Genomic DNA, 129,656 nt, shown 5'->3' on the forward strand with positions numbered 1-129,656 from the left:
AGCTTCTGCTCATGCCAGCTCCCTTCCCCATTGTTTGGACGCTACTCCCTTACTCTTCCATCACCCACCTGATTTCCTGTTGCTCTCTGCTTGGGTTATTATAACAGCTGCCATTTATGGAGTGCCCCCTGTGTGTATAGTCACAGACTCTCACGCGCACAACAACCCTGTGAGCCAGGAGCTATTGTCTGCAACTCACAAGTGAGGCAATGAAGGCTAACAGAAGCTGAGTAACTTACTACACAGGTGGTAAGCAAGTGCTGCGAGTAGGAAAGAGTAGGAATCGTATTGGCCCCTCACCCAAGCCTGGGTCCCTTTTCCATTGCCAGGCTGCATTCTAATCTATACTTCTCTCCATTAAAACCCCTCTTGTCTGTATTCTCCTCTCCTCATCTCGTTTTCTAAGTTTACACATTCTGCTGTGCCATTCCCAACAGCTGCAAAACTTTCAAACAGCTGGGGAACACCTCTCCTTTAGATCTCCAAACCGGCCGGGCACGGTGGCTCACACCTGTAATCCCAGCACTTTGGGAGGCCGAAGCGGGCAGATCACCTGAGTTCGGGAGTTTGAGACCAGCCTGACCAACATGGAGAAACCCTGTCTCTACTAAAGATACGAAATTAGCCAGGCATGGTGGGGCATGCCTGTCATCCCAGCTACTCAGGAGGCTCAGGCAGGAGAATCGCTTGAACCCAGGAGGCGGAGGTTGCGGTGAGCCAAGATTGCGCCATTGCACCTCAGCTTGGGCAACAAGAGTGAAACTCTGTCTCAAAAAAAAAAAAAAAAAAAAGGAAAAAAAAAATCTCCAAACCATCAATTACTCCAAGTTCAGCTTGAGTCTGTCTGCCTCCTTCAAGAAAGTGGAAACACACGCTCCCAAATCCTTGGCCCTGTTGGCTAGCCCTCTGCAGCCCGCTGAACACGCTTTATTCATCCACTCGCAGCACCGTGTTGGGTGCATGCCTGGTTTGCCTTGTAATCAAGGAAGGAAAACAGCACCTGGCAGTGCCCAACATTCCCACTAAACCCTAACCCTGTGCGGCAGGAAATGTCTCAGAGAGACAAACTTGGCCACCTTGCACCTAGGGGGTCCCTCAAGTCTTCCTGCGAATCTGACCCTATGGAAATAAGGGAAATCTTTGGCTGAAGGAAAAAAAGTGAGAGGAGAAGCAACACCGAACTTGGAAAGAGGCTGCAGAGAGAGGCTAAGCAAGCCTGGCACCTGGTAGGAGGGGCCTCACCCCAGCTTCAGAAGGAACCATGGAAGGGACCTAAGTGACTGAAGGCGGAGGTCAATAGAAGGCAAGACCCGGCCCCTATTTCCGGCCCCCTGTGCCACATCAGCCCTCCCTGGCCCACCTCCCTCAGCCCCCAGTCTCCTCACCTCCCTGTCACTGCCACACCTGGCTGCTGCTGCCCTTTCCCAGAGAATGTCTGCAGGTGTGTCTGCCCTATGCCACCAGGTACTGTCAGCCCAGCCCAGGGGAGGGACAACGAGCTCAGGGCCAGAGCCAGAAATGGCCCACAGCCCAAGAGGAACCAGACAAACATTAACCAGCCCCACCTCCTCCCACATACAGTCATTAAACACGATTGATCCTCTGAGCGCCCTATGAGTTTGGAGAGACAGATCACATAGCCTGGAGTCACTGCCTTGTCCCAGAGGAAGAGAGGCATCATTGTCACCCACCCATGTTTAGTCTCTCTGGGAGACTGAGCTGGACCTGTGCTCCTCAGCATCCCTCAGGCTTCCCCCATGCCCTAGCCTTAGGTAGATCCACAGTGCAGGCAAGCTGCAGAGATGGATCCTGTACAGGCTGCCATCCTGGTCAACTCTTCTAGCTCCCAGCCTCTGAAACTATATGACAGGGCTGGGTATGGTGGCTCATGCCTGTAATCCCAGCACTTTGGCCAAGGCAGGAGGATCACTTGAAGCCAGGAGTTTGAGACCAGCCTGGGTAACATAGTAAGACCCCATCTCTACAAAAAGTAGAAATAAATAAACACATTATATGACAACGGGGAGGAAAAAGCCATGGGTGATGCCTGCTGGCACCTGAGGTCAAGATGGGAGCTGGCAGTGCTTCCCACCATATGGCAGTACCAGGGTGCCCTTCAGCCACTTGCTTATTGTCCACATCCTGAGTGGCTGGGGATGGACCAGAGTATTTCTAATCCTATCCCAGAACCCTAAAACCTCAGAAATTGCTTTCTACCCTCAAGGCCAAGGCAGTTGAACTGCAAAGTGTATCATGTGCAGCAATGAATCTTGGCAATCATTAAGGTAAACAGAGAATGTCAACCATTAACTGAGGGATCAGTCTAGTTTCAAGGTCTGCACCACTGACGGCTTACCTGAAGACCCTGCTGGGTTCTGTGGCCTGAATGGCAGTGGAGAAATAAGGGAAGTTAGCAGAGAAACTGGCCCCCTGCCTTCTGTTCTTCACTCCAGCTTGAGCTCACTGCTAGAAAGGGAGTCAGGGCCTCAGCTTTCCTTAGCCAAGCCTGGGCATATGGATACATCAGTCCATGAGTGTTGGACACCTACTAGGAACCCAACAAAGGGCTACGTGCCGGGTGCAGGTAGCAAAGGAGGTGAAAACATCCCAACTGTTCATAAGAGATTTATCAACTTTTTTTTGAGTTGCAGTCTCACTCTGTCACCCAGGCTAGAGTGCAATGGCGCAATGTTGGCTCACTGCAACCTCCGCCTCCCGGGTTCAAGCGATTCTTCTGCCTCAGCCTCCCAAGTAGCTGGGATTACAGGCGCCTGGCTAATTTTTGTATTTTTAGTAGAGATGGGGTTTTGCCATGTTGGCCAGGCTGGTCTTGAACTCCTGGGCTCCAGTGGTCCGCCCATCTCAGCCTCCCAAAGCACTGGGATTACAGGTGTGAGCTATCATGCCCTGCCGAACTTCTGGAGGAGAGGGGACCAAGACCCAATAAATTGCTGTGAAAAATATCAGTGTGTATTCAATCATGTGGTTGTAACTTTGATTCCTGAGAGAGTCCAGAGAAGGGAATGATGAGAGTAAGCTGAAGTAATCAGGGAAGGCTTCCTAGAGGAGGTGAGGTTTGAGTGGAGACGTAAAAGACAGGTAGGAGCCGGAAGGGGAAGGACAGGGTTAGCATTCCAGGGAGGAGGAACAGTGTGAGTGAAGGCACAGAGTAGGAAGGAGCAAGGCATATCTGGGAGCCAGTAAGGAGGCAGGACTGTGTTGAGGGGCTGTGGAGGAAACTGTCAGTCAGTTAAGAGGCTTAGAGTATGGAGGACATTTAAAGCCAGATAGGGAATCCTTTAGTTGTGCCTGGTAAACCTGGTGAAAGGCAAAACTGAGCTGGACATCATGGTGGGTGGGGGACAGGCTGAACACCATTCTTCCCTCTGAGAGTACAAGTTGTAGTGGATAAAGAGGACTACCGTTTCCCGAGTACTGAATGCATAAAAGGCAATGTTCAAAGTGTCTTGTATTACTTTGTTTGATTTTCAAAATAACCCTACAAAGTAGGCACTACTAATATTCTCGTGTTACAGGGGAATTAAGGCACACAGAGGTTAAGTGACATAATGGAGGTTAGCTGGCTACTGGTAAGTAACAAAGCTGGATTTGAACCCAGGCAGTCTGGCTCCAGAACTTGTTCACTTGACCACTATATCACAGCTGATGAGCTCTACAGGGTCCCACTGAGAATCAGAGTTACAGGTGGTCCCTGACTCCAGAAGATTCTAAGCTAACAGGACAGATGAGACACTCACCTGAGTAACTACAAGGGAGTTTCTCCTAAATGCCATATGTAGATATGAGATGCCAGAAGTTCAGATGCAGAAGAAAAGGGTAGGTTTAACAGAAAGGCAGAGTTGGATGTGGGTCATAAAGGAGATGGAGGGACAAACATTTCAGGTGACAGGAAGCTGTGAGCTGTGTTTGGGGAACGGTAGGCAGACCTGTTTGACCAGAAGAGAGAGTTCCTATACATAGCGGAGTTCCTAGGAAGGGAAACTACAGGTTAATATTAGTGTGTACTCATTGTTCCTTGGAGCTCTGGCAGGATTTCTTTGTGGTGCTTATAGTTCTAAACTATAGGAAGTCTATTTGGATACTTTGATACTTTGTAGCTGTATAAAATATACTGTTGCTAGAATTGACCTGTCTGCTGCCTGTTGACTGTTACTTGAGCCCATCTTCTGGATGGAGTGCGGCTGCTAGAGAGAGGAAAGGCAAAGAGAGAGAAGGGAGGGAAAAGAGGGAGAGCAGGCCAGGCATGGTGACTCAAGCCTGTAATCCCAGCACTTTGGGAGGCCGAGGCGGGCGGATCACGAGGTCAGGAGATCGAGACCATCCTGGCTAACACGGTGAAACCCCATCTCTACTAAAGATACAAAAAATTAGCCGGGTTTGGTGGCGGGCGCCTGTAGTCCCAGCTACTCGGGAGGCTGAGGCAGGAGAATGGCATGAACCTGGGAGGCAGAGCTTGTAGTGGGCCAAGATCGCGCCACTGCACTCCAGCCTGGGCGACAGAGCAAGACTCTGTCTCAAAAAAAAAAAAAAAAAAAAAAAAAAAAAGAGGATAAAGGGAAAATGACTACAGCAAACAATGTAAATCCATTTGCTCCTGTGATGCAGCTGAATTCAGCTGCTACCTGGAATCCTAAGCAGACTTCCTTCTTGTTTTTTTTGAGACAGAGTCATGGTCTGTCACCCAGGCTGGAGTGCAGTGGCGCCATCACAGCTTACTTCAGCCTCTACCTCCAGTTACCTCCAGGGCTCAAGCAATCGTCCCACCTCAGTCTCCCAAGTAGCTGGGATTACAGGTGTGTGCCGCCACACCCGGCTACTTTTCAAATTTTTTGTAGAGATGGGGGTCTCGCCATATTGACCAGGCTGGTCTCGAACTCCTGAACTTGAGTGATCTGTCCACCTTGGACTCCCAAAGTGCTGAGATAACAGGTGCTCTGCCCAGTCTTTCTCATTACAATGAATGTTTTGGGGGAATATTTAAAAACTTTACAGCCAGGCGCAATGGCTCATGCCTGTAATTCCTGCACTTTGGGAGGCTGAGGCGAGCAGATCATCTGAGGTCGGGAGTTCGAGACCAGCCTGACCAACATGGAGAAACCTCGTCTCTACTAAAAATACAAAATTAGCCAGGCGTGGTGGTATATGACTGTAATCCCAGCTACTTGGGAGGCTGAGGCAAGAGAATCGCTTGAACCTGGGAGGCAGAGGTTGCAGTGAGCCAAGATGACGCCATTGCACTCCAGCCTGAGCGACAGAGAGAGACTCCGTCTTAAAAAAAAAAAAAAAAAAACAAAAAAAAACAGCCTACTTATTTCCTGATATTCACTCAAGGAAATCTTCATTAAATCTTGAGACAGGTAAGAGACCCTAAACACAAGCCTGCTGTCTCCAGCATGGCTCAAACATCAGCCCAAACAAGGGCTTTCCTCATTCCTGTTCCACTGAAGACCAAGAGAGTTGATGGAGCAAACCGATCACATTATTTAAAAGCACATCTTACCACCGACATTGTCATAGTTCAGAGCTTTAGGCCTCATAAACAGAATCGGCAGCCTGGTGAGAGCTCTGCTCATTACATCAGGGAGTTGTGGCAGCTGCCTCAGCAACGGTAATCTTGAGGCTTTCTGGGATGGCAGGCAGCAGCACAGCCTCGCATGTGGAGTCCATCATCCAGCCTGTCCCTGGGTCTCATTACCGAACAAAATGTGGCATTTTGTATGGCTTTGATCAATGAGACAGCATTGCTGTATGACTCAGAAATCAAAGGGACAGCTTCCAATATAAATGTTGTTTATGACACACAGGCAAAAACTCTTCCCAAATGGGTCCATAGGCTTAAGGAGATGGCTAACGCCGAGAAGCTGCAGAACATTTCCCAAATCCCCACGCCAGCTCAGGCTGTGGAAAATCATGCAAACTGTTCCCAGTGAGAGGTGCAAGGGAAACATGGAAGTGGTCTTGTACTCATAATTGGTATTATTTTTCACAAATCCTTTTCAAAAGGCCACATGATCATATGAATGAATCTATGCCCCAGGAATTCATATTCTTTGAAGAAGCCAACGAGAGGGAGTTATCAGTATTTTTCCAAGGAGGTTTCTGAAGAATTGTACCAGATAGTGCCCCAATTCACTTGAGAGTTAGACATATACCATTTACTCTAAGGACAGTTTGGAGTGGAGAACAAAAGCAAAGTTGAAACTGGGTGCAGTGGCTCACGCCTATAATCCCAGCACTTTGGGAGGCTGAGGCGGGTGGATCACAAGGTCAAGAGATCGAGACCATCCTGGCCAACATGGTGAAACCCTGTCTCTACTAAAAACACAAAACTTAGCTGGGCGTGGTGGTGTGCGCGTGTAGTCCCAGCTACTTGGGAGGCTGAGGCAGGAGAATCACTTGAACCCGGGAGGCAGAGGTTGCAGTGAGCCGAGATCATGCCACTGCACTCCAGCCTGGCAATAGAGCAAGGCTCCGTCTCAAAAAAACAAACAAACAGTGGGCCGGGCGCGGTGGCTCAAGCCTGTAATCCCAGCACTTTGGGAGGCCGAGATGGGTGGATCACGAGGTCAGGAGATCGAGACCATCCTGGCTAACACGGTGAAACCCCGTCTCTACTAAGAAATACAAAAAACTAGCCGGGCGAGGTGGCGGGCGCCTGTAGTCCCAGCTACTCGGGAGGCTGAGGCCGGAGAATGGCGTGAACCCGGGAGGCGGAGCTTGCAGTGAGCTGAGATCCGGCCACTGCACTCCAGCCTGGGCTACAGAGCGAGACTCCGTCTCAAAAACAAACAAACAAACAAACAAACAAACAAACAACAACAACAACAAACCGGAGCTCTAATACATCTTCATTCTTTTTTGTTTTTGTTTTTGAGACAGGGTCTCATTTTGTCACCCAGGCTGGAGTACAGTGGTGCAGCAATCATGGCTCACTGCAGCCTTGACTTCTTGGGCTCAAGTGATCCTCCTGCCTTGGCCTCCCAAAGTGCTGAGATTACAGGCGTGAGCCACTGAGCCTGGCTCATCTGCATTCTTTTTTTTTTTTTTTTTTTTCAGATGGAGTCTCCCTCTGTCACCCAGGCTGGAGTGCAATCGCACGATCTCAGCTCACTGCAACCTCCGCCTCCCAGGTTCAAGTGATTCTTCTACCTCAGTCTCCAGAGTAGCTGGGATTACAGGCATCCACCATCACGCCCAGCTAATTTTTGTAGAGATGAGGTTTCACCATGTTGGCCAGGCTGGTCTTGAACTCCTGACCTCAGGTGATCTGCCCACCTCAACCTCCCAAAGTGCTGGGATCACAGGTGTGAGCCACTGCCCCCCACCCTTCATTCTTTACATCCATCTTTTTTCTCCCCTTTGGTGCCTGACTCAGGACCCTACATTCATATTCTAACTAACCTACTCTCCTCAATCTGTTTTTTGTTTGTTTGTTTGTTTGTTTGAAGATGAGGTCTTGCTATGTCAACCAAACTGGCCAGGCTGGTTTCAAACTCCTTGGCTCAAGTGATCCTCCCACCTCTGCTTCCCAAATTGCTGAGATTACAGGCATGAGCCACTGTGCCTGGTCTGAATTTGTGTCTTGCACCTGAACAGAACAATCAGAACAATCTTGCTCCCAAGTCTTCTGGCCAAATATTTTGTCTTCCTATTTCTTTCTTTCTTTTTTTCTTTCTTTGTCTTTTTGAGACAGGGTCTTGCTCTGTCATCCAGGCTGGAGTGCAGTGGCACTTCCATCTCAGCCTCCTGAGTAGCTGGGGCTACAGGTGGGCGCCACCACACTCAGATGATTTTTGTATTTTCAGTAGAGATCTGGTTTCACCATGTTGGCTAGGCTGGTCTCAAACTCCTGAGCCAAAGCCATCCACCTGCCTTGGCATCCCAAAATGTTGGGGATTACAGGCGGGAGTCACTTTTTCTTTTCTTTCTTTCCTTTTCTTTTTTTTTTCGGAGAGAACATCTCACTCTGTCACCCCGCAGGAGTGCAGTGGCCTGAATACAGCTCACTTCAGCCTCGACCTCCTGGGCTCAAGCTATCCTTCCACCTTAGCCTTCTGAGTAGCTGGGACCACAGGTGCATGCCACTATGTCCAGCTAATTTTTTATTTTTATTTTTGTAGAGAGGGGGTCTTGCCATGCTGCCCAGGCTGGTCTCAAATCCCTGGGCTCAAGCAATCATCTCACCTCGGCTTCCCAAAGTGCTGGGATGACAGGCATGAGCCACCATGTCCAGCCTCCCTTCTGTTTTCATCTTTGCCTTTCCCTTTGATAGACAACTACAGTTTTCCTGTAAGGCTTTGCCACCCTGGACCTCCTCGGGTGAAAAGCTCTTCTAGCTGGATGCCTGTAGGATCCTCCTCCCTCTGCTCATGGCAGAAGCAGACACATCCAGAATAAGGATTCCACAATCTTGGGATCCCCTGCTTCAGATATAAAGCAAGGGCTTTGAAGACGCTTCTGAAGGCTCTCTGAAGATGCCTCCATTTTGGTTGTTTTCTTCCTACAAAAGACAAGGATAATTGAGCTACTTCATTGTCTCCTAGGAAATGGATGTTCAGTGGCATTGCATCTGCCAGCATGAGGGCACTTTGCAGAATGTCAAGCAGTTACTTATTTCTGAATCTGAGCTAGTGCTTTCCAATGAACGTAAACAGCTTTTTCTCACTGCTGACATTCCACTTCACAGTGCTGGGGCTGGGTCGAGCCATAGAATGCACTGGGGTTTGGCTTATTCCTAGAGAAACAATATTGTCTCTGCAAATGAGCTACACATATTGATAAAGGAGCCCTTATTGACTGGGCACGGTGGCTCACACCTGTAATCCCAGCACTTTGGGAGGCCGAAGTGGGCAGATCACAAGGTCAGGAGTTCGAGACCAGCCTGGCCAATACGGTGAACCCCATCTCTACTAAAAATACAAAAATTAGCCAGGCATGGTGGCAGGCACCTGTAGTCCCAGCTACTCGGGAGGCTGAAGCAGGAGAATAGCTTGAACCCAAGAGGCAGAGGTTTCAGTGAGCCGAGATCGCACCATTGCACTCCAGTTTGGGCGACAGACTGAGACTCCGTCTCAAAAAAAAAAAAAAAAAAAAAAAGAAGCCCTTATTGCCTTATTGTTTTGTTTCTTATTTTTTGAGGCACTTAAGACATTTTATTCAGTATTTTGTGATATATAGATGCAGACTAATAATTTCCTATCCAATACTTACAGTCTGTAAATTCTCAATACTTTGCCTAACTGATAATAGATGTTCAATAAATGTTCAATACTACTCTTAAACCACAGTTTTGTTTTTCAGTTTGAATAGAATTGATCTTTTAAAGCTTAAACAATACCACAAAACCTTGTTATAATTCAGTTGCCTAGTTTCCAGGTAGGTCAATTATTTAGATAGCAGCAATCAGCATCATGACTTTAAAAGATACCTGCCATCTAGAAAACCGAAGATATTACTATCACCTGGAGGTAAATGTCATTGAATGACCTCAGGCCTTTAGAAGAACTCAATTTTTTTTTTTTTTTTTACAGTTTATATACTATTACTTTATTGATTTGGATTTTTTTTTATTATACTTTAAGTTCTAGGGTACATGTGCATAACGTGCAGGTTTGTTACATATGTATACTTGTGCCATGTTGGTGTGCTGCACCCATCAACTCGTCAGCACCCATCAACTCGTCATTTACATCAGGTATAACTCCCAATGCAATCCCTCCCCCTTCCCCACTCCCCGTGATAGGCCCCGGTGTGTGATGTCCCCCTTCCCGAGTCCAAGTGATCTCATTGTTCAGTTCCCACCTATAAGTGAGAACATGCGGTGTTTGCTTTTCTGTTCTTGCGATAGTTTGCTGAGAATGATGGTTTCCAGCTGCATCCATGTCCCTACAAAGGACACAAACTCATCCTTTTTAATGGCTGCATAGTATTCCATGGTGTATATGTGCCACATTTTCTGCCGAAACCTCCACGGAAGCCACTGCGGTTCCCCATCCCAGGGCCACCAGGGCCTCCGGGTACCCCGCTGCACCGGCGTCATCCGCCATTTGGTGTTTTCTAGGAGAAGAAGCGCCTTATTGTTGTTACATGAGTCATACAAACTTCCATAACTAGTTCATACTCATCACAAGCCTTGGAGGCGGAGTTGGGGGCAGGGAGGAGGCTTGTGTGTGTGTGTGTGTGTGTGTGTGTGACGGAGTCTTCCTCTGTTGCAGTGCAGTGGCATGATATCAGCTCACTGCAACCTCCACCTCCCGGGTTCAAGCAGTTCTCCTGCCTCAGCCTCCCGAGTAGCTGGGATAACAGGCGCGTGCCACCACATCCAGCTAATTTTTGTATTTTTAGTAGACACGGGGTTTCACCATATTGGCCAGGTTGGTCTTGAACTCGTGACCTTGTGATCCACCCACCTCGGCCTCCCAAAGTGCTGGGATTACAGGCATGACCACCGCGCCCAGCTATTTTGCTCAGTTTTAATAATGATAAGTTTATTGGCGGGGCACGGTGGCTTCACCCTGTAATCCCAGCACTTTGGGAGGCTGAGGTGGGCGAATGGATAATCTGAGGTCAGGATTTCGAGACCAGCCAGGCCAACATGGCAAAACCTCGTCTCTACTAAAAATACAAAAATTAGCCAGGCATGGTGGCAGGTGCCTGTAATAATAATAATAATAGTAGTAATAATAATATTAATAAGTTTATCTCTGATTCTGAGGAGCAATTTCTGATGTTGATACCCTGAGCTGGCTACCACTTCCAATTCCGCATTCTGCTGTATATACCCCTTACATTGAAAAGCTGGATGTCAGATGACCTTCATAACCTACCTGCCTTCAGCATGTTTAAAGCTACCACACTTAGAGTGGGATTCCCAAAATGGAAGATTTTTTTTTTTTTTTTTTTTTTTTGAGACGGAGTCTCACTCTGTGGCAGAGGCTGGAGTGCAGTAGTGCGATCTTGGCTCACTGCAGCCTTTGCCTCCCAGGTTCAAGCGATTCTCATGTCTCAGCCTCCTGAGTAGCTGGGATGATATGTGTGCACCACATGCCTGGCTAATTTGTTTGTATTTTTAGTAGAGACAGGGTTTTGCCATCCTGGCCAAACTCATCTTGAACTCCCAACCTCAAGTGATCTGCCGGCTTCGGCCTCCCAAAGTGCTGGGATTACAGGCGTGAGCTGCAGTGCCTGGCCCCCAAATTGGAAGATATCTTAAACCAGGATTCTGCTCTCTCTCTTTTCCTTCTTAACCACATATTTTGAAAGACACTTTTTTTTTTTTTTTTTTTGAGATGGAGTTGCGCTCGGTTTCCCAGGCTGGAGTGCAGTGGCCTGATCTTGATTCATCACAACCTCTGCCTCTTGGGTTCAAGTGATTCTCCTGCCTCAGCCTCCCAAGTAGCTGGGACTACAGGCGCCCACGACCATGCCTGGATAATTTTTTTTTTTTTTTTTTTGAGACGTGTCTCGCTCTGTCTCCTGGGCTGGAGTGCAGTGGCGCAATCTTGGCTCACTGCACGTTACGCCTCCCAGGTTCACGCCATTCTCCTGCTTCAGCCTCCCGAGTAGCTGGGACTACAGGCGTCTGCCACCACACCCAGCTAATTTTTTTGGTATTTTTTTTAGTAGAGACGGGTTTTCACCATATTAGCCACGATGGTCTCGATCTACTGACCTTGTGATCCGCCCGCCTCGGCCTCCCAAAGTGCTGGGATTACAGGCGTGAGCCACCCCGCCCCACCCGCTTCGCTAATTTAAATTTTATTTTAAAATTTTTAGTAGAGATGGGGTTTTGCCATGTTGACCAGGCTTGTCTCGAACTCCTGACCTCAGGTGATCTTCCCATCTCGGCCTTCCACAATTCTGGGATTACAGGCATGAGCCACTGCACCTGGCCTCAGTGACAACTCTATATTTGCTGTCTACACTTCTTCGTTTCCTATTTACTCTTCAATTGCCCTCCAACCTGGCTTCCTCCACCACTCCCCATTTCATTTAAATGGTTTTTGCCAAGGTCACCTTGTTGCTAAATCCAATGGACACCCTTCAGGACTAGCCTCACTGCACTTCTTTGAGGTGTTTGATACAGTTGACCACTCCCACCTTCATCAAACATTTCATCCTTTTATTTTTCTCCTTTTTTTTTTACCCCCCAGAGACGGAGTCTCACCCTATCATCCAGTCTGGAGTGCAGTGACGTGATCTCGGCTCACTGCAACCTCCGCCTCCTGGGTTCTAGCAGTTCTCCTGCCTCAGCCTCCCAAGTAGCTGAGACTACAGGCACACGCCACCACGACCGGCTAATTTTTTGTATTTTGGTAGAGACAGGGTTTCACTGTGTTGCTCAGGCTGGTCTCGAACTCCTCAGCTCAAGCAATCCACCTGCCTCGGCCTCCCAAAGTGCTGGGATTACAGGCATGAGCCACCATGCCCGGCTGTAATGCCTGTTCTTTACAGAAAAACTGAGAAGTACAAAGAAAATCACATGGACACAGAGAGGGGAAAAACACATACTGGGGCCTATTGGAGGGCAGAGAGTGGGAGGAGGGAAAGGATCAGGAACAATAACGAATGGGTACTAGGTTTAATGTGTACAGCAAACCCCCATAACACAAGTTTACCTGTGTGACAACCTGCACATGTACTCCTGAACTTAAAAGTTAAAACATAAAGAAAATAAAGAAGAAATAATGGTTTATAATAAAATAAGAAACTGAAAATTAAAAAAGGAAAATCAGCCAGGCATGGTGGCTCATGCCTGTAATCCCAGCACTTTGGGAGGCTGAGGCAGGCAGATCACCTGAGGTTAGGGGTTCGAGACCAGTCTGGCCAACATGGTGAAACCCCCGTCTCTACTAAAAATAGAAAAATTAGCTGGGTGTGGTGGCATGCACCTGTAATTCTAGCTACTCTGGAGGCTGAGGCAGGAGAATTGCTTGAACCCAGGAGGTGGAGGTTGCAGTGAGCTAAGATTGTGCCACTGCACTCCAGCCTGGGCAACAGAGTGAGACTCTGTCTCAAAAGAAAAAAAACAAGGAAAAAAAGAAAAAAAAGAAAAAACAAAATCATAAGGGTAAGGGTGAAAATAAAAATAGTCACCAGGCACAGTGGCTCAAGCCTGTAATCCCTGCACTTTGGGAGGCCGAGGCAGGCAGATCGCTTGAGGCCAGGAGTTTGAGACCAGCCTGGCCAACATGATGAAACCCTGTCTCCACTAAAAGTACAGAAATTAGCCGGGCATGGTGGTGCATGCATGTAATCCAAACTACTCTGGAGGCTGAGGCGCAAGAATCGCTTGAGTGGCTGGGCGCAGTGGTTCACGCCTGTAATCCCGGCACTTTGGGAGGCCGAGGCGGGCAGATCACGAGGTCAGGAGATCGAGACCATCCTGGCTAACACGGTGAAACCCCCGTCTCTACTAAAAATAAAAATAAAAAAAATTAGCTGGGCATGGTGGCAAGCGCCTGTAGTCCCAGTTACTCGGGAGGCTGAGGCAAGAGAATGGAATGAACCCGGGAGGTGGGGCTTGCAGTGAGCCGAGATCATGCCACTGCCTACAGAGCGAGACACTGTCTCAAAAAAAAAAAAAGAAAAAAGAAAAGAAAAAGAAAAAGAAAAAGAATTGCTTGAACCCAGGAGGCGGAGGTTGCAGTGAGCTAAGATCACGCCACTGCACTCTAGCCTGAGAGAGAGAGCGAGACCTCATTTAAAAAAAAAAAAAAAAAAAAAAAAAAATCCCCAAAAAACAAAAAACATTACTAACAGATGTGAAACCTTAAAGTCATTTTTCTTTTTTCTTTTTTTTTTTTTTTTGAGACAATCTCGTTCTGTCCCCTGGAGTGCAGTGGCACGATCACAGCTCACAGCTCACTACAGCCTCAACCTCCCTGGTTTAAGTGATCCTCCTATCTCAGCCTCCTGAGTACCTGAGACCACAGGCATGCACCACCATATCCTGGTAATTTTTTAATTTTTTGTAGAGGAAGGGTCTCACCTTGTTGCCCAGGCTGGTCTCAAATTCCTGGGCTCGAGTAATCCTTCCACCTTTGACCTCCCAAATTGCTGGGGATTACAGAAGTTAGCCACTGTGCCCAGCCCCTTAAATTCATTTTTCAATAAGAAATATATATATATATATGTGTATATATATATATATGCTTTTAAAATAAAATTGTCATCACATGAGACATTATTATTATTTTGAGACAGAGTCTTGCTCTGTTGCCCAGGCTGGAGTGCACTGGTGCCATCTCGGCTCATTGCAACCTCCGCCTCCTGGGCTCAAGTGATTCTCCTGCCTCAGCCTCCCAAGTAGCTGGGATTACAGGTGCGCACCAACACACCCGGCTAATTTTTGTATTTTTAGTAGAGACGGGATTTCAGTGTGTTGGCCAGGCTGCTCTCAAACTCCTGATCTGAGGTGATTCACCCGCCTCGGCTTCCCAAAGTGCTGGGATTACAGGCATGAGCCACCGTGCCCGGCTTTTCTTTTTCTTTTTCTCCTTCCTTTCCCTTCCCTTTCCCCTTCCCTTCCTTTCCTTCTTTTTTTCTTTCTTTCTTTCTTCTGACAGGGTCTGGCTCTGTCACTCAGGCTGGAGTGCAGTGGCGCAATCTTGGCTCACTACCACCTCCACCTCCTGGGCTCAAGCAATTCTGCCTCAGCGTCCTCCCCGGTAGCTGGAATTACAGGCATGTGCCAGCAAACCCGGCTAATTTTTGTATTTTTAGTAGAGACAGGGTTTCAACACGTTGGCCAGGCTGGTCTCAAACTCCTGACCTCAAATGATCCATCCGCCTCAGCCTCCCAAAGTGCTAGGATTACAGGAATGAGCTCCCGCACCTGGCCTAGACAAAATACGTTTTAAGGACAGGGAACTATTCATCTTTGTATTAGCACCTATGTGCCTCGCACATAGTAGGTGTTTAGAATATGTTTGATGATGATTGACTGAATGAATGAATGAATGAATGAAGGTGATCAACAAAGAAATGACTTGAGGCCTTCAAGCTGTCCTTCAGCTGTCAGCATGAGAATCCAGTCATCTTTTTATCTTGGCCACATTTCAGGCAGCACTTCCAGAATTGGAATGATCTGCACAGCAGCCTTAGCTTTTATAAAAGCTGTGTCCAGTATGGCCTGGAGAGAACATAAAGGTGTGTCACACATGCCAACCTACTTGGCCTGCATCATCCATCATGGTTACCCACTCTTCCAAGGTCAAGAATTCCTTTCCAGGGAAAGATTAACTTCTGGATCATGGTAGCCTCTTTTTCTGAATGGCTCCAAGGAGCTTCTGCTTCCACTTCCTCACTTCTTCAGCACCAGTCACTGCTCTCTCCAGCTACTTGTAACCCACTGGCTTGGGATGATGGGCCTGCATTGACTTAAGGCTGATTTTATTTTATTTTATTTTATTTATCTATTTATTTTGAGACAGAGTCTCACTCTGTCGCCAGGCTGGAGTGCAGTGGCACAATCTCAGCTCACTGCAACCTCTGCCTTCCAGATTCAAGTGATTCTCCTGCCTCAGCCTCCCGAGTAGCTGGGACTACAGGCACGCACCACCATGCCCAGCTAATTCTTGTATTTTTAGTAGAGACGTGGTTTCACTATGTTGGCCAGGATGATCTCGGTCTCCTGGCCTCATGTTCCTCCTGTCTTGGCCTCCCAAAATGCTGATATTACAGGCGTAAGCCACCGTGCTCAGCTGGACCTCAGCTGATTTTAAAGAATGCATGGACAGGCCACGCTTGGTGGCTCACGCCTGTAATCCCATCACTTTGGGAGGCTGAGGCGGGCAGATTACCTGAGGTTAGGAGTTCGAGACCAGCTTGGCTAACATGGTGAAACCCCGTCTCTACTAAAAATACAAAAATTAGCCGGGTGTGGTGGCACACGCCTGTAATCCCAGCTACTTGGGAGGCTGAGGCAGGAGAATTGCTTAAGCCTGGGAGATGGAGGTTGCAGTGAGCTGAGATCACGCCACTGAACTCCAGCCTGGCTGACAGAGTGAGACTCTGTCTCAAAAAAATAAATAAATAAAAAAGCAAGCAAGCAAGCAAGCAAGCAAGCAAGCAAGCGTGGACAGGCCAGGCTTGGTGGCTCACGCCTGTAATCCCAGCATTTGGGAGGCCAAGGCGGGTGGATCACCTGAGGTCGGGAGTTTGAGACCAGCCTGACCAACATGGAGAAACCTCATCTCTACTAAAAATACAAAATTAGCTGGGCGTGGTGGCACATGCCTGTAATTTTAGCTACTCGGGAGGCTGAGGCAGGAGAGTCACTTGAACCAGGGAGGTGGAGGTTGTCGTGAGCTGAGATCGCACCATTGCACTCTAGTCTGGGCAATAAGAGAGAAACTCTGTCTCAAAAAAAAAAAAAAAAAAGAATGCGTGGACAAGAACCTTATTTGAGTTGTCACCCTTCCTACCTCATACCTCATCATCCTCAAGCAAACAGTCAGGTTGAAAGTTACTGAGGCTGCTCTGAAGCAAATTGTTGGCGATTTTCCAACAAGGTTTCCCAGATTCTCTTCTCTCGACATATCACTTCATGTTCAGAAACAGGAGTGGGTATTGCTGAATTACTAATGAAACTTGGCACCACAGATTTCATTTCAATAAATATATGTTAAGTTCCTGGTACCTATCGTGTACCAGGAACTCTGTTAGGGGCTGTGGAGGATGCAAAATGAATGAGATGAGTCTCACTGGTTGTTTAAATAAGTAGCTCTACTACAAGGTAAGTGAAATCAGTGTTAAACAGAGGTATTAGCAATATGTTATGGGAACACAGGTGAAAAGGGGAAGGGGGATGGGAAGTCACATTTACTGAACACCTATGACAGGAAGTCTTGTCACACATGTTTTCACAGAGATTAATTCTGACTAGGGGAATCTGAAATGATTTCATGCACTAGGACGTTTGAGTTGGGCCTTGGAAGGTGAGTAGTAGACATTGGATCAGGAGAAAATCAAAGGAAGAACGCTTGAAGTTGAGAGGACAGCGTGTAAAAAGGCAACAGGGCATGAAAGTGTATAAGCTGTTCAAGGAACACAGGGTATTGGATATGGCTGGGCCATAGGGTATAAAAGGGTAATGTGGGTAATGAGGCATGGAAAGGTGGGCTGGCACCAGATTTTGGAGGAGTTTTAGTGCCTGGCTTGGAAATTTGATTTTTATTTTTTATTTTGTAGGCAGTGAGGAACCACTAAAAGCTTTTCAGTGAGAAAGACAAGGTGGAAACAATGCTTTAGGGCGATTAACGTGGCAGGATGCACTGGGGACTAGGTAGGCTAGAGGCTGCAAAGGTAGGTAGGAGGCCATGTCAACAATCTAGGCATGAGATTATGAAGGTTTAATCTAGGGAGGTGGCAATAATGATGAAAAGGAAGTGACAAATCTAATAAGATTGCAAGAGGCAATGTGGTGTGGTACAAAGTACATTGGACGGGGTTTCCAATATCCCTGAGTTCTAGTCTTTTTTTTTGTTTTTTGAGACAGAGTCTCACTCTGTCGGCCAGGCTGGAGTGCAGTGGCGTGACCTCCACTCACTGCAACCTCCACCTCCCAGGTTCAAGCAATTCTCCTGCCTCTGCCTCCTAAGTAGCTGGGACTACAGGCGCCCACCACCATGCCCGGCTAATTTTTGTATTTTTAGTAGAGATGGGGTTTTGCCATGTTGGCCAGGCTAGTCTTGAACTCTTGACCTCAGGTGATCTGCCCACCTCGGCCTCCCAAAGTGTTGGGATTACAGGCATGAGCCACTACATCTGGCCCCCTGGGTTCTAGTCTTGACTTCTATTCACAGGCTGTATTGCCTTGCCTCCCACAGACTCAATTTTTTCTTTCAAAAAAGGCGAAGCTGGCCCGGCATGGTGGCTCATGCCTGTAATCCCAGCACTTTGGGAGACCGAGGCACGTGGATCACCTGAGGTCAGGAGTTTAAGACCAGCCTGGCCAACATGGCGAAACCCCATCTCTACTAAAAATACAAAAATTAGCCAGGTGTAGTGGCACGCACCTGTAATCCCAGCTACTCAGGAGGCTGAGGCAGAAAAATTGCTTGAACCTGGGAGGCAGAGGTTGCGATGTGCCAAGATCGCGCCATTGCACTCCAGCCTGGGCAACGAGAGCAAAATTCCGTCTCAGAAAAAAAAAAAAAAAAAGGAAAAAGAAAGAAAGAGAAAGGAAAAGGCGAAGCTGGGATAAATAAATACCTTTAAGGTTTCCTACAGCTGGAATGTGCTTAACGACTATACTGCATGGGGCTTTATGTAGGACTAACTGACCAGACTTGGTAAAGGATTAACTAGGAAAGTGGAGGTGCCATTAATAGGATAGTGGAGTCAAAGAGGGAAGCTAGTTGTATGGGGAAAGATGATGTGCAGACATGCTGGGTGTGAGGTGTTAGTGGAACATCTAGCTGACTGTACAAAGGGTGGGATAGCAGCTCTGAAGAGAGGCAAGGGTGGGAGAGATTTCGATTTGGCAACCAAAAGCCTGAAAGCAACACTAGAAGCTATGCAGACAGATGAGTTTATCAAAAGAGGAAATGAGTATATGAGAGCAAAGAGCGAAGAACCATGGGAAGTGAGAGAAGCTGGTGGGGGGAAGACAAGGAAGGAACAACTGACTGTGAGCCTTGAACAAGCTACTTCCATTTTCTGACTCTTTAGTCTCCTCATTTGTAAAATGAGGGGGCTGGAGTAAGTAAGCTCTATAAGGCTCTCAGCTGTGACATCTATGCATAATCACAGAAGATCGAAGTGTACAGAACACCATGGAAACTGAAGAGAGATTCTGAAAGGAGGCTTTAAGAGGTCACTTGCATCCAATGCTGCAGAGGCATCAGAGACTGAGGACTTAAATGAAGCCACTGATTAGCAATTTAAAGATCCTCTCCAAGGTAAGGACCCCTCCCTCTCAAGCCACTAATTTTCTATGACCTTTCTCCTACCATCTCTAAATGTGAACATTCTGTAAAATTCCGTTCTCTGGCCGGGCGTGGTGGCTCACGACTGTAATCCTAGCACTTGGGGAGGCCAAGGCGAGCGGAGCACCTGAGGTTGGGAGTTTGAGATCAGCCTGACTAACATGGAGAAACCCCATCTCTACTAAAAATACAAAATTAGCCGGGCATGGTGGCGCATGCCTGTAATCCTAGCTACTTGGGAGGCTGAGGCAGGAGAACCACTGTAACCTGGGAGGTGGAGGTTGCGGTGAGCCGAGATCGTACCATTGCACTCCGGCCTGGGCAACAAGGGCAAAACTCCGCTTCAAAAAAAAAAATTTTTTTTTCATTCTCTGCCCTCCACAGATACTTAGTCACACTCCTATAGCAACTGTTATCTCTACAAGGTGGATCAGAAATCTCTGGTTCACACCTTCCTTTCGCACCTCAGTTCACATTTCCAACTGTCTATTGGACGTTTCCACCAGTCACTGAAATTGAGCTTGCAGTAAAATTAGTAATACTAATGATAATAGTATGATTTAAATTTAAATAGTATTAAATTAAATAGTATTATTTAAATTATTAAATTTAGCTTGCAGTAAAATTAATAATACTAATGATAATAGCTAACACTCAGTACTTAATTGTGAGTCCTGTACTAAGCATATCACATATGTTATCTCCTTTACATCCTATAACAATCCTACAAGGTAGGTATTTTATTATCCCCACTTTGTCGATGAGGAAGCTGAGGGTCAGAGATTTTTTCTTTTTTCGAAACAGAGTCTTGCTCTGTTGCCCAGGCTGGAGTGCAGTGGCGTAAGCTTGGCTCACTGCAACCTCCGTCTCCAGGACTCAAGTGATCCACCCATCTTAGCCTTCTGAGTAGCTGGGACTACAGGTGCCTGCCACCATGCATGGCTAATTTTTCTATTGTTTGTAAAGGTGGGGTTTCACCATGTTACCTATGGCTGGTCTCGAACTCCTGGGCTCAAGTGATCCTCCCGCCTCGGCCTCCCAGAATGCTGGGATTACAGGCATGAGCCACAGCACCCAGCCCAGAGATGTTAAATAATGTCCAAGGTCACATAACTGGGGTGTCATGTAGTCAAGATTCTTCCTGATTCCACAGCCTGAGAGCTTAATAGTTTCACTATAATCGATCTAAAAATCAAGTCATTATCTTTATTTCCTAAATCAGATCACCTCCCTTACTTCTCTATTTCTACTTCTACTTCACTCTCCCCCAGCATTTTTTCACTGGCTTAGAACAGGCCCTCATCCCCTCCTGCTCAGACAATTATGAAAGTGTCTCAAATGGTCTCGCCACTTGCAATTTTACCCTTCCAATTCCGGACATGTGATCAATCCAGCTTAAAAAAATCTCTGAAGGCTCCCATTATCTAGATTACAGAATAAAGTCCAAACTCCTGAACATGGCTAAAGGAGTCCCTTCGCAGTCTAGCCCCTAGCAGCCTGCAGTTTAGCTGCACTGAACTGTTAGTCATCCCCAACCATGTCACAGACATTTACATCTGAATGCCTTTGCTCATGTGTCCCTCTACCTGGAATGCCCTCCCCACTCTTCACTGGGATAACTTCTCCTCATCTTTCAAATCCCAACTCTAATGTCATCTCCTCCGTGAAGACTTCTCAGATTCCCAACCCCTTCTTCTGATAGAAATTATCTTCCCTTCTTGTGCTCCTGGATCTCGATGTCTGTCTCTTACTACACTATGAGACCTTGGGGGTGATGACCACATCCTGTTCCTTTTTTTTTTTTTTTTTTTTTTTGAGACAGAGAATGAGGTATGACCAAATAGTTTTAAGGAGCTAAGGTTGACTTTATGGACCAAATGCTAAAAAAGCCCTCGTGAGAAAACTGGCCCGGTACCTTGCTTACAGGGATCCCAGCCTTATTCTTGTTTACAAAACAAGCCTGGTCTCATTAGTCAGTGTTATTGCCCAGGCGTGCGGTGGCTCATGCCTGTAATCCCAGCACTTTGGGAGGCTGAGGCAGGCGGATTACTTGCCCAGGTAAGTCACAAGGTCACTTCTTGGCAGAAACCTTAAGATATTTATGGAACCTTGAGAAGAGAGGAATTCACCCAAATTTATAGATACCACAGGTGAAATCTGGTCTCAAGTTCTTGGCTTGATTCCTAACCTCCAGAAGGCTTTTAAAAATCTGATATGAGGCTGGGCGCGGTGGCTCAAGCCTGTAATCCCAGCACTTTGGGAGGCCGAGACGGGCGGATCACGAGGTCAGGAGATCGAGACCATCCTGGCTAACACGGTGAAACCCCGTCTCTATTAAGAAATACAAAAAACTAGCCGGGCGAGGTGGCGGGCGCCTGTAGTCCCAGCTACTCGGGAGGCTGAGGCCGGAGAATGGCGTGAACCCGGGAGGCGGAGCTTGCAGTGAGCTGAGATCCGGCCACTGCACTCCAGCCTGGGCTACAGAGCGAGACTCCGTCTCAAAAAAAAAAAAAAAAAAAAAAAAAAATCTGATATGAGATTCCAGGCTGGGCACCGTGACTCATGCCTATGATCCCAGCACAGTGGGAGGCCAAGGTGAGAGGATTGTTTGAGCCCAGGAGTTTGAGACCAGCCTGGGCAACATGACAGAACCTCATCTCTACCAAAAATATAAAAAATTAGCCAGGCGTGGTGGCATGCACCTGTAGTCCCAGCTACTAGGGAGGCTGAGGTGGGAGGATCATCTGAGTCTGGGAGGTCGAGGCTGCAGTGAGCCGAGATTGCGCCACTACACTGTAGCAGGGGTGACAGGACGATACCCTATCTCAAAAAAAAGAAAACAGGCCGGGCGCGATGGCTCACGCCTGTAATCGCAGCACTTTGGGAGGCCGAGGTGGGTGGAACACGAGGTCAGGAGATCGAGACTATCCTGGCCAACATGGTGAAACCCCGTCTCTACTAAAAATACAAAAATTAGCTGCGCATGTTGTCGTACGCCTGTAGTCCCAGCTACTTGGGAGGCTGAGGCAGGAGAATCCCTTGGACCCGGAAGGTGGAGGTTGCAGTGAGCTAAGATCATGCCACTGCACTCCAGCACTCCAGCTTGGCCACAGAGTGAGACTCCGTCTCAAAAAAAGAAAAGCAAAAAAGAAAAAAAAGAAAAGAAAAGAAGGCCGGGTGCGGTGGCTCGCGCCTGTAATCCCAGCACTTTGGGAGGCCAAGGCGGGTGGATCACTTGAGGTCAGGAGTTCGAGACCAGCCTGACCAACACGATGAAACCCTGTTTCTACTAAAAATACAAAATTAGCCAGTATGGTGGCACACGCCTGTAATCCCAGCTAAGTGGGAGGTGGAAGCAAGATAATCGCTTGAATCTGGGAGGCAGAGGTTGAAGTGAGCCAAGATCACGCCACTGCACTCCAGCCTGGGTGACTGAGTGAGACTCCATCTCGAAAAAGAAAGGAAAAAATAAAGGGCTGGGTATGGTGGCTCACGCCTGTAATCCCAGCACTTTAGGAGGTCGCGAATGGCGGATCATGAGGTCAGGAGATGGAGACCATCCTGGCTAGCATGGTGAAACCCCAACTCTACTAAACAATATAAAAAATTAGCTGGATGTGGTGGTGGGCGCCTGTAGTCCCAGCTACTTGGGAGGCTGAGGCAGGAGAATGGTGTGAACCTGGGAGGCGGAGCTTGCAGTGAGTAGAGATCGTGCCACTGTACTCCAGCCTGGGCAACAGGGCGAGACTCCATCTCAAAAACAAAAAAGGAAAAAGAAAGAAACAGAAATCTGTCTCAAGATGACTGTGTTGAATTTCTTGAGAGAAAGAATGTTGGTCTCTAGTGTGACATACTCCTCATGGATTTTTTTTAGGGTGAGTTAGATTATTGTTGCTTCGGAAGAGGCAATATTACAAAAAGAGGGAAGGAGTTGATTTAAAGGCAATTTAAAGAAAAATGTTAAGTAAATAATAGTACAAGTAGTCATGCAAATAGAGCAAAAATTGTGGATGTGATACTTGAATAACTAAAGTTTGGGAAATTTTGCCAGAATATTCAGGTGAGAACTAAGCTAAACTGTGTCCTGGGAGAGTCTAGCAAGACACTCTTGCATTTAATTGTGAAAAAGGTTAAATTACCAATCCAGTTGGTATGCGGGGGACAGATTACTCATCCTGACCTGCTGGACTCGAAGGCAAGGCTGAGGGGAGCATAGCCTCAGAGTACAGGTGCGTGGGCAGGCTCATCAGCTGGACTCATCAGCTCATCATAGGCAGGAACAGCTGGGGTGGGGCAAGGATGAGGATAAAGGCAGAGCAGCCCCAAACTTGCTAGCTCTAGATCTGTGTTTCCAGTGCTCTTCTAAACATCTCTTGGATGTTCCTCAGGCACCTCTACTGATGTGCTGAAGTCAGCTTATACTGGCAGCCAATTGTTAATTTTTTTTTTTTTTTTTGAGATGGAGTCTCGCTTTGTTGCCCAGGCTGGAGTGCACTGGCATGCTCTCGGCTCACTGCAAGCTCCACCTCTCGGGTTCACGCCATTCTCCTGCCTCAGCCTCCCGAGTAGCTGGGACTACAGGCGCCCACCACCACGCTCGGCTAATTTTTTTTGTATTTTCAGTAGAGACGGGGTTTCACCATGTTAGCCAGGATGGTCTTGATCTCCTGACCTCGTGATCCACCCGCCTCAGCCTCCCAAAGTGCTGGGATTACAGGCGTGAGCCACCGCACCCGGCCTTTTTTTTTTTTTTTTTTTTTTTTTTTGAGCTGGAGTCTCACTCTGTCACCCAGGCGGGAGTACAGTGTTGCGATTTTGGCTCACTGCAACCTCTGCCTCCCAAGTTCAAGCAATTCTTCTGCCTCAGCCTCCCGAGTAGTTGGGTGGGCAACACAGCAAGTCCTCATCTCTACACAATACTTTAAAAATTAAGAAAAACAAATAGAAATTAAAAAATAGGCTGGGAACAGTGGCTCACGCCTGGTAATCCCAGCACTTTGGGAGGCCGAGGCGGGTGGATCACGAGGTCAGGAGTGTGAGAACAGCCTGGCTGGCATGGTGAAACCCCGTTTCTACTAAAAATACAAAAAATTAGCCGGGCATGGTGGCGGGCAGCTGTAGTCCCAGCTACTCGGGAGGCAGAGGCAGGAGAATTGCTTGAACCCGGCAGGCAGAGGTTGCAGTGAGGTAAGATCACGCCACTGGACTCCAGACTGGGCGACAGGGCGAGACTCCGTCTCAGAATAAATAAATAAATAATGAAATAGATAGATAACAATTAAAAAATAAAAAATTAGCCTGTTGTGGTCCTAGCTACTTGGGAGGCTGAGGCAGGAGGATCACTTGGGCCCAGGAGCTCAAGGCTACAGTGAGCTATGATCACATCACTGCACTCTAGCTTGGTGACAGAGTGAGACCCTGTCTCTAGAAAAGAAAGAAAGAAAGAAAGAAAGAAAGAAAGAAAGAAAGAAAGAAAGAAAGAAAGAAAGAGAGAGAGAGAGAGAGAGAGAGGGAGGGAGGGAGGAAGGGAGGAAAGAAGGAAGGAAAGAAAGAAAAGAGTATTCTGTTCCAATAGGGAAGAAAGGTGGAGTTCAACTCCAAATACAATACAAATACAGTAAGGACACGTGGGGATTTATTTATAGCCGAGGAGTGGTGTAAGGGGTCAGTGGATGGACAATTATTGAGAGGAGACATCAAGAGTAGGACTAAGGATTTAGAGATCAAAAGTAGGGGAATGGCCGGGCACGGTGGCTCATGCCTGTAATCCCAGCACTTTGGGAGGCCAAGGTGGGCAGATCACAATGTCAGGAGTTTGAGACCTGTGTGGCCAACACGGCAAAACCCTGTCTCTACTAAACGTACAAAAATAGTAGCCGGGCGTAGTGGCAGTCGCCTGTAATCCCAGCTACTTGGGAGGCTGAGGCAGGAGAGTCGCTTGAACTGGGAGACAGAGGTTATAGTGAGCTGAAATCGTGCCACTGCACTCCAGCCTGGGCAACAGAGTGAGACTCTGTCTCCACAAATAAAATAAAATAAAATAAAATTAAATAAATAAATAAATAAATAAATAAATAAATAAAATAAGGCCGGGTGCCATGGCTCATGCCTGCATTCCCAGCAGTTTGGGAGGCCGAGGCGGGCGTATCACAAGGTCAGGAGTTCGAGACCAGCCTGGCCAATAGGGTGAAACCCTGTCTTTACTAAAAGTACAAAAAATTAACCAGGCGTGGTGGCGGGCGCCTGTAGTCTTAGCTACTCAGGAGGCTGAGGCAGGAGAATTGCTTGAACCTGGGAGGTGGAGGTTGCAGTGAGCCGAGATCATGCCACTGTACTCTAGCCTGGGCGACAGAGCAAGACTCTGTCTCAAAAATAAATAAATAAATAAATACATACATACATAAATAAATACAATACAATAAAATAAAAGTACAACAATTAGCCAGGCATAGTGGCGGTCGCCTGTAATCCCAGCTACTTCTGGGGCTGAGGCATGAGAATCGCTTGAACCCAGGAGGCAGAGGTTGCAGTGAGCCAAAATCGCGTCACTGTTTTCCAGTCTGGGTGACAGAGCGAGACTCCGTCTCAAAACAAACAAACAAAACATCCAAACAAAACAAAACAAAACAAAAAGTGGGGCAATGAAGAACTTGATCAGATATTAACGAGATGGGGATAACTTAGCAGGATTCCCTGCTAAGACTTGACTGGGCAGGACAAGGAAGGACAAGGGCCAACGTAGAGGCCTAGTCAAAAAGAGAGCTCAGAGGAGCCTAAATAAAGTTTGGTCAATGAGAGATTCTTTTTCAGTCCTTCCTCTTGTTCAAGGCAAGAAGTGACATTCTTCTTTCCTCTGAACAATTTAAAATCATTTCTTATTCAGTAGCCTTTTGTTCATTAAGGACCAGCTGAACCATGTGTTGAGACTTGGTAGTAGAGGATATTTGCAATCAGGTATTTAATGAGGGTGGTTTCTGTGAAAACAAAAGAAAAAAAAAAAAAAGACTGATGGTTGGAGCAGACTATAAATTCATGAGTCCAGAGGACAACCAGTTGAGAAGATTTCTATACACTGGGCTTGAAGCATCTTTAGATGGTGGAGTGAGGACAGCAGTGGCAAGCCAAGGGATTTTCTGATTTGCAGTTTGCATGGTTATTTCCTGGAGCGAAGCATGGAAGAGCATGGAAGTTCCACTGAACTTCCTGAGTGGCCCACACAGCAGCAGGCATGAAGGTTGTTCATACATGATCGGCTTTGGTGACGAATCCTTTTGAAGTTTTATATCAAGGTGTCTTGCTTTCACTTGTAGGGCTTCTTTAGATCCTGGGGAGAAAGAAAGTCAGCTACAAGACAATCTAGAGTCCCAGTAAGGATCTAGGCAGTCAGGTTTTAGTTCCCAGTGTCACCAAGTCAGGAGGGTGGGAAAATAATTGGAAAGATCAATTTAGAGAGTTATAGCTATATATTGAAGGAAACTGGAAGAATTGAGAATTTGTTGAGGACTAACAAAATGCACAGGACAGCAGAATCTAGTCCAACTTACAGGTAGATAACAAAGTAAAACGTAAAATGTAGATTGCCAAGTGGTGAAAAATATTTCAAAGACAATGAACAGGACTAGAATCTAATAACCCACAAGGGTGTGCTAAAATTTTCTATTGAAACATAAAATTTCTTTCTATAGTCACCCCCTTTTTTGATCAATGACAACCAAAATCAGTGTGCAGAAGGGGAGTTTAAAAACAAACAAACAAACAAGGCCCGGCACGGTGGCTCACGCCTGTAATCCCAGCACTTTGGGAGGCCGAGGCAGGGGAATCACCTGAGGTCAGGAGTTTGAGACCAGCCTGGCCAACATGGTGAGACTCCATCTCTACTAAAAATACAAAAATTAGCCAGGCATAGTGGCACGTGCCTGTAATCTCAGCTACCCGGGAGACTGAGGCAGGAGAATCGCTTGAACCCGGGAGACAGAGGTTGCAGTGAGCCGAGATCATGCCACTGTATTCCAGCCTAGGTGAGAGAGCAAGACTCTGTCTCAATTAAAAACAAAAAGAGGCCGGGTGCAGTGGCTCACACCTGTAATCCCAGCACTTTGGGAGGCTGAGGTGGGCGGATCACGAGGTCAGGAGATTGAGACCATCCTGGGTAACACGGTGAAACCCCGTCTCTACTAAAAATACAAAAAATTGCTGGGCCGTGGTGATGGGCGCCTGTAGTCCCAGCTACTCGGGAGGCTGAGGCAGGAGAATGGCGTGAACCTGGGAGGTGGAGCTTTCAGTGAGCCAAGATGGCGCCACTGCACTCCAGCCTGGGTGACAGAGGGTCGTTTTGTTTTTGTCTCAAAACAAAAACAAAAACAAAAAACAAAAACAAACAAAAAATCATCAGAGTAAGATTATTCTTTTTTTTTTGAAATGGAGTTTCACTCTTGTTGCCCAGGCTGGAGTGCAATGGCGCAATCTCGGCTCACCGCATCCTCCGCCTCCCAGGTTCAAGCCATTCTCCTGCCTCAGCCTACCAAGTAGCTGGGATTACAGGCATGCACCACCACGCCCAGCTAATGTTGTATTTTTAGTAGAGATGGGATTTCTCCATGTTGGTCAGGCTGGTCTCGAACTCCTGACCTCAGGTAATCCACCTGCCTCAGCCTCCCAAAGTGCTGGCATTATAGGCGTGAGCCAGCCACCACACCCAGGCCAGTAAGGTTATTCTTGTTTACACAACAAGTCTGGTTTCATTAGATTTGGTGTTATTGTTTGGGCAGGGTGGCTCATGCATGTAACCCCAGCACTTTGGGAGGCTGAGGCAGGTGGATCACTTGAGGTCAAGAGTTTGAGACCAGCCCAGCCAACATGGTGAACCCCGTTTCTACTAAAAAATACAAAAGTTAGCTGGATGTGGTGGCAGATGCCTGTAATCCCAGCTACTCCGGAGGCTGAGGCAGGGGAATCGCTTGAACCAAGGAAGCAGAGGTGGCGATGAGCCAAGATCATGCCACTGCACTGCAGCCTAGGTGACAGAGTGAGACCCTGTCTCAAAAATAAATAAATGGGCCAGGTGCAGTGACTCACGCCTGTAATCCCAGCACTTTGGGAGGCCGAGGCGGGTGGATCACCTGAGGTCGGGAGTTCGAAATCAGCCTGACCAACATGGAGAAACCCTGTCTCTACTAAAAATACAAAAAATTAGCCGAGCATGGTGGTGCATGCCTGTAATTCCAGCTACTCGGGAGGCTGAGGTAGGAGAATCGCTTGAATCCGGGAGGCGGAGGTTGCAGTGAGCTGAGATCGTGCCATTGCACTCCAGCATGGGCAATGAGAGCGAAACTCCGTCTCAAAATAAATACATAAATACATAAACAAAATAAATAAATAAATAATAAATAAATAAAATAACTTGGGGTTATTATTTACATAAGAGCAGGAAGAATGGTATGTGGCCACATAGGACTTTTTCAGTTTGCTTTGCTGTAACTTTTAATAAGGAAACTCATATTAGTTTTTTCTTTTCTTTTCTTTTTATTTGAGATAGGGTCTCACTCTGTTGCCCCAGCTGCAGTGTAGCAGCGCAGTCTCGGCTCACTGTAGCCTTGACCTCCCGGCCTCAGGTGATCCTCCCACTTCAGCCTCCCTAGTAGCTGGGACTGCAGGTGCACGCCACCATCCCTGGCTATTTTTTTATATTTTTAGTTGAGATGAGGTTTTGTCATGTTGACCAGGCTGGTCTCAAACTCCTGGGCTCAAGCAATCCACTCACCTTGGCCTCTTACAGTGCTGGGATCACAGGAATGAGCCACGGTGCCTGGCCTGGAGTTTCATATTAGATTTTTAAAAGCCTTCTGGAGGCTAGGAAGCCAAGCCAAGAACTTGTGACCAGATTTTACCTGCAGTACTTATAAATTTGGGTGAATTCCTCTCTTCTCAAGGTCCCATAAATATCCTAAGGTTTTTGAGCCTGCCTGCCATGAAGTGACCTTGTCTTACCTGGGGAAATGATCCACCCGCCTCAGTCTCTCAAAGTGCTGGGATTACAGGCATGAGCCATCATGCCCGGGGAATAACACTGAATCTAATGAGACCAGGCTTGTTTTGTAAACAAGAATAAGGTTGGGATCCCTATAAGCCAGGTACCAGGTCAGTTTTCTCATGAGGGCTTTGTAAGCATTTGGTCCATAAAGTCAACCTTAGCTTCTTAAAACTGTTTGGTCATATCTCATTCTATGCATACTATTCTTGAATATGACATTCCGGTCAGAGTCCCGGTTATAGAACCAATGTTTTCAATTATGTCCTGTTAGAAGAGGACAGATTCTTATTGAATTTATGCAGATAATTATATTGCCATGAAAATAAGAGTACTCAATAAGAGTTCCCAAATTCCATAGGAATCAGTCAGGGAGAGAAGATAAATATCTCATTTCTGTTTATAAAAGCTGGGCATGGTGGCTCATGCCTGTAATCCCAGCACTTTGGGAGGCTGAGGTGAGTGGATTACCTGAGGTCAGGAGTTCGAGACCAGTCTGGCCAACATGGCAAAACCCCATCTCTACTAAAAAATACAAAAGTTAGCCAGGCGTGGTAGCACCGCCTGTGATCCCAGCTACTAGGGAGGCTGAGGCAGGAGAATCACTTGAATCTGGGAGGCAGAGGTTGCGGTGAGCCAAGATCACGCCACTGCACTCCAGCCTGGGTGACAGAGTGAGACTCCGTCTCAAAAATAAATACATGAATAAATAAATAGGCCGGGTGTGGTGGCTCACGCCTGTAATCCCAGCACTTTGAGAGGCCGAGGTGGGCGGATCACGAGGTCAGGAGATCAAGACCATTCTGGCTAACACGGTGAAACCCCGTCTCTACTAAAAATACAAAAAAAAATTAGCTGGGTGTGGTGGTGGGCGCCTGTAGTCCCAGCTACTTAGGAGGCTGAGGCAGGAGAATGGCGTAAACCCTGGAGGCGGAGCTTGCAGTGAGCTGAGATTGCACCACTGCACTCCAGCCTGGGCGACAGAGCGAGACTCCATCTCAAATAAATAAAAATAAACAAATAAATAAAAGTATAATCTACTAGTTGTTATGAGTATAGATAACTGAAAAGAGAAAAGGGCTTTCTTAAATCCAGCAGCAATATTCTAAATAAAAACCATAATAATCTTTCATCAGTTTATTCAGTCCTATGTAATTAATTCTTTTTCTGTTAAGATACTGGGTTAGCAGTTTTGTGACCCCATCGGCTTCTCCACTGGAGTTCTGGAAATCTCGACTTAGTCCAGTGGTACAGTCTCAAAGTTATTTAAGCAATGCCATCAGAAGCCTGTGCTCTCAAAGTATCTGGTATAGTTCTTTCCATGGGTCTCTGAGACCAGTTGTTAAAATTTTAGGAATTTTTCGAGTGATTGATGTCACATTAGGGGTGGCTTGAAATTAGGGGTGGGAGTATTTACCACAGGAATTGGTTCGTCAAGGCTTTTCCCACCATCTAGAGCCAGTAGTTAAATGTCTTCCAGCACACCACTGGGTACCTCCAACTCAACATATGCCAAACTGAATCACTTATCTCCCTCCGTAAAACCTGCTCCCCATCCTAGATTCCCAGTCCCTACGTGAATGATGTCACCACAGGCCCAGTTTCTCAAGCACAAAATTTTTTGAGTTGTTTATGACTCCTTTTCCCCCCTCACTGACAACATCAATCACTGAGCCTTGTCAATTCTCCTTCAGAAATGTTTTCCCAAACTAATCTTCTCTGTCACTATCTTAGTTCAAGCTCTTATCATTTTTTTTTTTTTTTTTTTTTTGAGACTGAGTCTGGCTCTGTCGCCAGGCTAGAGTGCAGTGGCGCAATCTTGGCTCACTGCAACCTCTGCCTCCTGGGTTCAAGTGATTCTCCTGCCTCAGCCTTTCGAGTAGCTGGGACTCCAGGCATGCGCCACCATGCCCAGCTAATTTTTGTATTTGTAGTAGAAGTAGGGTTTCACCATGTTGGCAAGGATGGTTTCGATCTCTTGACCTTGTGATTTGCCTGCCTCGGCCTCCCAAAGTGCTGGGATTACAGGCGTGAGCCACTGCGCCTGGCCGCTCCTATCATTCTTTTTTTTTTTTTTTTCCTGCATAATTGCAAGAACCTCTTGGGTTATCTGCCTGCCTCCAGTGCATCCGGGTACTATCCCTTTCGGTCTTTCTAAAACACCCCAGTGTAATCCAGGTACTTGCTGACATAAAGACCACAGCTGGCTCCCCTTTACCTATGGGAGAGTATCCAAGATCTTCAGCAGCTCTCAGAAAAGCCTTTAAAATTTTGCCTTAGGTCTTTTTCAGATTCATGTTCCCCACCCCTCCTTACCATGTACCCACTGTCCTGTATGAATTGCTTACTGTCCCCGAAATGTGCCTTACTCTTTCAAAACTTTATTCCCTCTGTCTGAAATCCTCCCCACCACTCTGAGCCTGCAAAATTTCTCTTCTTCTTCTTCTTTTTTTTTTTTTTTTGAGATGGAGTCTCCCTCTGTCGCCCAGGCTGGACTGCAGTGGCATGATCTTGGCTCACTGCAAGCTCCGCCTTCCGGGTTCACGCCATTCTGCTGCCTCAGCCTCCCAAATAGCTGGGACTACAGGCGCCCGTCACCACGCCCGGCTAATTTTTTTGTATTTGTAGTAGAGACGCGGCTTCACTGTGTTAGCCAGGATGGTCTCAATCTCCTGACCTCGTGATCCACCTGCGTTGGCCTCTCAAAGTGCTGGGATTACAGGCATGAGCCACCGCGCTCGGCCAAAATTTCTCTTCTTTAAAGACCCAGCTCAGAGTTAATATTCTTTGTGGGCCAGGCACAGTGGCTCATGGCTGTAATCCCAGCACTTTGGGAGGCTGAGGAGGGCGGATCACTTGAGGCCAGGAGTTCAAAACCAGCCTGGACAACATGGTGAAACCCCGTCTCTACTAAAAATACAAAAATTAGCTGGGCATGGTGGCCCATGCCTGTAATCCCAGCTACTCAGGGGGCTGAGGAAGGAGAATCGCTTGAACCTGGGTGGCAAAGGTTGCAGTGAACCGAGATTGCACCACTGCACTCCAGCCTGGGCAACAGAGCGAGACTCCATCCAAAAAAAAAAAAAAAACAACAAAAACCAAAACAATTATTTGAGAACTCTGTCAGGATTAAGTTAGTATTCCCCACCCCCATCCCCACACTGTCTGTGCCTCTAATATAGAACTTATCACACAGTATTGGAGATACCTGTAAAACAGGTCTGGCTCCCCTGCCAGACTGTGTGTTACTTCAGAGCCTAGCATAGTACTTGGAACATGGCAAGAGCTCAAAAAATGTTGTTGAAAGAGTAGACTGAAGGGTGAATGAGTGAAGCTGGTCCCTGCTCTCATAAGACTGTTTCCTGCTTTGTTGTACAGAAGCCCCTACCTGAAGCACCTGTTCTGGTGCCCCCAGCTCCTGCATCCTACCTTAGTGCCCTGTCTGGCACCTTCATCTTCACAGGGATAGTGCTTGTCTAGCTCTTGCCAGACCTTTTGACACCTGGCATCCTTCCCTGGAAGCCCAGGCCCCATGGCAGGGCCTCTGTCACTGGCTGCCAGACACTCTGGCTGCCAACCACCTGCCTGTCTGGGCTTCCTCCTGGCTTCTGCTGCATCCTGGTTACCCAGATGCTTGCTCTACCTGCCTGTCTAAATAGCTGGCTGAGGCTCTGCTTCTACTTCTGGGATCTGCTTTACCCTGGACCATCTGTCTGCTCTCACAGTCCTGACCCTCCCTGTTCTAGCATCCCCTGTCACCAAAGGAATCCAATTTCTATCACTGTCCTGCTAAAATATAAGGTAGAGCATACTGATTAAATGCACAGGCTCTAGACTTTAATTTCCTAGATTCAAATCCCACTTCTTTCACTTACAACCAGTTGTGTGGTCTTGGGGTAAGTCATTTCATCTCTTTGAACCACAGCTGGCTCATCTGCAAAATGGGCATGATAATGATACCTACATCAGAACGTCACTGTGAGATTTAAAGAAGATAACATGCTTAATATAGTAGCTGGCACCCAAGTAACTATCCAAGAACTATTTTCTATCATTATTGTTTTTATGTTTCCAGTATCTATGACAGAATTGGCACTCAACAAATGTGTGTTGAGAGGGGAGGAGGAAAAGAAATAACAATCGCTGGTTATTCCATTTCCTGATCAAAGTCTATTCCATTTGCTAATCCCACTCCCACCTCAGGAGGCAAGTACCTTATCACCATTTGGTTCTGTCGCTCAGATATTTCTGCAATCCCATGTCCTCTAGGAATCCTGTGCAGTCGAGAGCCAATAGCTTTCCTGGTCCCAATCTGCCTAGATAAATCAAAAACTCTCACAATTGCCCACTCCCACTTTTCATCTGTTACATGCATTTATCCTGATTCCTTCCCTGTGAAATTGCACTGATCTCAGATGTGTGGCTGGTGTGAACATTTGTGGATTACATATTTTACACATGAACCTACTTCTCCCCACCCTGCATATATGTGCTTTCTGCATTTTCTTTCTTTTTTTATTTTATTTTTTTGAGACAGGGTCTCACTGAGTGCAGCGGCGCAATCTTGGCTCACTGCAACCTCCGCCTCCCAGGTCCAAGCGATTCTCCTGCCTCAGCCTTCTGAGTAGCTGGCATTACAGGTATGCACCATCATGCCCAGCTAATTTTTGTAATTTAGTAGAGACAGGGTTTCGCCATGTTGACCAGGCTGGTCTGGAACTCCTGACCTCAAGTAATCCGCCTGCCTCGGCCTCCTAAAGTGCTGAGATTACAGGCATGAGCCACCATGACTGGCCGCTTTCTGCATTTTCAGTGTCACTCAGCCCTTGTCTCTGATTGTCAAGGCAACGACTGCGTGTAAACTAATGTGGACGGAGTATTGGACAGAGAAATGTCTTAGAAACGTTTTATGATGAAGATGAAGGAGAGGCGCTGGAAGCAGAAGCTGGGGAGGGGGTAGGATTTGTGTCTCCACTTACTCTTCACCCCAGCAGGGACAGAAAGCATGCCTCCTCTTTCCTGTTCATTGGCTACATTCCTCTCTGAGGCCAGAGGGGCAAGCTGGACAATGCAAATGAACTTTGGATGAGACTTAGCCAAGGGGCCTCCAAAGGGAGAGCAGCAGGGCTGCCTAGGAGGGAATCGAAAAATAAGGTGGCCACCTATTTCTTAGCACCTTCTTTGTTTTCCCAATCGGCAAACTCCTCCCCTCTCCTGGAGATCCAATACCAAAATGCAAAAGCTCTCTCAGAATATGTGCCTGAGTCTGAGAGCACTTTGCAGACTGGGAAGCCCCTGAGTCTCTAGCCTTTGGTATGATACTCAGGCTCCGGGGAATTGATCCTGCACCCATTATTCACAAAGCTCTATACAAGGCAGTGTTAAACTTAGGTCAAACTGCAAGTTTTCAATCACATGCTTTAGCTGTGGGATGAAGAGACACAGCAGAGAAGTGGTGATGGTTGCGTGAGCATCAAAAAGCAAATGAGACTACAAGCAGCAGCCCAAAGGGGGCAAACTTAGCCAGTCTCTTGCCAACTTCCCACTATGGATATTCTATTGGCTTCATTTGACCCTATCCAGGAAAGCCAGGATTTCTTGTGCAGGTGGAAGTCCATTCATTCGCCTATTTCAGGAGTTTGGGTCCAGAACAGCTTGTTATTTCAGTCTCAGCTCCCTACTTTTCTTACTCCCCCTACCTTTCCCCCTCCTCCTAGTAACGACTGAAAGTCTGTTTCCTCTTTAGGGCTGTAATTTTGCATTTGCAGTCCCCGGCAAAACTGTCATACGTGCCCACTGCAGGTGCCCACTGCAGATGCCCAAGACCCGGAGAAATGTTTGTAAACCTTCAACCCTGGATTGTACTTCCCCAGACTCCTCTCTCGGTGGGGCCGGCGGTTGGGGCAAGGCAGCTGACCTTTGCTAGGGACTCAGAGCTGCGGGGGCTCTGGAATTGAACTGGAAACCGAGAGGCAAAAGCCCCGCTGTCGTTTCTCCCGCCCCTGCCCCCACCCCGATCTTGCGGAAGGGAGAAAGCTCAAAAAACAATGAGGGGTTAAGCTCCTTATAAGGAAATGAACCTCCTCTTTCCTGTGCGGAAATTGTGCTTTTTGCTTCTATATGTTCAAAATACACTGTAAAAAACGATCCTCGATAGGATTCACCAAATCCATTTCCCTAGAGCAAGGCGGCGGAGGTGGGGGGTGGGCGTCAAGTGGGAACGAGGCGAGAGAGGACGGGAGGGGCGGGAATCAGGCGAGCGTGTGAAGAATTTGAGGGATGAGTCATCAAAAAGAAACTGGGAAAGGGAGCGGAACTAGTAATCCGAGCTGGGAAGCAGACGAACATTCATTAGACGCAGATTGTGTCAATCACGTTTGCTCCGCAAATGAACTGAGAGCCTACCCGGCCTCTCCGACCGGAAAAAGGGTCTTGGTGGGCGGTCTAAAGCTTTTGAAATCGGAAAAGGCGGAGCGCGAGAGAGTCGTCAGAGCAGCCTAATGCAGCGCAGGCGTGCTCCGCAGAAAGATGGCGTTTGCCATCAAGGTCACATGGCCACTTTAGGGGACTAAAACGAAATACTAGCTGATATCAACAGGAACTGCCAGCACAGGATCAGATTTTCAGAAGCAGTCTCAATTCTAAGTGTCTTTTTCTAATTAGAATCGTAAGCACATTTATTTGTATTTGTCCGAACACATGTCCTAAGTCATCAAAACTATGTGAAGGGGTAGAGTTTCACTGGGGGTCTTCTCTTTCCAGAGGCCTGAAAAGGGTGGGAGGAGGGTGGGGGAAACCCAAGGGCCAGGGTGACTGTAGAACCGGCAAGCAGCACGTGCCAGGATAGAAGGCACCCACTAGGGTCTCTGCACTCAGAGCAGTATGGGAAACTGATTCCACCAGGGACTGTGAAACTCAGTAGATCTGTTAGGCTGGTGCAAAAGTAATTGCGGTTTTTTGCCATTAACGTTAATTGCAAAAACCGCAATTACTTTTGCACCAACCTTCAGATTCGGGTCTAGGCAGCTTTGTCTAACCTCTGACTTATCATGAATTGGGAAAGGTTGCCCTGGCAAAAAAGGATTTGCTAAGGTGCCCTATACATTGAACCAGATAACTTCCTCTATGATTTTTTTTTTTTTTGAAACGGAGTTTTACTCTTGTTGCCCAGACTGGAGTGCAATGGCACTCTCTCGGCTCCCTGCAACCTACGCCTCCAGGGTTCAAGCAATTCTCCTGCCTCAGTCTTCCAAGTAGCTGAGATTACAGGTGCCTGCTACCACGCCTGTCTAATTTTTTGTATTTTTAGCAGAGACAGGGTTTCACCATATTGGCCCAGCTGGTCTCGAACTCCTGACCTCAGGTGATCCACCTGCCTCAGCTTCCCAAAGTGCTGGGATTACAGGCGTGAACCACTGCACTCGGCCTCCTCTATGGTTAAGCTTTATTTATTTATTTATTTATTTATTTATTTGAGATGGAATTTTGCTCTGTCATCCAGGCTGGAGTGCAGTGGCTCAGCTTAGTGCAACCTCCACCTCCCGGGTTCAAGCTATTCTCCAGCCTCAGCCTCCCGAGTAGCTGGGATTACAGGAGTGTGCCACCATGCCCAGCTAATTTTTGTATTTTAGTAGAGATGGGGTTAATTTATTTTTATTTAGTAGAGACAGGGTTTCACCATGTTGGTCAGGCTGGTCTCAAACTCCTGACCTCAGGTGATCTGCCCACCTCGGCCTCCCTAAGTGCTGGGATTACAGGTGTGAGCCATCAGGCCCGGCCAACTATGGTTAAACTTTAGTTGATACAGGATAAGAAATGTGAACATTGTAAGCCCATTTGTTTGTGTGTTCTCTTGTTACCTTTTTTGGTTACTTTCTTATCCATTAGTGTCCTAGCAAATGTTACTTTTCAAAAATTGCAGCCTTGTCTTAACTAAAAGATAAAAAGGAATTTGTTTACTTCTTAGCCAGTACAGTTAGAGGGCATGCACTCTGGCAGCCCTGTAATGTAGGGACCAGGGAAGAATTGAGGCAAATAAAAGTAGTGATCCATGAATTGAAGCATGCTAATCTAGCTGATGGTTTCTTTCTTTTGCACTTCTGCCATTTTCATGCCCCTCACCTGCAATTGACAATCCAAACTGAGAGCTGGTCCAGGATTCTTCAGCACCAAGAAGAGCCTGAGGTGGACACAACAGAAACTCAGACTTTAAGGGTACCTAGGAATGGAAGTAGTGGCAGAAGGATTAACCTTTTCTTTTTTTTTTTTTTTTTTTTTTTTTTTGAGACGGAGTCTCGCGCTGTGTCACCCAGGCTGGAGTGCAGTGGCGCGATCTCGGCTCACTGCAAGCTCCGCCTCCCAGGTTCACGCCATTCTCCTGCCTCAGCCTCCGAGTAGCTGGGACTACAGGCGCCCGCCACCTCGCCCGGCTGGTTTTTTGTATTTTTAGTAGAGACGGGGTTTCACCATGTTAGCCAGGATGGTCTCGATCTCCTGACCTCGTGATCCACCCGCCTCGGCCTCCCAAAGTGCTGGGATTACAGGCTTGAGCCACCGCGCCCGGCCAGGATTAACCTTTTCATTAGCTCAGTCTTGTCCTTGCTCAGCTCTGGCCATCCCAGTTCAAGCCATCCCCTCAAACTATGCTCTACTAATACTCCTTTATAAGACATCATCAGACCACTCCAGTTTTTTCCTGTTTTTTGTTTGTTTGTTTGTTTATTGTTGTTGTTGTTGAGACACAGTCTCATGCTGTCACCCAGGCTGGAGTGCAGTGGCGCGGTCTCAGTTCACTGCAACCTCCGCCTTCCAGGTTCAAGTGATTCTCCTGCCTTACCCTCCAGAGTAGCTGGGATTACAGGCACCTGCCACCATGCCTGGCTAATTTTTTGTATTTTTTGTAGAGATGGGTTTTCACCACGTTGGCCAGGCTGGTCTTGAAAATTCCTGACAAGCGATCTGCCCACCTCGGCCTCCCAAAGTGCTGGAATTACAGGCGTGAGCCACCATACCCAGCCGCAGTGTCAGTTTTATTGATCCTTTTGAATCTATTTAGGAAAGGGGCTTGAGGGAAAAGGGGGCCACCATCTGTTCCATTATCAGAGGCACCGTTTCTCCCTCCCCTAACCTTTAAGAGGGGCTGTAGGATTTCTAAGTGTAGTTTCAATAAACAGGTTTCTTACGGAGGAGCTATTCTAGCTCAATCATTCTAGAATAGTATAGCCCACTCAGGAAGAAACAGCACTTAAACTTGAGCTGAGTGGGGAACAAGACTCATTTACTGTTTCTCCCTTGGCCACCCTAGACAATCATGACAATTTCTCTTGGTCACGTCTGAGAGAGAGGTATTGTAATAATCTTTTGTGGATACTCAAGCCATCATAAGAGAATGCGTGTGGGTGGAGAGAGGGGGACATGGCAAACCCAGTCCTGTAGTATTCTGGGGAAAGTACTCTGGGGGAAGATACTCTATTTACCCCAGGGGTGCTCTGGGGAAAAATAGAAACTTTGGTAACATAGGAAAGGATGGCTATGAGGCCTGGTGCAGGACTTTCCCTTTCCTCCTCTTCTTTTCCATTTACACAGACCCCAGAATGCCTCTGAATGACTGGCTCTATCCTGCTGGAAGGAAGCTAGCGCCATCCCTAGATGCTGGGAAGCAGTTCAGTGCTCTTGATTTAGGAAGGAGGGGGAAGGCAGCTTCTACACGAGGGCGCTATATTCTGTCTTGGACACCAGGTGGCACCAAATCATAACCATAGCTCCAAAGAAACCATCAGGAAATGGACCTTGAGAGCCCTTGAACTATTTTCCTCTCCCTCCCCACTCCCCACATGAAATTGAAGAGTGTGAAGCCTTTCAGATATGGTGGATGACCCTCCTTCAGTTAAAACTCTTGAATTCTTAAGCCAGAGCCACTTCCAGCTGAAGATTTTTAGAATTTATTATTATTATTTTTTTGAGACGGAGTTTCACTCTTGTGGCCCAGGCCGGAGTGCCATGGCGTGATCTTGGCTCACTGCAACCTCTGCCTCCTGGGTTCAAGCGATTCTCCTGCCTGAGCCTCCCGAGTAGCTGGGATTACAGGTGCCCACCACCACGCCCAGCTAATTTTTGTATTTTTAGTAGAGATGGGGTTTCACCATGTTGGCCAGGCTGGTCTGGAACTCCTGACCTCAGGTGATCCGCCCGCCTTGACCTCCCAAAGTGCTGGGATAACAGGCGTGAGCCACCGCACCCGGCCAATTTTTAGGATTTAAATATGGCCTTAGTCCCTGCTTTTCCCAGAGACCTATTTTTCAGCTTCAGAAGAGGAAAAGGGTGATTTTCCTAGAACCTTTGTGGATGCCTCCACCCTCCAGAAGAGTTGTTTTTCTCCAAGGAGGTCAGTTGAACAGTGGACATGAGACCTCAGAGGCTCTGCTTAAATTCTAGTCCTCATTCTGAAGGACTGAATGCTCTACCCTGGGCATGCTGAAAATGACCGCGTCTAAAAAAGTTGTGATGTGGCTGACCAGCCTCATTACTTCTTACAATCAAACAGGCCTGCTTCCAGCACCACAGACGCGTTCCATAAATACCCATTCCTGGCCGGGCGCGGTGGCTCAAGCCTGTAATCCCAGCACTTTGGGAGGCCGAGACGGGCGGATCACGAGGTCAGGAGATCGAGACCATCCTGGCTCACGCGGTGAAACCCCGTCTCTACTAAAAAATACAAAAAAAAAAAACTAGCCGGGCGAGGTGGTGGGCGCCTGTAGTCCCAGCTACTCGGGAGGCTGAGGCAGGAGAATGGCGTGAACCCGGGAGGCGGAGCTTGCAGTGAGCCAAGATCACGCCACTGCACTCCAGCCTGGGCGGCAGAGCGAGACTCTGTCTAAAAAAAAAAAAAAAAAAAAATACCCATTCCTAGACTCCTCCACCTGGAATGCTGTCCTCTCTCAGCCGTGTCCATGTGTCAGATCCATCCCATTTGTCAGGGTACAGATCAAACTCTTTGAAGCCTCTCTTTTGGTTCCCCCCAGTCTGAAGGGCCTGCTCCCTCTTCTGAATTACTGTAACAACTTGGGTCATTTGCCCTGTTATACTTTATACCATGGCTATTTGTGAACATATCTCCCCTACAGAACTGTGAGCTCCCTGAGGGCAAAGACTATGTCGTATTCATCTTTTTATAGCCTATACTGAGGAACACAGTAGGCATTCAGTCATAATAATAATATCTTACATTTGTATAACGCTTACAGTTTCCGAAGCACATTCACATACATCTCATTTAATCCTCACAACAACCCTGTGAGGTAGGTGTAATCGGCCTGTCCCTATTTTACAGATGAGCAAACAGACTCAGAGACGTTAAACACTTCAACCAAGGTCATCCAGCTAGGAAGAGGCAGAGATGGATCTGAATGCATGTTTCCTGACCCTAAGTCCAGTTATTTCAACTTTCTACATCTGAGCTGTTGGTTGGAAAATTCCTTCTTGGAGACTGAAGCCACAGGGCTCATCCTGGGGGCTGGGGAGAAGGGAGGAGAAGATCTAAAGGTCAAACGCCTTTCGTTCCCACTCCCTTCTCCTCCCCACTCCCTGTTTCCAAAAAGAATTTCAAAATGCAATCTTGTTTTGTTGAAGAATGCCCTGGCGTGAGATGTCCTTGTAGATAAGAAGGAAAAATGTGGGGTGAAGACAGGACAGTTGGGTGTATTCACAGCTGGTGACTAATGGATCTTTGTCAGCCTGGAGGGAGGTCCTTTGCCTAGCCAATAATTTAATTAATGACTTGGATGAGGACATTGATGGCACACTGATCAAATTTGCAAATGACATGAAGCTGGCTTCAGAAAGAATCCCAAGAGTCCATAATGAACGAGGAAGATGAAATGTAAAGTTTCATAATCAAGTTTTTAAAACCAAATGCTTGAGTGCAAGGTAAGAGACATGTGTGAAAAGGTTTTAAGTGTTTGGAGTAATTGTAACCTCATTATTTTTGACACTAGCTGCCCCAAATGCTAATATGTTAGGGTCTGGAATGGGAGAGATTACAGTTCTGCTTTCCTGTCTGCTCATTAGACCACAGTGGATGATTGTCTTTAGCCTTGGATTACCATATATGAACAGGGATGTTAGCAACCTGGAGCATGTACAAAAGCAAGAGACCAGAAGTGTGGGAAGACTTGAAAATCACTGTGTATGAATGACTGGAGCTATTTAACCTGGAGTAGGGATCAACAGGGTGATGATGGTGGTTCAGGATCCAGTTTTCAAATACAGGTTTGAAATATTGGGATAGGTCAAGGTGGTTCACGCCTGTAGTTCCAGCACTTTAGGAGGCCGAGGTGGGAGGATCACAAGAGCCCAGGAGTTGGAGACCAGCCTGGGCAACATAGACCCCTTCTCTATAAAAATATTAAAAAAAAATTTTGGCTGGGTTTGGTGGCACACGCCTGTAATCCCAGCACTTTGGAAGGCTGAGGTGGGTGGATCACAAGGTCAAGAGATCGAGACCATCGTGGCCGACATGGCAAAACCCCGTCTCTACTGAAAATACAAACATTAGCTGGTGTGTGCCTATAGTCCCAGCTACTCGGGAGGCTGAGGCAGGAGAATTGCCTGAACCTGGGAGGCGGAACTTGCAGTGAGCCGAGATCACACCACTGCAGTCCAGCCTGGATGACAGAGCAAGACTCCATCTAAAAATAATGATAATAATTAAAATAAATAAAAAAATTAAAAAGAGAAAACAATACAAGTGTTGGAAGAGTCCTCATATAGAAGGGGGATTCACCTTGTTTTGCTTTGTAACAGTGTGCAATCAGGAGCAATGGGTGGGTGCTGTGGGAAAGCTGATTTTGAATCAACATAAGGTAGAACTTCATAATGGTTTAAGATGCTATAATATGGCTGGGCGCGGTGGCTCAAGCCTGTAATCCCAGCACTTTGGGAGGCCGAGACGGGCGGATCACAAGGTCAGGAGATCGAGACCATCCTGGCTAAAATGGTGAAACCCCGTCTCTACTAAAAAATACAAAAACCTAGCCGGGCGAGATGGCGGGCGTCTGTAGTCCCAGCTACTCGGGAGGCTGAGGCAGGAGAATGGCATGAACCCGGGAGGCGGAGCTTGCAGTGAGCTGAGATCCGGCCACTGCACTCCAGTCTGGGCGACAAAGCGAGACTCTGTCTCAACAAAACAAACAAACAAACAAACAAAAAAAGATGCTATAATATGCACTAGTCTTTTTGGGGAGGACAAGAATTTCCTATCAATGGAAGTATTTAATATTTAAGCAGAGGCAAAATAACTACTTGGCAAAGAGATTGCAGAAGGGAATAAAGCACCAGATCATAAGGGAGGGGAACTAGGTAACCAGTAAGGCTGCTGCTGCTTTTTCTTTTTTTTTTTTTTTTTGAGTCAAGGTCTCTCTATGTCACCCAGGCTGGAGTGCAGTGCTCGATCACAGCTCACTGTAGCCCCGACCTCCTGGGTTCAAGTGATTCTCCCACCCCAGCCTTCTGAGTAGTTGGGACCACAGGCATGTATCATCACGCCTGGTTAATTTTTTTGTTTTTTAGAAACAGAGTGTTCCTATGTTGCCCATGCGGGTCTCAAACACCTGGGCTTGAGATCCTCCCACCTCGGCCTTCCAAAGTGCTGAGATTATAGGTATGAGCCACCGCACCTAGCCTAAAGCTACTTCTGACACTATAATTTGGAAATTCAAGTCGGGGCGGGGGGTGGTTGGAGGCGAAAATAGTTGTAGCCCTCAGAGTAGGTACCTCTGAACTAGTTATTATCTTTGCTTCCAGGCTTTCCTCCTCCAGCTCACCTTGCACGTAGGCCCTAGAAATATTTTCTTGAATATTCTACCATGAGACCTTCCAGCTCATGTACGATAGAATCTCAGTAACCCTAAAGGTCATCTGGTTCAGTCCTTTATCAGACGCTTTAATCGTCTTTGCATCACCAACATGGAGTCCCTGCTTAAATATTTCTGGTGATGGAGAGCTGCCTACTTTTAAGGGGCAGTCCATTTTAATTGCAGAGAGTACTACTAATACTAGAAAGTTCTTCCCAAACACAGCAAAATGCTTACGTTTAGATGTTGGGATTAAGACATTTTTCTTCTGTTTCTGAAACTGTTGGTAATACATTTTAAAGGACTTCAAGAGGCTGGAATCAGGAGCTGAAACTTTTATTATAATTTTTCATTATAAAAAAGGAAGGAAAAGGAGCCTCTTCCTTATGTTGAACCCAAATCTGTTTTCCTATAATTTCCATCCATTAGATCTTGGAGCCCTGAAGTCACACAGAACAAATCTACTGTGAGCCCAGTAATTATTCACTGACAGTAGACAAATTTCTCCTGGGATTCTTCAGTCCTCTCACTCTTCTCTGGATATACTTTTGTTAACATCTCCCTTGAAGTCTGGTGCTCATAACTGAACACTGGGCGTCAGATGTGGTCTGATCAGTGCAGAGTAGCACAAGATGATCACCTCCTTTGTTCTGAAAGTTGTACTCTTAGTAATATGGCCCAAGGTCACAATACTTTTTATAGCAACCAAACCACACTTTCAACTCATAAGCTTTCATTCACTCTAAAACCCCTCTAAGCCACATCTCTCACATCTTATATTTGTACTGCCACATTTTGAAGTTCAAATAAGGGACTTTACCAACTTTGTGTAATTCGTAAATTTGATCTAGTGACATTAAAACAGAACTATTTTGTATGTAGTCATTCAACCAGTTAAGAATTCGCCTAGGTTTACCTTTACCCACCCCACATGTATACATGTTGTCCCAAAAGCATTGAGAGAATGTTTGGTTGAACTCCAGATACGCTGTGGGTGATAACTTTTCCCTCCTCTACCTCTCCGGTCACTCTGTCAAGGGAAATTAACCCAGCGGGGCATGATTTGTTTTTCCTGAATCCATGTGGGGACTGCGTGATCGTTGCCTCTTTTTTTTTTTTTTTTTTTTTGAGATGGAGTCTGGCTCAGTCGCTCAGGCTGGAGTGCAGTGGCGCGATCTCGGCTCACTGCAATCTCCACCTCCCGGGGTCATGCCATTCTCCTGCCTCAGCCTCCGGGGTAGCTGGGACTACAGGCGCCCACCGCCACCACGCCCGGCTAATTTTTTGTATTTTTAGTAGAGACGGGGTTTCACCATGTTAGCCAGGATGGTCTCGATCTCCTGACCTCGTGATCCGCCCTCCTCGGCCTCCCAAAGTGCTGGGATTACAGGCGTGAGCCACCGCACCCGACTGTTGCTTCTTTTTGTAAGTGCTCACCAACCATCCTTTTAATCATCTGTCCTAGAATCTTGCCCTCCATCAATATCAAACGTATTGATCTAAAGTTTGTGGAGTTTACCTTTTCCTATCTGTCAAAGTGGGGCCATGTTTGCCCATCTCTAGGCTGCAGCACGTATCTCTTCCCTTCTCTATGGGGTTTTCAGGGCCACCACCCGTTGTCCTGCAATTTGAGCTGCAAGTCCTTAAGTGCCCTGGGATGTTACTGACTCAGACAATGAAATGGAGTTACTCAGGGCAGTTTACGGCTCTCTTGGACTAGACTGCCTTCAGGAGCTTCTCTCTGGTGTTCACCTTGTCCTTTCTAGTGTGAAAATCCTTTTCCTTGTAGAAGAGAAGGAGTGAAAGAGGAGCTGAGGAGGCTTTGTTGTTCCACCATAAAACCATTCGCGAAAGAGTTCAATCAGGGTGTCCAGTTGCTCATTCAATAGTAGCCAAACTCTTCTGCTGTGAAGATCTTCATGAGCTGCCTCACCAAGCTGATTTCCCACCATTTTGGCCAGTCCCCTCAAGCACACCTAGACCTTCTCATCTCCATGATTTGGCTGTGTTTTCCCTCTAATGCCCACTCTATCCACCCACCCACCCCAATCCCATCATAGCCTTTTTTACAGTTTCTCCAATCCCTTTAACCTTTACCATACAATTGAAGCACATGCATTTCATTCATTTGATTGTGGTTCCGTTTTGTTTTCCTGACAGTACGCAACTGGTGTCTTCTATCCCCCATAGTATGTAAACTAGCACAGGGCCAAGCCTACGGTCCTGGTAACCATACTTCAAGCTATGGAGATTTCCACAGTGACCAACCTCTGACCCTTCACACACACTACAAATTCAGATCATATGATAGCTGTGTCCAGCTCCTTAAAAGACTAAAATAGAAACCAGATAAATCTAGGGATGTGGACTGACCCAATCTAGGCATTAATGCTTTTTGTAATGTTAAATAAAATCCAAGTATATCCTCAACTTCACTTCAAACAAGGAGCTGGGCCCAGGGCCAGCTGTCAGCAACAGGGCTGAGAACCTGAAGCTACATGGGCATGGAATTGACTGTCAATTAGATTGAAATCCTGCCTGTCTTGGAGATCACCTCTTCCACCTAGACCTTTCAAAAGTGTGAAGACCAATTGTAATCTCTCACTGATGGGTCCCTAATAGGATTGGAGCTGGTTTTGCTATGGCGCCTTGAGTTCTTAGAGGAGAGGCAGTGTCTAAATCATCCCCAAATAGAGAGCCCTCCTAACTTGGAGGTACACTCCCCACTCCAGAGCGGGAGGCCAGGTATGGTCTCAAATAGGAGGCCATGTAATATCTCAAATGGACCAATCAAAGGATGGAACATAAGAACAAAGACTCTGGATTGACTTCAAAAGGTCAATTGGGAGGTTGAGGTGGGAGGATTGCTTGAGCCCAGGAGTTCGAGACCAGCCTGGGCAACATGGTGAAATTCCATCTCTGTTTTTTTTTTTTTTAAAAAGGCATATAATCTAGCCCTCTGCTTTCAGGAAGATGAGAAATACCAGTGCTTCCCTTAGTAGCCATTCACTCAATTTGGCAACTGTTATTGAGGACTCACTAGGTGCTTGTGATCATTTCCTATTCATAGCAAAGTTATTCCTTGTATGTCACTTGATCTCATTTTCCCCTCTATCATTCTCAAAAGAAATGGAGAGCAGATCATCAGCTCTGTCCTTATTTAGGAGTTAAATTTTGAAGATGGGTATAGCACACTTTTCACATGGTAGGTGCTCTACAACCATTGAATGTTACCTCATCAGCTTTTTCCTTTCTAGATCACACACACACACTCACACATACACACACACACACGCACACACAGCACCCAGTCCTGTGGCATTATTTATGCTCTTCTCCAGATCCTCTCTAGCTTTCCACTTATGCTAAAAATGTGTTGGTCAAAGGTAGACCCATCATGCTTTGAAAGGTATGACCAATGGCAGGTAGAATGGAACAAGTTGAGTGGGACTGTGGCAAGGGTCATGTAGTGCTGGGTGGCATCCTAGGTCTGTTTCTAATACTAACTGTGACGGGCTTTTCTGGGCCCATTTCCCCAACTATAAAATAAATGGGTTGGACTAGATGACTCTCAGGTGACTTCTGGTTCTAAATCTCACACTTGGATGGCTTCTCAGCTCCTCCATGCTGTGTTTTTGTTACTATATGCAGGATCCACATTAGTTTTGGAAAAAAGAAAGGAAAGAAGGGTGGGAGGAAAGGAGGGAGAAAACCAGTTTTATATCATGGACTCACTTGTGATGTACCCTGACACCATCTCCCCAGTTCTTCTTTTTAACTATACTTGTGTCAAGTCAATCACTGCCCATCTCCCTTGTCCAGTGTACCATATTAGTGTATTAGTTCTGGGTTTTGGTCTTTGTGCACACTACCTGTGTTCGTCCTCTCTGGACATGGTCCTGCTTGTGATGGTTCATCTCCCTCATTTTGTCAGGGTCATTTGAAGAATTCTATTCCTGCTTTCTGAGGTATCAGCAACCCCACCCAACTATCATACTTGCCGAGCACACTCCCAGTTCAGTCTTTCAAGTCACTGAGAATAATATGAAATCCCATAATGCTAACCCTGTGGGGCCCCACTGAATCCACGCCCCAGGGTTGACAGGGAGTCACTGATCACAATCCTGTAGAAAAATCGCTCCCAGGGCCCCAAGGACTTCTCCAGTTCTAATTCACAGAGCAGCAAACAAGTATTCCTGGGGAAGGAGAGGGGCCCTGCTCTGTCAGTCATTCAAGGCCAGGGAGTCCACGTCTGACGCTGCACTGGATTCAGATAGGAGAAAGAATTTCAGCATGTTAGAGGTCAAACTTCCTCCCAGCCCCCAGTCCAAGGTGAGGACAGGGTGGTTGCAGCAGAGGAGGAGGAGGAGAAGGAAGAGGAGGAGGAGGCCGCAGCCATGGCAGAGGAGGAAGGAAGTATTTTTGCCATTTCATTAGGAGGCCTGAAGTGCTGAGAGGAGGCTTCAGCTGCAGGAACCCAGCGCGCTGGGGGCAGGGGGATGGGAAGAGCAACCTGATTAAGATTGGAGAGGCCTTCACGCAGGGGCCGCCAACCCCCCGCCCAACCCCGCACAGTGCAGCCCAGACTCGTATCAGCTTAGAGATACAGGAGGCAGGGGGAGACTGCCTGATTCCCAGCCCACAGGGGCACCCTGTTCAGAGGTCTGTTGGGGCAAGGCCTGTGCAAGGGAGGCAGGTTGGGAGTGCTAACTGGATTTTTTATTTTTATATCAAGACACTGTGTTTAAAATTTTTACAAAGGACAAACTCCATGGGTTTCCGTTAGTGTTTTAAGAACTTTTCTTTAAAAAAAAAAAAAGCCAACAACAACAAAAACACCGCCTTTTTGAAAGAGAAATGACAGACACAAAAGAGACTGTAAAGAAAATGGGGTGAATTTCTGATAGCATTTCCCCAAGGGCAGAGGCAAAACCCAGATCAGACCCGGGGGCCCAATAGTGATGTGGCTTCCGTAGTACCTTGTTCCCCAAATCTAAGGTCCCCTGGTCTGGCCAGGCCAACGCTGTTGGCTTCTGGGGAAGCAGGTCACCCTGCAGGCTCTGCAGCCCTCCACACGGACACACAGAGAGCGTTGGAGATCTCTCCCCGACGGCCCTCCAGCCCCATCCAGCGCTAGCCCCTTTCTCCTTCCACCCCATGGTCTTGCTTGAATCTGTTTCCTTCCTGGGGGTCCTGTTCCTTGGTCTGATTGTGTGAGCACTGGGGGGTCCTAGAGCCAGAGAGACCTTCGGGCCTGGAGCCCTCCCTTCCAGAGCCTCTTAGCACTCACGGGTTGGAAAAGCATTTGTTCCAAAATTAAAAAAGAAAAATCAACAAAACAAGACCCAGAAAAAAGACCAAGTCCTGGGGAGGAAGAGCTATTCTGCTCTTTAAAGCTCCCAAGTCTGGAGTTGGTCGGTGGTGCAGTTCCAAGAGAGGCCGAAGGCGAGCACCAAGGGGGTGTCCAGCTGTTGCTTTCAGGCCCCCCAGGAGTGTCTGTGGTCAGGCTCAGGGAGCTGGCTTCAGCTGCTGTTTCATGGGTCCTCGGTTTCCCAAGGACTCATCTGCGTCCCCATTTAAAGGGTTTGTTCAGGTTTACTTCCGTATTTGTGTTTTTGTACATGCGGGTGCATGTCCACATCTGTCTATGTTTGTGCGGGTGGGTCTGCTGTAGGGTGTGGGTGCGTGCGTATACATATATGTGTGTGCGTGTGTGTCTGCGTGTGTGTGTGTGTGTGTGTGTGCATGTGTTCCTGGATCTGGGAGGGAGGGAGCCGGGACATTGGCTGTGCTCTGAGCTGGAGCTATACCCGGGTAGTGGAGTGTGAGTGGGGTAGCCCGGTACTGTTGAACCCTGCAGCAAAAGTGTTATAGGGGTGCAATGTCTGCAGCCCTACCAGGGAGTTGGGGATCATAGTGATGGTGTTGGGGGTCATGAGTGGGATGTCATCTGGGGAGCGCCGCAGGGTCAGGGTGTAGTCGGGCAACGCAGTGAGGCGCAGCGTGTCATGGGGGGGACCGGCCTCACACTCGTGGTGGGTGGGGCCCAGTTGTAACGCTGCCAGCTCCTCCTCTGGAGCAGCTCCCAATTCCGGGGCCCCGGCTCCCCGCTGAGGGCTAGGCTGCCGCAGGGGTTCCTGGCGCCGTTTGTCCTTACGGTAGTAGAGGGCAGCGAAGGCCAGAACGTTAAGGAACAGGAGGGAGGCCCCCACGGCGATGGTGACACTTAATTCAGTGGAGTAGTCACGAGGGTTCTCCACCAGGAGTGGCCCTGCATCCTGGTCCCCGTTCCAGGACCCCTGGGCATTCTCGTTGCTGTAGGCAGGTGAGATGGCTGGCCGCTTGGTGCTCCAGGTCTTGCCATTGGGCCTGCGGGTGATGTGGGAGCTGTGGGTGGTATCCGGAGGCGGCACTTTGGTGGTGGTGGACGTGTAGTGGAACATGTCATGCAGGTTGTATAGGTGGGGCACCAGATGTTTCCAAAAGGCCACTTTAGTGGCCCGGTAATGATCTCGGACCCTTGGTTTCAGTCCGATGTGAAGGTAGAGCTGGTCTCGGGGATTGTATTTGGACCAGGCCACTTCCTCAAAGCGGTTGGCCTTGGTGTGAATGAACTTGGTGTCCTGGGGGACCGGCTTGTTGGGATCCCTGAAATACCACATGGAAATCTGGGGTCACCACTCTATCTGGTTGAGGACAAGGCCCAGCATTTTTCCTGTGACAGCCAAACCTCTTTCCCAGTTCAGAACTTCCCACCGTTTCCATCTTTTTCAGGGTCCCCCTGCTCTGCCCACACCTGCTTCTTCCCCAGAGCCTGAACTCCTATCTCCTCCTTCCCGGCACTCATCCTTTAATATTAAGGCTATAGATGCTTTTTCTTTGCACATGCTACTGAGCATTTATCAATCTTTTCAGCTGCCCAGTTTTGCCAGGAGCCCCCTAATAAAGGCTCTTTCTTTCTTTCATTAAGCAAGCAGAAATTGCTGAACCTGAAGTCTCTTTCTTTCTTTTGTTTTCTTTTCTTTTTTTTTTTTTTTTTTTTGAGACAGAGTCACCCAGGCTGGAGTGCAGTGGTGCAACCTTGGCTCACTGCAACCTCTGCCTCCTGGGTTCAAGCAATGCTCTTGCTTAAGTAGCCAGGACTACAGGCGCCTGCCACCACGCCTGGCAAATTTTTTGTATTATAGTAGAGACAGGGTTTCGCCATGTTGGCCAGGCTAGTCTCGAACTCCTGAGCTCAGACAATCCGCCTGCCTCAGCCTCCCAAACTTCTGGGATTATAGGTGTGAACCTCTGCGCCCGGCCCTGAAGGCTCTTTCTGAAGTACTGCATTCCTATTTCGCATGACCTCTGACCAGCAAACCTTGAATCCCGTAGTTTGTGTGTTTGTGTGTGTGTGTGTGTGTGTGTTTGAGATTAGGTCTCGCTCTGTCACCCAGGCTAGAGTACAGTGGCATGATCACAGCTCAGTGTAGCCTCAACCTCCAGGGCTCAAGCGATCCTCCCACCTCAGCCTCCCAAGTACCTGGGACTACAGGTGCACACTACCATGCCCGGCTAATGCTTTTCCTTTTAGAGACAGGGTCTTTCTATGTTGCCGTGGCTGGTCTTGAACTCCTGGGCTCAAGTGATCTGCCTGCCTTGGCCTCCCAAAGTGCTGGGATTACAGCCATGAGCCACTGGGCTTGGCTCAATCTCATAGTTCTTCCAGTAACTCTCATTCCTTCCTAGTCCCGATGCTAACTGAGTTCTGAGCCTCAACGACATTTTTGAAGGAAGGAAAAATGGCATGAAAGACTCAGGAAGGGGAGGTAGGAAGATGAGTGAAGGGGTACCAAGCAAGATTTTGGGAACATCTTAGGAAGGGATATGATGGAAGAGATTTAGCTAGAGGAGTGGAGGGGAGGGCATGCTGGGGTCTCAAAGAAGAAAAAAACCCTATTTTCTCCTTACCCAGTCTTGGCAAAGTTGGTCCAATAGGTCATGACGACAGCACTGAGCATAACATCATTCTTGGAGAAGTTGCAGGGGAAAAGGTCAGTGGGGCCTACCATAGGAACCCCAAAAACATAGGGTACTTCATCCCCATGAGCTGCATCTGACCAAGCAGGCTTCATGAGGCTCTGGCAGTGATGATAGAAGGCGTAGAAGTAGGTAGGTGAGCCATAGCGGGCGTGCAGATCGGCTGTCACCACTGAGGGCTCTACCCACTGGTGGTCAGTGAAGAGTGCCACCAGTGTTTTACGGCGGGTCTCAGGGTTGTCACGGTCTGCCCAGTCTGTATACATGAACTTGATGGTCTCTCGCAGGGTGTCCTTACCCTCAGGATAGCCATACAGATTGTCCACAAAATTGGAGACAGAATAGTCAAAGTCAGTGCCAGAGACACCATCCTCAGGGTCCACCACCCCTTCCACAAACTTGAGACCCTCGCCCTGATTGACACCTAGCATGATGTCATAGTTGAGGAACTCGCCCTGCTCCATGAGGATCTCAGGGTCATCAGGAATGACATCACCATCAATCACAGGGCCAAAGGCCACGTGATAGCGGGCTGGCTGGATGTCCTGCTCTACCAGCTCCTTGGCACTCTTTTGCCGAAGACAGTCCACCATATCCACGGTGTCCAGCACATTACAGCCCACTTTGTCTGCCAGCAGGCTGGTGTACTTCACTGGTTGGTAGTTCACAGCCCAGCTGGACAGAGCAGAGCCACTCTGGATGATGGCTCTCTGGAAAAGTCCTACAGAAGACAGGTAGCACTAGGTCAGATCTGTCGTGTCATACATAGCCATAAATCCCCTCATTCCTTTGTCACTGAGGCTGCCCCATGGTTTAAATGGGCTAGGAAGGGGGAACAACTCTTTTGGCAGGGGATGATGTAGGGCCAAAGGAGGGGCTGCTGAACCCCTTCCTTGACAGCTTCCTCCATCCCTTCCCTGTCCTGGTGCAATGACTGGTAACTTAGGGGTTAAGGTAATGTCAGGAAGAATTAACCCCTTGAATCCCAGACGTCAGCCCCCTTATGCCGCCTCTCTTTATCTCTCCTTGTCTTCCCCTCTTGCTTCCTGCCCAGCTGGGCCCAGCTCTGTGCCAGCGCACCACCAGGGAGCTGGCACTTGCACCACAAAGGAGTCTTTTTCATGAGAGATGAGAAATGCAGGCAGGCAAGAGCCCCACATTCTGAGGGTTTGGGGAAGAAGCCCAAGGGCAAAGGCCTTGGGGTCTGAAAGTCTCCAGGGAACCTGTGCTCCCCATCTGTGGTCTCCACTGAGACTTTGCTTTTTTTTTTTTTTTTTTTTTTTTTTAGAGATGGAGTTTCACTCTTGTTGACCAGGCTGGAGTGCAATGGCGGGGTCTTGGCTCAACGCAACCTCTGCCTCCAAGGTTCAAGCATTTCTCTTGCCTCAGCCTCCCGAGTAGCTGGGACTACAGGCATGCGCCACCACGCCAGGCTAATTTTGTACTTTTAGTAGAGACAGGGTTTCACCATGTTGGTCAGGCTGGTCTTGAACTCCCGACTTCAGGTGATCCGCCTGTCTTGGCCTCCCAAAGTGCTGGGGTTACAGGCATGAGCCACCGCACCTGGCAGAGACTTTCCTTTTATCTGAAGCTACTGACACTTCAAATTCAGATTTTCCCCCAGCAGAGAGGGAACCAGTCCCCCAAACTCAAAAAGAGGATAATTTTCCCCCTCTAGGAAAAAAAAAAAAAAAAAAGGATATCATTCCCTCCCTGGCCCCAACATTCCCAAGGGAGAATTTATCCCTTAGGCACACAATTCCATTCCTTTAAGAGAAGGCCAGTTTGCATGAGTGGAAAGAGAGGGAAAGAAATGATAGATTACTACTTAAAAGACAGCCTCATTTTCCCAAAAATTATTCTCCATGCATCAATTACAGAAAAATAGAGAGAACAGGTCTTTAAAGAAGTCAAACCTTGGCCAGGCACAGTGGCTCACGCCTGTAATCTCAGCACTTTGGGAGGCCGAGGTAGGCGGATCGCTTGAGCTCAGGAGTTCGAGACCAGCCTGGGCAACATGGCAAAAACCTGTCTTTACAAAAAAAAATTCTCCCCAAAATTAGCCGGGCATGGTGGCATGCACCTGTAGTCCCCAGCTACTCTGGAGGCTGAGGCAAGAGGATTACTTGAGCCTGGGAGGCGGAGGTTGCAGTGAGCTGTGATTGCACCACTGCACTGGGAGACAGAGCCTGGGGGACAAAGCGAGATCTTGTCTCAAAAAAAAAAAAAAAAAGTCAAACCTCCAGAGACACAGGCCCCCTATGAGACAAAGCATAGCACCACTCCAGGGGGAGGAGTTCCCAGTCGGAGGAGGCACAGAACGTTTCTTCAGGCCAAGGCACCCTTGCAGCCTGTCATTTCACCCTCCTTTGGGGAAAAAGGGGAGATTCCTGTTCCCACTATAGTCACCTAGGAACACAGTCTCTCTCTTTAGAGATGCAGATCCCACCTGAGTCCTCCCTCACCAGGGTAGTCCCTGGAGGGGCAAAGACAGAATTTCTAGGTCAAAGAAGGTGGTTCTTCTCTCTCAGAGAGACAACTTCTTCCGAGAGACAGAAGGTCTTCCTGTGAGAATGTCCCTAACTCAGGGGGTTAGTGTTCAATTAAAAAAGAAAGAAAGCATCCTCGCTCACAGATTTCCTTACTTCAGAAAAGGGCACCTATTTCAGGAAGATCTTTCCTTCTTGAGAAGCTCAGCTTTGCCTCTTAGAGATAGAATGTTCCCTGTAGTCCAGAGGTGGAGAAAACATTTCCTGCTGAGCAAAAAGGACCTATTCTGCTCTCTTGGAAGGGTCACTGGCAAAGGGACCCACCACAAGGAGAGAGGCCAAAAATGAAAATCTCCCCGGCAGCTTGCACAGTCCGGGAAGAGGTCTGGAGTCCGATAATAGACCATCGTCCTATGGAAGGAGCCCACCTCACGGGTTAGGGACTCTCATTTCAGATCCACTTTCCCCTCTAGGACGTTTCCCCTCTTGTACAGACTTGTTCTTCAGAGAGAAAGGCAGAGAATGGGTGTTTCTTAGACCTAGAAACCAATTTCCACCCTATATCTCTACTGTGAAGTAACATGTCCTTCCCATACTGAAAGATCTCCCCCAACCCCTGTCAAACTATTGTCCTCTGAGGGGACAGTTGTTCTATTCCCACTCCCCCAGATAAGACTCCCACATCAGAAGGAGAATCTTGCTTTCCCGGGACATAAATGGGATTCTCTTCCTTCCCTCTCCAGCTTTGGGAGAAGTACTTCTCCCAGAGGAACATTTCTCTTCCACTTCTTGCCAAAGGGATACCAAGCTGGTAGAAGAGAGCTGGCCGATTCCCTTGGATGCCCTGGGACATGGATGGAGCACGCTGGGGCAGCCAGCACTTGGCTAGTTCATGTTTTGCCCCATGAGTTACTCACCCTCTGAGTGATGTGACAACGTGAGGAGGCTGACGCAGGATGCACCAATGCCCGAGCCAAAGACGGTGATCCGGCGGGGGTCTCCCCCGAAGAAGGCAATATTCTCGCTCACCCAGCGGAGGGCCTGGATCTGGTCAAGGAGCCCATAGTTGCCCTTGGCAGCCTGATCTCCAGTACTCAGGAAACCTGGATTCGACAAAGGGCATGAGGACAATGAAGGCAGAGGGATGGAGGATTTGGGTGATGACGGCAGGCAGGGTCAACAGGGGAGGTGGGGATAGAGAATGAGCACGCAGCGTAGTTCTTCCCACCTAGCTAACTTAAACCAGTGCTCCTTTCTGCAATGTCCAGCATCGTCAACAGAGGAGGGGTCGGCTCCCTGCCTCCCACCTGTTATCCAGCTTGGAAGGAGGGGTCTGCAGACCATTTGAAGTGGATGCCTCCAGGTAGGAGACAAACTGCAGAAACTGCAAATGTCTAGAACTCAGCATTCTGAGCTACTATTGAGGACCTTACCCTAACATCTGGCAAGATAGAATGGAAACCTTGGAGTCAGACAGTCCTTGATTTGAATCCTGGCTCTATCACATCTCAGCCATGTAGCCTTGGGCACTTAGTTTAAAATCTCTGAGCCATAGTGTCCTCTTCTGTAAAATGGGGATACAAATACCTCACAGGGTTGTAACAAGGATAAAACGAATATAATCATCTAGAACATGCTCAGCACATTGTAGCTCTATAGTTACTCCTCTTTCCCAGTTGTTCTCTCTCCAAAGGAAGTGTAGATGATCCCAAGAGGCAACAATCCCTAAACTCTCCTTGCCCTTCCTGTTCAAATCAGTCCCTCTCCACTTCTTTCTGGGGCCTCGATGGCCCCCTTCCCCTCATTTTCAGGGCAGGTCCTCATTTCCCTCCCTTGGAGGCCTAACGAATCAGAAACTCTGGGGGTGAGGCCCAGCAATCTGTGTTAACAAGCTCTCCAGGTGATTCTGACACCTGCTAAAGTTGAGAAACCACTGGATCAGACCATCTTTTTCATCTGGTGGAGAAATAGGGAAGTAGCGCAGTGCGTTACCACAGAAACAGGTCTTCCCGCCCCCCCACTGGAATTTGCTGCTGAGGAGACATGTCACCATGGAGACTACCTTCCCACCCACCTGCTGGGATTTGCTGCTGTGGAGACTTGTTGCCATGGAGACTACCTTCCTGCCCACCTGCTGGCTATCCCACAGAGATGTCCTATATTCCCCCCTACTCTGCTTCCATTTTAGACTGATCCTGCGGCCTTATTTCATCTCTCTTCCCTGAATCCTTGGGTCCGTTGGAAGGCTCTGTCTTCTCCTGCCATAGGCTTTTGGAAGAAGTCTTTGGAGGTGGGTAATTGTGGAGCTCCTACACACTGGAAACCCACACTTGGATCAGTATTTTTACTCCCCAGTTAAAAGCTCATTCACAGCACCTGGAATCAACTTTGTGCGAGGCCATGTTGGAGAAGGCTCCCAGAGCTCATGGGGAGTTCTCTGGTGGTCCTTGCAGTCCATAGGCAGAGGCTGAATTCAAATAGACTCAAGCAGTCACAAGACCTCACCACTGTCTTTCTCAAGTCCTTCTGTACGTAGCTTCTGCAAAAGAGCTCATCTCATCCTCTTCAAGTGTGTTATTAATTTACCTCTGGTACAATTAAGTATGTAAAGTACTTAGTTCTTTCTCCCGGGCCCTAGTCACAAGTCCTCTTTAGCCCCAGGTTGCAGAGGAGGAAATGAGAATGAATTAGAGAAAGCCTGCATGAGGATGAACAAAGGAACCCTTGCTCTTTCAGACAAGGAAACCAGCTTTTCCTTTGCGTGGCCCATTCAGAAATTGAAACTGCTCCTTTGAGTCTTAAAACCTTGGCCGGGCACGGTGGCTCACGCCTGTAATCCCAGCACTTTAGGAGGCTGAGGTGGGAGGATCACTTGAGGTCAGAAGTTTGAGACCAACCTGACCAATGTAGCAAGACCCTGTCTCCTTTTATTTTTAAAACAAAATAAATTAGCCAGTTGTGGTGGTGCATGCCTGTGGTCCCAGCCACTCAGGAGGCTGGGGCTGGAGGATCATTTGAGCCTAGGTGTCAAGGCTGCAGTGAGCTGTTATTACCCCACTGCACTCCAGCTTGGGGGACAGAATGAGACTCCATCTCTAAAAAAGCAAACAAAAAAAAATCCCTCAAAACCCCAACTCTGTTGACCATGATCCAACCCAGCTGCCCAAGCCTTGGGACCCTCTGGCAGAAATCACTGTCCTTCTTTCAGTCCACCCTTCCTCCTCTCTCCTTCCCCTGTATTCTCTTCTCTTTTCCTTTTCTTTCATTTAGGCAATAGTGGTCTTGGCTTCAGCCTTTTCCAAGGCATCATTTACTGAAATGTGTCAAACATGTCTGCCCTGATCAGCAGGCAAAGCCTGCATTTGGATGTAGTAGAGCAGACTTCTCCAACATGTATCAATTTCCTGGGTTAGGAACAAAGGCCTGAAAGGGCTGGATGGAGGATTTTTTTTTTTTTTTTGGATTTTTTATTTTTTTAGAAGGAGTTTCACTCTTGTCGCCCAGGCTGGAGTGCAATGGCACGATCTTGGCTCACTGCAACCTCCGCCTCCCAGGTTCAAGTGATTCTCCTGTCTCAGTCTCGCAAGTAACTGGGATTACAGGTGCACGCCACCACACCTGGCTAATTTTTGTATTTTTAGTAGAGATGGGGTTTCGCCATGTTGGCCAGGTTGGTCATGAACTCCTGACCTCAGGTGATTGGATAGAGGCTTTGACCATCACTCTCTGCTCCCTCAGATCCTATGAGCCTCTGGATAAGGGGCCCTGAAGCATGTGGATGATGCCATGTCAATGATCCCTACTCCACGAAGAGTCCTACTTGAAATACCATCTCCAGGCCAGGCGCGATGGCTCATGCCTGTAATCCCAGCACTTTGGGAGGCCGAGGCCAGCGGATCACCTGAGGTCGGGAGTTCGAGACCAGCCTGACCAACATGGAGAAACCCCGTCTCTACTAAAAATACAAAATTAGCCAGGCACGCCTGTGGCACATGCCTGTAATCCCAGCTACTAGGGAGGCTGAGGCAGGAGAATCGCTTGAACCTGGGAGGCGGAGGTTGCAGTGAGCTGAGATCGTGCCATTGCACTCCAGCCTGGGCAACAAGAATGAATCTCCATCTTAAAAAAAAAAAAAAAAAAAAGAGAGGAAGAAAAAGAAATACTATCTCTAACAGGCTCAGGAAGATGACAGCAAACCTGACCAACCGCAAGCACACAAAATCTGGCATTCTGGGAGAGGTCACTCACTGCTAGTTCCCAGTAACTCAGCCATCCACAGAAACCGTGTGAGAATGAAGGCTGAAATACCCAACTCCATAAACTGTCAGAATAAATCGGAGCCAGTCTCCCTGGGCCCAAGTTTATACTGTAGTTCATGGTAAACTGCTCGTCAACAGAAGATGGGGGAATCTGGCAGATTGCAACAAAACTAGATATTTGTGTCACTCAAGACTTGATGTTTACTGGGTTTTCGGTTTGCCTGGAGGGTACCTGAGCAAGCACGTAGGATTCAATTCTGGAACCTGGAGTAAAAACTTGGCAAGTTCCTGCTTGCTCAGCCTCAGGGATATCCACATCCTATATCCTGCTGGAGTCCCTTTCTTTGTTGGCCTCAAGCCCAGTGGGGCCTTCTCAAATAATAGCTACCCCTCTGCCTTGGAGAGGATTCATGGATTAGCCTGTGACATTCTCAACATGCATGAATCACCCAAGATATCTAGAAAAGCACCTTAGAGGCCGGGTGTGATGGCTCATGCCTATAATCCCAGCACTTTGGGAGGCCGAGGCAGGTAGATCACCTGAGGTCAGGAGTTCGACACCAGCCTGGCCAACATGGTGAAACCCCGTCTCTACTAAAAATACAAAAATTAGCCAGGCGTGGTGGCAGGTGCCTGTAGTCCCAGCTACTTGGGAGGCTAAGGCAGGAGAATTGCTTTAACCCGGGAGGCGGAGGTTGCAGTGAGCCAAGATCGCGCCATTGTACTCCAGCCTGAGTGACAGAGCAAGACTCTGTCTCAAAAAGAAAAAAAAAAAAAAAAAAAAAAAGAAAGAAAGAAAAAGAAAAGAGAAGAAAAAAGAAAAGCACCTTAGAGTGATCCGCCTGATGAGTTCAGTGCTCAGGAAAGCTGATGGGAAAGAGAGTGAATGAATGCCTGTGACTGGGGTCCAAAACAAGCCACCTGTTCTGGGATGCTTTGGGCAACAAAACAACAAAGGCTCCACTACACAGGAAAATTCCCAAGCATCAGGGACAAACCCATGTTCTACATCTGGTGTCAAGAGACAAAAACATCTTATATGTACCCAGGATCCAATATGGGCTTATTGATTATATTTGTGTTCCAAAACAGGAACTGAAGGGTATGTAGGAAGTGGTGAGGAACTTCTGAGCAAATCTCAGTGTAGGACTCCTTCTGAGTTTTCAGTAATATTTGATCATCAACTGCTTAAGCCCAAAGAAGAATGTTCCTGCCCCCCAGATGTGCTGTTCTGGTTATCCAAATGACAGGGGGCTGTCAAGTGCGAGTTCTTAACCTGATTTTCATGGATGAACTTAAGAGGGATCTGTAAAATTGTTTTTTCTTTCTTTCTTTTCCTTTTGAGATGGAGTCTCACTCTGTTGCCCAGGCTGGAGTGCAGTGGCATGATCTTGGCTCATTGCAACTTCCGCCTCCCAGGTTCAAGCGATTCTCCTGCCTCAGCCTCTTGAGTAGCTGGGACTACAGGCGCCCGCCACCACGCCCAGCTCATTTTTGTATTTTTAGTAGAGACAGGGTTTCACCATGTTGACCAGCCTGGTCTCGAACTCCTGACCTCAGGTGATCCACCCACCTCATCCTTCCAAAGTGTTGGGATTACAGGCATGAGCCACCGCACCTGGCCCTGTAAAATTGTTTTCTTAAGCATGTGTGTGTCTGTGTGTGTGTGTGCGCGTGCATGTGTGCATCGTTCCAGGGCAGAGTCCAGAGCTTTCATCAGAATCTCAAAAGGGTCCAAGACCCCCCAAAAGGTTAAGAACTTCTGGTGTAGAAGCTTAAGGATTACAGCAGCTGAAGGACTCTGAAGTAATCAGCAAATCAGGATATCATATGGAATGCTCACCAGCGACAGCCTTCTGTGCGGCCCGCAGTTCCCAACTGACACTGTGGAGAGTTCACATCCTACGTGAAATGCCGAGCCTCTCTCCAAATCCTAAGTCTCTCCTTCTGTCTCCTCTCTGCTTCCTCTCCCTGACTCTCTCGTCCTCTCCTTTTCTTCTCTTCTTTGCTTTCTCCTGTCTCTCGCCCTCTTTTCCGTGCTCTCTTTCTTCATCCCTAGCTGCTCTGAAGCATATTTTTAATATTCTTTGTATTTTCCAGTAAACCTTATAGAATGGAGCATTGTGTTTATATTTTTTTAAGCAGCTGAGTTGAGTGTTTTCTGTCACTCTAAGAAAAGAAAGTAGCAAAATTACTTTTGGCTTTGAACTACCGTGTACATGTGTCTGTATATCTGTTTGTGATTACATTTGCACGTTCATTCCTCTCTAGAAACTATGGAGCCCAGCTGGGCGTGGTGGCTCACGCCTGTAATCCCAGCACTTTGGGAGGCCAAGGCAAGTGGATCACTTGAGGTCAGGAGTTCCAGACTAGCCTGGCCAACACAGTGAGACCTTGTCTCTACTAAGAATACAAAAATTAGCTGGGTGTGTTGGTGCACACCTGTAATCCATAATCCCAAATTGCTCAGGAGGCTGAGGTGGGAGGATCACTTGAGCCTGGGAGGTCAAGACTGCAGTGAGCCATGATTGCACCACTGCACTCCAGCCTGGGTGACAGAGTGAGACTCTGTCTCAAAAAAATCAATCAATTAATTAATTAATTAAAAAAGAAAGTGTGCAGCCCTAGTGTGCGGGTTTCCAGCCACCTTCATGGTACCATGAGATTCAACAGGACAGAACAGCTTACAAGAGCCTCACCATGGTGTCTGAGGTAATGCAGAAAGACAGAGGGGCAGGGACAGAACCATGACATCCCAACATCCCAAGCCTACCAGACCCTGGGGAGACCAGCGTGAATGGCCTGCATGCTCCATATTCAGTGTCCCAGGTGCCAATGAAGGGGACACAGACTTTGCTTTTTTCAAGGAATATCATTTCTGCAGTTTGAACCCCAAAAAGGTACCTTCCTATCTCACATAGTATTAATTGTAAGCCAAGAGAAGATTGCCATTCTGCGCATACAACTACACCCAGAAGTGAAATGCAGCCCCGGGGCCTCTGGGATTGGAACTGACAAAGCAATATAGTCAAGAGAAAATTAAGAGCCAGGCGTGGTGGCTCATGCCGGTAATCCCAGCACTTTGGAAGGCTGAGGCGGGCAGATCACCTAAGGTCAGGAGTTTGAGACCAGCCTGACCAACATGGTGAAACCCTGTCTCTACTAAAAATACAAAAATTAGCCGGGCATGGTGGTAGGTGCCTGTAATCCCAGGTACTCAGGAGGCTGAGGTAGGAGAATCACTCGAACCCAGGAGGTGGAGGTTGCAGTGAGCCAAGATAGTGCCATTGAACTCCAGCCTGGGCAACAGAGCAAGATTCTGTCTCAAAAAAAAAAAAAAAAAAAAAAAAAAAAGAGAGAAAAAGCAAATTAAAATAAGGCCGGCCGGGCGCAGTGGCTCAAGCCTGTAATCTCAGCACTTTGGGAGGCCGAGACGGGCGGATCACGAGGTCAGGAGATCGAAACCATCCTGGCAAACACGGTGAAACCCCGTCTCTACTAAAAAATACAAAAAACTAGCCGGGCGAGGTGGCGGGCGCCTGTAGTCCCAGCTACTCTGGAGGCTGAGGCAGGAGAATGGCGTGAACCCGGGAGGCGGAGCTTGCAGTGAGCTGAGATCCGGCCACTGCACTCCAGCCTGGGTGACAGAGCGAGACTCTGTCTCAAAAAAAAGTTAAAATAAGGCCCTTGAGGTGGGAGGATGATCACTTGAGCTCAGGAGTTCAAAACTGGCCTGGGCAAGAGTGAGACCCTGTCTCAAAAATTAGATAAAAATGAAATGAAATGAAATAAAATACGGTCATGTCCCCTAACTAGCCATGGAATAAGCCACGCCTAACTGCTGGTTTAGCACCCATATGCCTACAGACCTGACCAAGAGCCTATACTCCCGCTGAAACTCTTCTCCAGGAAGAAGTTGGCTTCTTCATGCCACTACAGGGGTGCGGGGCTTGGGGAAGCATGAGCAGGGCCCTGTGTGCTTAGTCACCCTCTCTGAGGCACTCATTTACCTCAAGACCTTCACCATAGATAGGCATGGGTGGTCACCAAGGAAGGTACAGGGTTCAGGGGCAGCCTAAATGACTGACACAAGCTTGTGCACAGCAGAGAATGCGCGGGTGGGGAGGTGTATGGGTGCATATGAGGAGGCATTTGGGCAATGAGCGCGTATGAATGGGAGTATGTGTGCGATGGGTGGGAGTGTGCAGGGGACATGCATAGAGAGAGTACAAGGAGTGTGTATGTGTGCATATATGGGATAAGGAAGTGTGGGGGGACTTGGGGGGATGCGGTTGGGCATGGGTAGAGGTGTGTGTGCATGTATGGATACAGGTGCAGCCCCATGTACACGGATGTGTATGTATTTGTGGGGTGGGGTGAGGGGAGAAGTGCATGGGTGTGTGCTGGGTGTACATATGCAGGCTGTGTATGGAAGAGTGTGCACATGTATATGCATGCATGCACGATGTGTGTGTGTGGGGGAGTGTATGTGTAGGGGAATGACATAAGGGCAGTATGTGGGATGTATGTAGATGTGGATATGGTGTGTGTGTAGTATCTGTGTATGTGTAGGGTGGGACAGTGTGGACAAACAGGTAAGAGTATATGTGTGTAGGGAAGGGGAATGTTGGTTTGTGTTTCTGAGGAGATAGGGACAGGTGTGTGTGGTAGCAGGTGGGTGTGTAAAGTGGATGTAGAAGTGGGGTGTGCAGGGGGATACGGGCGTGTACAGGTATGTGTGCGGGGTGGGTGGAAGGAATATTTATATACGTTTAAGGTGTATATGTGTGGAGTTTGGGTGTGGACGTGGATGTGCAGGGTGTAGGTTTTTGTGTGGGCTGTAAATACGGGGGTAAAGTGTGGGTGTGGGTGTGTATGCGTCGTGGGTATGGGTGTAGATGTGGCTCCAGAGACATGGGGAGAAGCACATGAGCATGTGTGTGCACATGCAGAGGGTGAGAGCCATCTGCGGGGTGCAGATGTGGAGTACACAGACCGTGTGGGTGTGCGGGTGTGCGGGTGTGCGGGTGTGCGCGTGTGCGCGTGTGCGGGTGTGCGGGTGTGCGGGTGTGTGTTCTGGAGAGACTATGTGAGTGGAGTTACCTGGAGTGCTGGGAGAATGTGTTTCTGTGTGAGGGGCCTGGAGATGTGAATGTGGGGCTAGGTGTGTGTACTTTGTGGGGGTGAGTGAGAAATCACCGTCTGCCTGCAGCTGCATGGCGGGGTGGATGTGTAAACACGTGAAGGTAAATAGGTGTGTGGCCATGGAGTGGACTGGAAGGAATATCTGTGCATGTGTGGGGTGTTTAGGGATGTGGGGCGGGTGAGTAGAGGTGAAGACGGGACAGTGGAAAATTGAAGCATCCTACAAAACCCAGCCAAGTGAAAGTCTGGAAGCAGAGACCTGGCTTGGGACCTGAGAGAAGGTGTGAAGTTTGAATTGAATTTCCAGTGGCATCTAAACCTTCTAAGAAAGGGCCTGGGGATATGGGGAAGCCCCTAGCATTTGGGTAGGGGCCAGAGGATAACACCATTTTGACTGTGGTTATTAGCACCAGCTAGAGAAGCAAGGCTCTCTGTTTTTAAATTCTCCAGCATTCTTTCCTCCCCTCCTTAAGAAGCCAGTCTTCCTTCTAGGCACCAGACAGGGAACCATACCTAGCACTCCAACCCGATAGTTGAGGGTGATGACGATGACATTGCCATAACTGGCGAGGACGCTGCCATCAATCATGTTGCCTGTCCCTTCCATGTAAGAGCCTCCATGGATGTAGACCATGACGGGTTTAGCACCACTGTCCCGGATGTCTGCAAGGAGAAGGGGTGAGACACAGGCTGGGTGGGATGCCCTTCCTCCCCAACCCCCGCCAGCTCGGGGGGTGGGTGCGGGCAGCAAAGCTATCCCAGGTGCCAGGACACCACCGCCATCCCTGAGGGCAGGACTCATGAGGCTGCTCAACCTGGAGCTCAAGCATCAGCCTGAGACAGTGGGACTTCAGTGATGTTTTTGAAGGCTCTGGTTTCAAGTGTCTCCCAGCTGAAGGCAGCCAGGCATGTGATATAGCCAGGCCTCAGTGGGCCATGGCTGGGCCCTGGGGGCGGGGGGCAGCAGAAAGAGGAAGGGCTGGTCCTTTAGCCACATCAGGTGAGTCGCTGCCCTGGGCACCCAGGAGTCCTGGGACCTGACATGGCTTTAGAGAGCAGGAGCTGGGGAGCCCTGAAACCCCCAAGACTAGACCAGTTACATGGAAAAACGGCCATTGGCAGCAGCTGGCCCCCCAGTGCAGACAGAGACAAGAGGTGTGGGAATAAGGGGTGGCACAGGGAGAGAACAAGGAAGGATGTGGGGAAAGGGGAGTGAATGGCAGAGATAGGGTGGGGGGAACCTTGTTGACATGGTTTCTTAGCCATGTGCCCATTTCCCCATTCTCCCCGGGCAGACTTAACCAGAAGCATTGGGGATGGGGCAGAACTAAGAATGACAGAGCCTGCTCCCAGTCAGCACCAAGATGAAGATGGAGCCTCCCCAGAGGCCATTCAACAAGGGACCATCAAGCAGCTGCTCCCAAGCCCAGGTGGCACGGCATCAGGGCTGGGGCAGTCAAGAGAAGGCTCCAGGCCTGATCACCTCTGCCTGTAGCCTGTCAGTCTGTGAACTGGACCAGTACTCTCTGCCATGCCAGCACAGCCCTACCCATCACCAGTGGGCCCCCCTGAGCTGCCTGGCCCCTTCGGGACAGAGGGGCAGGGCCAGGGCATGGAGGAGGAAGGGATGCTCTCTGCTGCAGAGCAAACAGAACTTGTTTCTCCAAGGAGGAAGGCTGGTCCGATCATTGCCCAAGGATCTCATGCCATTTATTGATGGCTGTGGTGTCCTGGCCTTAGCCTGGCATTTTAGCCCACTCTTTCTGGCCTTGTCTTGTACCTACTGCAGCCCCTGGCCCCAAGACCATCTCTCTCTTTTCTAGGATAAGGCTGGGGAGGTTCTGGTGCTGCTTTTCCAGCCCCTTTGGTTGTCACTGCCTCAATCCCCAGTTCGCCGTCCTGCGGGGTCCCTTTCCCAGAAGCCAGGCTCCCTGTGAGACACAGGGGTCTCTTCACTGAAACACAGGTAATCTCCTTGCCGTTCCGTTGCCTTTGTCCTCTCCCCACCCTCAGTGGTCCTGCTTTCTCTCCACTCTCCCTGCTGCTCAGTAGGGGCAGGTGCCTCTGAACCACAGAAGATGGGGAAGGGGCGGGAGACCCAGGCAAGGAGGATGTCCTCCCCATGGCTCTGCTTGTGGTCCCCTGCTCCTGCCAGCCATGTCCATCACCCCGGAACTCCCAGTGGCCAACGGGGCCAAAGACAGATGAACAGCCCAACGGCCTTGTACAGGAACAGAAACACACCAACGGACAGACAGACAGACAGACGGGGCTTCTCCCCATCGAGAAGGGGAGGGGCTCTGTGCCATGCACCAGCCGCCGCGCCCTGCAGCCCCCAAATACCTTCATCTTCATCCCCGTCATTATCCGCTAAGTCCTCGCCCTGTTTCTTAGCGCCGGATCCTGGGGACCAGACACGGGGAGACACAACAGCACAGAACAGAGAACAAAACAGAGAGAGAATTCAAAAACAGCATGACTGCAGTGTGGCCCAGCAAGCCAGCTCCGGGCCTGGGCCCAGGACAGGCAGGAGGGATGGCAAGAACTGAGGGAATGGGTGGGCTGAGGCCCAGACCTTCACCAGGATGATGGTGTTGCAGGTCCCTGCTGTGCTGGCCTCTCTGCACCGCCCTGCCCCGCCTCCCTGTCCCCAACAGCCCATCTCAACCAACTACCTTTCCAGTGAGGAAGGAGGTAGCAGCAAGTGGGCCAGGGCACAGAGCCAGAGACCCACTCAGGGGAAGGATTCATTCTGGGTGGAAGGGGCTGCTCGTGTGTACACAGGCAGGTTGAGCTGGAGAGCAGGGTCAGGTACCAAGGGTGAGGGGCGACATTGCCAGCAAGTGTGGAGGTTGTGGATACGAGGTACTTAGGGCAGAGATGTGTACAGGGACCCCAGGCCTGAGCTCCTGGGGCCCAGTGGGCAGGTTCAAGCTGGGCCTCAGCTGACCCTGATCCCCACAGGAGAAAATGGGAGATGAAGCTTTCCCTCTGGTCTTCCTTGTTGGAGCCCCTGCTCTGGTTAATGGCAAATGGGGTTCCTGCCCACAGGAACCAGTGTTGAGAGCAGCAAGCATTGCTCTGAGATGTAGAGAGAGCCAGAGAGGGACAGAGGGAGAGAAGAAAGGGGAAGAGGAGAAAGGGATGGTGAGAGAGAGAAAAAAAAATAGAAGAGAAACAAAGAGATAGGAATAATGGTCACAGCTCCAACCATGTACTGAATATTCACCATGTGCCAGACACTCTATTTCTGCCATATTGTTTGATCCTTATACCCCAATGAGATAGGTCCTATTTTTATTCCTGTTTCACTGATGGGGAAACTGAGGTTCAGAGGGGTAAAGTGACTTGCTCAAGATCACACAGCTAGGAAGTGCTAGAGGTGCGATTCACACCCAGGTCTGCTTGACTCCAAAGCCCATGATCTTTCCACTGCATCATGCCACCTTTCTGGGGTGGGGGAAAGGGGAGGGGAGGGAAGAATTAGATGAGAAAAGCAGTGGGGCATGGAGGGGAGGGGAGAGAAGGGGAAAGGAGGGTAGAGAAAAAAGAAGAGACTAGAGGTGAGAAGGGAAACATTTAGGATCTGGGGCTAAGCTGGCACAAATTCTCCTTCCTGTTCTAAGGAGGCTAGAAGTGCATCCTGGTGATGGCCAAGGAGGGAGAGGACCGGCTGTCTGGATGCTGGTCAGTGTGTGGAAACAGAGGGGGCTGTGCTGCCACCCCAGGGCTTGCTCTCTTGCATCTATGACATCAGATACCCTCAGCCTGGAAGGAGCAAAGAGCCCTCTTTCCCAGCCGGTCTGGACTCTGATGACTAGATTTCCTTACAGCCATTCATCAAAACAGGAACTGCCCTCATCCTACAAAATGGCTTTTCAACTAGGACAAGAGCACAGCTCTAGGGGAGAAATTGCCTCTGGCTCCCTGAACTTCCGGTGGCACCTACCGTCTTAATACATTAGCTCAACACCTGCCACTGCTGTCCTCAGAAACCTAATGGGACATGGGTATCATCCCTCACACTGTGGACAGCCTACCAAACGGAAAGGAGTCACTTATCCCCAGACACGAATTCCTTCCAACTTGATGGGGTGGGGTGTTGGGGAGATGGGGCAGGTCTTCCCCAGGAAACCCTTCATTTCCCATCATCCCTGACTTAGAAGATACATCCCTTGTGAACCCCTCTGAGAGTGTCCCTGGGTTGCTGCATTGTCCCAGCCTCCTTCACACAGATGCCTCTGCTCCTTCAGCCTGGCACTTGCTGAGCGGCTCCTAGCTGCCATGCCTCTTACCCAGGCCAGCCTGACTGCCGACCACCATTCCCAGACCCTGTGCCGCTGAGGGATCCCAGCCAGGCCAGCCCCCAGACCTCTGCACACCACAACCCTAACGACCTCTGGGGATGGGTCTCCCTCAAGAGGCGGGATTTGTCACTCTTCCAAATGGCCACCAGGTCCTGGGTAGGGAACTAATTTGAACAGCGAAATGACCAAATGCCTTCCCTTGCACTGTCTGGAATCCACTTCCTGATTGGCCCATGGGACTTAGGGAAACCAGCTGAGTTGGTTTTTTTTTTTTTTTTTTTGTAGATGGAGTTTCACCCTTGTTGCCCAGGCTGGAGTGCAATGGCACCACCTCAGCTCACTGCAACCTCCACCTCCCGGGTTCAAGCGATTCTCCTGCCCCAGCCTCCTGAGGAGCTGGGACTACAGGTGCGTGCCACCATGCACCTGTATTTTTAGTAGGGATGGGGTTTCACCATATTGGCCAGGCTGGTCTCGAATTCCTGAACTCAAGTGATCCACCCACCTTGGCCTCCCAAAGTGCTGGAATTATAGGCATAAGCCACTGCGCCCGGCCAAACCAGCTGAGTTTTAATACAAGGCTAAGAGCTTCTTCAGAGCAGTGATTAGGCCTTTAGTCATTTCTAGATCTTTCCTCTACCTTACATCCCTCCACATCCCAACAACACCTAGCACATGGCCTTGCCCACAGTCAACAATCACAATCGGTAAATGTGCATGTTTGAGCCGGGGCTTCCAGTCTGCTCTCTGGCCACACTCTCAGGGCTGGACTGGACAGCCCAAGGCTCTTACTGGGAGATCATTCTTCCTAAGAAATGGTTAATGTGAATGCCATCTCCTCTCCTGCAGGTTTCTTTTCTTTTCTTTTTCTTTTTTTTTTTGAGACGGAGTTTTGCTCTGTCGCCCAGGCTGGAGTGCAGCGGCACGATCTTGGCTCACTGCAAGCTCCGCCTCCCGGGTTCACACCATTCTCCTGCCTCAACCTCCCAAGTAGCTGGGACTACAGGCACCCGCCACGACGCCCGGCTAATTTTTTGTATTTTTAGTAGAGATGGGGTTTCGCCGTGTTAGCCAGGATGGTCTTGATCTCCTGACCTCGTGATCCGCCCGCCTCAGCCTCCCAAAGTTCTGAGATTACAGGCGTGAGCCACCGCGCCCAGCCGCTCCTGCAGGTTTAAGAGACCTTCTTCCTGAATTCATTTATAGACTAACAGAATGCTAAGGCCAGAACTGTCCCCTACCAACCTCAGATGTGGAAACAGAGGTTCTTGAAGGAAAAGACTTGGCTAAGGTCTCGCTGTGAGTTGGCAGCAGAGCTGGGACTCAGGCCTTGTGCTTCCCAGACCTGTACTCTTTCTGCAGCACCATGATGCTTCTGAATTACACGAAAAACATCAATTGCCTATAGTGTGTGAGGTCCTGGGTGGGATATGGGGCTGTGGTGAAATACTATCCCTAGAGCAGCGGGTCTTACTCCATGCTCAGGTGTGCATTAGAAGCACTCAGGGCTCATGTTCAACATATAGATTCCCAGGCTCTGCCCCCAGAAATTCTTATTCAGTAAGGAGCACCCCATCCCAGGAATCCTGACAACCCCATTCTGAGAAACCCTGCCCTAGGACATCAAAGGAAAACAAACTCCCAGCTTGCCAGAGGGTTGTAGGGATCAAGCTGTGATTTTTCCACCTGTTCCTTAGGCTGTTACTGTTCCAATTCTCCCCAGTCCAGCCACATCTCACCATTTTTTTTGAGTTGGGGAGATGGGAATGAGCAGATGGGAGTTGCTTCCGTGTGCTACAGTGGAAAGAACATGTCCTGAGGGTCAAGAGACCCAGGTTTTGGTCCCAGCTCTGCCACAGACCAGCGACGGGGGCCTTGAGCAGCAACAAGTCACTCCCCTGGGCCTGTTTCCTCATCTGTAAAATTGGGATACTGATTCCTGCCTTAGATGCTTCCAGAGATGTAGGGAGGATTCTACAAGGTAAATGCCAAGGCACTTTACGAAAACATAAAGTGATATTCCAACAGGAAGAATTATTATACAGGGGGAGAAACTCCTCTCAGCATGAGGGCAAATTTAAAATTCAGGATCTTGTGCCTCCTTTAAAGTCCATAGTTCCCAGAGACCCCCAAGTTCTGCCACCAGAGCAGCCTGGGTCTATCAGCTACACTCTGGCCAGAGGTGGTGGGGTGGGAGGCAGAGGTGTGTATGGCAGGAGTTATTAAACCTGTGTACACGTGTTTGGTCTAAGCTTCAGGGTGGGACAATTGAGTCTAGACTTTCAATCCAGGAGAAAGAACACAGAAGGGGTGGTCTTCTGGCTCCACCCACTAGGAAAAGGGTGGAGCCTCTGGCTCCATCTCGGCTTCCTAGAGTTTCTCCTGAGGTGTCACCGAGAGAGCCACTGGCTCTGCCTTTGGCACACACTTTAGGGTGGAATTCGGGGCTGGGAATATTGCAAGAAATAGGGTTGCTGCTTCTGCTCTGAGGCTGCCTTAGGCCACCAAATCCTCCCTGCAAGGCAGCCAGGGCCCTCGGATGAGGTGGCGCTTATGCCTGCTCACTGCCCCCTGAGCCTGGGCTACTTAGAGGAAGGCTGGGTCCTGGGGGCAAGGGCAGGTGGGCAGGCAGCCCTCCCTCTCTCTCTCTCTCCCTCCCCGCCGGCTCGCTACCTACCTCCTTTCCTACAAATTTTCTTGTTGGGCTTTCGGGCGCATTCCTTGGAAATCCGCTTTACTGTAAAATGAATAAAAAACTAAAAAATAACAGGAGGCCTCTGCCCAGGGGCATGCACCCCCCACCCCCCAGGCCCCAAGAGCTGAGCTGCTCTGCAGGCGGCACATGGCAGAGAGCCTGTCCCACCATCTCCTTGTTTCTGTCACTTACCTTAGTGTGACCCCCGCGGGAGGAGGCATCAGCTAGTGAAAGAGGCGGCACCTAAGCATTGCCCACCAGGCTTGCCCCCCGCCCCCCACACACCCAGCGTCCTTGGCCACACACACCTACCACCTTTCGAAGCAGGTGGAATGGCAACAGGGGGGCCTGGTGGAGCCAGCATCCTCCCGCGGGCAGCTGCCAGTCGTGACCCATACTCCCCCAGGGGACCCCCATCCAGCACTGGACCTAGACCCATCAGAGCTCTCAGGCCGGGCCAGGCCCCTCCTGGCAACAGTGTCACTCACACATGGGAGCTCGGACAATGCTGGGAGAGGGAAGAACGGGGAGCGGGGTGGGAGGCCAAGCAGAGTGATGGTTAGAAGCATTTTCACAGACAGACAGACGCATGCTGCAGGGCACACAACCACATGCAAGCCACAAACACAACAGGGCAGGCGGGAGGCAGGGAGGGCACAGTGCCTGGCCGCAGCACTCACCATCCTCCGTCGGCACATAGACGTTCAGGTAGAGACAGTCTTCGTTGGGCTCCTGGATGTAAGTAGCGACGATATCCAAGTTGGCAGTGAACCAGACTGGCAGCATGACTTCGGGCACAGCTGTGTGGATGTTCTGGGGGCACACTGGGGGAAAGTGTGTGGCGTTCCGGATGCCCGACCAGGATGGGGGTGGTTCAGGGGGCAGGAAACGTTTCTCGCCGATCGGGGGAGCTGCGTAGGGCACCCCCAGGTATTGGTCCACAGGCCCCAGGATCTCACTGGGCAGTGGTACCCGGGCACCCCTTAGCTTCCCAAAGTGAGTGTTGACTGTGGGTGCTGGGGCCTGGGTACTGGCTCTCAGCGCCAAACTGAGGAACCACAGGGTGAGGCACAGGCTCCTGCCAACCGTGGGCTTGGGGCTCAGGGACAGCGAGGGCGGGCCAAGCCGCAGCCACATGTTCCGGGCAGGGGGACTGGCAGGAGAGGCAGACTCCAGGGTCACAGCATCAGCCCAATAGGCAGCCCCTTCATGGCCACACTGACTTGAACCTCAAAACTGAGCTCTCGAGGGACACCTACAGGTGCCCAGCAACGTAGAGAGCAGGTCGTCCAAGCACCACAGCTTCAGAAAGGGGACTCCCTCAGGGCCAGACAGGCCTGTGGAAAGAGGGAAGTATGTGTCATCCAAGATGGTCTGGGAGGGCGACAGAGTTGGTCTTTGGGGGCCCCGCTGGGCTTGGGCTATTCTCTTATAGGCAGGAGAGGTTTCACATGGCCAGGGGCCCAGGGACTCACAGATGATCCACTGCCAATCAGAACCATTCTACGTGCCTGGCCATGGCTGGAAAATCCAAGGGGTTTGACAGTGACAGTTGTTGCCACTGCAAGTTCCCGGTGCCCAACTTCAACCCCACAGCCAAAGAGGTTCATCAGGGTCGGCTGGAGCCAGAGTAGCGTGTGACAGCCAGGGGGTGGGGAGAAACAAAGATGGAGCTCAGGTCCCCGGGCATGCTGCTTGAACGGAGCTGTGTAGCCCTTGGGACCTGGTAAGCCCACACACGGACCTCCACTTCAGGACAGGGTGGGATTGTCAACCTCACTCCGGGACACTAAGACACAAGAACAGAAAGCAGCGAATCGGCAGAGTCCCACAGAGAGACTCCCTCACCCTCAGGCAGGGCAGAGGGCAGGACAGCCATTCACCGGAGTCCCTGGACCCTCCTGCGCCCCTTCTGTACATTTCTCCTCAGCCCTCACTGCTCCCAAATCCTTAAGCCTTGGTCCTTTCAGTTGGCTCTCTCTTAATTCACACCGAATTCCAGAAGTGAGGTAGAAAGAGTTCTGCCTAGCACCCTAGGCATTGTGGATGCTCTTCCGGTGTATTATAAAATAAACAACGGAGCGTGGGGAACACATATTCAGAGACTCATAGAAATAAACTCACAAAGACTCAAAGAGGGAATGAGAGAGACCAAGCCAGGATCACAGACACTGCGATATTCACTCACAGAGACATACATTCCAAACCCACAGAGATCCCCTCATATAGTCCCACATTCTGAGACAGAGCGCCTCACACAGCCAGAGCCTCACAGAGTGATACATTCAGAGACACACACAGAGACTTACTGAAATATAATCACACATACCCGCATAGGTAAATATCCAGACACATGCAGCATAATGGTGACACATAGGTGGAGACAGAAACAGAAATAGCAACACACTCAGACACACAGGCCTTCTGACACAGTTACACAGTCAACACATAGACACAGGCACACACAGATACTCCCGCATGCTCCCGCACACACACGCACACACATGCACACGCACGCCACATGCACGCCACATGCACATTTAGTTTTCCTCCATTTCTCCCGCCTTCCCAGATTGCAGGCCTGCTCCTTTAAGAACTGGCTGAAGGGGTGGGGGAGGGAGATTGGGAACGCCCGGCAATCAGCCACCACGAGAGGGGAATGAGAATGTGTGTGTGTATGTGTGTGTGTGTGTGTGTGTGTGTGTGTGTGTGTGTGTGTGAGAGAGAGAGAGAGAGACAGAAAGAAGAAAAAGGAAGAGGAGGGAGGGCGGGTAAAGTGGCTTAAGGGGTGGGGGCTCAGAGGAAATGAGGAAATGGGGAGCAAAGTATTGGGGGGGAAGATCCCAGACACTGCCCAGAATGCACCCGGGTCGGGGGAGGAGGGGAAGGGGAAGGAAGGGGTAGGAGTAGGGAGGTGGGGCAGGAGGGAGTGGGTGGGTGTGTGTATGGGGGGGGATAGTCCGCAGCTGAGTTCACACAATCCCCCCATTCACCGTCTCCATGGCAACTCCAGGGCACAGACTGCTCATTCACACAGCTTCCCCGCCAGCAACCCCCCCCCATTAACCCCCTCGGTGCTGCCCCCACCCCACAAATTCCATTAACCCTTTCGGGATGACCCCCTCTCCAGTAACCCTTCGGCGCCAAATGCCAAATTCTCCTTTGAGTCAATTCCCTGCAGCCCCTCCCCCGTGAACACCTAGACAATCGGACCGACCCCCAAACGCCCTCTGTACCCTAGGACCCACTGTGAATCCCCAAGGCCAAGATCTCCATCCTTGCCCAACTTGCAATTTGGGAGAAGACAAGGGGAGGCAGCAATGCCGGGGATGAGAATGGCATCTGGGGGTACTTTTGGGGCTGCAGAGGTGTTGGGCGCGGGGCATTGTGCAGGAATGGACCAATATTGAGAACTGCAGTATTGGGGGCTATGAGGGCTTGGAATGGATTGGGGGATGGAGTTGCACTGGAATGGGGGAGGATAGGATAAAGGCCTCCATTGGGTGGGGGGGCTGCAGAGAGTGGGGGAGGGAGCCTGGCTATGAGATGCTATGATGGAAGGGGGATGGAGCTGCACTGCAGGGGAGGGGGGACTGGCAATGTGCAATCCCGGGATGGGGCTGGGGGCCCTCAATAGGGGTATTTTGATGAGCATGCGGGATGGGCTGTGGAAATAGAGGAACCATGGGCGGGAGGATGATAGGGATGCGGGATTTAGGGAGGAGGTAGAGGAGAGAACAGAAGCGGGGGAGGATCGGGGGTCAGGGGTGCCGATGGAGAACATGGGGTTGAGAGGGATGGGGGCCACTGGCTGGGGAGTGGAGGAGCCTGGGATTGGGAGGGGTTAGGATGGGGGCAAGGTATGGGCAGCTAGAGGATGAGAGACCGGGGCAGGCGGCCTCACCTGTTCCCCGGGCTGCTGCAAGCGACTGAACCGGGCCACGGACCACCCATATCGCCTCCAGGCCAAGGGCTCCGCACCCCGAATCCCCGAGATCAGCTCTCCGGCAGCCTGGCTGCTGTGCCCGCGCACCGAGGGGGCGCGCTGCGCGTGCCCGGACACGGGGGGGCGCGGTCCCTGCCATTAACTCCTTTTGTGCCAGAGATGGCTCAAGTCCTGGGGCATGGCCCAATTCCCCCCATGCTCAGGCACGTTCCGCTCCCTCTCATGCACGCGCACACACACACCTCAGATTGCAAGCTATCAGACAGGTGATCTTCCAGGGCAGCTAGCCCAATCTTTACCTGCAAAGCTTGAGACCTTGACCCAAAGGGAGAAACTGAGGCACTGCCTGCAGGAACCCTCAGTCATACTACACAAAAACACACCTCCACCTCAGTCAGCATCCCTTCTAGCACCAGCACTACCCAAGCAGCAACCAGTGGGGCCACTCTGCTCTCATCCTGTCACTCTCCCAAAGGTCAGTGCTGTTCCCTTCTGCTGCTTCTGCTGGGGCATGTCAGACTCGGACTGTCAGCATGCCAGTTGTCTGACCATTTCAGTCTCTCCCCTCCAGGTTCAGTGTCTTTGTGTCTTGTTTTTGTATGTGGCGCACCTGCCGTTTGTTTAGCAACCCCCAAGCCCCGCTGAATGTCCCTCATCCCAGCCAAGCCTGTACTCCTGTGACTCCTCAGAATGTTTGTCAGGATAGAGTAAGGGAGAAGAAAGTTTCGGTCATGTTTGCCTTTACGCTGTCAAGGAGTTCCATTCCTTGTGCACGCAACTCTTAAACTTGGTAAGTCCCATATAAGCAAGGGCTTCGTGGGCCTCAAAGAGGGCTATTTTATTTTTTATAACTTGGGTATTGATTGGTGCTCCTGGTTTTGCCAGCACACTAGACACTTCCCAGTAATAGGGTGCAACTATGGCTTGCATGTTATCCTTAAGTTGTCAAATCATCCTGCACCACCCACTCACAAGGCTGAGGCTGATCCTCTTCCAGCCCTAGCTAGGCAGGGCAGAAGACTCCAAGACTCCAAGACTCCATTGTAGTAAACGAGTTGGCTCTCCTGGACAGCCTTGGATCTAGAACTGAAACTGGAAAGCAAGAGGGCGAGAATGGCCCTGCCACAGCTCCAAATGTGACTCTGGGGTAACAGTTTTGAGTTTTCTCTACTGTAAAATGGGAGCGAGCAACAGTCATCCTGGGTAACTGCCAAGGTGGGTCATGTGAGAACAGGCAGTTCTGGCAGCAGGGCAGAGAGAGAAAGGGTGCTTATTTTTACTGGTCTTTCTTCCTCCTAGAACCAACCGGTCCTTGCACGACCTATTCTATGATGGCACATGCCAATGGAGGGCAATTTTTCATCCAGGCATGTGACTCTCAGGGAAGTTCTCTGTCCTATGAAAGGTATGCCACTTGGTGCATGATGGGGACCACACAAGATGACAAGAAGCGTAGGCAGTGTCTGTCATCTCCACCCTCCCCAGCTTGTTTGAGGCCCAACATCTGGGGTGTTGTGGAAGAATCAGGTTCCACTGATGTTTCCCCTGGCCTAAGGGCCCCTCCTCAATCCCAATGGTATATCCCCCATGGAGGAAAGCTTATGGCTGCAACATTTAGTTGAGAAGGTTCACTGCCGCTTCTTAAAAGACTAAGGGGCCAGGTGTGGTGGCTCATGCCTGTAATCCCAGCACTTTGGGAGGCCGAGGTGGGCGGATCACCTGCGGTCAGGAGTTCAAGACCAGCCTGGCCAACATGGTGAAACCCTGTCTCTACTAAAAATACAAAAATTAGCCAGGCGTGGTGGCATATGCCTGTAATCCCAGCTACTCGGGAGGCTGAGGCAGGATAATCACTTGAACCTGGGAGGCGGAGGTTGCAGTGAGCCAAGATTGCGCCACTGAACTCTAGCCTGGGCGACAAGAACAAAACTCCGTCTCAAAAATAAATAAAAAGAGACTAAGGGCCCCTGTACTTTAACGTGTTGCCATGTTGAAGAAGAGGAAGAGAGGGTAGCAATCCAATTAGAATTAAGAAATTTAGGCCAGGCGCGGTGACTCACGCCTGTAGTCCCAGCACTTTGGGAGGCTGAGGCAGGTAGATTACGAGATCAGGAGTTCGAGACCAGCCTGGCCAATATGGTGGAACTCTGTCTCTACTAAAAAAAAAATACAAAAATTAGCCGGGTGTGATGGCACACACCTGTAATCCCAGCTACTCAGGAGGCTGAGGGAGGAGAATCGCTGGAACCTGGGAGGCGGAGGTTGCAGTGAGCCGATATTGCACCACTGCACTCTAGCCTGGGCGACAAAGCGAGACTCCGTCTCAAAAAAAAAAAAAAAAAAGAAAGAAAGAAAGAAAAAAAAAGAAATTTAGAGTGTAAGGTAAACAAGGGAGATGATTGGAATAGAACGAAGACTCTGACTTGTTGATCCAGCCCCCAGCATTCTCCCAAGAGACCACCCTTCCCAGACATGCAGAACTCACACACTCCCTTTGCAAAGAAGCTCTGTGTATTGGGTGCAACAGCTCTGGGGTCTCTATATAAATAATATACAAAACCCAACAGCTCAATGCCTCACATTAACAAAAATACTAAAAACTTATTAAAAACGGAGCCTGAGGGAAGGGCCCCAACCACTACTGGTGCTAGCCCAGGAACGGGATTGGGAATTAAGAGGAAAGGGTGGGGCCACATCCAGTGCACAAGCAGTTCCTCCAGGTGGCTCAGTAGCGTCCAAATATGTTGGTACTGGGCTGTGGCTGGGTATCTGTGAAAAACCAGAGATTATCAGGGATGGAAGACCAGGCAGGGGTGTGGGTATGCACGAGGAAAGCTGTTCAGGTATCAAGGGAAGGGGATGGAATGGAATGCCTCCTCTCATAACCTGGGCCTGAAGCCATCTTTTCAGCTACTTTGGCCCACCCCGCCCCCTAAATTTATTCCATGGGGTTCTCCTTGGGAAGGCAGGCAGGCTTACTGGAGAGCTGTTGTTGAAGTTGCCGGACCAAAGCTGCTGTCTGTTGCTGCTGCTGGGTCTGCTGAAGCCCCTGGCGCTGGAACTGGGTGGAAATAGGAAGTGGAAGACTGAAGTCTAACTTTTCTCCTTCTTCAACCTCCTTTCCCAATCCGTTTGTTGTTTTTGTTTTTGTGACGGAGTCGCGCTCCATCCCCCAGGCTGGAGTGCAGTGGTGTGATCTCGGCTCACTGCAACCTCTGCCTCCCAAGTTCGAGCAATTCTCTGCCTCAGCCTCCCAAGTAGCTAGGATTACAGGTGCCCACCACCATGCCTGGCTTTTTTTTTTTTTTTTTTTTTTTGTATTTTTAGTAGAGACGGGGTTTCACCATCTTGGCCAGGCTGGTCTCAAACTCCTGATCTCAAGTGAGCCACCCGCCTCGGCCTCCCAAAGTGTTGGGATTACGGGCGTGAGCCTCGCGCCTGGCCTCCCAATCCCTCTTTAGGGTGCCATGCCCTGCCTCCCACTTCTACCCTATTCCATACTGTCCCCAACCCAGTTCACTGGCTGCATGCCCAACCTGGGCAGTTGTCCCTGAGCCTGGGGCTCTAGTCCAGTAGCTACCTGGGGCTGGGACTGGGGCTGGGGTTGGGGAGGAGCCGCCTGTTGCTGCTGTTGCTGCTGGTGCTGCTGTTGTTGCTGTTGCTGCTGCTGCTGCTGCTGTTGCTGTTGCTGCTGCTGCTGCTGCTGCTGCTGCTGCTGCTGCTGCTATAAGAACATAAAAGATACTTCAGAAGGAGCAGAGGGAGGAAGCTAAGACTCAGAACTGGAGGGCTGAGGGCAGGGGATGAGGAAGCAGGGTGGGAGCTCGGGGTCTACTGCCTTCCCTTTTTAGACAGCTGCCCAGAAAGAAACCAAATCTAGGGTACCCAGTGGACAATGTCCAACTCTCTCCTACTATGATTCCCAGAAAACAAAAAGGGGGAGGGTAGGAAACTAACTTCTCCAGCACCACTAGAGGCCAGCTGCTCTGCTAGGTGTTTTGATACACTGCCTCGTTTAGTCTTGGTAACTGTGTGGGAAGAACTTGTGCCTCTCCTCTTCCCTGGGCTCCCAGGTCCCAGAGGAAATTTCCCCAGTGCCTTACCCGCAGGATCTGCTGCTGCTGCTGCTGCCGGATGTGGTACTGCTGCTGCTGCTGTTGCTGTTGCTGTTGCTGCTGCTGCTGCTGTTGCTGTTGCTGCTGTTGCTGCTGCTGTTGCTGCTCAGGTAGGATGGCTGTTGAGCGGACGCCTGCCTGGACGCCCTGGGCACTCATTGGAGTCATGGTACTTATCATGGGTGTCTGCTGCAGTGTCTGGTGTGAAAACCTCCAAAGACAAGAGGACCAGAGGTCAAGGCGTGAGGGAGGTGGGGAGAGGGGGTCAGTATAAACCTCGGGTTCCTGACCTGAAAGAAACGTTAGCAGGTTATTTCATTCATTCCTCTTGTCACTAACCAGACTTCCAGTCTGGGGAATAAGTTGCATAAGATGATACTCTATTTTAGTGTCTCATAACCTTAATGGTTAGGAATTTTTCAATTCTGCATTAGCTATTTTTTCTCTTACAAAAATGAAAAATAGGGCTGGGTATGGTGGCTCACACCTGTAATCCCAGCACTTTGGGAGGCTGAGGCGGGCAGATCACTTGAGGTCAGGAGTTCCAGACCAGCCTGGCCAACATGGTGAAACCCCGTCTCTAGCAAAAATACAAAAAAAATTAGCTGAGCGTGGTAGTGGGCGCCTGTAATCCCAGCTACTTTGGAGGCTGAGGCAGGAGAATTGCTTGAATTCCAGCCTGGACGACACAGCGAGACTCTATCTCAAAAAAAAAAAAAAAAAAAAAAAAGATAGGCATTCTATAAACACTCATTGAGGTTTTTCGCTGTTGCTGTTGTTGTTCCCCAATAACATTTCAAGTTGTTCTACTACACCTGTATATCACTCCAAGAGTCTACTGGCCAGGCTCCCCGTCTCAAGTCTTCTTTTTTCTTTTTGAGACAGAGTCTCACTCTGTCGCCCAGGTGGGAGTGCAATGATGCAATCTCGGCTCACTGCAACCTCCACCTCTCAGGTTCAAGCAATTCTCCTGCCTCAGCCTCCCGAGTAGCTGGAATTACAGGCGCATGCCACCACACCCAGATAATTTTTGTATTTTTAGTAGAGACGGGATTTCACCACGTTGACCAGGCTGATCTCAAACTCCTGACCTTAGGTCATCTGCCCACCTGGGCCTCCCAAAGTCCTGGGATTACAGGCATAAGCCACCACGCCCAGCCTGAAGTCTTCTTCTTGCACCTCCCAGTACACATGCTATCCATTCATTCCAAGGAGTCTTGCAACATACCCAACTCCTCCTATCACTCTTCTGATCAAAAGAGTCCTTACTGGGACTGTGTCTCAATTCTTCAGCTGAGCATTCAAGGCCATCTCTCAGCCTGCCCCCTCCTAGCCTAGCCCCAGTGACTTCCCCAGCACAGATTTTACACTCCATCCAGGCCCTTCTCCCCAGACACCATCCTCATTCTTGTCCCCATGTCTTTGTTCATGTTACATCCTCTACCTGGAATGCCCTTTCCTCTTCTCCACAAATCCCAATCACAGCTATTCTCCAAAGGCCAACTCAAGTCTGACCTCCTTCATGAAACATTCTCTGATGAGTCAGGCCCACAGATACTACCCCGTACTTTTTCTCAATCCGCATTTTACCTCATAGCATACAACTGCATACCTGATTATATCTTTGCTCAGAGTGTTCTCTCAATGTTCTTCTGTAAGTCTCATCTCCCCAGCTATAGTAAAGATTCTTTGTAGTGAGGAACTATGCATTTTGGGGTTTTTTTGCTATCTTTCTTCACCTCACCCAGTCCTGGTATAGTGCTGGCCACACAATGGGCAGTTAGTCCACTCCCCAGTGTTCTTAATCCCAAGCTTTGGAGTCTCTAAACATGGTTACAAGGCCTGAACTAAGGCTTGACTAACATTAACCATGGTGGGAGGATTCATTCATTAATCCATCCTGGTATTCAACCTGGTATTTAAAGCCGGTACCGGCTTTAGGACTCCTTATCATGTAGTTCATCTATGAACTCCAGATATTTTTTTTCTTTTTCTTTTTCTTTTTTTTTTTTGAGACAGTGTCTCACTCTGTCACCACTGCAGTGCAATGGTGCAATCAATCTTGGCTCATTGTGCGATTACAGCTCACTGCAGCCTCAAACTCCCAGGCTCAAACAATCCTCCCACCTCAGCCTCCTGAGTAGCTGGGACTACAGGCATGCACCACCATGCCCGGCTAATTAAAAAAAAATTTTTTTTGGCCAGGTGTGGTGGCTCAGTTCAAGACCAGCCTGGGCAACATGGCGAAACCCCATCTCAACTAAAAATCCAAAAAATTAGCTGGGCGTGGTGGTGTGTACCTGTAGTTCCAGCTACTTGGGAGACCAAGGTAGGAGGGTCACCTGAGCCTGGGAGGTCGAGGCTGCAGTGAGCCATGATCATGCCATGACACTCCAGCCTGGGCAACTGGAGTGAGACTCTGTTTCAAAAAAATATGTATTTTTTTTTTTTTTAGAGATGGGATCTCCCTATGTTGCCCAGGCTGGCCTCAAATTCCTGGACTCAACTGATTCTCCCACCTTGGGCCCCCAAGTGCTGGGACTACCAGTGTGAGCTACCACAGAGCCCAGATTTTTCCATGAGTCAGATAAACAATTTCCCCTCTCTGGGCCTCAAAGAACTGTTAAGGAAGTACACATGAAACTATTGGTCTCCAGGGTCCCTTCCAGCTCGAGACTTCTGTGGTTATGGGCTATGTGGCTAGATAAGTATTCTTGATGTCTCCGAAAGTTCTGACCAGTCCCATCACCTTCGGGCACGGGCTTTCCCAAGTCAAATGCTCCCTTATACCTCTGCATCTCTTCCTAGCTCACCACTACTTTGGGTACCTTTGAGTGGAGGTCAGTCCATGTCCATAGGTGGGGGCCTGCTGGTGCACATAGCCACTGGGCCGCTGTTGCAGGTGGCGGGTAGGATCTACAAGAGTAGGATTGGTAGAAGGGTGGGTGCTCTGGTAAGGCTGGCTGGAGTAGCTGGGGGGCACCATGGTACCTGCAGGGCCTGTGTGTTGCTGCAATCCCACATGAGAAACATAAGGAGTATAGCCCTGGAGGGAAGGAGGAGAGAGGGAATCAGGGCTGAGAGTATGCAAAGCAGCTTGCCTCATCCCCCGAGTCTCACAATCCCAGGCTCTTACCTGGGAAGTCTGCAAACCGTAGGAAGAGCTGGGAGTCATCTGATGGACAGATGACTGTCCCAACATGCCCTGACTCTGCTAAAGGGAGAGAAGAGAACAACTCAAACTCAGGAAATGCTTGCTGCCATCTCATCTCTTGTGTCTCCTGCTCTGAGTGTCCTTGTGAAGATCCCGTGTCTCAGTCCTGTGACCCTCAAAAGCCCCTCTCCCTGACAGCCCTCCCTACTGCCCCTCTCACTATCTTTGCCTGGAGCTGTTGGCGAAGGCGCTGTCCTTGGGGCACCGCAGGTTGCTGCTGCCGGTACACAGAGGTCTTATAAGAGGAGGGTTCTAGGCCCATGACGCCAGTCATGGTTGTGGGCAGCACTCCAGGGTAAGTCGGTCGGGTGGGCAGCTTCTGCATTGGTAAGCGCACAGGGCGGTATGGGTCCACACGAGGGCCACCTGGAAAGGAGAGTGGGCTGACCTCTAGGCTCCTCATCCCTCTGTCTCTTGCTCAGTGTCCTTGACATCCATAGCTCCTCAGGGGAATGGCATCACCCTTTGGGCAGGGGGAGTATACACCTAGGTCCCTCCAGCATTCCTAGTGGCTGGCACTCACCTGCAGGTAGTGGCTGGTTCTGGGTGTACAGGCCTATGGAGCCTTGCCTGTAATTAAGGTGGGTTATGGAACCAGGGTTTGGGTGGTGCAGGAGGTCTGGAGGCACTGTCACACCATAAGGGCCGCTCCGACCCGGGCCCATTCCATAGTCCTGTGTGAGTGACAGAAGAAGAGGGTGAGTGGGTTGTAGCTGAGTGGGGTCGGGGAGCTGGGGGAGAATGAGGTAAAGAGGAGCTGGATTCGTACATGGTTAATTTTTATTATGATTCTAATGGCACCCCTTCCTTATGCGCCCCCACCCCTCCCACAAACCAGAAACTGGAGCGTCATGAAGTAAGAGGCTGTGGGAGAACTGTCATGGGGGAGACGCTCACCTCTGTCTTGGCAGCTGGCTGGCTGCGTTTCTTGCCCTTGGTGGACTTCTTCTTGCGTTCCTCAGTACTGGGTGGAGCAGCCCCCGGTTTGTCAGTTTTGGGGGGCTCTGGAGCCTTTTTCTCAGGCTCTAGCAGGGTAGGAGCAGGGGGCTCCTCATCTTCTGGGGGCAGTGGCAGTGGCTCCAGGTAATAGGCGCGGGGCCGGGGCCTCAGGTGTGTGTGGTAGAGCAGCAACCGCTGCTGCTCCTCTCCTCGAGCCACTCGCCGGTCCACCCGCACTGTTCCAAACCAGCCCCAAGACAGCGGTGCTGACGGCTTCAACCCCTCAAAAAGATCCCAGGGCGAGATCTTCTGTTTGGTGGAAACCTGTAGACCCTGCTCCAGAAAATGAAAAACAATAAGCTGTTGGGACTTAGAAAACACAAGAGAGACCGCAAGCACTTGTAGGAGTGGGTAGAAAGTCATAGGTAGATTCAAGAGAGATGGTAAGAAACAGACACGGATACACACATACATGCAGAAGAGAGTTACGCAGGGAGAGAGTGAAGGGTGGGGGACAGGGAGAGGTGTGGAGGCGCAAGATGAAGCCAGCCAGGACCAGGAGAGGAGACGAATGAACGGGGCGGGCGGCGGGCGTGTGGGGAGAGAAGCCGAGACCGGGAGAGAAAGGGGTTGGGGAGAAAGCCAGAGAGGAAGTGGGGAGGGAGAGGGATTGACATTCAGAGGCAGACAGAAAAAGGAAGGCAGAGAAAGAGAGAGAGGAAGGCAGGGAGAGATTCTGCCTTTAGGCAGGCAGAGAAAGACAGAGTCAGAGAGAGAGAGAGAAACAGGAAGAGAGACAAAAAGGTGGAGAGACAAAGAAAGGCAAACGAGTCAGACACGGAGAGAGACAGAGACAGAGGAAAAGAGACAGATGGACTAGGAAGACAGATGAAGAGAATGTATATATGAAGGAGTTAGACTTTGGGTTTTAAACTATACACAATAATTATGGTTACTCAACAAATACGCAACTGACAGAGAGGGAAAAGATAAAACTGTGCCGAGATGGGTGGGTGTAGGGAGAGAAACACAGAAATAAAAGAGATACAGGCTGTCGGCCAGATAGATGGGTGGGGTAGGACATGAGGCAGGTGGAGCAGAGGAAAGAGGAGGTTAGGGTATTGAGAAATGGGTGGTATGTTAAAAGGTGAGGGCAGGGTGAAGGAAAGAGGGTGGGACTCCAGAGATGGAGATGAAATGTAAGGAAAGTTAAGTGATTTGCTGAAAACCCCCGAGATGGTGTTCACTGGCAGAGACTGGATGGGCTCCTGAATCTGATGAGTCTGTTGGAGCTACAAAGCTGATGCAGGGAAAGTTCTTGCCCAAAGGGGAAAAAAGGCAAGGGACATGGGCAGACAATGGAACATGCCTCCTTCTTGAAGATGGAATCGAAGCCAGCAATCTTGTTGCCCTTGGTATCAATAAGGGAGCCCTGTGGCTCACACGTGATGACATCTCGGGTCTGCTTGGGCAGTGGCAGCAGCTGGCGAACCTTTTCCAGACTGTCTGACTGGCGTTCCCCCAACTCCTTCTGCAGGCACAGGAAGATGGGACAAGAGTTCAGAGATACAGAAAACAGGGATGGGAAGTCTCAGGGGACAGCACAGAACTTGGCACAGAGAAGACCCCCAGTCAGTAAATGCTCATGGCATGAGTAACAAAGAAAAGATAGACGTGAGAAGGAAAGGTAGAGGGCTCAAGCCAGAAGCAAGTTCCTGAGGCTGGACAGCAGATTCCGGTTCCCGCAATCCTTGTCCCTGCCTCCTCTGCTCACCTGCAGCTTCTTTGCCAGGTTCATGTATGCACGCTTGTTTTCCTCCATGCTACCTTGGGAGATGCTAGACATGTCTGCAGCCAATGTCCCATTGATGAGCACGCTCAGCATGTCCAACACAGTAGTGAAGAGCTCACTGAGACAGGAAGCCAGAGAGAAAACCAGAGAAGAAAGAGGTGAAGATAGAAAAAGGCCTCAGCAGAGGACACAAACAGGGAGAGGTGCTTAATATGTCATCCCAAGGGCACCAAAACCGTATGGGGAGCCCAGGGCCATGGAGTCCACAGTAACAGCCACACCAATCTCAGTGGGTGCACCTGACGTGGGAGTAAGGGGAGCCTCTTGGGTATGAAACTGCAGGGAGCAGGTGGGGATGCTTTACTTGTTGGACTGCATGTCGACAGTGCCGCTGATGATGATCTCCAGGAGGAGCATGGCCCACTCCGTGGTCTGCTGGGTGCTGCGCTGCACCGTGTCAAACATGCCCCCAACCTGCCAGGGCCACAACAAGTCAGTCAGATGGCTCAGGGACAAGGCCAGAGTTTAAGGAAAGCTTAGTTCAAATCTGAGTTGGGACGCCTGAGTTCATGCTTGAGTTGAACCTATGATTTACTATATGATCTCAAGACAATGAGGGAATTCTTGACATCTCTGGGCCTCTGTTTCCATACTTAGAAAGTGATGGGAGTTGGACTGAATGATTTCCAGGATTCCATTCAACATTCCACAATGGGTTTCCAGTGCTTCTAGGGCCCAGTCAGAATCTAGGATACTGAGGCAGAGTCCCTGCAAGGATCCAGGGTACATAATCTATTGGACCATGACCACAGTGATACAGCCCCCTTAACCACTTTCAGTCCCTGCATCCTTTCAGAGAACACGGTTAATACTTCAAGACTCAGGCCGGGCACGGTGGCTCATGCCTATAATCTCAGCACTTTTGGAGGCTGAGATGGACGGATCATTTGAAGTCAGGAGTTCAAGACCAGCCTGGCCAGCATGATGAAACCCCATCTCTATGAAAAATACAAAAATTAGCCAGGTGTGGTGGCGCACGCCTGTAATCCCAGCTACTCAGGAAGTTGAGGCTTGAGAATCACTTGAACCCGGGAGGTGGAGGTTGCAGTGAGCTGAGATGGTGCCACTGCACTCCAGCTTGGGTGACAGAGCGAGACTCCGACTCCAAAAAAAAACCAAAAAAAAACAAAAAAAAAACTTCAAGACTCAGAATAACCTGGGGCCTCTATCCTTACCCCCATTCTCCCCAACCTGAGGCTTTTGCACTCTGCATTTCCAGCCCTACCCTCTTCCTTCTTTCCCTAGCTGGCCTTCTCACCAGGTTGAGCCGCAGTTTGAGTGCCTCATGCATAAGCTGCTTTGGTTTGCAATCATCTAAGTACTGGTCATCTCGCCAATTATTCACAATCTAGAATAGAAACAAATAAAATATGCAGTTCAGGGATCTTCGTGTTTCCATCTCACAACAGCCAATATGTTTATCAGAAAGTACTGAAGTTTCCAAGTACAGAGTAACCCCTTAGGTGCATCCTTCCCTGCCCTCCTGCCCACCTCCATGGCCCAGAGATCTGTACCTGGTGCACCTGGCTGTAGAGGGAGGTAAGGAGTCCCTCGCGTTGTTCATCCTGCCCTTTCAGACATGTTAGTACCAGTGATAAGAAGGGCTGCTGGCTCAACAGGGACATGCTAGAGACAAGAGAGAGAAGAGAAGAGAAGAGAAGAGAAGAGAAGAGAAGAGAAGAGAAGAAGAGGAGAGGAGAGAAGAGGACAAAAGGGAGACTGTGGGTTGGGAGTCAACTTCCAACCTCATTCTCCAGACTCTACTCTCCTAAGACCTAGCCTCTTGCTCAGCCATGCCCACTCTTATCCTCTGATTTTCCACTTTCCTATGATGCTTCCCCTTAGCCCCAATTTTATTCTTCCCCAGGCCTGCCTTTTCTCCTTTCTACCTCTCAATCTTGGTCCACTCCCTAAGCCCCTTTACCTCTTCTGCTTTTGTCGATCACGTTCTTTGCGTGAAGAGGAACCCAGGTGCTGACCCTTCTCCAATTCCTCCCCAGCAGCCTTTAACACATGTCCCTGGACTGAGGTGGGCAGTTTAGCAATGAGGGGGGCCACCAGCCATACACCAGAGCGCTCTAGAGAGCTGGAGAACAGAGGACACAGGGTCACAGGGGAGCCAGGCAAGGCTGGAACAATCCATCCTCTCCTTTCCCTGATGGACATGCTGGTATCTCCACGCATCTGACATCACTCATGCTACCAGCAGAGAAATTCCTAAGGGGATGGGCCCTAACATGTTTCTATCCGACCTGAGCACAGGCTTGGTCTTGCTGCTGCTGGGCATGTTGCTTGCAGTACTTCCAGAAGATGACCCTGTCTCTGCTGACTGTTGGAAAACCTCGATTGTGGCCTTGGCAATGTTCTCCAAGAGGGAGTTCATCTCCTGGGGAGGATGAAAGGCACAGAAGTGCTAAAATAGGTAGCTAAGGGTGAAGGAAAGCAGATGGTAGGAGAGATGGGAGATGAGGGAGAAGGACAGCACTGGCGGAGGTTGATGGGGAGATAGGAACCCAACTCTGTTGGGACTCATGTCCTCTAGTACCTCCGTATTTCTCCAATTCCTCATTGTCTTCTCCTTTACATACCTCCTTACATCTACGGCCAGATAAACAGGCTCCACCACCACCACCAAGCTGCCCCACAGCTCAGAGCTCCAACACTCTCAACCCATTTCCCTTATCATCAGCTCCACTTGTTCACCATTTTCCCATCCCCTCTTATCTCTCAGCTCAAGAGCCCAAGGGTAGGATCTAGGTTCTTCTGTGGTGGACCACCTCCCTGACACATGGAGCTGAACGTGAACACAGGAAAGGGAGGGTCCAGGCACTACTCACATTGTTAGGGGTCTGCTTGATCATGAGCTGCAGCTCCAGGGAAGACTGGCGCATGGTCCACTGGTCCAAGTTCTGTGATAGAGGCCCCACACCCAGGCTAGTAATCATCGTGTTACCCCCAGCTACCCACCAATCTGAGGCCAATTCCTGTTCTCCTGCAACATTGAATCACAGACTCCTGGAGGTCTGAAAGGGACCTCTATGTCCCCATCTTTAAGAAAGACTACATTTAGGGAGGCTGAGGCAGGCGGATCACCTGAGGTTAGGAGTTCGAGATCAGCCTGGCCAACATGGCAAAACCCCATCTCTACTAAAAATACAAAAATTAGCCGGGCGTGGTGGTGGGCGCCTGTAATCCCAGTTACTCAGGAGGCTGAGGCAGGACAATCGCTTGAACTTGGGAGGCAGAGGTTGCAGTGAGCTGAGATCGCGCCACTGCACTCCAGCCTGGGTGACAAGAGCAAGAGTCCGTCTCAAAAAAAAAAAAAAAAAAAAAAAAAGACTACATTTAAATAGTCCAAACTAGTTGAAAATCTTTCCAATTTTTAAAACAGTTCAGGAAAGATTTCACATCTTTCCCATCCCTTCGTATCAGGAAGTTCTGCTTAATGCTTAACCTTGAAATCCTTGATGTTAAAGTCGAAGCCTGCTTCTCTCGTTTAGACCAACTGCTCAAAGTCCCTGACAGGACCTTTATAAGACAATCTCTCAAAGTCCTGTAGAGACCAGAAGGCTACTGTTAGCTAATCTGTCTTCGACACTGTCTCTTCTGGGCTGAAGAGACCTTATTCCTTTAGCTTTTCCGCAACGGCTTTATTTTTCCACTCTCTGGTCATCTGAAGGTGTGAGGCAATGTGAAGTGGAAAGTGCACAGACATGTCTAGGTTCACATATTGACTCTAAACTTATCAGCTATATGACCTTAGACAAGTTACTTAACCTCTTCAAGCCTCAGTTTCCTCATCGGTCAAACAGGGAGTCTCATCTACTTCATAGGGTCATAAAGATTAAATGAGGAAATGTGTGCAGAGTACCTAGCACAGTACCTGGCACAAAACACATGCTCAGCAAGTAGTAGCCATTACTATTCAGTTCTGAGCCATGGCCAAAATGCCAAATATACAAGGCCCACGCCTAGGCCTCCCAGATGCTATGCTTCCCATTGATAAGCTAGATTCATTCCAGATAGCTATGCCCTCACCTAATACTCTTACACTGGAGTCTAGACCCTATTGGACTTACTCCTCAGCCCATGCTGGAGCCGTGTTTCTCTCGCTACCTCTCCCCTCCACTATATCCTTGTTTGTCTTCCTCTCTACTTAACTCCCCCTCTCCTTTTCTCAAGGTTCCTATTGTTTCTCCCCAAATTGGGCCCACTGCTTCCTCTGCGGCCCCCACAGCCTTGGCCTACCTGGAGAATGCGCTTTATGCGCTGCCGCTGGGGGTTTTCCCCATCCTCATTGTCCAGCAGTCGATGTGGGTAGCAGATGAGCTGCATGAGGCGCTGCGCCTGGGCACTACTCAACACTGGGTCTTGCAAGTCATTGCTGTCCTCACACAGCGACTTAAGGCAACGTTCTCCTACCCATTCCTGAGGAAGCTGACAATCAGGGACTGGGAGCAACCAGTGAGGGGGTTAGGAATATGGGGGATGGGCTGGAGTTGGTAAGGAACACAATGTATAGTAGGGAGGTGGTGTGATCATGGGCTGGAAACAGGACTATATTACACAGAGGCATTTAGGAGGTGTGAGAGGAAGGTGAGACTGACCTGTTGGCAGATGCTGCGCAGCACGTACTTGGCATAGACATCCAGACTGGCTGTCTCCACAGAGATGTTGCGGCCACCCTGCCTCCGACCACCACTGCCACCTCCTCCCTCCTCCTCTGGAAGTTCTTCTGTTCCTCCTGTCACAGTGAAGCCTGAACCTTTCAGTTCTGCATCCCCTGTGGTTCACGGGTGGGAGATAGGGAGGGCAGAGTGAGATTGGAACACTGTGTGGAGACCCACCCTGGGCCCACAGAGGCAGAAACACACCAAATCCTGCCCTATGGGACAGAAATATACTTCTCTCCCTCCCCTCCTCCCGAAAGGTCAGAGAGACCACCTTCAGAAGGGAGAAAGACTGTCCCTTGTAGTTTAGCTGGCACTCCACCCTATACACACTTCTGGCACCACTCCCTTCCTACCCCCGTACCAAGTACAAACACAGCCTTGAGAACAGCAAACACAGCTCCATCCACGATGCGGTTCTGGGAGGCAGCCAGCAGGTGGCGGTCACAGGAGGAGCGGATTCCTACTGTAGGCTTGTCTGGGGAAGGCGATGAAGTCAGGGGAAGCAAAAGTGGAATCCATGGAGGCAGGGGAACCACACTTTCTACTGTTGGCTGGTTCAGATCAGGGTCACTTACTTCCATCAGACTGGCAAGGATTGAGCTGCGGTGTCTTGAAAAGGTGAAGGAGGATGCGGCAGGTAAGCCGGGCCCCTGGCTCAGAGTCCTGTTCACTACAAGCTAAAAGGAAGACAAAACAGATCTGGGAAGGATGAAGCTGAACTGCATGTGGGTTTGTATGTGTGCGTGCCTGCATGCATGCAAGTGTATGGCAGGGGCATGGGAGAGAAGATGAGGTAAAGTGAAAGGAGAAAAAGCAAGATAATATTGAAAGCGAGGTAGAGCAGAGAACTGTTATGCAGTCGAAGGGTCAGATATTGGAAAGGTCAGGGCTGCAAATCCAGGGCTAAAAAACAGGTTCCTTCTAGCCTTCAGCATACCAAAGGACTGGCCTTCTGGGGAAGGCCAGGGAGCCGCAGCAAGGTCTCCCACAGTGAACAATGAGAGGATGGCCGTCCAGTGTGTATTGAAATTTGAGGTCTAGAAATGCTAGGGGTTACAGATTGGTAGTTCACCAGCATTAAGGAGTGAAGGGATGGCAGCACAGCGAATCAGATCTTCCAGGAGCAAACACTGCCGAGCGATGAGGATGGCAACAAAAGTAGCCAACGAGTCATGAAAAGACAGGTCACTGACCTGGAGGAAAAAACAGACAGACACCACGACTCAGAGTGGAGGCCCACTCAAAGCAGTGTGCCTCCACTCTATGGAACTCTGTCCCTGGTCAGAGGATCATGACCAGCCCCTGCCCTGGTCACTGCTCCACTAGCAAGACCCCACCCCAAGTCTCACATCTACATTGCAGAGGAGGTCGTTGAAACCACAAGTGCCATTGTTAGAGGAGCAGCACAAGGCCTTAAGCACTCCTAGCCATTCTGCACTCAGTGACTTGCAATAGCCGGTCAGCTCTGCACACAGGATTGCGATGTCATTCACCCTAGGGAAAAGTACAAATGCCCTCAGGAAAACCTTGCTCCACAAAACCTCAGACCCATTAACTTCTCATCTCTGCCCCAGTATATAATCAAGGTTGTAGTACCTCCCAGATACCTCAGCCCTCCCTATCTCAGGTGGGGGCATGGTGCCCTTCCTCACTCAGTACACCCCATACCTATCGGGATCATGGTGCCCCACACAGACGTGCATAAGGGCATTGCAGACAAAGCTGTAGCGGTTAGCAGGGTTCTCACTAAGACTCTTGCCTAGCCCTGTGTAGGTGAAGGTGTGAGCTGCAGGGTTCTCTAGAGTGTCAATCATGAACTCAGGTGCCCAGCGCATATTTGATTCCGATGGCTCCACGTTGCAGTAGATGGTGTTCTTCACCTTTGAGCAAAAGTCGCTGCAGGGATGGAGGAAAGGAGATAGTAGTGTTGAAGAAGGTCTGCTGAGGTCGAGGGATGGTCAGGAAATGGGAGAAAAGAAAAAAAGGAGAAGGTGAGGGATGAAGGATCTTGGGACAAGAAAAGGGAGATGGGACAAAACGGACTGGGCAGGAAAGGAACCACATGGGAATAAGGAACTGGGGCCTCTGAAGGCAGCGAGGAAGAGGGGGAAGAGTTTGGGCCCCACAGATATAGGTGGGGGGCAAGCCTGCTGAGGAAGAGGGCCCACTCTTGGTAACACAACAGTATGTGGAGGACACAGTCCACAAATGACCCTAGACAGGCAGCAGGGTCCCGGGCCATGCTCTCCTCCTGAGTTGGGTGGTTATGGGAAGAAGGGAGTAGGTCCCACTTGCTACCCCTTACCTTCCACCGCTCTTACCTGAAGAGCTCCCCAAATTTGTTCTTTAAATGGCTACAGGAGGTGTACAGATCATAGAGATAAGCAAGGATACAGCGCTCTGCAGAGGAGCCATCGGACCGGTTCATCCCATGCTTCACAACACCACACAGCCTGCATGAAGAAGCAAGGTTGGGAGGGTCAGCAGATGGTATGCGGGCTCCTCCAAACGGATTCAAGCCTCTGGGAAATACCATTCCTTTCCCATCTGAGTGGCAGGCACTTCCCCAGAGTATGAGGAAGTGCATGCTCTTCCCAGGCCACTTCCACCAGCATTCGCCAGAGCTTTGTTTCAGTTATTCCAACGTCCTGCTTACCCCTCAAAGACCTGTGCCATCTGGTCCTGGTTGAGGATGAGGCAGGCATGATAGTGCCGCAGGACAGCCACGATGCACAGGCACAGGCTAGTAGTGTAGCTGCCCACCAGATCCGAGGATTTGAGAAGCAGCTCAGCCTCAACTACACTCAGTTCATTCAGCAGCTAGCAGAGTGAACAGGGGTGAGAAATGCAAAGAGGCCCCTCATGTTACATAGAACCCACCTTCCTGTGCGGACGCTGGCAAGGTGGGCCTGAGCCCCTTCCTGCTGGAGCCACCTCAGGATAGAAGGGCTCGTTACCCTATGCCACGGTCCTTTAGTCTATCAACACCACCTCTAACCAGTATCCAGGATACAGTTCTATGAACTCCACAGTGGAAGGACGGTCTGTGTCCAATGCTCTAATCTGCCTCTTGGCCTCCCCAGGGAGCACTTGTCTCTATTCCTACAGTCTCAGCTCATGTTCCACTTCCCCCGTGCTAGTCTTTCTGCCCCTTCAAATAGCCTGGGAAACTGGCTGGAGCATTTACCCCTGTCCTTATGACCCTCCATAGCCCCTACATGGCACGAACTCCTTCCTCCACCCTCATCTCCCCAACTTCCCCACCTGAATGGCAAAGTCGATGAGGCCACTGATGCTGAGTGAATATTCCATGAGGTCGAAGATGAACTGCACATGCTGCACCAGAGGCAAGTGGTATGACATGCCAAGGGCAAAGCTCGTGATCTGCTCCAGAACATTCCGGGAGACCTGATAAGGGCAGTGGGAGTGAGACGGGAGTGGAGAGAAGAAAGAACCAGGGAAGCAGGAAAGGATGACAGTGGAAGGGGATGAGACCAGGAGGCTTAGCCTGCCTAGCGGGGAGAAGATAGGGAAGAAAAGGAAAACAGGAGAGGAGGCCAGAATGTGGGAAAGGGGCTGGGCTTAGGCCCACACCTGAGCCGTGACCTGGTGTTGGTCATAATGTGAAAGGTGCTGGAACTTAGCAAAGATATCTTCAGCAGTGGGGAAGGCTTCAGGCCGGTTGCGTCGCCGCTTCTGCCCATCCTCCCCACCTGAGGGGACAGTTGAAAGGGACCAGTCAAGATAGGGAAGATAACTAGTTGACTAGGGGTGGGGAGTGGGGTATGGAGAGAAGGCTATGGGAGGGAGGGAGGGAGGGAGAGAGGGAAGGAGCGAGGGAGGGAAGGAAGGAAGAGGGAAACAGGGAAGGGAGGGTCAAGGAAGGGATGGGGGAGGAATGAAGGGAAGGGGACAGTGAAGCAAAGGTTTAGAGGACCACAGATTATGTGGACCTTAAAGGAATATGTACAGGGAGGTGCTAGGTTGAGGGAGGGAAGGGAGAGGGAGGGAGGGCAGTATGGGGCTTACTGTGAGGTACCTAAGAATGTCAGGTCTCCAGGATTCAGAGGCACAATAGGAGCAAGCTGGTCTGTAGAGGGGGGGAATGAGGGGGGAAGTTTCAAAAGGACTAGAGCTCTCAGGAGACTCCAAGAGACAGGACATTGGGACATGACTGGGGAGTTCCCTATGCTGGGGAAGGGAAGACTGACTAGGGCACTCTTTGGGGGAGATCTGTTTAAGGAGCCTCAAACCCACCAGTTTCTGCTGTCCCTTTGCGGTTCAGAACCTTCAGGATATCCTTGGTGATTTTCTTGATGGCATGGCGGGCATCATCTCGCTGCTTTCCCACCCCAAACAGTACGACCAACCGCTGGTTGCACTCATGGCTGCATGACTCCTCCTGCATCCCAGCAGCACCATCAGACTCCAGCACCGATCTCCTTCCCTCCTCTTGAAATCATGCTCCACACCCCTCAGCATCCACATGCTAAAGCCCTTCCCTTTCCCAACCCACATCCTCAGGAACAGCTCCAACCCCTCAGCAAATTCCTTGGACAGCAATCTAGGTTCAAAACAGATCATCACAAGGTGCTGGGGAACAGTACCTGGGGGATGGGAAAGTGGGTGGCATACTGCACGTGTCGTGGCTGGTCATAAAGAACCCCAAGGGTCCCTTCGATCTTCTCCTTGGGTGGGGGCTTCACCTCCTTCTCGACATCTGGCTTCTCCGGGGATGGACTGCCCTTCCCCTCACAGGGCATAGTAGGGGAGAACAACTGAGAGAAAGGTGAGAAGGCAGAACATGAGAAGAAGGAAAGGGGATGAGCGGGGGTAAAGAAATGCCAAACGCAGGCATAATGGGAAGATCAAAGGAGCCAGATTCTGCCACGCTCAGGATTGAACTTACTGAGAAATCAGGCTTCTCCATGTCCTCAAAGAGCACACTGGAACTAGGGTCAATGTCCATAGATTCTGAAAGCCCTGGATCCTGAGGGCATAGAACGTAAGCAAAGTTGCTTTAGCCCTAGGGAGCGGCTCCCACCATCTAGAAAACTTCACGGGGGAATTGGAGAGAGAAGACCAGATTGTGGAAAGCACAGGATCTGGAGTCAAGTCATCCAATCACTTAACCAGTATAGGCCTCTGCTTCCTTCAGCTTGAAAATGGGGACAAGAGTACCTCACAAGGCTGATGGGAGGAACCAATGAAACAATTGATGCGATAGTGCTTGGTCAATCACCAAGTGCTAAGAAAATACTACCCCCCTGCCCCACGCAAAAGACGCTCTTAGAGGCCTCTGGGAGCCATGAAGATAGAAATGTCAGAAGAAACGATCTAGGGCAAGGAAAAGCCCACTCACCTCCAGCTTGCTGCTGCTGCTGCCTTCAGCCTCCTTGTGCTCTGGGTCATCGGCAGGATCATCAAAGGGAGAGGGAGGCCGGGGACCAGGGGCTCCAAAGGCAAGGTCCCCTCGGGAGATGAGAGTGCAAGTATACATGTTGTGGGAGAAAACATCATGTCGAATCAGTTCACAGAACAGCAGTACTAAGTTAAAGAATTCCACCCGCTCACTCTCACTTCGGGGGTCCGCTGGAGGAAGGGAATGAGGAAACATGAGTTAGGAGAACACAAAAAGGTGGGCCAAAAGAGAGAGGGACACACCTAAGGCAATTAATAGGAGTGATAAAATAAAAATCCCAGAAACTGTCGAGGGACACAGTGTGGTTGGTTACCCCACATGCTGCCCCACACACCATCTCAGAAAGGAATGTAATATCTTTGTTGCGATTTACGCAGTGAAAATGCTTCAATCACAAGCTCTTGTTTTAATCCTTCTCTGTATTTCTCTACTTTAACTGTAAGATGATCAGTTAAAGAGGATCACTAGAACTACATCTAAAAGTCATTCTGCATAGAGCCCAAGAGAGAAATATACTTTTTGATGACAGTGGCGGGTAACTGAGTCTAGGCAGACGCAACTAGAGAGTGGTAGGGGTCCGTACTCAGCATGGGAGCCTGTGTATCCAGAAACTGCAGGAGGACATCCTGGAAAATGGGAGCACTAGGAGCAGAAAGGGAGCCAGAGGCGATGGAACCCTTCTCATCTGCGGCTTCTGATTCTCCACAACGCTGCAAGATGACAGAACAAATTGTAGAACTGACTTTTACCTGCTTCTTCACTCCTCAATGTGTAGGCCTTAAACTACTACCTGCTTGACCTCTACCCCATGCTTTTCATTTTCATTCCCCTGCTGACCTCCATCTTCTTTACCACCTCCCAACTGAAGCCTTGATGTTATCTCTAATTCTGATAACAATCCACTCTTCTCTACTTTCACCTCATGTCCGTAACTTTGCCTTTAGGTTCTCTTCCACTTCTTTACTCTGTTCTCACACCTTCAACTCTAGTCCCTCCACCACCTCCATCTCTTGGTCTCCAACCCCAGTAAATTCCTTCCCATTAGCCAATCTCATTCTCTTATCTCTGCCCTCTAACCTCAGCCTCAATCTCCGCCTGTCTCTTCTCCAGGAGCTTGGCTACCACCATAGCACGATGCCGACCAGAACGCTTGCAGCTGACAGCCCATTCACATAGCAATGACACCACAGCATCATCATCTGAGGAGATCTGGAGACCAAAGGAAGAGAGGGAGGAGTAAGGTAGGGGTGGGGACAAAGAAATGAGTTCCAATTTCCTGAAGACTGCACTCCATCATAAAACATTCTGGGCCCAGTAAGATCATTTCTGCAGATATGCTCTGCTTTCAATGCCTCACCATGACTTCCCCTCAGATATATTATTGCTCTTGCAATGTTTTTTGCTCCTTCTATTCCCCTTTTCGCTTACCTCATGCCCATCCTTGCTAGGCCCCAATCCAAAGATTCGGTTACAAAGTGAGTCAAGAGAGTTGCTGAAGTCAGAGCGCTCAAAACTATGGCTGTCCAGCACTTCCAAAGTATGAAGCACCCGTCCAATGGTGAAGCCTAAGGAGGAAAAGTGGTAAAGGGGACTGAACTAGAGGCCCAGGGCATTCTGGCTCTCACATCTACATGTCCTTACTATCTCCATCCTTTCCTCAAACATACTTCCTATTATCTGTTCTCCGACACATACCTGCAGTAGCTTCCTGGCATTTATCGAAAGACCAGCGAACTTCAACTGCCTGTCCCCGCTCCTTGATCTGCTGCTCGATCTCCCGCAACTTTGCACGGACCTGCAATGTTAAAAAGGAAGGCTATAAGGATGTACCAAGGCATACAAAAGGCCAGAGCCCCAGGCTAGAAGAATAGTACCAGACTCCAAATCACTATTTCTGAGAGAGCACTTTAGCCTCATAGCCCAATCTGAGAGTACCAGGCGAGTGGTCAGACATACCTGCTGAGTGAAGGCACTGTTACCCTCTGGCATGGGCAGGTTGGAGGGGGCAATAGGCAAGTGGTCAAGTGGTGAGCCGGTCTTAATTCTGCTATCAGTCAGTGAGTAGTGCCAAACCAAGGCACTAGGACAACACAGGAGGATGGTCTGCCAGATAGAAACAGCTAAGTCCAACTCGTTCACATGGCTACCCCTCTGGAATCCCATTCTAAGACCAAACCCGTAGATTCCAGATCCAAAGTTATTCTGACTGGGCCCCCAAGACAGGCATCACCCCACCCCTGATCCCTTCCCTTCACTCACTTTCCTAAAAGGCTCTGGGCCTACTATTTAGCCCTGGAAGGGAGAGAGAGGCTGGTCAAAACCCCCAAAGGGGACTAACACCCCATTACCAAGAAACAACCACCTCCAAGCAAGTACTCAGCACCTACTCCCACATCCAATTTGGAATTACCCCTATACTCTGGGATGGGCACCCGATTCTTCTCAGGTTATCTCTCAATGCTTCCTTGGGCCCGCCTAGTACCTACCTGTAGGATACAGCTGAGGCCAAAAACCAGGGGCCGGTGCTGAGGGCACATAAGCAGGTCACTAAAGGGAGTCGAGGGGGTGCTGCTAGTTGGGGGCTGAGGAGCAGGGGTGGTGGGTAGCGAGCTTGTTGACTGAGCAGATATAACATGAGATGAGTGACTGCTCACACCATCTAGCTGCAGGGCCAGTCTCCGTGTACAAAAGTAGGCAAGGCGGCGGGACAGGTACGCAGACTGAACAAATTCCCCAGAGTACTGTGAAGACATGACCATCAGAGCCCCTAGTTCTCTCCAGGGGACCCTGCTCTGACATTTTATTCTTTCTTAAATCCTTCTTAGACTCCCCCTGCCCCACCACCACCAAAATTCCAAGCCTTACTCGGAGAAGCAGGGGCAGGAGCAGTTTAAGCAATTCATCTTCTCCGGGGCGGATCTTCTCAAAACACTCAAGCACCCAGGTCAGGAACTCATGTCTGTCCAGCATTCCATCCTATGGGTACCAGGGGAGGGAAGAGGGGACTATTAGAGATGAAGCAGATAAAGTAAATGAAAAGATGAAGAGAACCACAACTGGGGCAAGGTGGCAAGCAGATTCTGTTCTCTATTGGCAGAGTACAAGTTCAGGCTCAACCCAATGCCCACACAGCATGCCCTACTCCCTACCTGAAACATGAACATGGCCAGCTTCTCAGTGTAATCCCACTGCCGGATTGCCACCTCTACATCATGGGGCAAGGGCCCTATCGTGGAACCACAGCCCCCACTTCCTGCAGGCCCTGGCCGGTAGTATTCAGCCATCTTCTGTAACTGCTCCCATAAGTACTTGGTGATGATCTGAGTCCATTCTGGAGGAAACAGGGAAAAAGGGCTATTTGATACTATCCTTCTGCTTAGAATTTCCTTCTACTGGCCGGTGCAGTGACTCACGCCTGTAATCCCAGCACTTTGGGAGGCTGAGGTGGATCACGAGGTCAGGAGTTCGAGACCAGCCTGGCCAAGATGGTGAAACCCCGTCTCTACTAAAAATACAAAAACTAGCTGGGCGCAGGGGTGGGCACCTGTAATCCCAGCTACTTGGGAGGCTGAGACAGGATAATCACTTGAACCCGGGAGGTGGAGGTTGCAGTGAGCCAAGATCCTGCCACTGCACTCTAGCCTGGGTGACAGAGCAAGACTCTGTCTCAAAAAAAAAAAAAAAAGAATATCCTTCTACTTAGAATACCTTACCCCCACTCCCAATCACCCATCATATTTGTAAATTCAGTTCATCCTTTGTCTCTAGTCAAATCCCACCTTCCTAAAGCCTTTCTGGGTATCCCCATAAGAAAGTAATCTTTTGTCCACTCAAAGAACCTTCTGCTCCTAGCTTGACATTCACCACTTTCTATATTTAATTATGTTATTTGTACATATACCTTAGCAGCCCTGTTAGACTACTAGTATCCTAGGGGCAGAGATTATGCACTGGACGTTTTTGTAGACCAGTATATGTGCACAGTAGACACTCAAATTTCTCAGTGTTTACTGATCAAGCAAATGCAAGAAACAAGCAGAAACAAGGAATCTAGATTAAGAAGGAGGATGTTTGCAAGGGTGTCTCTATCCCTCCTTGAAGCCATCAGCCGTACACCTGGTGTTAGGAGTTACTCACCCATGAAAGGGTCAACATGTCTCTTCTTAACCTTGGTCTCAGAGATTGCTGCATAGTAGGCACAGGTCATCTTAATGAGCCAGGCAGCCCGCATCACAGGCACTGTGTATTTGGCTAAGTACCCAAACACTTCTTCCTTCTTACTGAAAATGGGGACCTGGATGGACATTGCAAATAGTGAGGTCTCTATTATCCCCATGAGCTGACACCCATGTAGCTTAATATGGGAATAGCAGGATACTTGGTACCCTATGCTCCCTCCTTGGCCTGAAGGACAGGAAACAGTACCTTACCTTTTTGGCTAGTTGCGTGAGTGGCTTGGTGCCAGCCAAGTCAGTGAACCAAGTATTAATGGCACTCTGGGATCGTGCAGTCACCAGCCAGAAGTTGTCCTTCTGGTTCACTTGGGGCTTCCTGCGACCAGTGTCAGGGAGGGTATTACAACGTAACTTCTCTGCAATAATGCTGCTGAAGTTGGAACTGATCTGAGGGAAGAAAACTGTACCTCAGGGTGGGAAGAAGGGGCAGACAGGTGGCCTGCCTTTTGCTGGGCAAATGCCAATGAGACAGCATTAGGTCATGAAGGCAAACTCAGCCACTTAGGTTGTCCCTATAAGTCTTCCCTACCCAGGGCCTTTGCTCCTTCTCAGATTCCTCCAGCCTTTTCCTTCAGCCTGGCAGAGTTGTCTCACCTTGGCAGGATTGAAGCTGACGTTCTTGGCACTGCCATGTTCATCCCCAGAGACAGCAGGCTGGTTATTGAAACCTTGTTTTACATTCAAGGCCGTCAGTTCATCCTGAGGCAGGAAAGCGGCGTTTAGTTGTTTTTTCCTTAGGGGGAGGGGGAGGGGATGGGAGAGTAGGGCAGGAGAAGCGAAGGAACAAGGTGAAAGGGCAGGAGGAGGGTTCCGTGTAGCACAGATCGTTACTTAAAGCTGGGCCCTTACATTCACTTGGACCCCACCGTCACCCCCATGGTCACTACGATTCCCAATCACCCAGGGCGCCCTCAAACATCACTCTTCTCTTGCGAACATCCGAGCAGCCGTACCCCACCAAGCTGTCTCAGACAACTTTCTGAGATGTGTGTGGAGGCGGGCGCTTCTGGTGCGGCCCCTACACCACCCCCTATTCATACCTTGGAACCCCCCACCGCGCCCCGTCCTGCCCTCCCACGCCAGCCCACTTTACTCTTCCCCCTTTCGGGACTTTCGCTCTCACCGAACCGCCCCGCCCCCCATTCCCAGACGTCAATGCCTCCTCCTAGGCTGACCGCGTGCCCCCGGCCCTTCCAGAGCCCCGATTTTCGAACGCACCTCCTTCTGTTTGGGGTCCTGAGGGTAAACATCGGGAGGCCCCAGCCGCGGCCGCTTCAGGGGCCGGTGTTCGTAGCTCAAGATCCCGAAGGCCGCCATCTTGCCCAGCCCGTAGCGCCGGAGGCGCCAGCAGGGCCAGGCTGACTGGGGGAACGGGAAGGGGGAGAGGGAGCCGAAAAGGGGGGCGGTGGTTGAGAGGACGGCGGCCGAGAGACAACAAGGGGGCACGTTAGAAACTCTCGACCATTGCCGGAAACTACCGAGGGAAGCCGAGGGACGCCGGGAACCATCGGACAATACCGACCGCAGAGGGGGTGGGGCCTGGCCCGGTGGGGGCGGAGCTCTGTGCCCCGGGAGTTTTTCGGCGGCGGCGGCGGTAAGTTGATTTCACTCAGCAAAAATCTATGAAACGTTCCGGAGGCGCAGAGTGAGCTGGGGATGCAAACCAGGGAAGACGGAGGCCTCTGTGGTGCTGAGTTCTGACTGGAATTCGGTTCCCAGAGCCTAGCTCGGTTTTGGCCTAGAAAAGTCTTCAATAATATTTGCATTGGTTAGGAACTCCGTCTATTACAAATCAGTTCGTTTCTTAGTTCCGGCATCTGAAAAATAGGTGCGCTAACACCTCCTTCAAGGGGCTATTGTGAACATTAGAAACTACGTATGCATGAGAAAGAACCTATTAAACCCTGAAAGGCTGGCTCTAATCCCTCAAGGTCTACCATCGAGTTGTCTAACCTTTTTTGTTTGTTTTTTCTGCCCAAGGGTACCGCAGAGTAACTTTTTTGATTCACAAACCCTTAAAGGTGCTAATGAAAGCTATGGACCTTCTTCCCAGAAATAATAATAATATGCATATATTGACATGCAAAATGTTACTTTAGATTCTTAGATCCCCTGAAGCTCATCCATGTATCCCCTAAGGGTCCATGAACTCCAGGTTAAGAACCCTTGGTCTAGCGAAAGAGGCACCTACTGTGTCAGATGCTTTTCAGACACTATCTCCTTTAATCTGCTCACAGTCTCATGAGTTAGGGATTATTATTGGCTCGATTTTGCAGATGAGGAAGCTGGTTTTCAAAGTGTGAAAATTCACTTACCCAGTATTATACAGCTACTGAGTAACAGAGCTGGCACTAAGATTCTCAATTCCAGAGCCAATATCCTATTGTCGTATTGCTATTTGTTTATTTATTTTGAGGCAGGTTCTCCCTCTGTCACCCAGGCTGGAGTGCAGTGGCGCGATCACGGCTCACTGCAGCCTCAACCTCCTGGACTCCAGCGATCCTCCTGCCTCAGCCTCCCAGTAGCCGGGACTACAGGCGTGCGCCACTGTGCCGGCCTTGTATTGCCTTCTAGAGAAAAGACAGCCAGTGTGCTATAACAAAAGTAGCAAATAACAATAAACAAAAATAACACCAGTAACAAAAATAAAATGCTATTGAATCACAATGGAAAGAAAAAGTAATTCAAGGTGGGAGCGATGGCTCACGTCTGTAATTCCAGCACTTTGGGAGGCCAAGGCGGGTGGATCACTTGAGGTCAGGAGTTCAAGACTAGCCTGGCCAACGTGGTGAAACCCCATCTCTACTAAAAATACAAAAATTAGCTGGTGTGGTAGTGGGCGCCTGTAATGCCAGCTGCCTGGGAGGCTGAGGTAACATTTGAACTAACTCTGAAGGATATTTTTATTTTTATTTTGTTTTATTTCTTTATTTCTTTATTATTTTATTTATTGCTTTTATTTATTTATTGCTTCGCTCTTGTTGCCCAGGCTGGAGTGCAGTGGCATGATCTCGGCTCACTGCAACCTCCGCCTTCCAGGGTCAAGTGATTCTCCTGCCTCAGCCTCCCCAGTAGCTGGGATTACAGGCTCACGCCATCACGCCTGGCTAATTTTTGTATTTTTAGTAGAGACGGGGTTTCTCCATGTTGGCCAGGCTGGTCTCGAACTCGTGACCTCAAGTGATCCTCCCACCTCGGTCTCCCAAAGTGCTGGGATTACAGGTGTGAGCCACCACGCTCAGCCTGAAAGATATTTTATTTATTTATTTATTTGTTTATTTATTTATTTATTTTGAGACGGAGTTTCATTCCTGTTGACCAGACTGGAGTGCAATGGCGCGATCTCAGCTCACTGCAACCTCTGCCTCCCTGGTTCAAGCGATTCTCCTGCCTCAGCCTCCTGAGTAGCTGGGATTATAGGCATGTGCTGCCATGCCTGGCTAATTTTTACTTTTTCTTTTTCTTTTTTTTTTATATTTTTAGTAGAGACGGGGTTTCTCCATGTTGGTCAGGCTGGTCAGGCGATCCACCTGCCTCGGCCTCTCAAAGTGTTGGGATTACAGGCGTGAGCCACCGACCTGAAGGATATTTTTAAAAGATAATTTTTCTTTTCTTTTCTTTTCTTTTCTCCTTGCCTCCTTCCCTCCCTCCCTCCCTCCTTCCCTCCTTCCTTCCTTCCTTCCTTCCTTCTTCCTTCCTTCCTTCTTCAGGGTCTCACTCAGTGGCCCAGGCTAGAGTGCAGTGGTGCAATCTCACTTCACTGCAACCTCCACCTCCCGGGCTCAAGCAAATCTCCCACCTCAGCCTCCCAAGTACCTAGGACCACAGGCGCAAGCCACCACACTTGGTTAATTTTTGCTTTTTTTTTTTTTTTGGTGGTGACGGGGTTTTGCTGTGTTGCTCAGGCTGGTCTCAAACTCCTGGTTTCCAGTGATTCACCCACCTTGGCCTCCTAAAGTGCTGGGATTACAGGCGTGAGCCACAGCACCCAGACTAAAAGAATTTTTTTTTTTTGAGACGGAGTCTTGCTCCGTTGCCCAGGCTGGAGTGCAGTGGTGCGATCTCCGCTCACTGCAAGCTCTGCCGCCTCCCGGGTTCACGCCATTCTCCTGCCTCAGCCTCCCGAGAAGCTGGGACTACAGGCGCCTGCCACCACGCCCGGCTAGTTTTTTTGCATTTTTTAGTAGAGACGGGGTTTCACCATGTTTGCCGGGATGGTCTCGATCTCCTGACCTCGTGATCCGCCTGCCTTGGCCTCCCAAAGTGCTGGGATTAGAGGCGTGAGCCACCGCGCCCGACCCTAAAATAATTTTTTAGAGCAGTTTTAGGTTCACAGCAAAATGGAGAGGAAGGTACAGAGAATTCCTATATACTGTCTGCCCTCACACATAGATGGTATATTTGTTACAGTTGATAGACCTACCTTGAACATCATTACCCAAAGTTCATGGTTTACATTAGAGTTCACTCTTGATGTTATCTTATACAGTCTGTGAGTTCGGATAAAAGAGTAACATGTGTCCACCATTGTAGTATCTTACAGAATATTTTCACTGACCTAAAATCTTTTTCTGCTCCACCTATTCATCCTTCCCTCTCCGACAACCCCTGGCAACCACTGATCTTTTTACTGTCTCCATAGTTTCGCCCTTTTCCAGAATGTCTTATAGTTGGAATCCTATAGTATGTGGCCTTTTCTGCATGGCTTCTTTCACTTAGTCATATGCATTGAAGTTTTCTCCCATGTCTCTTCACGGCCTTAATAGCTCATTTCTTTTTGCACCGAATAATATTTCACTTTCAGGATGTACCACAGTTTATGCACTCACCTACTGAAAGACAACTTGGTTGCTTCCAAGTTTGGGCAATTATGAATAAAACTGCTATAAACATCCGTCTGCAGGTTTTTATGTGAACACAAGTCTTCTCCTCCTTTGTTAATACCAAGGAACATGATTGCTGAAAGAGTATGTTTAGTTTTATAAGAAACTACCAAACTGTCTTCCAAAGTGGCTGTATCATTTTTGCATTTCCACCAGCAACAAATGAGAGTTTTTCCTGTTGCTCCACATCCTTGCCAGTATTTGGTATTGTCAGTGTTCTGGATTCGGGCATTTTTTTTTTTTTTTTTTTTGATACAGGGTCTCACTTTGTCACCCAGACTGGAGTACAGTGGTGCAATCTCGGCTCACCACAACCGTCACCTCCCAGGCTCAAGCAATTCTCCTGTCTCAGCCTCTCAAGTAGCTGGGATTACAGGAATGCGCCATTACTGCCTGGCTAATTTTTGTATTTTTAGTAGATGGGGTTTCACCATGTACGCCAGGCTGGTCTTGAACTCCTGACCTCAAATGATCCACTCACCTTGGCCTTCCAAAGTGCTGGGATTACAGGTGTGAGCCACTGTGCCCGGCCTCTTTTTTTTTTTTTTTCAAACAAGAGATGGGATCTTGCTGTGTTGCCATGGCAATCCACTCGCCTCAGCCTCCCAAAGTGCTGGGATTTCAGGCAAGGCGTGAGCCACCTTGCCCAGTTGATTTTGGCTATTCTAATAGGCATGTAACCCTGAAGGATTTATTTTTTATTTTTTATTTTTTAAGGCAGAGTCTTGCTCTGTCACTCTGGCTGGAGTGCAGTGTGCGATCTCAGTTCACTGCAACCTCTGCCTCCTGGGTTCAAGTGATTCTTGTGCCTCAGCCACCTGAGTAACTGGGACTACAGGTGAGTGCTACCAAACGTGGCTAATTTTTGTATTTTTGGTAGAGACGGAGTTTTGCCCTCTGAAGGATTTTAGCCTACGGAAAGGAAGAGACTAATTCCAGAGAGAGTCAATGCGTATGACATATCCTGTGTGGCTGGAATTGATCACTGGAGCTTGGACTTTATTCTGAAGGCCATGAGTAGCTTTTGAAGACTTTTAAGTTGGAGAATGCCCTCTGTAGTGGGTTGAGTGTGGCCTCCAAAAAGATATGTTCACTTGGAACCTGTGGATGTCACCTTCTTTGACAAAAGGCTTTTAGCAGCTGTAATTAAGGCAAAGCTCCTAGGAGACAACACCCTTGATTAGGGTGGGCCATAAATCCAATGACAGGTGTCCCTGTAAGAGAAGAGAAGGATAAAGGAGATATAGAGGAGAAGAAGAGGTAATGCAAAGATGGAGGCAGAGATTGGAATGATGTGTCTGCAAGTCAAGGAGCACCAAGGATTGATGGCAGCCACCAGAGACTAGAAGAGAGGCATGGAATAACTTCTTCCTCAGTGCCTCCAGAAGGAACCAACCCTGGCCACACTGATTTCAGACTTCTGGGCTCCAGAACTGTGAGAGAATACATGTCTTTTTTTTTCCCCTTTTTAAAAAATATTTATTTATTTATTTATTTATTTATTTATTTATTTATTTAAGATGGCGTCTCACTCTGTTGCCCAGGCTGGAGTGCAGTAGCACAATTTTAGCTCACTGCAACCTCTGCCTCCCAGATTCAAGCGATTCTTGTGTTTCAGCCTCCCGAGTAGCTGGTATTACAGGTGTGCGCCACCATGTCTGGCTGATTTTTGTATTTTTAGTAGAGACGGGGTTTCACCAGGTTGGCCAGGCTGGTCTCAAACTCAAGCAGTCCACCTGCCTTGGCCTCCCAAAGTGCTGGGATTACAGGCGTGAGCCACTGTACCCAACTGAGAGAATAAATTTCTGTTGGCTTAAGCCACTCAATTTGGGGATAACTATGGCAGCCGTAGCAAACTAATACATACTAAAGATACATACTAAATACTAAACTGGGCCATATAGTCCAGTTTTCCTGAGACTCCCAGGCAAGTGCTCTTTTTCTTTGCTTGGTATCCTACCTCACTTTCTGTCTGGTAAAATTACACTCATTCTTTTAGATGCCACTGAAATAGCACCTCTTCAGCACAGCCTTCACTAAACTACCCCTCTCTCCATCTTGGTAAATTTAGTTACTTCCTCTTCTGTGATCACATACTTTGTAGTATCTCTACATTTGTGCTATAGGACTTGTTACACTATATTGTATTACTTGTTTATGTCTTCCCCACTTTTTTGTGAGCATCTGGAAATATGAGGATGTCTTATTGGTCTATTTCCAGAACATAAGCACAGTGCCTGGCACATATTAAAGACTTAATAAATGTTTGCTGAATAAATAGTTTCTGATTCTCCAATCAGCTCTGTGTTTTGCGGGAAGGTAAAACTGGCAACAACTTGAAGAATGGATTAGAGAGCAGAGGACCTTTTGAAAGGGAGGCCAGTTGGTGGAGTCTAGAAAGAATCATGACTAGAGCTAATGAAAGACTGATTTAGCAGAGTGGCTGTGGTAATGGAAAGGAGGAAACTGTTGGGAGAAACACCAGAGAAGCAGAGTGGGTTATATTCTCTGGGTGAGAGAGGAGGAGAAATTGAAGCTGATTCTGAGGTTTCAAGTTTGGGTGACCGAGAGGGTGACGATACCATCGACTGAGGTGGGGAAGGCAGGAAGAGAAGCAGAGTTGGGGGAAGATGGGAAGCTTGAAGCTAGTATTGTTGTTCCTCCATTTCTAGAATCTTTTTCTATTATAAGTCACACTTCCTCGCCAGTCTCAACAGGGACCCAGCTCAGGCAGCAGCTAAGGGTGGGTATTCTGGTTTGGATTAGATCAGAGGAAAGACAGCTGTATATGTGCCCACAGGAGCCAAGACGGTATTTTCCATCCTCCCAAAACAGTAGAGCTTTGACAGAGATTTAAGGGTGACCGAGTCAAGGAAGAGGCATGGCATAGGATGGTGATGTCGGGGGTGGGGTTCAGAACTTCCATTATAGAAGGTAGTGATTTAGAGGAGAAGGTGGTTGAGAATGGTGCTAGTGGTAGTGAACAGATCCTTCCCAGGATCTAGGTGGACTGAGGATTTTTGAGTCTCTGACACTATTGTATATCCAGCCTTAGTTTATGTTTGCCACCTTACAGCAGCACCTAATCTCTGAGAGGACTTGGCCTTTGTCACACAGCACACATTTGCCACACCCTCTGTAAAGCCCTGGTTTATGAGGTTCTTTCCACCGGAAGCTATGACAGAGGAAATGTGTGGGTGGGGAGGGGTGGTGGGTGAGGGACCCAGGTTCCTGACACAGACAAAACTACACCCAGGGAATGAAGAGCAAGCGCCATGTTGAAGCCATCATTACCATTCAGATCCCTCTTAGTCCTGCAGCTGCCTCTGCTGGGAGTGGCGCTGAACACGACAATTCTGACGCCCAATGGGAATGAAGACGCCACAACTGGTGGGAAATCTGGTACTGGAGGGGGCTGGTGAGAAGGGTGGCTGTGGGAAGGGGCTGTACAGAAATCTGGAACCTGCCACTGGCCATTACAATCATGTGGGCAGAATTGAAAAGTAGAATGGGAAGGGGAAGGGGGAGGGTTCCCTGCCTCATGCTACTTCTTCTTTCTTTTTTGTTTGTTTGTTTCTTTCTTTTGAGGCAGGGTCTCGCTATGTTGCCCAGGCTGGTCTCAAACTCCTGGCCTCTAGTGATCCTCCTGCCTCAGCCTTTCAGAGCACCAGGATTACAGACATTAGTCACCATGCTCAGCCTCTTCCTTCTGACCATCATTTCTTCTCTTTCCCTCCCTGCCTTCATTTTCTTCCCAATCTAGATTTCTTCCTGACCTCTATGCCCACTGACTCCCTCAGTGTTTCCACTCTGCCCCTCCCAGAGGTTCAGTGTTTTGTGTTCAATGTCGAGTACATGAATTGCACTTGGAACAGCAGCTCTGAGCCCCAGCCTACCAACCTCACTCTGCATTATTGGTATGAGAAGGGAAGATGGGGAGGGGAAGAACAAGAGGTGGGTTGGATCAGAGACCAAGAAGGAGGGTAGCAAGTCTCCCAGGTGCCCCACTGTTTTCTCCTGGGGTAAGTCATAAGTCGGTTGAGGGGAGATGAGGCTAGGCTCTGGATAGCTGCGGTACCCAGATTGGCCCCACTGTTCCTCTTCCTTCCAACCTTTCTCCTCTAGGTACAAGAATTCGGATAATGATAAAGTCCAGAAGTGCAGCCACTATCTATTCTCTGAAGAAATCACTTCTGGCTGTCAGTTGCAAAAAAAGGAGATCCACCTCTACCAAACATTTGTTGTTCAGCTCCAGGACCCACGGGAACCCAGGAGACAGGCCACACAGATGCTAAAACTGCAGAATCTGGGTAATTTGGAAAGAAAGGGTCAAGAGACCAGGGATACTGTGGGACATTGGAGTTTACGGAGTAGTGTTATTTTATCATAAGGGTAGATGGGCAGAAAAAAGGAGGTAGGGGATCAGGATGGGAAGGGAGGAGGTATTAGGGGCACTACCTTCAGGATCCTGACTTGTCTAGGCCAGGGGAATGACCACATACACACACATATCTCCAGTGATCCCCTGGGCTCCGGAGAACCTAACACTTCGCAAACTGAGTGAATCCCAGCTAGAACTGGACTGGAACAACAGATTCTTGAACCACTGTTTGGAGCACTTGGTGCAGTACCGGACTGACTGGGACCACAGCTGGACTGTGAGTGACTAGGGATGTGAATGTAGCAGCTAAGGCCAAGCAAGTGGGGCTAAAGGATTCAACCAGACAGATAGGAGGACCTAATATCAAGCTCCTGTTCTCTGCCTCCCAGCTTCTCTGCTCACCCCCTACCCTCCCTCCTCCAACTCCTTTCCCTGTAATCCCCAGTGAGTTTTCTTTTTTTTTTTTCTTTTCTTTTCTTTTCTTTTTTTTTTTTTTGAGATGGCCTCACTCTGTTACCCAGGCTTGAGTGTAGTGGGGCGATCTTGGGCCCACTGCAACCTCTGTCTCCCGGGTTCAAGTGATTCTCCTGCTTCAGCCTCCCGAGTAGCTGGGAGCATGCACAACCATGCCTGACTAATTTTTGTATTTTTACTAAAGGCAGTGTTTTGCCATGTTGGCCAGGCTGGTCTTGAACTCCTGACCTCAGGTGATCTGCCCACCTTGGCCTCCCAAAGTGATGGGATTACAGGTGTGAGCCACCATGCCTGACACCAGTGAGTTTTCATTAAGGATTCCCTACCCATACTCTTCCTGATACCAGATAAACAAGTTAATAAAAGGAAGCCATTAAGGGGATCCAGAGGGGAGGCATTAGATTCAAGTCAGTGAAGGGAGCAGTGTGGCTTGAGTACTCAGGAGAGAGAAACTGGGAAGTAGCAGAGATGATACTGGTGGGTGTTCAGGGGTATGTTTTAATTCTCTCTTCTCTCATAGACACCTACTTTCCCTCATCCTCTTTTTCCTCAAGGAACAATCAGTGGATTATAGACATAAGTTCTCCCTGCCTAGTGTGGATGGGCAGAAACGCTACACGTTTCGTGTTCGGAGCCGCTTTAACCCACTCTGTGGAAGTGCTCGGCATTGGAGTGAATGGAGCCACCCAATCCACTGGGGGAGCAATACTTCAAAAGGTAAAATGGGCCCACAGGACCCCAATCCATAGGCCCAACACCCCAGCCTTTCTAACACCATTGTGTTTTGCTCCACTCCCCTATCACTAAAGCCCCCAAACTTGGTGCCCCATCTCCCCACACTGTCCAACCCCAACCTCTAGAAATCAAGGTTTTTCTGTGTAGGGTTGGGTTAGTGTGTTGTTAGAGGGGGTGGATTGAGAAGGAGGCTTAGGGGTACTCAAGGGGGCTATAGAGTGTATAGGATTTCCCTGAAGCATTCCTAGAGAGCCTGCAAAGTGAAGATGGCTTTGGAACCAGCTGGATCTAGGCTCTGCCATATACTACTACCTCTTTGGCCTTGGGTACATCACTAAACTCTTGGATTCTGTTTCCTGAGATATAAGATGGAGATAATTGTTCCTGCCTCACAGGAGCTGTTGTGAGGATTAAACAGAGTATATCTTCAGCACAGTGCCTGGCACCAGTGCCTGGCATGTAGTAGGCGCACAACAAATATAAGGTCCACTTTGCTTTTCTTTTTTCTGTAGAGAATCCTTTCCTGTTTGCATTGGAAGCCGTGGTTATCTCCGTTGGCTCCATGGGATTGATTATCAGCCTTCTCTGTGTGTATTTCTGGCTGGAACGGTGAGATTTGGAGAAGCCCAGAAAAATAAGGGGAACAGTAGCTGAGAATAGCAGAGGAGGGTTTTGCAGGGTCTTTAGGAGTAAAGGATGAGACAGTAAGAAATGAGAGATTCCCAAGAGAGTTTGGTGATGGAAGGAAGCCACAGGCACAGAGAACACAGAATCACTTTATTTCATATGGGACAACTGGGAGAAGGGTGATAAAAAAGCTTTAACCTATGTGCTTCTGCTCCCTCTTTCTCCTCTGTCAGGACGATGCCCCGAATTCCCACCCTGAAGAACCTAGAGGATCTTGTTACTGAATACCACGGGAACTTTTCGGTGAGAACGCTGTCATAAGCATGCTGCAGTCTATCAACTGCCAACTGCCTGCCAGCAAGACAGACAGAGTGTGGGGGTGGGGGCAGAGAGGAGAGAGAAGGAGGCCCTGCGCTAACTGTCAGGATGTGGCCGACCAAATGGGGGATGGACTATGCAGAGAGAGACACACACAGAAGCGCAGATTATAGATTGAGTGAGGCAGATGGAAACTGGTATTGGGGGCCCAGGAGTCTGTGTATCCCTTCTGTAATCAATTACAGTGGTTGCAGACATCATGAGTACTCCTTTGGCACAGAGCTCAGTATTTTACTTCCTGCCCCTAATTGACCCCTGACCTGGACATATCTGTCTTTAGGCCTGGAGTGGTGTGTCTAAGGGACTGGCTGAGAGTCTGCAGCCAGACTACAGTGAACGACTCTGCCTCGTCAGTGAGATTCCCCCAAAAGGAGGGGCCCTCGGGGAGGGGCCTGGGCCCTCCCCATGCAACCAGCATAGCCCCTACTGGGCCCCCCCATGTTACACCCTGAAGCCTGAAACCTGAACCCCAATCCTCTGACAGAAGAACCCCAGGGTCCTGTAGCCCTAAGCGGTACTAACTTTCCTTCATTCAACCCATCCGCGTCTCATACTCACCTCACCCCACTGTGGCTGATTTGGAATTTTGTGTCCCCATGTAAGCGCCTCTTCATTCGGCATTCCCCACTTGAGAATTACCCTTTTGCCCTGTACATGTTTTTCATCTCCCTCAGTCTGGCCCTTCCTTTCCACAGGATTCTTCCTCCCTCCCTCTTTCTCTCCCTTCCTCTTTCCGTCTACCCTCTGATTGTTCCTGAACCGATGAGAAATAAAGTTTCTGTTGATAATCATCAAAAATGTCTGTCATGGGGGTGAGGAGTAGGGGAAACATGGGATACAAGGAGGGTGGGAGGGGAAGAAAAAGGAGTAGTACATTTATGCTGTGGAGGCAGGAGTATTACCAATTCGCTAGAAAAAGAGTACTGTTCTGGAAACTGACTTTTTTCCAGGTGCCCTGCACTCATTCCAGGGTTTAGTTTAGAGTTAGACTTAGAATGGGCTGGGCGTGGTGGCTTACGCCTGTAATCCCAGCACTTTGGGAGGCTGAGGCGGGTGAATCACAAGGTCAGGAGATCGAGATCAGCCTGGCCAACATGGTGAAACCCTGTCTCTACTAAAAATACAAAAATTAGCCGGGCATGGTGGTGCACTCCTGTAATCCCAGCTACTCGGGAGGCTGAGGCGGGAGAATCGCTTGAATCCAGGAGGCGGAGGTTGCAGTGAGCTAAGACTGTGCCACTGCACTCCAGCCTGGGCAACAGAGGTAGAATCCGTCTTAAAAAAAAAAAAAAAGAGTTAGACTTACCATGTTGCCCCCCCTTTCCAACTAATCTTTAACATACCCCATCCAAGTACCCAAGTTTTTCTCTCCTTATCATTGCTCCACTTTTTGGCCACACCTGCCACTTCTGACCTCATAATCCCTCAACTGCAGCCTCAGGCCCCACCCCTGGGGATACTGGTTATCCACAACTACCAACAGCTCTCTCCTGCCTGTCCAGCCTGGGCATCCTCAGCCTATGAAATCCATCTGCCTCTCCAGTCCACCAACCCTATAGGCCTATTTGCCCCACACAAGGCTTCTAGAACACCCTCCTTCTGCATGACTCATCAGGGCATTTTGTGAAGAGTGAGGCGATCCTGAGGGCATGTTCATCTTCATCAAACATGGAGGTGAGGGGCAGCATAGAACTAGAGTCTGTGGATGGGGGTGGAGGGATCTGAGGGCAGTGGAGATCACAGAAACAGGCCCATGTGTCCCATCCTGTCTCTTCTCAGATAATCAGCAGTTTCTGGTCAATACCAACTGTGCTGTCGTCGTGTTGCTGCATTACATCCGCAGTAAAGTAAAGTTGCCTAAAACAAGTGAGGAGCTTGGGGAGGGGACTAATGGCCAAAGGTCAGAAGGAGTTGGGTCATCTCTAACCCCCAAGCCCTCCTCCTGGCAAGAAGGGAGTTCCTCATATCCTTACAGCTTCCTCCAACCCATTCTGTATAGGATCACTGGCTCCTTTTGCTCCCACTCTCTTTCCTTAGCTGCCCCAATTACCCTGTGATCTCCCTCCAGGCACCATCGATTTGTGTGAACAAACGGGGAAAATGAAGATGCTTTTCCTGATGAAGCCCACCCTTGCAGAGTATGCCAGCAAATACCTTACAGCTCGAAGCACCTACTACGTTTGTAAGGTGGAGCGTGGGCCACCAGGTAGAGGCTCAGGAATGTTCCCCAGAAACAGAACAATGCCTTCAAGATAGATTATGAACCTTATCTTTAAAACAAGGCATCCAAGGCTGGGCACAGTGGTTCATGCTTGTAATCTCAGCACTTTGAGAGGCCAAGGCGGGAGAATTGATAGAGGGCAGGAGTTTGAGACTAGCCTGGGCAACATAACAAGACCCTGCCTCCAAAAACAAAACCAAAAACAACCAAAACCAAATTAAAAAAACAGAACACCCTCAAAAAACAGAACGCCCTCAACTAGATCCAAATTGACTATCTCTAGTCAGCCTAAGGAAGGGCACTACCTCTATAATAATAGGTTATCTGACACATACTCTCCCCTAGGTCCATACCTAAGGGGAAGAAGTAAGATCCACTAGCTCAAGGTAGTTTGTTTGTTTTGTTTTGTTTTGTTTTTTGGAGACGGAGTTTCGCTCTTGTTGTCCAGTTGTTCAGGCTGGAGTGCAATGGGCGATCTCAGCTCATTGCAACCTCCGCCTCCCGGGTTCAAGCGATTCTCCTATGAGCCTCCCTAGTAGCTGGGACTACAGGTGCCCGCCACCAGGTCCAACTAATTTTTTAGTAGAGACGGGGTTTCACCATGTTGGCCAAGTTGGTCTTGAACTCCTGACCTCAGTTGATCCACCCACCTCAGCCTCCCAAAGTGCCGGGATTATAGGCGTGAGCCACTGTACCCGGCAAGGTAGTCTTTATATTTATTTATTTATTTATTTATTTATTTATTGTGATGGAGTCTTGCTCTGTCACCCAGGCTGGAACAGTGGCATGATCTTGGCTCACTGCAACCTCCGCCTCCTGGATTCAAGCGATTCTCCTGCCTCAGCCTCCGGAGTAGCTGGCATTACAGGCGCCCACCACCATGCCTGGCTATTTTTTTGTTTGTTTGTTTGTATTTTTAGTAGAGACTGGGTTTCACCAAATTGGCCAGGCTAGTCTCAAATTTCACCAAATTGGCCAGGCTAGTCTGGAACTCTCGGCCTCCCAAAATGCTGGGATTACAGGCGTGAGCCACCGCGCCCAGTGGGTAGTCTTTAGTGTTGGGTCCTGGAATCTTGGGCTTTTGAAGGGTGGAGACTGGTTGACGGGTGGAGATAGCACACGGCTATGTTCACAGGAACCAGGCTGGAGAATGGTTACAGAGCTTTTGTGCCTCTCCTCAAGAATCCGGAGCCTCGGCTGCTCGGTAAGAAGTGAAATGGGGGAGGGAAGAACATGAAGGGTACAGTATATAGCTGTGTGATGGAGAATGTAGGGTGGGACTAGCGAGATATCGTAGGTCAGATGATAGGAGCCTAGGAAAAAGGGGGCAGGGTCCAGGTCCACTTTAGGAGGGATGTTTAGATCACACCAGGTGGAATGTGCATGTGTTACTCCCTGCTTCCCCTATTTCTTGGCCATCTTCTCCGTATATCTCCCTATCACCATTCCAGCATTTCCATCTTAGGCCAGGTGGGGTTCCAGCTGATGGTTTGAACAATGAATGGGAGCATCGGGAAGGGTAAGGTCTCTAGTTCTCAGAGGTGCAGGTGCCTTTTCTTTGTTCTTAGTTGCACTGCGCATACAATGTGACGCCCTGGAGAGGAGACGAATTCAGTTGCTTAAAATGCAAGAAGCCAAGAAGGTCGTTATAATTGAACCTACTCCGAGCGCCCCGGTAAGACTCGCCAAATGTGGTCTGCCCCAGCACCCACCTCTCCCACCAGCCGACTGAATGTTCCTCCATCCCAGCCCTCTGAGATGAATTTCCTGCCTCCAATTTCTTTTTTCCTTCCTTTGGCCCTGGGTTGTAGAAACTTTCCCTGCAGGGGCCTCTTTGTTTACTTACTTTCTTTTTCTAGTCCAAGCCATCAGGACGATCAGACAAAAAGAAGTCCACTCGCAAGTCTCCGACCCTTAGGAACAGACCAGACCTCAGGAAGGATAAACGTCGCCAACTCAATAAAACCACCAAGCAAAAGAAGTAATACTAGGTGTGACATTACTGGAATTTAACGTGAGATTTCTTTTTCTAGAAAGACTCCTTCTCCCAGTATCTGCACTAAGGCTTGAGTACGTACGCCCCAGGCACCGAGGAGGCTCTGAGGGTGGATGGGAACGGCAGGAGAGGGCTGGGGCAAGCACATGGGTGGGAGTGAGGAAGGCTGTGAAGTCTAGTACAATGAGCCTTTGAGGGACGGAGTAGGGGGTGGGGTCTTCTCAAACCAGACTACCTCCCCTTGGGAGGCCTATCTCACAGCCCGCCTACTCCTGCAGGGGTTAGGTGTCCCTCCGCCCCCACACTCCACCACCTCCCCAGGCTGAAATTCCCCCACCCTCCTCCATGTCTCTGCCTCTGGGCAGTTTCTTCCTCCCGCCCTTTGCCTTTCACTCTCCCTCCCTCTTATCCAAGGGGAGAAGCAAGGCAGCAGAAACCAGAGCTGGTTATAGGCATTTATTGAATTCATTCATTTATTGATTTGACACACTTCCCCACTCCAATCTAGCACATGATACAATCTGGGTAGGCCAGGCGCTGACACAGGAAATGATGGGAACCCACAGCAGGGGTGGGGGAGGGGACAATGCAAAGGGCACTGGGGGAAGGGCTGCTTTGGGGGCTGGGGTGGAGAAGGAGCCCCAGATGGCCTCCCTGGCAGGTGCTAGTAAACCTGATCCACATTCCCCCCCATCCCTGCTCATTTCCCAGACCCTCAGCCAAGCTCCCCAGCTCCCCCTTCCCCGTTGCTCCCCTCCCTGCTGCCTGCTGCCACACACACTTCCACATAACCCCTGCAGTCAGGGAAGGGGAAGAAGGGCAGGGACAGCTGTCAGGGGCCTTGAACAGGGAGGTCTCTGTACCTAACTTTACCATCCTAAATCCTTCCCTCCTCTTCTCTCCCCTCCCAGTCCCTTCCCTGGCCCCAAGCTAATTCCAGGCCTTCAATTTACTCTCCCACTGTAGCACTAACCCATGCTGGGTCATAGAAGAGTGTGGCTGCACCCCAACAACACACACTTCCAGGCACAAGTTGAAGGAATGAGGGGACCTGGGTTAGCTTTTTCGTTAGGGGAAACTCCAACTTATTTCTGCATAGACCTTTCTCTACACCTGGTCCATAGGGGAGCTCTTCCCTGTGTTTACTATTACTCCCCTCCTCTCCCCACTTCCCTGTGTCTCTCCTAGCATTTATTGTCTGTAGTGTTTGTATCATGTCACTATCACAAAGCCTTCAGAAAGAAAAAAAAGCATTCTGCCCACCACTAGCACCCTGCCATGGTTAAAAAAATCTCTATATTTGTGTTTGTATTTCTTTAAAAGTTTATAAAAAGCCTTTCTGTTATCTGCAGCCTTCTAAGGGTGATTTGGCCTGGCGAGCCACTCCGGTGCTCAGACCTTGGCCCTTCCAGATCCCCTAAACTGCCCACCCACCCCACATCACTGGCCTAAGGGGCCACTGCATAGAAATCCCAGGCTCCAGCTAGCCTGGCTCAGCTAAGACTCTCTACAAAAAATCCTGCTCCCAAACGCAGGGGTAAGGCCACTGGTGACTTCGCATTTCCAACAGCATTGCTCATCTCGCTACAAAGCCTAGAGGGTAGGAATAGGGAAAGCCGAGGATGGCTCCTGAGAGGGGGCCTTACCCCCTAATTGGCACAGTGAGAAAAACCCTCTCCCCTTTCCCCTCCCATCTCCCTCCCCATATTGTCCCCAGATGCGGCAGCTTTATCTTTATAATTTCTTCAACACCTGTGTGTGACCAGACCCACCCTAGCTCTAAAGCAGGGTCCCAAATTACTGGGGAGGGCTCAAGGGTAAAGAGCAGATATGGACACGCCTGGCTCCACCTCTGAAGCAGGGGAGAAAGCTTCCAGCCATGGCTCAGGGATCTGTGGGAAGAAGAAACGGAGAACAAGGTAAGAGGCTTATCTGGGGCTTGCCAACATTCTATCATCCAGATTCCCACCAAAGAAGATGGTGGCACCTACCCCGCTTCCACACACGTACCTTTTCTGTGCTACCTTGCAGGGGTGGGCACAGCTGAGGGGCCTGGAGGTCCCATCCGGAAACCGTGCTACTCTAATATGACATCTTCCCTCCAGTTCCCCAGGAGATCTGGCTACCACTTGTCCTAAATCTCCCCTTCACCCAGATCATGGGACTAACTGGGCACCTAGGAGTGGTCACAGGCTATGAGGTGCTGTGGTGATTAGGGGATACTGTACCTGGCTCAAAGTTGAAGTCCAGTCCCTCGCCCTCATCCATGAGGTCACTGATGATGTTATCCATGTCACACTCCAGGTTCTCCATATACATATCAAGATCTAGATCCTGAGGCATTCTGTCTTGGCTTGCAGCTTCAGTAGGGGGTGTGAGCACAGGAGTCCCCAGAGCCTTGGGGATGGGGGCACTTGCCATGACTGGAGGTGGTGCTATCATAGAAAGGGTGGGAACCAGACTGCTGGGGCCTGGAGCCTCTAGGGGCTTGGGACACAGGCCGACACCCGTGGCCAGCTTACTGGAGGAAGGAAGCCCCCCCAGCAACAGAAGAGTAGGAGCCTGGGACAGAATGGGATCTACCTGGGTCATGAGGACGTCAGCAGGGGGTGGTGGCGTATCAGAGGTGAGCAGGGCCTCCAGCGCCTGGGAGCTGGAGAAGCACCCTTCTCCTGCTGACAGGGGCCCCTCTGCTGGGCTGAAAAGAGAGCTGCTGTAGGTGTGTAAGGGGCCGGTAACCCCAGGATGCTGCAAAGAGAAGCCAGAGAGACCACTCCGAGATAGCAGGGAATGGGATGAGGTGAGATTGAGCCCATCTAACAGCTCTAGACCTTCATTGAGGGTGGGAGGGACACCCCCTGCATAGCTGCTGACTGAAGCTGGTATTTCCTCCGCCAGCACCTCAGGCTCTGGCCTCAAGGGGGACAGCCGGGTGCTGACAGTGCTGGCATTTGAACTGCTTCGTGGACGGAAGGTGGTCCACATATCGGCTTCTTCACGGTTTCGAGAGCAAGGGCTGCCTGACCACTTGGCAAAGTGGCCGGCAGGGCTCGTCGGAGTGGCACCTTCGGGTGGAGCTGGCAGCACAGGTGGCTTCTTCTTGGGGGCTTTACTGCGGCCCCGGAGCAGCTTGCTGCTGCTATCCATGGAGGCAGCCCGGCGGCGAGGGGCTTTGCCGCTCTTGCCTCCCTCAGGGTTCAGCATCCACCAAGAGCTTTTGCCAGTGGCCTCGTTGTGAACCTTGATGAACTTGCTGTGCAGGGACAGGTTGTGGCGGATCGAGTTCTGGAGGGGCAGAGACGGCAGGAAAGGGCCGTGAGGTGTGTGTAGGGGAGGCCAGTGTGGCCAGCGGTCAAGTCTAAGAGGATGCTGGTCCACAAAGATCTAGGGGTTAGGATTTGGTGCCACCACCACAGCGGGGTTCATTTCGGGGGTTCATTTCCCAGGTCATTAAAGTTTAAGAAAAACTTTAAATAATTTACAAAAAAAGAGAAAAAAGATAAAAGATAAAAGGATGCTGGAACACAGCAGGGGTATTCCTAGAGACTCAAAGAGAGTTGAATCCAGGGGGGAAAACTGGTAGAAGTAGGGATGGGGGTGGGGTGTGAGGGGAGACCACACACATTTCCCGCTCCCAGACAAGCTGCTCGGCCTCTGCTCCAGACTTCTCTGTACAGCGGGTGGGAGATAACATGTAATAACCCACTGCAAAGGGCACAGGGGTGCCTACCCTGGAAAAGCTCCTAGTACCGTGCTCCTCCCAGGGCTCTATGTGTGTTTTGCCGGGGGTGGGGGGTACCTGGGGCTGGTGCGCATTGGGGAGACGTGCTCCTCGCCCGGCAAGAACTAGGTTCAGGTGGGAAAGAGCATTCAACCCCTTTCCTTGCGTGCGGGTTTGGGTAGAGTTTACCGGACAGTGGTACAGCACCAGCCCAGGATGGACGCGCCCTGCCCAGAGCCAGTTCTCTGAATAGGCTGAAGGGCAGGAATCTCAGCACAGCAGGTGCTCCATTCCCCACAGAGCATTTGGGCCACCCAGCTCTCTATAGAATTTAAAGATTCCTTTTTCTTCCCTCCCTGAATCCCAGCCTTATTTCTTCCAATCCACAACACACACCCTCAACTACATTCAGTTCAGGTTCAGGCTTCTTGCTGTGCCTCAAATACGTGAGGTGCGATCTTCCCCTCCCCTCTTTTCCGAAGAGGGATCTCCCCTCTCTAAGTTTTACTAGTTTCGTCAAGACCAAGCTTCAGTTCCACCTCTTTTATAAAGCGGCTGCTTGACTTTGGCAGCCAAATTTCTAGCATAGTATTTTAAAAATCTGCACCACACAATTTTACCCAATTTATATTGTGTGGTTTACGGTTTCATGTAATTCGTCTCATCGAGTGTAAGTGCCAAGTGTAATGTCCTCCAGTCCCACATCCCCCAACAGAGCCCTCCCAGAGCACCAAGCTCACAGCACATACTCAATACCTACTCAAGCTCACAGTACATAATCAATATTTGTACCTGATTGGTGAGTTGCCCCTGGGTTGACAATGGTGAGGTTCCCCTTGAGGCTCTGCCAGTTCTTCAGTGTCTTGGGTATTAGAAGCTGTATGTTTTCCCTTCCTCCCTTACTGGTGACATTCTACTAGAGAGACGATGCTTTCCAGTGGCCAGGGAGCTGAGATTGGCAGCTTCTTCAGCCCCCAGCGCAGCTTATATTTACTGATTGCCGCGGGGCAGGCTAGTTACACAAGGGGTTTGGCCCTCCCCTGGCCACCCCCCTTTCCCGAAACCTGCCTTCTTTTCCCTACCTCCTTTCCAGTGCCTTTCCCCTATTTCTCAGGAATTTGTGCATAAACTCTTCAACCTTGGGGGCATTTGACCTCCCACATGGAGCTCTTTAGTTTAGAAATTCAGGAGGAGCCCAGAAGTGCTTGGAGCAACTAGGAGGCTGAGGCCATGGGACGGTCAGAAACTACTTGTTTCTCTGACTGGTGCTCTTAAGATAAGGAGACCCTTTGCCTGGCAAATGATGCTTCTTGTTCCAGGGCTCTTTAGCCAAAGAACGCCTTGTGTTCCTGGGACCCTGAGGTAATGGCATTTCAACTGTGCTGACGTTCCTTCAAGGAGTGGCACTTGTCCATCCGACCTCACCTCATAGTAACTAAGGACCACAATGCCCATGACCTGGCACTATGATTTCTCCTCTTTTTATCCTCTAATTCTGGATCTACTTGAGAAGGTCCATTCCTTTCTCTACTACTTAATAGCCACAAGGCCCATTTGTCTCCTCTTCTTTAGGCCTTGGAACTAGCAAGTGGTACACAGCCTCTTAATTGGAGAGGTCAGTTTCCCAAAAGCCCATAACTCTTACATGTTGGAGGGCAGGGTGGTAGGGGTGACTGCTAATTGCTCCCCAAACCACCTAATCTAAACTTTCTTGTTCTAAGTGAGTGCCGCCCCCTGGTGGGGTGGGAGTAACCTTGGCATATCATCAGGGAGGCCAGTTCAGGCATGAGACTTCCCTCAGAGGGGGGCGGGGGTGGGGGGGGGGGGGCTTGAAGTCCCAGGCTCAGCCTGATTTGATTTTGCCATCATTCCAATTAGAGCAAGCCAGGCTCTTCTTAGAGAATATGATTTATAGTTAGACCTGAGTTCAAGTCCTCACCCTGCTGTTATTAGGTGAGTTTCCTAACCTTTCGGTACGTAGTTTCCTAATGCGTAAAATGTGGAATCTCAGAATTGCTGTAAAGATTAATAAAATAAAAAATTTTAAAACTACTTTGTAAACTCTAAAGCCCCACATAAGTGTAGATTATAAGGACGGACGATACTCCCACAATATAACTAACAACTTGTTATTTCCTCTACACTGGAAAATGAACCTAAGGGAAAAGAAAAACAGCTGTGTAGGCTGGGTCCAAGGAGTTGAGCTTTTTATGAGCTGAGACTGTGGCGTGGCAGTCTACCCAGAAATAGTGCCAAGGGTCTCAGTCAGCTGTCCTGTCTTCTGTTCTGCCCAGCCCCTAGGGACGGCACAGATCTGATCCCTCAGTCTCCTATACCTAGGGGAAGTTCCTCTGCTCATCCAACCCTCTGTACTTGGTTATATGCTGACCTCACCACCTACAGAGGTACAAGCCAGCAATAGGGCTTGAAGCTCCCCAATTTTGTGATTAGAGCCCCATATTTCTCAGGACAAGTTTTTCAGAGTATCTTTTGAGATCTTCCCTCACAGTTTCTTCACGGAAGGCCAAGGGAACTCCCAACTTCATGCTCTAAAGTCAGAGCTCTACCTCCTCTTTATGACTAATATTCCTTAACAGTAAAGGATGACTTCCCCCCAAAACTTGGATAGCCCTTTACAAGGGAGAGTTTCTTGGCAGCACAGGGTAAACTGAGACAGGTGGCAGCTCACAGCCCTTTTTCTTCTTAGTGCATAAGATCAGCTACCTTTCCCCATGAATATTATTGTTTTCACCCTTTGCCACTGCACTCCCTCCTCCTGGGTAGAGCAGTGCTAGAACAGTACCACTACACTGAGGTATTGGGAGGCAAGCAGGGAATCCAAGTAATCCCACAGGAATGGGAGAAAAGGTGTTGGGGTGGGAGGTGGGGGAGGAGGGAAGGGTAGGTTCATGTGGAGAATCCACACAGTTCCTGCTGTACATAGGATAAAGACTTCTCTGTGGGAATAAGTGTTTGGGGCAGCCCAAGCCAAAGTGCTGCGAGTGTTGAGCAGTGAGCAGAGAATTCGATTTTCTCCAGGGCAGGGACAGTGTCTTATTCATCTGTGATCCTTCAGCATCAAGCACCGAGTGTGGCATATACTATGTACTAAGTAAATGTTTGTCTAACTGGAGATTGAAGGTGGATCTCTGGGCTTCCCAAAGGGGGTGGGGGTGGGAGGTAGTAAAAGGGGCCCCTGAGTAGAAGTAAGGGAGGCTAGGGAATCCAGGGGCTAGATGGTGTTGGGAAGAAGGTAAGAGGGTCATAATTACCTTCCATCCTGCTGAGCTGTTGCTGTCACCCTTGTCCTTGAAGTAGGGTACAGTACGGACCATCCACTCGTAGATCTGGGCAAGTGTCAGTCGCTTCTCCGGGGCGCTTTCAATGGCCTGGCTGATGAGTTCTGCATATGACTGATTTCCCCAGGCATTCCGGCGGGAGCCTCCCTTCCGAGGACCTGTTACAGCCCCCAGGATTCCGGGCTGGGGGCCCCCGGCCGGCTCTGGGAGCCGGGAGGGCAACAGGATCGGCTCTGAGCGCCCCTCCGTGTGTACCTTTTCCCCCAGACCTGGCTCCACCTCGGGCGTCTCGGACGGCTGGTTAGCGATCTCTGGTCGGGGAAGGGGCCAGGTGCAGGAGCGGGGACGGCTCTGGGGTTCGAAGTCGGGATCGAGGTCTATGACCGCGGCAGCCTCTGTGGCTGAATTCTCATTCCCCGGATCCATACGTGGAGTTGGACCTCCCCTGCTCAGCGTTCAGTGAAGCCTGCCACAGTCCCTCACGATGCCTCCCCTCAGGGGGGAAGCATCGAGGGCCAGGAGGCACATTCCTGCCAGTCCTCAGAAAGTCGCGAACTTCCCCCTAGTCCCAGGACGCTAGTCCCTAAGCTGTCCCTTCACACAGTTCTCCGATCCCCTTCGCGACTACAGCCTGCAGCCTCAGAGCTCTTTCCGAGATGCCACCTGTAACCTCTGCCGAGCGAAAACACTTTTTCTGCAACCTCTCACTCAGCTTCCTGCTCTTTTAAACCTGAGGCACGGTATCCCCTCATACATTGCGCTCCCATCACCGAACGTCTCCTTAGCCGCAGTTCCCTCCCCCTTTTAAGTTGCTGCCCCCCGGACACTCCTCCCAAATTTCCTCCACCCGGATTGCTGCCCTCCCCCACGCCCCGCTCCCCCGCGTCACTTGCCCCTCCCCTGACTCCCCCTTCCCCCGCCTCTTCGCTTCTCGCCACTCTTAATCGGGTCCGGGTCCCCGCGGCTGCGGCCTCCCTAATTCCCGCACCGATTCCCCTATCAACCCCCCCCACCCCCCGCCCCCCGGGTTTCCCTTTTGTTTTGCTCCAAGCAGCAGCCCCCTCCTGACGTCTCTGTTTACCACTCGCCGGGGCAGCCATCTGCGCACGCGCCTCGAAAGCCAGTCGGGAAACCGAGTTCTTCAGTCGTGCCACCCTGGTCACTCTTGAGGACTACATCTCCCGTCCTGCTTCGCGGCCAGGAGCCCGATACGGCGGCAGGAGAGCGGCGTGGCAGGATATAACGAGGTGGAACTTTAATTATTAGAAGTCGTCGCGGACTCTTTCTTTTCTTAAGAATCGTTTTTCGCCCTTTCCCCCTTTCCATCGTCTCCCTTGTGATTCGGAGTCGCCTAGGTGACCAGATTGAGAGGTGCTAGCCCTTTCCGTCCTTCATTTAGGAGAAGGCAAAAGGGAAAAAAATCTTCTCTTCAAGAAGCAGGAGGCCAAGAAGCAAGAAGCAAGGAACTGACTAGAACATAGGATGTATGCACGTTGGAGAGTTGGGTGGAGGGGCTTGTGTAACATAAACAAATGGTTAGCCCACGGTGGTGTTCCCCCTCACCCCCTTCCTCCTCCCTCCACCCGCCTTCATCCCCCCATATGCAGTTCCCACCGACAGTGAGGTCTTACTTACCAATCAGTTTCCTCCACTGGCTCTTCTGGCCTTCCCTTCAACACTGATATTCTCCAGGTTCACATCTCCAACGGCTTCACTTTCATTCAACAGGTCCCAAACTCATTATCTATTCCTGCACCCATACCCCTATCCTCTGGCTACCCTTATCTCTGAATTTGGCTTATGGTAGTCCTGATCTACCCAGTCTCCCAAGCTAGACTTACCCGTTACCTCTTCATCTCCGTAACTTTCTACATCCAAATCCCAGTTCAAGACCTATTTATAACTGCATTTAAATTGTAGGATCAGCTGGGTGCAGTGGCTTACGCCTGTAATACCAGCACTTTGGGAGGTCGAGGCAGGCGGATCACTTGAGGTCTGGAGTTCAAGACCAGCCTGGCCAACATGGTGAAACCGATCTCTGCTAAAAATAGAAAAATTAGCCTGGTGTGGGGCATGCACCTGTAGTCCCAGCTACTTAGGAGGCTGAGGTGGGAGAGTCGCCCAAGAGGTGGAGGTTACAGTGAGCCAAGATCATGCCACTGTGCTCCAGCCTGGGTGACAGAATAACACCCTGTCAAAAAAAAAAAAAAAAAAAGGTGCAGTATTGGATCTCCTTCCATCAGTCTTTTCCTCACTACAGTTTATATTCAGAGCTGCCAACAAGGTTACCGTTCTAAGAAACATGTCTGGTAATTATGGCTAAAATTTATGGAGCCCTTATTATGTGCCAGTCTTTGTGCAAATTGCTTTACGAACATTAGTTCATTTACTCCTCATTTACTCCTCAATTCAACCCCATGAGGTAGGTACAACTATTATCCCCATTTTATAGATGCAGACACTAACGATGCTCAGAGATTGACTTGCCCAAGGAGGCAGAACTGGGATTATATAACTTATATGTGATCGTATAATCCCTTCCTTCCTTCCTTCCTTCTTTCCTTCCTTCCTTCCTTCCTTCCTTCCTTCCTTCCTTCCTTCCTTCCTTCCTTCCGTCCTTCCTTCCTTCTTTCTTTCCTTCTTTTTTGAGACAGGGTCTTGCTCTGTCACTCAGACTGGAATGCAGTGGCGTGATCTTGGCTCACTGCTGCCTTGACCTGCTGCACTCAAGCAATCCTCCCACCTCAACCTCCAGAGTAGCTGGGACTACAGGCATGTGCCACCATGCCCAGCTAATTTTTTTTTTCTGTAGAGACGGGCTTTCACCATGTTGCTCAGGCTGGTCTAGAACTCCTGACTTCAAGTGATCCACCTGCCTTGGCCTCCCAAAGTGCTGGAATTACAGGCATGAGCCACCGCGCCCAGCTATAAATTTTGTGTTTTTGATCATGTAACTTCCCTGGTTAAATCTTCCTCTGATTTTCCCCATTGCCTGTGTGACAAAGTTCAAATTCCCTAGCAAGGCATGCCAGGCTCCTCAGATTCAGGCCACTTCACACCTTTCCTGCACACTAAGTTACAAGCAGAGTTTCACACTATTTCCTGGAAATACCATGCCCTTTTATACCTTTCTCTCTGCATCCTGAGATATCATCCCTCTTGTCATTCCTTTCCATGTCTCTTATTTTTGAAAACTCCTATTCAGCCTTCCCTGTCTCCCTTAGGTGCGATTAGTTCTCCTTTCTTTTCCTGCATTCCTAAGCACTTTGTGCAGTCTTATGTTATATAGCACAAACTATATTGTATTGTAATTATTTGTTTACTTATCTGTCTCTCCCAATAAGCTGTGATAGAGTCTCGCTCTGTCACCCAGGCTGGAGTGCAATGGCACAATCTCAGTTCACTGCAACCTCCACCTCCCAGGTTCGAGCGATTCTCCTGCCTCAGCCTCCCGAGTAGCTGGGATTACAGGCGCCTGCCACCGTGTCCAGCTAGTATTTGTATTTTTAGTAGAGACGGGGTTTCACCACGTTGGTCAGGCTGGTCTTGAACTCCTGGCCTCTGGCTATCCACCCGCCTCGGCCTTCCAAAGTGTTGGGATTATAGGCATGAGCCACAGTGCTTGACAAATATCATTTATTAAATGAAATATCACAAATAGCACTTGGACATTTAACTTTTAAATAAACATGTCCTATGCATTTTTTGCCTGGCCCTGTTCCTATTGTTAGACAGCAACCTCTGAGGGGCAGAGACTGTAATTTGACTTGTCTGCCACTTGCAGTGTTGCTATTATGTTCTGTGATGACAAGGCCTTCCTTCTGTGCAGAAGGATCTCCGTGCAACCCAGGATTTTTCAGCGGTGGCAGCACATTCGGCCTTCAAAGTGATATTAGCCTGATCATTGTAAAATAGCCATATTGGTTCTCCATATTCCTGCCTTCTTCTGCTCCAACATGCATTTATCCTCCACCTGTCACCTGGGTGTATACAGAAGGCCATATATTCCCATCTGAGGTCCAGACTAGAGAGATGAGACATAGTTGCTCACAATGCCTACAAACATTCCCTGCACATGCCCCCTTTTCCTTCACCCCAGCTAAGGGTACTTGGTAAGTGCTGCATGAGTGGCGAATTTGGCAGAGGAGAGAGCCTTGTGGCACTAGGTCACAAGGAGCTCTCTTCTAAGTGAAACAGGTATGGTGGCAGATCATGCAGAGTTACTGAGACAGGGAAATGGCAGGGTGGGGCAGGCACCTGTCCTGGCCTGAGTTGTATCTTGCATTGTCTCCCTTTGTACATTTGTTTGAAAAGGTCCACCTCTCCACCAGCTCATGTCCATCACCTCCTTAAATTTCCAATTCAAAGCTCAAAACGAACCTGCCCTTGGAAACTTTCCCTGACTAGCTCAACTTGACAGGTCACTTCTCCAATTTGCATCTCCTGAACCTCTATGAACTCAGTTTGCATTTTTATTTTTTATTATTATTATTCTTTTTGAGACAGAGTGTCACTCTGTCACCCAGGCTGGAGTGCAATGGTGCGATCTCAGCTCACTGCAACTTCCGCTTCTTGGGTTCAAGCAATTCTCCTGCCTCTTCCTCCCTAGTAGCTAGGATTACAGGCGAGGGCCACCACACCTGGTTAATTTTTGTATTTTTAGTAGAGACGGGGTTTCACCATGTTGGCCAGGCTGCTCTTGAACTCCCGACCTCAGTGATCCACCTGCCTCGGCCTCCCAAAGTGCTGGGATTACAGGCGTGAGCCACCGCGCCCGGCTTGTATTCTTTAACTTTGTGCTTCTGCTTACATGACTTTTCATTTCATGAGGGCATATTGTCTCCCCAACTAGATTATAAACTCTACCATCAATCAACAGATGTTTGTGGAGCCTTTGCTGTTGAGAGTATACCTTGAAATCCTGGACAGATAAAAATGACCACACGTCATAGGACCAGATAATTTAGGAGGACGAGCTAAAGGATTGGTGGGATGGTAAAAACACTATCGTGACTTTAAAGCACGCAGATAGAGAGGTCAGGGTTGTTCAGCTGTGAAAATGTTGCAAAATAACATTAGTCAAGAGACAGAATTAGCAAGATGGTCTTGGAAAATAAAAAGACATTGGGCAGGAAACAAGATTAATAGGAGGCCCCCAGAAACCAGTGTAGCTGTAAGCTACAAACAGATAATGGCAGGATTTAGAGGACACAGGCTTTTCTCCCAGTTTGAAACCCCAGAGTTTATTTTCTCAAATGGCCCCCCATTCACAATTTGTTTTTTTCCTCTTCAAGGTCATAGGGGTTTGGCTCTCTTGACTCTTTCTCTGCCACTGTCCACTCTTCTACTTGGGTGCCATGTCCCTACCACAGGTCTTTTGCCAAACTGGCTCTATGAATTTGATTTGAGGTTGACATTTCCCCACTTCTTTCTTACTACCCAGCTCTGAAGAAACACACAATTCACATGTAGCATTTTTATAGGATTTTTGCTAATAAACACATGGAAAATGCAGGAGTTAACAAAAATAATAATGAAAAAAATTCAAGGACTCTCAGAAGGTACCACCTCTATTCATCTCCGATCTTCACAAACGTATATAGAACGTCCATATATTTGCTTTTTCTCTTCCCTAAGTCTTTTCTTATGTGTTTCTGTGAAAGATTTCTAGTCTTTGTCTTTTTTCTTTCTTTCTTTCTTTCTTTTTTTTTTTTTTTTTTTGACAGGGTCTCACTCTATTGCCAGGCTGGAGTGCAGTGGCGCGATCTTGGCTCACTGCAACCTCCACCTTCCAGACTCAAGCAATCCTCCCATCTCAGCCTCCCAAGTAGCTGGGACCACAGGCGTGCACCACAACGCCTGGCTAATTTTTTGTATTTTTTGGTAGAGAGAGGGTTTTGTCATTTTGCCTAGGCTGATCTTAAACTACTGAGCTCAGGCGATCCACCCACCTTAGACTCCGAAAGTGCTGGGATTGCAGGTGTGAGCCGCCATGCCCAGCCTAGTCCTTGTTTTAGAAGCCACCCTCCCAACCCTGTCTGTTATTGTTTTAAAAAATCTTTTCACAGCCTAGGCAACATAGTGAGACCCCATCACTGCAAAAAATAAAAAATTAGCTGGGCGTGGTGGCTCATGCCTGTAGTCCCAGCTACTCGGGAGGCTGACATGGGAGAATTGCTTGAGCCTGGGAGATTGATGCTACAGTGAGCCGTGATGGTGCCACTGCACTCCAGCCTGGGAGACAGAGTGAGGCCCTGTCTCAAATAAATATGTAAATAAATAAAAATATTTTCAGTTAATGACTTTTTTTTTTTTTTTTTTTTTTGAGACAGAGTCTGTTGTCCAGGCTGGAGTGCAGTGGTGCGCTCTCAGCTCATTGCAACCTCTGCCTCCCGGGTTCAAGTGATTCTCATGCCTCAGCCTCCTGAGTAGCTGGGACTGCAGATGCGTGCCACCATTCTTGGCTAATTTTTGTATATTTTATAGAGATGGATTTTCACCATTTTGCCCATGCTAGTCTCAAACTCCTGAGCTCAAGCGATCTGTCTGTCTCAGCCTACCAGTTCTGGGATTACAGGTGTGAGCCACTGCACCTGGCCAATGAATATTTCTTAAGGGTCTACTATTTTCCAGACATCAGGGTTGGTACTTGCTCATAAAGTGCACCCTAGAGTGAAGTACTCAGATTTTAGTCCCAAATAGTTTTTTTTTTTTTGAGATGGAGTTTCCCTCTGTCGCTCAGGCTGGAGTGCAATGGTGTGATTTTGGCTCACTGCAACCTCCACCTCCCGGGTTCAAGCAATTCTCCTGCCTCAGCCTTCTGAGTAGCTGGGATTACAGGCACCTGCCACCACGCCCAGCTAATTTTTGTATTTTTTTTTTTTGAGACGGAGTCTCTGTCACCAAGCTGGAGTGCAGTGGCGCGATCTCGGCTCACTGCAACCTCCGCGTATTTTTAGTAGAGATGGGGTTTCACCATGTTGGCCAGGCTGGTCTCGAACCCCTGACCTCAAGTGATCCACTAGCCTCAGCCTCTCCCAAAATGCTGAGATTATAGGCATGAGCCACCACCATGCCCAGCCCCACATAGACTTGAGTTGGCACCACTTTTTTGGACCATAGACATAACTCTGGTACAGTGAAAAGAGCACTAGATTGAGTCAGGACATCTGAGTCCTTGTCATATTTCTGTCACTAACTAGTTGAATAATGATACTAATTACACTAATATTGATAAGTAATGTTTATTGGGTTTTTATTGTGTGTTAGGTACCATGCTAAGTGCTTTATGTGGATTATCTCATTTAGTCTCACAACAAATATATAAACTCAATGGTGTTACTGTTTTCATTTCACAGAGGAAAATGAGAGTTAGGATAAGGAGACATGCTTAAGGTCCAGAATTGCTAAGTGGTAGAGCAGAGGTACAAATCCAGGCAGTCCGACTACAGAGCCTAAACAAGACAGTTTCACTCTTTTGGCTTTGGTTTACTCATTTGTAAAATGAGAGTGATATATGAGAAGATCTCTAAAGTCTCTTCTAGCTCTAAAATCCTATTTCTTGTGATCTCCAATCTGGGTTCAAGACCCCAGGTTGCCCTTTATATCTTAGGCCGCGCCGAGCTTACACTTCACACCCACATGAATTTGGTCCTAGCCTCCTGCATAAATAACATCCACAATGCTTCATCCCTCAGGATTTTTATTTGTTTTGTTTGTTTTTGTTTTTGAGATGGAGTCTCGTTCTGTTGCCCAGGCTGAAGTGCAGTGGTGTGATCTCGGCTCACTGCAACCTCCGCCTCCCAGGTTCAAGCAATTCTCTTGCCTCAGCCTCCTGAGTAGCTGAGATTACAGGCACGCGCCAACACGCCTGACTAATTTTTGTATTTTTAGCGGAGACGGGGTTTCACCAGTGTTGGCCAGCCTGGTCTCGAACTCCTGACCTCGTGATCTGCCTGCCTCGGCTTCCCAAAGTGCTGGGATTACAGGCTTCAGCCACCGTGTCCAGCCAATCCCTCGGGTTTCAAGGAACCTTAGAGTTTCCTCTTTAACTCTTCCTGTAGAGCTCTATGGTTCCAACCTTTGAAAGTCCTCAGCCTGGGCAACATGATGAGACCTCCATTTCTACCAAAAAAAATCTTTTTAATTAGCTGGGCACGATGGTGAGCACCTGTGGTCCCAGCTACTTCGGAGGCTGAGGTGGCAGAATTGCTTGAGCCCAGGAGGTTGAGGCTGCAGTGAGCTGTGTTTGTGCCACTGCACTCCAGCCTGGGCAACAGAGTAAAACCCTGTCTTAAAAAAAAAAAAAAAAAGCCGGGTACAGTGGCTCATGCCTCATGCCTGTAATCCCAACACTTTGGGAGGCCAAGGTGGGTGGATCACTTGAGGCCAGAAATTCAAGACCAGCCTGGCCAACGTGGTGAAACCCCGTCTCTACTAAAAGTACCAAACATTAGCCAGGCGTGATCGTGCATGCCTGTAGTCCCAGCTACTCAGGTGGCTGAGACACGAGAATTGCTTGAAGCTGGGAGGTGGAGGTTGCAGTGAGCTGAGATCACATCACTGTACTTCAGCCTGAAAAAAAATGAAACAATCCTACTGGCATGATATTTACCAGAGTTATTTACAGAAGAGTTTTTTTTTTTCCAGAGGTTTTTGCCAGAGTTTTCAATACACAAAAACATGCATATATATATGTGTGTGTGTGTGTGTCTATGTCTATATGTGTGTGTGTGTGTGTGTGTGTCTATGTCTATATGTGTGTGTGTGTGTGTGTGTGTGTATATATATATATATAT

General features: G+C 49.3%; 6 protein-coding genes across 16 annotated transcripts in view; 2 read left to right on the forward strand and 4 right to left on the reverse strand.

The window, feature by feature from the left end:
• GJB1 (gap junction protein beta 1) overlaps window positions 1-1,464 on the reverse strand; it is a 12,268-nt gene extending 10,804 nt beyond the window's left edge. Inside the window, exon 1 of the mRNA XM_025372209.1 lies at window positions 1,386-1,464. The gene's annotated coding sequence lies outside the window, so the exon portion shown is untranslated. The remainder of the gene's footprint in view (window positions 1-1,385) is intronic.
• Window positions 1,465-47,527: 46,063 nt separating this feature from the next.
• Window positions 47,528-73,786, reverse strand: NLGN3 (neuroligin 3). Of its 4 annotated transcripts, XM_025373495.1 has the most exons (8): window positions 73,652-73,786; window positions 70,428-71,084; window positions 69,730-69,789; window positions 65,089-65,148; window positions 63,259-63,408; window positions 54,259-54,444; window positions 50,784-51,573; window positions 47,528-49,478 (listed from the first exon to the last, which is right to left on the reverse strand). In XM_025373495.1, exons 2-8 carry the CDS (start codon window positions 70,882-70,884, stop codon window positions 48,635-48,637), a joined length of 2,547 nt encoding a protein of 848 aa, XP_025229280.1. In that variant the 5' UTR covers window positions 70,885-71,084; window positions 73,652-73,786; the 3' UTR covers window positions 47,528-48,634. The 4 variants fall into 4 exon arrangements, with proteins under 4 accessions (XP_025229280.1, XP_025229281.1, XP_025229283.1 ...); XM_025373496.1 differs by lacking the exon at window positions 69,730-69,789; XM_025373498.1 differs by lacking the exon at window positions 69,730-69,789 and having other exon boundaries at window positions 70,428-70,571; window positions 73,652-73,780.
• A 2,396-nt stretch (window positions 73,787-76,182) lies between these two features.
• On the reverse strand, window positions 76,183-99,888 carry MED12 (mediator complex subunit 12). 6 transcript variants are annotated; one of them, XM_025372796.1, is made up of 46 exons: window positions 99,362-99,888; window positions 98,738-98,842; window positions 98,339-98,530; window positions 98,046-98,202; window positions 97,058-97,239; window positions 96,774-96,884; window positions 96,395-96,649; window positions 95,865-96,011; window positions 95,604-95,703; window positions 95,337-95,473; window positions 94,986-95,117; window positions 94,492-94,618; window positions 93,849-94,078; window positions 93,396-93,476; window positions 93,094-93,264; window positions 92,744-92,888; window positions 92,526-92,576; window positions 92,081-92,199; window positions 91,751-91,894; window positions 91,143-91,306; window positions 90,808-90,939; window positions 90,155-90,382; window positions 89,836-89,980; window positions 89,559-89,679; window positions 89,062-89,163; window positions 88,848-88,961; window positions 88,421-88,596; window positions 88,062-88,241; window positions 86,651-86,722; window positions 86,066-86,199; window positions 85,738-85,899; window positions 85,328-85,439; window positions 85,072-85,161; window positions 84,118-84,227; window positions 83,736-83,871; window positions 83,331-83,492; window positions 81,920-82,294; window positions 81,546-81,696; window positions 81,183-81,388; window positions 80,945-81,022; window positions 80,800-80,854; window positions 80,637-80,724; window positions 77,797-78,019; window positions 77,274-77,417; window positions 76,673-76,754; window positions 76,187-76,462 (listed from the first exon to the last, which is right to left on the reverse strand). In XM_025372796.1, the coding sequence occupies exons 1-46, from the start codon at window positions 99,458-99,460 to the stop codon at window positions 76,419-76,421; spliced, it is 6,471 nt and encodes a 2,156-aa protein (XP_025228581.1). In that variant the 5' UTR covers window positions 99,461-99,888; the 3' UTR covers window positions 76,187-76,418. The 6 variants fall into 6 exon arrangements, with proteins under 6 accessions (XP_025228579.1, XP_025228581.1, XP_025228580.1 ...); XM_025372794.1 differs by having other exon boundaries at window positions 76,183-76,462; window positions 77,274-77,414; window positions 80,637-80,854; window positions 81,192-81,388; XM_025372795.1 differs by having other exon boundaries at window positions 77,274-77,414; window positions 80,637-80,854; window positions 80,945-81,019; window positions 81,192-81,388.
• A 6,320-nt stretch (window positions 99,889-106,208) lies between these two features.
• Window positions 106,209-110,419, forward strand: IL2RG (interleukin 2 receptor subunit gamma). Of its 2 annotated transcripts, none has more exons than XM_025372132.1 (8): window positions 106,209-106,416; window positions 106,790-106,943; window positions 107,152-107,336; window positions 107,545-107,684; window positions 108,436-108,598; window positions 109,129-109,225; window positions 109,477-109,546; window positions 109,902-110,419. In XM_025372132.1, exons 1-8 carry the CDS (start codon window positions 106,302-106,304, stop codon window positions 110,085-110,087), a joined length of 1,110 nt encoding a protein of 369 aa, XP_025227917.1. In that variant the 5' UTR covers window positions 106,209-106,301; the 3' UTR covers window positions 110,088-110,419. The 2 variants fall into 2 exon arrangements, with proteins under 2 accessions (XP_025227917.1, XP_025227918.1); XM_025372133.1 differs by having other exon boundaries at window positions 106,335-106,444.
• Window positions 110,420-111,038: 619 nt separating this feature from the next.
• CXHXorf65 (chromosome X CXorf65 homolog) lies at window positions 111,039-113,925 on the forward strand. The gene is made up of 6 exons (XM_025372958.1): window positions 111,039-111,295; window positions 111,401-111,487; window positions 111,690-111,827; window positions 112,978-113,046; window positions 113,411-113,517; window positions 113,702-113,925. The coding sequence occupies exons 1-6, from the start codon at window positions 111,271-111,273 to the stop codon at window positions 113,825-113,827; spliced, it is 552 nt and encodes a 183-aa protein (XP_025228743.1). The 5' UTR covers window positions 111,039-111,270; the 3' UTR covers window positions 113,828-113,925.
• A 354-nt stretch (window positions 113,926-114,279) lies between these two features.
• On the reverse strand, window positions 114,280-121,682 carry FOXO4 (forkhead box O4). 2 transcript variants are annotated; one of them, XM_025373635.1, is made up of 4 exons: window positions 121,114-121,664; window positions 120,832-120,948; window positions 116,067-117,123; window positions 114,280-115,730 (listed from the first exon to the last, which is right to left on the reverse strand). In XM_025373635.1, the coding sequence occupies exons 1-4, from the start codon at window positions 121,282-121,284 to the stop codon at window positions 115,723-115,725; spliced, it is 1,353 nt and encodes a 450-aa protein (XP_025229420.1). In that variant the 5' UTR covers window positions 121,285-121,664; the 3' UTR covers window positions 114,280-115,722. The 2 variants fall into 2 exon arrangements, with proteins under 2 accessions (XP_025229420.1, XP_025229419.1); XM_025373634.1 differs by having other exon boundaries at window positions 120,832-121,682.
• Between the last annotated feature and the right edge of the window lie 7,974 nt (window positions 121,683-129,656).

Source organism: Theropithecus gelada, chromosome X (assembly GCF_003255815.1).
Source record: "Theropithecus gelada isolate Dixy chromosome X, Tgel_1.0, whole genome shotgun sequence".
In the NCBI taxonomy this organism is placed as follows: Eukaryota; Metazoa; Chordata; class Mammalia; order Primates; family Cercopithecidae; genus Theropithecus; species Theropithecus gelada.

Bases quoted from the DNA above. Each gene is read 5' to 3' on its own strand.
- FOXO4 (XM_025373634.1), bottom strand. From the start codon at position 121,284: ATGGATCCGGGGAATGAGAATTCAGCCACAGAGGCTGCCGCGGTCATA. The intron at 117,124-120,831 runs GTAATTATGACC...CTGCCCCTCCAG, and splicing joins ACAGCTCAGCAGGATGGAAG to AACTCGATCCGCCACAACCT.
- MED12 (XM_025372791.1), bottom strand. From the start codon at position 99,460: ATGGCGGCCTTCGGGATCTTGAGCTACGAACACCGGCCCCTGAAGCGG. The intron at 86,723-88,061 runs GTAGGCCAAGGC...CCTCTATCACAG, and splicing joins GCATAAAGCGCATTCTCCAG to AACTTGGACCAGTGGACCAT. The intron at 85,440-85,737 runs GTAAAGGGGCTT...TCTTGTCTCTAG, and splicing joins GATCGACAAAAGCAGAAGAG to CATGTCCCTGTTGAGCCAGC.
- NLGN3 (XM_025373495.1), bottom strand. From the start codon at position 70,884: ATGTGGCTGCGGCTTGGCCCGCCCTCGCTGTCCCTGAGCCCCAAGCCC. The intron at 65,149-69,729 runs GTAGGTAGCGAG...TCTGGTCCCCAG, and splicing joins GAAAATTTGTAGGAAAGGAG to GATCCGGCGCTAAGAAACAG. The intron at 54,445-63,258 runs GTATGGTTCCCT...TGTCGAATCCAG, and splicing joins CTATCGGGTTGGAGTGCTAG to GTTTCCTGAGTACTGGAGAT.
- IL2RG (XM_025372132.1), top strand. From the start codon at position 106,302: ATGTTGAAGCCATCATTACCATTCAGATCCCTCTTAGTCCTGCAGCTG. The intron at 106,417-106,789 runs GTGGGAAATCTG...TTCCCAATCTAG, and splicing joins GAATGAAGACGCCACAACTG to ATTTCTTCCTGACCTCTATG. The intron at 109,547-109,901 runs GTGAGAACGCTG...ATCTGTCTTTAG, and splicing joins AATACCACGGGAACTTTTCG to GCCTGGAGTGGTGTGTCTAA.
- CXHXorf65 (XM_025372958.1), top strand. From the start codon at position 111,271: ATGTTCATCTTCATCAAACATGGAG. The intron at 113,047-113,410 runs GTAAGAAGTGAA...CTTTGTTCTTAG, and splicing joins TCCGGAGCCTCGGCTGCTCG to TTGCACTGCGCATACAATGT. The intron at 113,518-113,701 runs GTAAGACTCGCC...TTCTTTTTCTAG, and splicing joins AACCTACTCCGAGCGCCCCG to TCCAAGCCATCAGGACGATC.